This window comes from Phlebotomus papatasi, chromosome 3, assembly GCF_024763615.1.
Source record: "Phlebotomus papatasi isolate M1 chromosome 3, Ppap_2.1, whole genome shotgun sequence".
Taxonomy (NCBI): domain Eukaryota; kingdom Metazoa; phylum Arthropoda; class Insecta; order Diptera; family Psychodidae; genus Phlebotomus; species Phlebotomus papatasi.
In genome coordinates, this window is record NC_077224.1 from 40,054,185 (window position 1) to 40,198,363 (window position 144,179).

General features: G+C 35.3%; 8 protein-coding genes and 1 long non-coding RNA gene across 14 annotated transcripts in view; 5 read left to right on the forward strand and 4 right to left on the reverse strand.

Moving 5' to 3' along the window:
• The window catches only part of LOC129805658 (cytochrome P450 4g15), a 12,060-nt gene extending 7,221 nt beyond the window's left edge, over positions 1-4,839 (forward strand). Inside the window, exons 4-6 of the mRNA XM_055853699.1 lie at positions 2,452-2,958; positions 3,021-3,242; positions 3,474-4,839. Of these exons, the coding sequence (XP_055709674.1) occupies positions 2,452-2,958; positions 3,021-3,242; positions 3,474-3,832 (1,088 nt within the window). The 3' untranslated portion in view covers positions 3,833-4,839. The remainder of the gene's footprint in view (positions 1-2,451; positions 2,959-3,020; positions 3,243-3,473) is intronic.
• Positions 4,840-7,329: 2,490 nt separating this feature from the next.
• On the forward strand, positions 7,330-32,948 carry LOC129805659 (uncharacterized). Its single transcript, XM_055853700.1, has 5 exons — positions 7,330-8,711; positions 19,211-21,827; positions 26,887-27,821; positions 32,099-32,434; positions 32,505-32,948. The coding sequence occupies exons 1-5, from the start codon at positions 8,119-8,121 to the stop codon at positions 32,638-32,640; spliced, it is 4,617 nt and encodes a 1,538-aa protein (XP_055709675.1). The 5' UTR covers positions 7,330-8,118; the 3' UTR covers positions 32,641-32,948.
• On the reverse strand, positions 32,885-44,389 carry LOC129805660 (vacuolar protein sorting-associated protein 4). Of its 2 annotated transcripts, none has more exons than XM_055853702.1 (6): positions 44,171-44,389; positions 43,775-43,921; positions 43,566-43,707; positions 43,271-43,502; positions 36,852-37,562; positions 32,885-33,505 (listed from the first exon to the last, which is right to left on the reverse strand). In XM_055853702.1, exons 2-6 carry the CDS (start codon positions 43,911-43,913, stop codon positions 33,404-33,406), a joined length of 1,326 nt encoding a protein of 441 aa, XP_055709677.1. In that variant the 5' UTR covers positions 43,914-43,921; positions 44,171-44,389; the 3' UTR covers positions 32,885-33,403. The 2 variants fall into 2 exon arrangements, with proteins under 2 accessions (XP_055709677.1, XP_055709678.1); XM_055853703.1 differs by having other exon boundaries at positions 44,167-44,389.
• A 3,946-nt stretch (positions 44,390-48,335) lies between these two features.
• LOC129805661 (vacuolar protein sorting-associated protein 4-like) lies at positions 48,336-48,931 on the reverse strand. Its single transcript, XM_055853704.1, has 2 exons — positions 48,661-48,931; positions 48,336-48,596 (listed from the first exon to the last, which is right to left on the reverse strand). The coding sequence occupies exons 1-2, from the start codon at positions 48,788-48,790 to the stop codon at positions 48,466-48,468; spliced, it is 261 nt and encodes an 86-aa protein (XP_055709679.1). The 5' UTR covers positions 48,791-48,931; the 3' UTR covers positions 48,336-48,465.
• Positions 48,932-53,594: 4,663 nt separating this feature from the next.
• Positions 53,595-57,734, forward strand: LOC129805664 (uncharacterized). Its single transcript, XR_008752107.1, has 2 exons — positions 53,595-55,193; positions 55,484-57,734. It is a non-coding gene; the product is annotated as an uncharacterized LOC129805664 (long non-coding RNA).
• An 863-nt stretch (positions 57,735-58,597) lies between these two features.
• Positions 58,598-76,689, reverse strand: LOC129805662 (vesicle-associated membrane protein-associated protein B-like). Its single transcript, XM_055853705.1, has 5 exons — positions 76,512-76,689; positions 75,387-75,539; positions 66,150-66,451; positions 63,454-63,552; positions 58,598-59,736 (listed from the first exon to the last, which is right to left on the reverse strand). The coding sequence occupies exons 1-5, from the start codon at positions 76,570-76,572 to the stop codon at positions 59,524-59,526; spliced, it is 828 nt and encodes a 275-aa protein (XP_055709680.1). The 5' UTR covers positions 76,573-76,689; the 3' UTR covers positions 58,598-59,523.
• A 48-nt stretch (positions 76,690-76,737) lies between these two features.
• LOC129805665 (nuclear pore complex protein Nup205) lies at positions 76,738-94,112 on the reverse strand. Its single transcript, XM_055853706.1, has 5 exons — positions 93,932-94,112; positions 90,325-93,848; positions 83,711-85,263; positions 79,885-80,515; positions 76,738-76,880 (listed from the first exon to the last, which is right to left on the reverse strand). Exons 1-5 carry the CDS (start codon positions 93,939-93,941, stop codon positions 76,797-76,799), a joined length of 5,802 nt encoding a protein of 1,933 aa, XP_055709681.1. The 5' UTR covers positions 93,942-94,112; the 3' UTR covers positions 76,738-76,796.
• LOC129805666 (dynactin subunit 5) lies at positions 94,102-95,020 on the forward strand. The gene is made up of 4 exons (XM_055853707.1): positions 94,102-94,231; positions 94,294-94,308; positions 94,378-94,550; positions 94,612-95,020. The coding sequence occupies exons 1-4, from the start codon at positions 94,184-94,186 to the stop codon at positions 94,934-94,936; spliced, it is 561 nt and encodes a 186-aa protein (XP_055709682.1). The 5' UTR covers positions 94,102-94,183; the 3' UTR covers positions 94,937-95,020.
• A 35-nt stretch (positions 95,021-95,055) lies between these two features.
• LOC129805667 (interferon-inducible double-stranded RNA-dependent protein kinase activator A homolog) lies at positions 95,056-117,906 on the forward strand. Of its 5 annotated transcripts, none has more exons than XM_055853709.1 (6): positions 95,056-95,219; positions 95,603-95,810; positions 104,954-105,259; positions 110,684-110,956; positions 111,278-111,415; positions 116,710-117,906. In XM_055853709.1, the coding sequence occupies exons 1-6, from the start codon at positions 95,215-95,217 to the stop codon at positions 116,956-116,958; spliced, it is 1,179 nt and encodes a 392-aa protein (XP_055709684.1). In that variant the 5' UTR covers positions 95,056-95,214; the 3' UTR covers positions 116,959-117,906. The 5 variants fall into 5 exon arrangements, with proteins under 5 accessions (XP_055709684.1, XP_055709685.1, XP_055709686.1 ...); XM_055853710.1 differs by having other exon boundaries at positions 104,957-105,259; XM_055853713.1 differs by having other exon boundaries at positions 95,140-95,207.
• Positions 117,907-144,179: the final 26,273 nt, after the last annotated feature.

A 144,179-nucleotide genomic window follows, 5' to 3' on the forward strand; every position in this document is an offset into this window, starting at 1 on the left:
TTCTTTTATAAACATTTGATCTTAAATGCTCGTAAACACGCAGAAAATCTTCGTAAAACAAATCATTTGATCGTGAAGTTTTGTCAGATAAACAAAAATGTACGAACAAATTTTAACATTTAATTTATTTTCCGATATAATTCCTGATACATTTTTTTAAAGAACAAAAATTTTTCTTGAAGCAAGTGATCATGTTACGAACAATGTTTGTGAAAAAAGTACAAATATTTACGAATTTTTTTACTTTGTTACACGGTTTACAAACATTTTGTAAGTCTCCAGTAGGATTTTACAAACACTTACGAACAATTTTACGAAATATTTTTTTTCTGTGATACAATAAAGCTCACTGGATGCAATTCAAACATCTTAAATGCCAGAAAAATTCTGGTGACCTAAGGCAGATTTGAACCCGAGACACTTGCATCATAGAGCGAGTATTCTACCCAGGGGCATGACGTTTCCTATGTTTTCCATATATTTCTGCGTGTCGAAAAAACTTTTGAGTTTATTAGCTGTTTTCTGTCATTCTAGAATGAATTAGTAAATAATACAAATACAAAATAAAAGCCAATTTAATAGAGAATAGGCAATAGAAAACTCCAAATAGGCAACCTACATAGTTTCGGAGATATCTCGTAAAATTTGTACGAAAACGGGAAAAAATTACACTAAAATTGGTCGCATTTTTTAGAGCTAATGTCACCCCCTGATTATACCACTTGACCCATTGAATTTCCATTGAGTTTTGAGTTAAAATAGAGAAATATGAACAAATAGAAAGAAATTTCTAGTCTGGACATTCTTATAGGAAATTTACCACGCTGCAAGTTGGTCGAACACAATTTTATTCCATCTTGAAGATATAGATATGCTTTTATAATCATTTTGTAAGAGTTGATTATGTGGACAAATATTGGCAAGCACGGTATAAATGTGCTTCATTTTGATACGTTTTATTATGGGTTTCATATATATATAAAAAAATGGATCCCGGTTAAAATCTGGAAAGCCAAAAACCCGAAGCCAAAATCCCAAATGGGTCAACATCCTGAAACGCCAAAATTCCGAAAAGACAAAATACTGAAAAGTTAAATCCCGAATTTTAGCTTTTGGAATTTCGAAATTTTGGCTTTTCGGGATTATGGCCGGCACCGGAAAGAAATTATGTAATCTACATATTTATAAAGGAATTCTGTTCTTGAGAAATTCTTCCATCGGAAATTATTTCTTTATTCTCTTCAAGTATAACCGTATCAAACTATTAGAATTGGCGATGGACACTGATTTAAGATCTGAAACAAAAATGGGAGTCAGCCATGAGAGCCTCTAAACCTAACCTTAAATTTTACCTGAGCCTTTAAATCTTGCCCTCTTAGAATCTTCCCCAATTCTGGCTTTCTTTCCTTGTTTATCCTATAAATAGAATCCTATTAAGTCCTCTAATTCTGTCTTTCTTTAGTTTCCTACTTACAGGTATTTTCTAACTTTTAGTTCAAAATCTTCCTCGTAGACGTCCTTCAGAAACTCTGTCATAAATCTCTGTGAAACGTGTAGCCTAATTTTCTCTTGGTTTTTTACTTACAAAGCTTATAAATTTCCAGCAAATTATCACTTCTAAACTTTTCGTCCGTCATGATCGAATTCCCACCAAAAACTGGCATCTCTACGTTTTCACCTACATGGCAATACTAAAACTACAAAATGGCTACCCCATTACAATTCTATCAATTTGAATTTGAATCTGCAACAAATTCATTCCTCCATAACTTTATTTAGGACTATTTTCACTGTCTTAACGAGAAGTGTATTATTCAAATCATGTTCCAAAAACTGTTTTTTGGCAAGATATATCTTCTTCTATAGTCAGAAAAGGCGAACTGGAGACGAAGAACGATTAGTAAATTTCACTTGTTATAGATTTTTTCTAGAGTTACACGTGTTCGAGATTACAGGTTCTATTCATTCTAACTAGTTTCTGAAGTAACTGTCCTTATTTTAGTAACCTAAGTCAAATTTTTCCAAGCAACTCGCTGTTTATGATATAATTAATGTTAAACCATGTGGTAGAGCCTCAGACCTATAAAGAGGTCTTCTAAACAACATTATACTTATCTAGCTATCTGTTAAAATTCCTCATAAAGCTATAAGGAAATAATTAAATTAAAATCTATAAAAAGACTATTAAATTTTACTTCTCATTATTTAGCTTATATTTTCACCGTGGTCATTCACATAACAAATCAATTTTCTATGGAATAAAATCACAATGCAAAAGAGATCTTCAAAGATTAACCGCTAAAGATTCCATTGGGTGACTTAAGAAACTGTTGTGGGATGCCAGACGACAGTGAATTTTTATCATATCTCCGGTCATTTCACTTTCCAGCTCGCGACACCATTGAAAGTATTATTAACAAAGCAATTTTTTTTGTCTGTTAATTTGTGCAGAAACTGCAATGGGTGTCTCGAAGAAGACACAAGAGTCTGGCTACGAATACGCCATGGCAGTTATGAAGATGTGTGACATTCTTCACTTGCGCATCCGCAAGATCTGGCTTCGTCCCAACAGTATCTTCAATCTCACGAGTCACGCTAGTCGCCAGGAGAAGTTGCTTAGCATCATTCATGGTCTCACTAAGCGCGTGATTACGAGCAAAAAGGAGGCCTTCAAGAACGGTACCCGAGGCTCTCTGGCGGAAACAAATATCAAGACAGAATCTACACCCAGCGTTAAGGCTCGATCGGACAACACTACCACTGTCGAGGGTCTGTCCTTTGGTCAATCATCCGGACTGAAGGATGATCTGGACGTGGAGGAGAATGATATTGGCGAGAAGAAGAGATCAGCCTTCCTCGAGTTGCTACTTGAGAGCGCAGAAAATGGTGCCTCAATCACTGAAGATGAAATCCGTGAGCAGGTTAACACAATCATGTTTGAAGGACACGACACAACAGGTAGACTTTACTAAGCTTCCCCCTTTTTTGTGAGTAAACTAACTGTGAATACTGATTTTCAGCTGCTGCAAGTTCATTCTTCCTTACACTAATGGGACTTCACCAGAACATCCAGGACAAAGTGATTCAGGAACTCGATGAGATATTCGGTGACTCTGACAGACCGGCCACATTCCAGGACACTCTCGAGATGAAGTATTTGGAGAGATGCCTCATGGAAACTCTTCGAATGTATCCACCAGTGCCAATTATTGCCAGACAGCTCAAGGAGGACCTCAAATTATGTAATTTTACTCACAGACAACCTTGAACCCTAAGTATTCTCGAAAAAATTGCTCTGCATGTCCATTATACCTTATAATTATGACATCTGTTGTCATAATTGAAAATTTCCGTTAGACTTCCATTACAATGCTAGTAGACATGATTGTCTAGGTCCAAGGTTCTCTGCGTTGCGTTACAATTTCCGATTAAGATTAAGAGACTAATGAGTCTGTCATTATTTCTTTCTACAGCATCTGGAAATTACACAATTCCTGCTGGAGCAACTGTCGTAGTGGCCACATATAAACTCCATCGCATGGAGAATCTCTACCCTAATCCAGATGTCTTCGATCCCGACAACTTCCTACCCGAGCGACAGGCCAAGCGTCACTATTACGCCTTCGTGCCCTTCTCGGCTGGTCCCAGGAGTTGTGTTGGTCGCAAATATGCCATGCTGAAACTGAAAATTCTCCTGTCCACCATCCTCCGCAACTACCGCATTCACTCAAATGTCGACGAGAAGGACTTCAAACTACAAGCTGACATTATTCTGAAGCGAGAAGAAGGCTTTCCCGTTAGAGTTGTGCCTCGGAAGAAGCTGACAGCATAACACAATCTATGTGCAATTTGTCCATCTGTTGCCTTAAGAAAACATACACCCACTCGTTTCTCTTTTAACCTATAATTCTCTTACATTATGGAAAGGAGAAAAAAAAGCATTCCCATCAATTTTCATAGACAATATTACTTGTATTTTTGTTCTTTAGTTTTTTTTGAGATTATCTATGAGAAATAATTTCTCATGTGAATAATTATTGCAAATAATAATGATCATATTTAGAGAAAAACTACTGAATTGATCAACTTTTCTTTCCTATAAAATAATCCTGTTAATTTATTCCTTGTCTTTCTTCATCTATTTCCGCATTTTATTAAATCAAGCTTTGTCTCATATGTTCACATATTGCTAATCCCATTTATTTCTACCTTCATAAATTATTTACCATGATTTACGTTGACTCGAGAGACATAAAACTAATGGAATGATTGAAATAATAAAATCATTTTAATGGAATGAATTGCTTTTGCACAATAATTTTCGGATATTATAGGGTAGTGTTATCATTTTTATTACCACCTTGAATATATTTAGTATTTTCTCAATATTTCGATATTTAAGATTTCAAAACTACATTATCAATATTTTGTAATGAAGTTCTCAAGTACCGAAATGTCAATTTATTTAATGTGGCAATTAAATGAGGCATTGGCACTTAGTCATGCCATTACCCTACTCAAATTTTAATTTTTTAAATTTTTGAGTTAATTCCTATAATTCTACCTTTACCTCCAAGAACATATACTTTTCTCCTCATTTCTCTAAATACTATCTGGATTCTAGTGCAAATGATTTTTTTTACAATTGAATACAGAATATTTTATTCTTTTTATGAAGAACAGAATAAAGTGAATAAAGATATTGTGGTAAATTGATCAAAAATTGCATCTTGATTTATTTTTTATTTTGCAGAAATTTCACGAATAGTGTAAATGGACTCATAATAAAAAAAATATATTTTCTAATTTATGGAAATAAAAGAGAATATTTTGAATAACTATTAACAATTTTTTTTTCTTCTGAATATTATAAGTTCATGAATCCAAGGTGAAGGCCTGACTTATGTTAGTAAATGGTCGTCTTTCAGAAATTTTCAATTTTTGTCACAACGAAAAAATAGGGGACGTTTTTCAGGTTTTGCACATACTATGGTTCGAACACTTCAATTTTTTCAGAATTGAAGTACAGTAGAGTCTCGCTATAGTCCATATTTGGTTTCAAATTTGACACTTGGGTCGCACTATAGTCCATGTAATTTTTTAAAATTATCAACGATTTTTAGTATTGAAATTGCTCGACGGCTTCCACTTTCTTTGCGATTATGGTACTTGTCCTTGCTCTCTTCATTGTGGATCACAATTATCACAACTACTTAATAAAGTTTGCCAAAAATATTAAAATAATTATGCATGTCGCATACTAAAAAACATAACCTAACTTAAAATCAGTGTTTTGAAATCTACGGTCGATAAATTGTGGACTATAGAGCGATGGCCTATAGCGAGACTCTACTGTATCTCTGTAGATACAGATACGAAAGCATAGGATTACCGAGAAGATTTACAAATTATAGGGTGAAAGTCCAAAATTTTGAGACGTGTTTCCTTGACTTCTTATTTTTAAAAGTTCATCGAAATGGAGGAAAAGATTAAGAAAAAAGTTATTAACCTAATAAAGCGAATTAGGGGAAACTGGGGCACCCAAACACGGGGTAGAACCGAACATTGCGACTTTTTTTTAAGTAGATATTACACTTCTGAGGACGAGACCTATATGAATTCATAGATAGAGGAGACTGGGGCAAAAAGTCACAAAACGGATATTTTATTTTTTCAAGCTACTCGAGCGCTCCAAAAATTTCTAATTAGCGCTGTTTTATAGGAAATTTACCGTTCTACAACTTTGTGAAAGTAATTTTCCTCTATTTTGTAAGGAAATACGTTTATCGAGCCTATTTCCAAAAGGTAATTTTGTGACTATTCTCAAAAATGCTGGGGCAAATAGTACCAGAGATGGGGTATTATCATATTTTGATTCACTTCTTCATTACGGGCTTCCGTAAATTTGAAAAAAATACTTAGAACACGTATTTTCAATATTCAATATATATTCAATATTTGCAAAACACCATTTTCTCTGCGAGAAAAGTGAGAAAACTAGAAAAGCGCTTTTCAAGCTATTTTAGAAAAAAAAACACACACAAGAGACTGCAAATCGTTTGACCAATGCCAACAACAAGCGGCGAGACATGGTAATGACGTTTCTTTTCGCCGTGAGACATCAGAAATTGCTTCGCTTTTTGTTACTTTTTGCTCCATACCTTTTGTTACTTTTTACCCCAAGTGGCCATTTTTAATAAAAGGATTTCTAGATAAAAGAACCTTTGTGAAATTCTAAAATAGATAGCGGATTCGTATTCAAAAAATCCAAATTATTTAAAAAATATTCACCAGCGCATCAATTTTGGAAAATAAGTAGGTAATAATTGTTATCTTCTGCAAGGAAAATATTTCAAAAATAGGGCTAAAAATTTCGATATTCTTTATTTTCTAAATTCCTTGTTGGAATTCTAAGAAACTTACGACATTGAAGAAGGACTATGGAGACTAACCATAGAAAAAAATTTGAGCAGCTATCTTTTTTACCTTGGAAGATATTGAATTTTGAATTTTTCGATTTGTGACTTTTTGCCCCAGTCTCCCCTAATCTATAGAGTATGAAAAAGAAACTAAAAATTCATAGAAGTTTTAGGAACAAAAGAAGTGGCCGAAATTGCACACTTGTTGAAATTTCGTACAGTAACTCTATCAATTAAAACAATGAAAAAAAAAGATTTTTTTGATCTTATAATTCAGACTCCCCCCTTAAGCCTCGTCATATTCTGAAGATTTTTTTCTTAAACTGCAAGTCATAGTGCATATGGCAATTAAAACATTGCAAGCAAAAAAAAATATCGAAATAGCATAATATTTTTAGTTTTATCAACAAAGTTATATCCGTGGTCAAAAAAAAAAAATAAATAAAAAAATCGACTGGTATCGAAAATTAACTAGGTTAGATAAGTTGTAATAAAAATTTTAATTGAAGTAAGAGATCAAAATAATATAGGGGAAATCGCGCTACCTTCGGACGATTTATGCTTCGCACAAATCATTTTTTCACTGTGTTATAAATGAATTTGGCCCATTATAATATTATATTTTAATAGCTAGTCCAATGCCTCAAATTTTCAGAAAGAGCAATGAATGAAATCCATAAGGAACATAGAGAAAAAATTGAATTGTGCGAAGCTTGAGTCGTCCGAAGGTAGCGCGCTTTCCCCTATCTATAATAAGCCAATAATATTCTAAATATGACCATAAGTTATAGCTCCACCCTATTCGAGTTTAAATCTATTAATCCAAACGAGTTAAATTCAAAACTTTAGCACATGATTCCTATTCACGGCCGTAAGATGTCACTGTGGAAGTAAAGCAGTACTTATCGCCAATGTGAATCATCTGTCAAAACTGGTGTGGAAGAATTATTTGTTTCTCCTATTTTTTTCCTCATTTCCCTTCCATTTATTTTAGTATTTTAGACATTTTGTACTTTATTTGTGGTTTCTCTGCATTTTCTTTGGTTTTATGTTGTGATTTTATCCAATGGCATTGTGGAAAAGTGGTTAAAGACTAAACTTTAAAAAGCCTTCCCGAGGAAATGGAGTGAAGAATTTTTTTTCTCGATAACACTATCTTGCCGTAATCGGGTGTTGGTCTTAACATTTTTGCTAATTTTACTGTCTCTACTGGAATTGTGATTTCTTGCCGTTGTCTCATGCATAATTATAGAAAAGAATTGTAAGTGTCGTAAGTGCTGCAGAAAAGGACACATTGCAGAAATTTGTCGTGAAAGTGAAAGTAGCAGGAGGTGTAGGAGGGAGTATTTCTAAAGAACTCGTTTGACGAAAGGACCGATGAAAATTTATTTGAAAATTGAGAAAAATAGTTCAGCGAACTCTACGGATGGGAAACTAGTGGACGAGTTGCATTTATAGTCGTTCAATTGGTCAGCAATTGACTGCGCCAGCATTTAAAGCATAATGCTGAATGGAGTGATTCAATGAATTTATCAGCAGAATTGTGGATGACTCATGGCAATTGTTAGCTTCTTTGTAAACCATTCCCTCGTTCAGCAGGTTTTGGAGCAGTAGCCATCGCTAAAACCTTCCCAATTGGCTTAAATTTTGTGGCAATAATTGCTGTTTTACCTGTGATCAGCAAATTAACACTAAAATAATGGATGGAGATACTATTCAGCCACGACCAATACCCAGACCACGGAGGAATGTTCAGCAGAAAGTGCCTCAGGAGGAACAGGTGAAGAAGTATGAGAATGTTTCCATGGACAGTGGTCAGACAATTTTCAATATCACAGAAAAAAGTGAAGAAGTGGGTAAAAAGGAGAAGAATGTGGATGAACTGGATAATCCGTATAGGAATGTCATCACAGAGATGAACAATCTCAATTTAGAACTCAACAAGACCACAGAAAAACAAATGCTCATGGAGAGCAGTGTAGTATCCAATGAGGATCTCAAAAAACCCATTCCAGCTCCCAGGAGGAATCAACATCCTCCGGGAGAAAAGGAAACGGGTGCAGTGAGCAAGAAACCTACGAGAAAAGCTCCAGGATTACCACCCACAAAGGAATCCCAAGAGACACCAATTCGTCCTGCCAGACGAAATTCCCGAGAAAATCCCAACACTAAGCTCTATCCTGACTTGGACATGGATAATCGAAGCCTGGAAAAATCTCCCTCTTCCAGCACACTCAACAGCTCCCATTCCAGCAATGACAATCTCACCAAGTTTAAAACTTCCTCGCCAGGGTAAGTTACGAGATTATCTGACTTGCATCTAATATTAGGTGAGATTCTTAACAATCTCACCTACTATAATCCTAACAAAATTTCATGTCCTCCGATCGCGCTCAAACTTGGCCAAAATGTGTTTCGCCACTTCCTGATCACGAATATATGGGGGGCTAAGTTACGTTCCCGGCCGGCCGGCCGTCCGGCCGGCCGTCCGGCCGCTCTTTGGAGCTTAATAGCTCCTAAACTAAAAAAGATATCGACTTGCGGTTTTCGGCAAAGGTTAAATATCGTATGAAAATTGCAACATGGTGCATTGACCCCCCACCCCCCACCCCTCCTTCCGCCATTTTGAAGACCCCCCTTTTTTTGTTTTCTCAATAGCTCCGGCCCTATGGCATCGAGCGGGCTCAAATTTTAGTATGTTATAGCTGGGCCTTAGAGCTTTCCATCAATACCAAACTTAAGGTCCCCCGACCCCCCTGACCCGAGCTATAAGGGTCCAAAAAAATTTTATTAAAATGGCCATAACTCCGGTTCTAATTGTCAGAATTTAAAAAGTGAGGGCTTTTTGGAAAGCTCTCGTGAAATGCCACTTCCTCTTCTAATATCGCAAGTTCATAAAACCACCGCTAGGGGCGCTATTATTAAAAAGAAAATTTTTAAATCTTAAAAGTTAAATAACTCAAAAATTCCTTATGCAATCGGGCTGAAATTTTAGTATGTTATAGCCGTTGATTATACCTATCAAACAAAAAAAACCTTAAGTCGATCCATAACCCCTGACCCGAGCTATAAGGGGTCAAAGTTCGAACATTGACCGGCCTCTATCTCCGGTTCTAATTAACATATCGACATAAATTTTAGCTTTTTGGTTTCGTCTCGATGAGCACTTTCAGATAGAAGTTCAAAAAGTCACTACAGGTGGCGCTGTGATAGCGTCAAAATTCATCGAAATTCAAAGTCACTTTTCTCAAAAACGGCATTGTGCAAGTTAATGAAATTTTAGTATGTTGTAGTCCAGTCTAGGACGTTTCCAAAATGGTGCGTACGTGCGCTGTGGTTTCAATAGAACCGGAGATATGAGGGGTCAAAGTTCACAAAATTTAAAAAATCATATCTCCGGTTCTATGTGACCGATTTTGATGAATGAGGGCTTAAACGAAAGATCTCACCAAATACTACAACTTTCTAGAACATTTGAACTTCGTGGGACCAACACCAGGGGCGCCACAGTCAAAAAACAAATTTCAATATCACATAACCTCAATTATCTCGACTGTCGCTGAACCGATTTTGATGATTACTTCGACATAATTGTAGAGGGCATTTGTCTCTACATTTCGGCCATACATCATTTTCCGGTCAGACTACGCTATCACTCCGATTTTGCCGTTTAAGTGTGAAAAAATTGATTTTTCCCATAATAACGCTTTGAAATCACTCAGATGCCAATTTGACTGCCTCTACTCCACCAAGACACTTAAAATAGGGTTTTAAATGGAAAGTCCCACAGAATACAACAATTCTTTGATATAGTTGAAGTTCAACAAATGACTACTTGGGGCACTCTGATGGATGAAAAAACGAGTTAAGAAACAAAAAACCTCGATTATCTTGGCTTCTGAGTAATCGATGAGATCATGTTCTATAGGAAAATTATAGAGTACATTCTGGTCTACATTTCACCCATATAACACTTTTCTGTCAGTTCATCCAAATCCTTGATATTTTGGTTTAAATACAAAATTTGTATAATTTCACGAATTTGATTCAAGATAACTGAATGGCGTCTCCCAACTTCAGCTCCAAATCGAATTTGCATGCACTCCGAGTTAGCTCACGTTAAGAATCTCACCTACATAAGCCGGTTAGGATTATCTGTCCCTTTTCTATTTACTGGAGAGGGAATTACTTTACTTTATTGAGAAAAACAAGCGAAATGGGAAGAATTTACTCAAATGATCCGGAGACAATTAAATACAAAAAGCTTACGATACAATGCAGGTGTGATGCCTTCTCACTCTTTATTCCGGAATTTAGGATCAAAAGCTCCTACACCGTCCCTCTAGCCACAGGATAGTCCGTCGATGGGATCTCCGATGAAATCCACTGAAGCCACTGTCGATTCCCCCTAAGGGGCAGGAATCCTCCCGCGGAGGCGATGAATCGTTCCCCCGGTGGATAACACGGTGGGGCCCATTAAGTAGATGAGAGATCCAGTGCAGATTAACATTCCGATATCCATCGTGGTGGCGGAGTAGATCTTCAATGCTGATGGTGCTCCCACGAGGTTATAAAAGGGTTATTTTCCTTGGTCACTCAGTGGGGTCCCCGTGGTAACTCCGTGGAGGCTCTGAGAAGGCTGATAGACTCTGTTTGGAAGCTAGAGTCTTGATGTCTTCCTCAGTCCGGGAAAAGCCCAATGATGGGGCCCTCTAGGGCTCACTACCCACTGCACTGTCCCACACTGTACCGAGACACTCGTGCACGTTCAACAATTCAACACCAAAAAGCCCCTCAGCAGAGAAAGAGTGGACATTTATCCCACTTTCCCCACCGAGATCTGCACAAACACCAACACACAAAAACGGGACAATTCCCAAATTCCCCATCCCACAGAGTGACAATTTCGGGCGAATTTTACACTCGAAAAAACGCATGTTATAAAAGATATCGACTTGCGGTTTTCGGCAAAGGTTATATATCGGGTGAAAATTGCAACTTGGTGCATAGACCCCCCACCCCCCACCCCTCCTTCCGCCATTTTGAAGACCCCCCTTTTTTTGTTTTCTCAATAGCTCCGCCCCTATGGCATTCAGCGGACTCAAATTTTAGTATGTTATAGCTGGGCCTTAGAGCTTTCCATCAATACCAAACTTAAGGTCCCCCGACCCCCCTGACCCGAGCTATAAGGGTCCAAAAAAAATTTCTTAAAATGGCCATAACTCCGGTTCTAATTGTCAGAATTTAAAAAGTGAGGGCTTTTTGGAAAGCTCTCGTGAAATGCCACTTCCCCTTCTAACATCGCAAGTTCATAAAACCACCGCTAGGGGCGCTTTTTTTAAAAAGAAAATTTTTAAATCTTAAAAGTTAAATAACTCAAAAATTCCATTGTGCATCGGGCTGAAAATTTAGTATGTTGTAGCCGTTGATTATACCTATCAAACAAAAAAAACCTTAAGTCGATCCATAACCCCTGACCCGAGCTATAAGGGGTCAAAGTTCGAACATTGACCGGCCTCTATCTCCGGTTCTAATTAACATAGCGACCTAAATTTTACCTTTTTGGTTTCGTCTCGATGAGCACTTTCAGATGGAAGTTCAAAAAGTCACCACAGGTGGCGCTATGATAGCGTCAAAATTCATCGAAATTCAAAGTCACTTTTCTCAAAAACGGCATTGTGCAAGTTAATGAAATTTTAGTATGTTGTAGTCCAGTCTAGGACGTTTCCAAAATGGTGCGTATGCGCGCTGTGGTTTCAATAGAACCGGAGATATGAGGGGTCAAAGTTCACGAAATTCAAAAAATCATATCTCCGGTTCTATGTGACCGATTTTGATGAATGAGGGCTTAAACGAAAGATATCACCAAATGCTACAACTTTCTAGAATGTTTGAACTTCGTGGGACCAACACCAGGGGCGCCACAGTCGAAAAACCAATTTCAATATCACATAACCTCAATTATCTCGACTGTCGCTGAACCGATTTTGATGATTACTTCAACATAATTGTAGAGCACATTTGTCTCTACATTTCGTCCATACATCATTTTCCGCTCAGACTACGCTATCACTCCGATTTTGCCGTTTAAGTGTGAAAAAATTGATTTTTCCCATAATAACGCTTTGAAATCACTCAGATGCCAATTTGACTGCCTCTACTCCACCAAGACACTTAAAATAGGGGTTTAAATGGAAAGTCCCGCAAAATACAACAATTCTTTGATTTAGTTGAAGTTCAACAAATGAACACTTGGGGCACTCTGGATGAAAAAACGAGTTAAGAAACAAAAAACCTCGCTTATCTTGGCTTCTGAGTAATCGATGAGTTCAAGTTCTACGGCAAAATTATAGAGAACATTCTGGTCTACATTTCACCCATATAACACATTTCTGTCAGTTCATCCAAATCCTTGACATTTTGGTTCAAATACAAAACTTGTATAATTTCACGAATTTGGTTCAAGATAACTGAATGGCGTCTCCCTACTTCAGCATCAAATCGAATTTGCATGCACTCCGAGTTAGCTCACGTTAAGAATCTCACCTACATAAGCCGGTTAGGATTATCTGTCCCTTTCCATAACTTGTGACTCTTTTCTTTGTGCCACGTCTCTCGAGAGATCAAGTGACGATAATTGAGAGTAGTTTTATGCCTTGCAGCTGATGTTGCAACTCGTAAAGCAGGAAATCAATTTCAGTTTCTCATGAACCCTCAATAGAAGTGGAAGTGCCTTTAAATAAAGTCTTTTGGTGTTTCTGTTTGTGTTTGGATTTGGATGCGGGATTTTGGAAAGCACGTGTTGCCAAAATTGAGATAGTTGGCAATTTCAAGTGGACTGAAGTACTGTTATCGCAGTTTTGTGCAGTTTTCTGTTTTTTTTCCTGTATTGATAAGGAAAATGCAAACATTTTGTTATGACTTTTAAGTTATAAAAACATTGCGAATATTTTTTTAAGAATTAAAAATTACTAGAAATTTTCTATAAGAATAATTCGGTCCTAAACCGATTTTAAGTGGTTCATATGGATCCATCAATCATAATGGCAATAAAATAGCAAGAAAAAAGTAAAAGATCACCAGAAAGAGATCTGAAAGGGACAGATAATCCTAACCGGCTTATGTAGGTGAGATTCTTAACGTGAGCTAACTCGGAGTGCATGCAAATTCGATTTAGAGCTGAAATTGTGAGTCGCCATTCAGTTATCTTGAATCAAATTCGTGAAATTATACAAATTTTGTATTTAAACCAAAATATCAAGGATTTGAATGAACTGGCACAAAAGTGATATATGGGTGAAATGTAGACCAGAATGTACTCTATAATTTTGCCGTAGAACTTGATCTCATCGATTAATTAGAAGCCGAGATAATCGAAGTTGTTTGTTTCTGAACTTGTTTTTTCGACCAGAGCGCCCCAAGTGTTCATTTGATGAACTTCAACTATATCAAAGAATTGTTGTATTTTGTGGGACTTTCCATTTAAAACCATATTTTAAGTGTCTTTGTGGAGTAGAGGCAATCAAATTGACATCTGAGTGATTTCAAAGCGTTATTATGGAAAAAATCAATTTTTTCACACTTAAACGGCAAAATCGGAGTGATAGCGTAGTCTGAGCGGAAAATGATGTATGGACGAAATGTAGAGACAAATGTGCTCTACAATTATGTCGAAGTAATCATCAAAATCGGTTCAGCGACAGTCGAGATAATTGAGGTTATGTGATATTGAAAATGGTTTTTCGACTGTGGCGCCCCTGGTGTTGATCCCACGAAGTTCAAATATTCTAGAAAGTTGTAGCATTTGGTGAGATCTTTCGTTTAAGCCCTCATTCATCAAAATCGGTCACATAAAACCGGAGATATGATTTTTTGAATTTTGTGAACTTTGACCCCTCATATCTCCGGTTCTGTTTTAACCACAGCGCGCATTTGCACCATTTTGGAAACGTCCTGGACTGGACTAGAACATACTGAAATTTCATTAACTTGCACAATGCCGTTTTTTAGAAAAGTGACTTTGAATTTCGATGAATTTTGACGCTATCACAGCGCCACCTGTGGTGACTTTTTGAAGTTCCATCTGAAAGTGCTCATCGAGACGAAACCAAAAAGGTAAAATTTAGGTCGCTATGTTAGTTAGAACCGGAGATAGAGGCCGGTCAATGTTCGAACTTTGACCTCTTATAGCTCGGGTCAGGGGTTTTAGATCGACTTAAGGTTTTTTTTGTTTGATAGGTATAATCAACGGCTACAACATACTAAAATTTCAGCCCGATGCACAATGGAATTTTTGAGTTATTTAACTTTTAAGATTTAAAAATTTTCTTTTTAATAATAGCGCCCCTAGCGGTGGTTTTATGAACTTGCGATGTTAGAAGGGGAAGTGGCATTTCACGAGAGCTTTCCAAAAAGCCCTCACTTTTTAAATTCTGACAATTAGAACCGGAGCTATGGCCATTTTAAGAAATTTTTTTTGGACCCTTATAGCTCGGGTCAGGGGGGTCGGGGGACCTTAAGTTTGGTATTGATGGAAAGCTCTAAGGCCCAGCTATAACATACTAAAATTTGAGTCCGCTGAATGCCATAGGGGCGGAGCTATTGAGAAAACAAAAAAAGGGGGGTCTTCAAAATGGCGGAAGGAGGGGTGGGGGGTGGGGGGTCAATGCACCAAGTTGCAATTTTTACCCGATATATAACCTTTGCCGAAAACCGCAAGTCGATATCTTTTTTAGTTTAGGAGCTATTAAGCTCCAAAGAGCGGCCGGCCGGCCGGCCGGCCGGGAACGTAAATTAGCCACATATATATTCGTGATCAGGAAGTGCTGAAACACGTTTTGGCCAAGTTTGAGCTCGATCGGACGACATGAAATTTTGTTAGGATTATAGTAGGTGAGATTGTTAAGAATCTCACCTAATACTATCATGTCAATTTATTTCTCCTCAATTAATTTAACAGCCAATTTATTACAAAAAAATCTGCACGGAGATTAGCATTAATTTTTTTAAAAATATTTTGAATTGTCAAAATTCAAAAATTCTTTAGATTTTAACTAGGTAGGGTAAGATGGGGTAATTTGGAATAATGTCTAATTTGGAACTAAGATTTTCTAACAGTTTTAGATGGCAAAAGGAAAAAAAAACAACAAAGAAGTACTCTCGATTGTAAAGTTTTGTACTACTTCGTGGTTTTCTTTTTCTCTTAGATCATCTGAAATAGTGAGAAAATCTTAAAATTCCAAAATAGACATGATTCCGAATTACCCTCTGCTGGTGGATACAGAAAAAAAGAGATTAATTGATAATTATTTGTTTAAATATTTTTTAGATATCATTTTTTAAAAAAGCATTTTTGTAAATAAGCTTTATAACAGTTGAACTTATTAAACTGAATTGTGCAGTGCGTATTACGTTTGTTTTTACAAAAATAGAAGAAAATACAGTTTTTAACCGCTAGAGATGTTAGAATGACGTATTTTGAAAACAACTCTTTTACCAACAACAATTTCAAATAATTTTATGAAGAGTTTCCGATACATATATTTAAAAAGTGAAAAGAAGTCTGTCTAGGTCTAAAATTACTTTTTTTCCAATACGTATACGAAACATCATTACATTACGCTATTAAGTAAAATAAATATAAAATTATTCTTTAAAAATCCCAGTTTTGGATTCGCAAGTTTAAAAGCCGTGCATTTCGATTTCGGGTTTATTAATTTGTAAATGGTTCAAACTAGTTTACATTGTTTAAAAATATCGTAAATGCGTTTAACTTTGACCTTGACTTTAAAAATTATTCTGGAATAAGTATGGCAGATACTCTAAAAACTTCACAAATATAGTAATACAATTTATCTGTAGCTTTACTTCAAAGAAAGAAAAAAAAATTAAAAGAAATCAATTAAAATTCCAATAACTCAGAATTTAAATTTTAATCAATCAGAATTTTGAAGAAAAAAGGAAAATAATTTATTAGCTTAGTTTACCCGAAAATCTATCAGACTCATTCATTCATTCATTCATTTTCAACCGCTTATCCCTATTGGGGTCGCGGGCCCATGACATCTAAATAAGCAGCCGTCGATTCTCCGCCACATCAGGAAGATGTTCGGGTTCGATCCCAAGGCGTTCCAAGGCAAGATTCTGAATTTGATTCATCCACCTTGTCCTAGGTCTGCCTCGAGGTCGACGCTTTCTCACAATGGCTTGCATAGCTTTTCTGGGGAATCTTTTATCTATCAGACTTCTTTTCTAAATAATATCATAATCTCAAGATCAAAAAATAGCGTTTTCCTCCCTGTAAATCCTGTAAATTTGATTAAGGAACAGTGGGGACAATTTCACCCCAAAATTCCAAATTGGATTTTGAGTTCGTTTTTTTTCTAAAAATGTTAAACCAAAGTAAAATTTAGTATAGGGGAGACTGGGGCAAAAACTCACAAATCGAAAAATTCAAAATTCAATATCTTTCAAGGAAAAAAAATAGCGGCTCAAATTTTTTTCTATAGATAGCCTTCATAGACCTTCTTCAATGTCGTAAGTTTCTTAGAATTCGAACAAGGAATTTAGAAAATAAAAAATATCGAAATTTTTAGCCCTGTTTTTGAAATATTTTCCTTGCAGAAAATAACAATTATTACCTACTGGTTTTCCAAAATTGATGCGCTGGTGAATATTTTTTGAATAATTTGGATTTTTGGAATACGAATCCGCTATATATTTTAGAATTTCACAAAGGTTCTTTTCTCCAGAAATCCTTTTATTAAAAATGGCCACTTGGGGCAAAAAGTTACAAAAGGTATAGAGCAAAAAGTAACAAAAAAGCAAAGCAATTTCTGATGTCTCACGGCGAAAAGAAACGTCATTATCATGTCTCGCCGCTTGTTGTTTGCATTGGTCAAACTAATTGCTGTCTTTTGTGTTTTTTTTTTCTAAAATAGCTTGAAAAGCGCTTTTCTAGTTTTCTCACTTTTCTCGCAGAGAAAACGGTGTTTTACAAAGGTGTAGATGAATAAATTTTCTATGAAAATATGTCCTCTAGGTATTTTTTCAAATTTACGGAAGCCTGTAATGAAGCGAATTAAAATATGATAATACCCAATGTCTGGTACTATTTGCCCCAGCATTTTTGAGAATAGTCACAAAATTACCTTTTAGAATTTGGCTCGATAAACGTATTTCCTTACAAAATAAAGGAAAATTACTTTCACAAAGTTGTAGAGCGGTAAATTTTCTATAAAACTGCGCTAATTAGAAATTTTTGAAGCGCTCGAGTAGTTTGTAATAAAATAAAATATCCGTTTTGTAACTTTTTGCCCCAGTCTCCCCTATACTGTGTATTACAGTTAGGATTAGAGTTAATAAAAATTTAAGTTTAATTTCATTGGTCTAATTGTAAGAACGGTGATTTCACTTGTTTGGTAAAATGCGTGAAAGTCTCCCAATTCAGAGCAATTTTACACAAAAGTGGATCAGTTTATAGGAAATAAAATGGATTTATTTAAAACTTGAGTAAATAAAATGGATAAGGGCTTTAAACACCCAAAAATATAAGCAAGCAAGGATTTCGTTACAGTATTTTAATAACATTTTTTATAATTAAAACTTAAGATATTGCCATAATTCAAGTGCTCAATTTTGATAATTTAATCGGTAAATATACGGACTTTTTAAACATTGATGCATCACTATAATACTTTAGAACTTCTCCATTTTACTTAAACAGTCTTTTTAATAATGTTTTATAGTCATAAATCCTTATATTATAATATTACCAAAAATACAGATTCACAAAACAATAAAAGAATAATTTTTATTTCAAAAAAAAATTCAAAATTGTCAGAACCATCTTAGAATTTTCCCAATGATAATTATCTTATTATAATCATAAAAATTCTAGTAAAATCTTAGAATTATTATGCTAATTCAATAGATAACCGCAATGGTTCAGAAATTGTTGAAAATAAGGAAAACTAAAAAGTTTAATTTTAATGCAATTTTATAAAATCGATTGCTGCATTCAAATGAGAACCATTGCGAAATTTAAAATTTTTGTGTACACAAGGCATAGGCTTTAGTAACATGAAAGTTTTATCCCATTCTTTTCAAATGCCCTTTCGTGAAACTGTCCCACCGTTCCCTAACTGATATAGGATTATCTATTTTGAATAAAATTATTCAATTTTATTAGGAAATTTATTATTATTATGTTGTAGCTCATAATAAAATACCAAAATACTTAAAAGACAAACATGCTAAATTAACTGAAGTTTTCCTTAATTTTATTAATAGTATTATACAAATATTAAAATAATTACAAAGATTTTTATAGCATTATAATTTTAAGGTTTTCTCGACTGAAATTTCGACTTCAAATCCAAACAATTCTGTCCTAAATTTTAAAAAGAAGCCCCAAAAAAGGAGGTCATTAGATTAGACAATACATCGTTCAATTGCTAGATTACATTCCGAAATGAAATCAGTGGAAACTTGTCGAATAGATAAGGTATGCTTTTAATGTATCATTTCGGCTATATCTAAATTGTCAGCCAATGCTCGAGGAAAAATGTTTGTTTGTCGCACTTCCAAAGCAATCTTCCTAGAATCACCCACATTAATGCATTACCATTGGGTGATCACAAACCATTTAAGATTAGCCTTCGTGGAATTATGAATCAAACCACTACATTTTTAGGTTTTACTATAGGACTGTGATGATGAATTTTTTTTTTTGTTGAGGCATATTTTGTGAATGAATGTTATTGGGGGCTTTTTTTTATTTAAATTTGCAGGGATATTATTAAATCCATTGGGGCAACGTCTAAATTGCTGACGGAATCAATAACTGAAAGAGTTTCTGCCAAAACCAAGGGAGCTAGGCACAAATTTGATAAAAATGTTCAATCCTCAAGGGACAAGTTAACAAATTGGGGCAGTGAAACCAGCGAAAAGCTCAAGAATGTGCGGGCAAAGGTGATTGGGAGTGGTTCGAATTTCTCACTGGGTAGGCAGGAAAAGAAATCACCGCCATTTGATCCAGATAGACCACAAACTCTCCCTCCCAGTGATACTGTTTTCCAGTCAATTCAATTCAACAGTCCTCTACAGAGCAAGACCAACAATTGCAATGATATAAGCATGGCAGAATCTTCCTATGAGATTCCCAAGAGCAAAACTTCACTAACAAGTGGCACTTCCGGTTCGATGGATGGGAAAAATTCCCAGTCGATCCCAGGCACCCCGAAACTATCCGGAAACTTCGAAAGGAACTCCAATATGACCCAGAGCATGGTTAGTTCTATGGGGAAGGGCAAGAAACCTGTACCGGTAATGAGAATTCGCAGTGAAAGTAACTTGTGCAATGTCCAAGACTCAGATTCATCATCTGTAGAGGGTTTTCCTTGTCCAACTGATCCAGCTCCTGTGCTCAAATTAGAACCACCCTATGGGAAGATTAAAAAGTCACATTACCAAGACAGTACAGAAAGTGATTCAGAGAACGTTCAGGTGAGACGTCGAGAAGATTATGAAAACACCAGCATTGCTTCCAATAGAGCAACGGTTGATTCCAATGAGAAATCTCTATATCCAAGATTATTTTCCCGCCTGGCGAGTGTCGATAGTTCCTTGGAGGATTTTTATGAGAGTCGGAAGCAAGCAAGAGCAGCTGGAGAAAGTAATCCCAATAAGTCAGATTCCTGGACATTCTACGATGTTGCAGTTAATGAAGATGAGAGGGAAATGAGCTCTCCAGAGCCTATTTATGCCAATCAGGAGCCAGTATATGGAAGACTCTGTGATATGGAATCCACAAAGAAGGGCATCATGTCACCACAGAAAGTCGCTCAAATGCAGGCCAATAGACTTTCTGGGAGGAATCCAAAGGATATTATAGATGAATTTGATCCTCTCTTTGCCGCCTCGATCAATGAAAACTTTCTCAACAAGAGCAATCAGTTGATCTTGCTGGAAAATCTCCTGGCTGAGGAAACTTATGGTTCTATTGATGATGATAACATCACAGATGATCAGAGTTTAACTCCGGATTTATCAGATGATGATAATTCCAGTGTTGACGCGGTACCAGGACCTGAAAGGAGCGATGCTGGAGCAAGTGGATCGGGACAAACAGGAGCAAAAAGAAGTGTTATCATTCATCAGAATTTGAGATTGAGGTCAGACAGTTTGGAGAATATTGTCGATGAAGCGGCTATTGAGCCGTACCTGGCCCAGGTTGATGAGGATCACTTTGCTGCTGAAGGAGCTACGGCAGATCTGAGGCGTCCAACAGCTCCCAGAACCAATTGGTTTGTCGATGAAGCAGCTGCTGTCCGAGAGAGATTAGCCAAGGAACAAAATATCGATCCGGCGAATAAAAATGATTTGAGCGGGGGAAAAAGGGTTCCAGACAAAGTGGCCAAGAGCATCCCAAAGATCCCCCCAATTGATCCACCGTCGTATCAAGAGGCCATTAGTTCTGGAGCAAATCAAGCAGGGTCCGAAAAGAAACCATCAGCTGTTCCTGCCCAAACTCCAACTGTGCAATCTTCAGGCACTTCGATGATGTCACGTTTCTCGAATGCCCTGCAAAAGGGCCGGATAAATCTCCTGCGAAAATCTAGCTTCAAGTCTGGAGGGAAAAAAGAAGTGGCCACTGTTCTGGAGATGATTCCCAAACCTCCAATAATTCCGCGGGGTTTGCGCCACGATGGCTACTTGATCAGATTGCCATCAGGATCGGGAGTAGTCAAGGACATCCTCAAAGAATTTCAGAGTCGCTATGTAATTATGCATGAGCAGAAATTCTCCACATTCCTCGATGGCAGTTGCAAGGCACCTAAGGAAACCTTTCCTTTGGATCATGTTACCACCATTCAGATTGTCCTGAATCACAAATTCAGCAACAGCACCACCGAGAAACACTGTTTCGAGGTGACTGTAACCACTCCCAAGAGCCATTCAAGTACTCAGGCTCTCAATAATCCCAATATGGTCATGACCACCAGCAACAGTGGGAACACCAAAGCTCAAAGAATGTGCTACCTGTACAGTGCTCCCAAGGCATCAGAGAGAAACAAATGGATGCAGAGATTCATCGAGAGTATGACAGATGTCTTTCCATCCGGTGTTACCAATGACTTTTCCCGTGCTGGATGGTGCTACCTTAAGAAATCCATCACTTCCCAGTGGTCAGGAGCCTGGATTCTCCTGCAACATCGCAAACTTATCTTCTACAGCACGGCAGATAAGAAGCTGGAAGTGATGGATCTGAGAAAAGCTCGTTGCCTTGTACTTAAGGATTCGGATGATTCCATCGTGAATCTTCATGTGGAATCCGGACCATGCCTCATGATTGATTGTCCACCATTTACGGTGTACTTCATCATGAATTCACCACGCGAAACCAAGGTGAGTCTCTCTCTCTCTTCAATTTCATTTTATATATTGATGGAATTTATTATGTGGAAATTTATCCAATTGCTTTTAATTCTTACTAATCATGTAATTACCGCAGTTGGAGTTTTTTTTGTAGAGTTAGAAGTTAGAAAGATGGCTTTAATGAGTTCATTGCTGCTTGAGCTCAAGTTCAAATTCTCACAATTAACTGATTATTAGATGAAATGTGTTAAGAAATGGTGTCGTCTGGATGTTTTCTTTAGCAGTAGGGGGAAGTGGGGCACCTTCTGGAGAACTTTTCTCCTACACTGATTAAAAAACGGGGGTGCGATTAACTTTTTTCCTCATAACTTTAACACTTTTTAGGTGTAAAATATATCAACATTTTTTAATGTAAATTTTACACTTTTTTAAGGGTAAAATTAACATGAAAAAGGGTAACTTTAACCCCTAATACACCTAAAAAGGATAATACTTACACTGATTTCGGATCAATACTGCAGGGTAAAATAAACATTTCCGGAATGCTATTTTAACTTTTTCGGATTTCTCTCACTCAGTGTATGTTTAAGTGGAACTGAACCATAGCATAATGTAAAATAACTTCTCAATCTGTTTCTGCAGCTAAACTATAGCGATAGGGGGAAATGGAGCACCTCTGAAAGTGGGGCACCTTTGAAATTGAGATTTTTCACCTATTTTTAAATAAAATTGAACCTTATCGTGATATAATTTGGTTGAACACACAGATTGAGAAGCTAAATTACATTATGATATGGCTCAATTCGACTTAAACACAGGAGAAAAATCCCAATTTTAAAGGTGCCCCACTTCCCCCTAAGGCTCAATTTTATTCAAAAATAGATGAAAAATCCCAATTTCAAAGGTGCCTCACTTCCCCCTAGTAATTTTCTTTTAAGAATGCTCTAAAAAACTCAATTTGCAAACTAGATCTAAAATCAATAATATCCAAAATAACTTTAAAATATCAATTAGGAAAATTAATTCACAAATTCTTTGCTGACCAGATAATTTGAATAGGGTTGGTTCTTACAGAAAACACATTATGATCTAAATATCCCAGATAATATGGCTTTAAGGACGATAGATAACACCTGTGTCCCATAGGTTCCATAGAGGAAATGATTTTTTCCTGAATATCTAATCTAAAGTTTTTTTTTAAAGTTCATACATTAATCACAAAGTAACAGGTTGTAGGAATGTAGGATATTTCTTGCAAATATCCATCTATTTGATAGATAAATTAAAAAAACGGAGTGTACTTGAGTTCGCAGGTGATCAGACATCTAGGCTCTTTTGAGCCCCTTAGTCTACCCGACAATCTTAACTCCAATTCTGTTGAAAATTCCATAATTATTTCCATAATTAATTCCATAATTCCATAATTGAATTGTAGAGAATCTTATGTCTTTATTACGTTGAGGCCCTACCCAATCTTTTCTTTTATAACATTATTTTTACTAATTTAATATGAATTGCATGGAATGAAAACAGTTTCATAATAGTATGTATTCAACTGTTTCCAAATTCCAATATCATCATTGCCAGTAAATTCCGAATAAATCCTTTGTACAAGAAATATCTGACTTGAAATATAAAACTATTCAATCTAATTTCTTGTAAAAGTAAATTAATTTTATTATTTTCTTTTTTATTAAATAAAGCTAAAGCGCTAAAAAGTATTTATTCATTCATAAAGTTTTTTTTTAATTTAGCCGTTTTTATTCTTTTCTTTCATCTTATAATATTTTAATACACACACATAATGCATGTGTTTATGTATTATTTCACATACTTAATTTACATTCGTAAGAAAACCACTAGATATAAAAATCTATATCGGAGATAAGTGCCTAAAAATAAGACACCATCTACTTCGATCTTCTATTTGTTATGAAGTAAATATTTAAGTTTAAAATGAAGGAATTTTCAAAATCTCACATTGATGAATGAATTTTAATTTCTTTTTTATATTTCCAAAATTTTTAAAGCTAAAACCACGTAGCACTAAGGAAAGGACTATAAAAAATATACATAATATTACTCACATGAACGAGAATTATGATTCTGGTATTTTCAGGAAAACTTTTTCAATGTTATGAGCTAAGTTCCAATCGTTCATACAGAATTTCAATCTAAAAATTTAAAAATGCAAATAAAGTTATATAATCTACTGATTTTTTTTGGTAGTGTTAAGGGGTTGCGTGGGTCAAAAGGACCGGAAAATACCATATTTTCTCTATCTTTTTTTTAACATAATAAAATTTTATTTTAATTTAGGATTTAAGCATATAAAAGAACAACATTTAAACTATATTTCCTGAAATTTCCATTTAAAAATCTTTAAAAAAAAATCAATCATCAGGACCTGATTTTCAAAGACCTTTTTGAAAATACATACTTTTCCGTGGACAACACTTCTCAGAGTATATTCATCTGACGTCAAAAAAACTTAACATTTCCTGTTAGCTGATGAGATAAACTCGTACTTTACGGTTACATTTTTTTTAATGAAATTTGAATTTTTGGGAGAATTTTATACAAAAAAAAACACAATTTTCGGCATATTTTACACCACGTTTTGTCTTGTAGAATAAGTTGTGATCAAGTTAAAAAAAAATTTACTGTTCAAATACGAGTTTAATTCATCAGTTAACAGGAAATATTTAGTTTTTTTGACATCAGGCGAATATACTCTGATAAATCTTGTCCACCGAAAAGTAGGGGAAAGTACTCTCCCTTCGAACATTCATGCCTTTGAATAAGGTGAATTTTCTTTTAGTTTTCCTAAGAGACTTACACCTTTCTATTAAATATTAGTTGGATTATCATCAATTGTTGATGATTCCGTGATAATTTAGTGTAAATCTCTTGCGGAAAACAAAAGAAATTCACATTATTCGAAGGTATGAACGTTCGAAGGTAGAGCACTTTCTCCCCTATGTTTTTTTTTAAAAAACCGTCTCTAAAAAGCAGGGGTCACATAATAACTTCTTTTCTTCTTTTTTTTTAAACTTTAATTTAAATAATAGCTGCACTTTTTGTAACTAATTTAGGTATTTTTCAAAGGTCACATTCTTTTAAGAGTATCACTATACATGGCTCAACAAATTCTTAAAAGTCAATATTTGCATAATAATAATAATAATAATGCTGGCACAACATTCCATGAAGAAACAAGGCCTTCCCGCAAGGGGATTTCTAGACATGCATTATTATTTTTTCTTGTACGGGATGAGGTTGTCACTTTGCATAACCTAGTAGATATAGATTTATCGATACTATCTATTATCTACTATCGAAAATTCCCCCCCCCCAGGTCCCTACGACTGAATAAAAAAAAATTGAAATGAAAATTTCAGAAAATATAGTTGTAAATGTTGTGTTTTTATGAGTATTAAAAGCTCAAATTATTTTTTTTGTTTGTCGAAAATAATATACAGAAATTATCGAAATTATCCTGTTTTTTAGTCTATAAGACGCACCTAACCCCTTAAATTAATTTTAGGAACACATGGAGAGGATCCTACTGAATTGAAAATTCTCTTAATTTTTCTGAAGACTTCATTCACTTTAACACTGCACTGTAAAGATAAAACACTGATGGGTCATCTTCTTGAAAAAATTTCTCAATGATCTTGTAAAATATTTTTTAACCAATGCTACTTGAAAAACAGAAAAGTGACTTCAGAATTTTAAAAGAAATGTCTTTGAAAAACTTCTTGTTCAGAGCAAATAGCATCTCGAAGTAATTATCTAGGTTATATGTGCTTAAAAATTTAATCTTATAAAATATTTTAGTACAGTCATAATTTTTCATTAGCTCAATCAATCCTGAGCATCCTGAGTCATTTTGAAAACACAATAATTTCTAAAATAATTTATGAGTAATCATTTATTTATCTACATGTGAATAAATAAACAAGAATAGAAGGTTTTCAATATTTCGCGGTTTCCCGACGTGACATTTGTTTGTGAATGCTGCAAAATAGGGGAAAGTGGCCTGCCTTTGAATATTTAAATTTTTCTCTTATTTCCCAAAGCAAAAATTCTATTTTGTTAATCGAAGTTAATAGAAAATAGTTGTATTGATTATAGTTTTAGAGAATAGGGTTTTTGCTTTGGAAAATAGGAGAAAAATTGAAATATTCAAAGGCTGCCGCATTCAAAGGCAGGCTACTTTCCCCTATCTTTTTGAAAAGATAAGAGCATATACCACCCTCTTCTATAATGCTAAAGTAGGTTCGCTTTTTGTTACTTTAAAATAGTGAATGGTTCCTTTCCACGACAATACAACATTTCAAAATTGGTTTTTGTTTTTTTCAATTTGCAAGAGCTTTGAAAAATTGCAAAAAAGCTCACTTTCAGCTAACGCCATAATTGCGAAAAAAAATCTTGATTCATTTGTTAATTGTTCTCAATTTGTAATTCTCAGGTTTTTAGCTAGTTGAAAAGTTTAATCTTGTTTAAAAAAAAACCATGAAAATTTTTCTGAAAACTCATTTTTTAAATATAAATATCCCTCAACAAAATTAGTCATAAATCCAAATCTAAATTATGAGGCTCGATTATGGTCAGGAAAGATCGTGATAACAGAAAAGGTTATTAGACAATAATGTTACAGAGACAGCCTTAAATGTGTTGTGAGTTAATTTTATAAGGAGACAAATTGTAATTCATTTGTGTTGTTTGTTATTTATTTATTTAGCATTTTAGCATTTTAGAAGTGGTTCTTGGTCATAATAGGCCCAAGGGCTTTAGACCTACAAAGGGTTAAAAGGGTGAACAAAAAAAAAACAATAATGTTACAAGATTATTCATAATAAAATTATTTAAAATTAAAGAAAAAAGTAAAATAATTGAAAATGAAGAGATACGAGAGATATCAAAAGATAGGTCACAGTTTCCAGTAGATTCTGGCCACTGAACCCCTTATTTTGAGCTCAGCAGATGTTTATATAATTAAAGATTAATCTCCTTTAGAGATAAGATAATGAACTCCAATTCTAGAGCAAAAAAAATTGAGTGTATCTCTAAAACTGATTTGCAGATCTGGAGGCACATTGTCAAAGAAGAAGCCCTAAAGAATGGCCGGCTGCTGAAGCATCAGCAACTGACTAAAGATAATGTTCCTGTCTTGATAGACAAATGCGTGAACTTTATCTATGCCCATGGCTCAATGTCAGAGGGGATTTATCGTAAGTCCGGAACGGAGAATGCCATCCAAAAGCTCCTCAATGCGTTCCAAGCGGATGCTTTTAGTGTTCAAATCACGCGGTCAGAGTATTCTGAGCACGATGTTGCGAATGTTCTAAAGAGATTTATTCGAGATTTGCCAGAACCGATGCTAGGCAAATACACTGTGGGCTTCCTAAGTATCTCATCGCTGAAATCAGCCACAGAGAAAGTTGATTCCTACAAACAACTTCTCGGACGATTGCCAACCATTGAGTATCAAGCTCTGAGGAAGTTGCTGGGACATTTGAATTTCATCCAATCTCAGAAGCAGCAGAATAAAATGAGCTCAGAAAATCTGGCCATGATTTGGGGATCAAATTTGCTCTACGATAAAGATTCAACAAATGGAGAAGTGAAGTATTCAACACAAGAAACCTCCACAATGCACGATTTGATTATTTACTACAAAAATCTCTTCCATCCGACTGCCGATGAAGTGGCCAAGGAGCAGATTATGCTGTCGGTCCTTCAGAAATATCATGCAACTGCGGAAAATCTTGCGGATACAGTCAAGAAGTCCGGAGATCTTAAAGTTTGGATTACGATTGTCGATGAGAAAAATAGCGACGAAAAGCAGCAGATTAATGTTTCGCTAACTCCAACAAAGACAGTGCATGACTTGTGTAAAGAACTCGCGGGAAAAATCAATTTGCCGCCTCATCGAGTGACTCTGTCGGAAATTCTTTTGGGTGGAGATCTCAAGCGTCCCCTCCATTACACGGAAAATGTCCTCAACATTGTTCTCAGGTGAGTTTTTATTGATTTTCAATTCTGCCACTTGTACGTGCTTTTCTCCAAATCAATTAGCTCTTATGAAACTTTATTTAATAGTAATGCAGTTGAGTCAATTCAAAAGTTCTTGAGCATTTTTCTAAAATAGATTTTTATATGTTTCCCAAATGACTGAATTTCTTTTAGTTTAAAATCACTTTTTAAATTTTTCCAAAGGGTGTATTTCTTCTGATCAAAACTTTTATATCCTTGTTTGAAATGATTATAAAATTTGCTTAAAAATACGCAAAAACCGATGTAATCTTTTCTTTAAATTTAAAGCAGAGGTGTGCAAGAACCGTTTGAAACGGAAAAATGTCAAATAAAGCTTGTTCGTCAATGGTCAAAACGCTACCTGAGCAAACTTATTTTGACGTTTATTCGGTTTCAACGGTTCTTGCACACCTCTGATTTAAAGTAAAAAAAAAACACAAATATATTTTATTTTGACTTTTTCGAAATATACGAGGTTCAAACTTAAGGCTTAACCATATAGTATCTACTGTAATTTTCCATAAATAATATTTTTTTTTAAAAAAGAGATGACAAAGCGTCCCATCTTCGCAGAGTGTTCGAACTCTCGAGAAAGACCTATCCGTGAATTATCTTTCCGCATACTTTTTTCGTAATCGCTTTACTGCCGATTTAATTGATTGATAAATTTAAAAAACCATTCCAAAATAAGAAATTACTTAAGAAAAGTTTTAACATGAGTAACAAGCACATGAACAAATAAAAAAGTAAATCCGAAAATGGTAAATCATTTATGGGTATATTACCGATTCATGGACCGATTAATTCCGATGAAGCCCCGTTGGAAATTTCAAAAAAATTCAAATTTAAGTAAATCGGTTAGAAAAATCGATATCGAAATGGTTTTCGAACATGGGTGTCGAAAAACAAAATATTCGCCTTGTGGATTACCTCTAAAACTATTCGAAAATGAAAGAAATCGTAAGAGCCGTTTTCGATATAAACAAAAAAAACATGTTTTTTTGGTTTATGGTTTTTTTTATGGTTGGTGGGGTCACCCTGAAGATGATTATCTAAAAGGCTTGGGAGTATGCAATTCCACTCTATGCTTATTTCATCGCCGCATTGGATTTAAGATTGAATTGTCCCAAAATCGGTTTTTGGGACAATTCAGTCAGAATCTAATACGACAGTCTAAATGACCTCAATGAAATCATTTAGATTGCGGCCTTAGATTAATAGTATCAAACAAAGCGGCAGTATCATCTCGGCTTCAGAACGGCAGTATCGCTTCGATATATTCAAAATTAAACATATTTATAATTTAACATAATTTTGTGTGATTTTTATGAAATACTTTCCGTGATTTCCATCATTTTTAGAAAGTGAAACTTTCCAAAAAAAAAACTTTTCCTACTTCTCCGTAATGCAAGAGTGAACCGTGGCTATCTATACACCTTTTGAACACTTGGGAGTTCGAAAACCTTTTTTTTTATTTGTTTTAGGTTCTATACTTTCAATATCTCTTTATTTTTCATTTTGTTCTTTTCTGTACTTTATATCTGTTTTCTTTCACAATTTTAAAAGAAAGAGCTCTATTATTGTGAATAAATACAAATTATTAATTTTTCTGGAAGTAATATTTATAAAATTTACAAATATGAATTTTTTTCAAACAACTCCTTAACTAGGAGCTGAATAATTGCATCGTTATATAAAAAGAACAGCTTTCAATCAAGTATTTACAATATTTTAATTATTTATAGATTTTTTTTATAAAACCCTTTTCGAAAAAATTTATTATGCGAACTAACTTTTAAGGTATTGAAACTAAAGAATTTATATTAGTTAAAATTAATAATTGTCATGTAAAAACTGTAAAAGTAAAATAATTACACTGTCAATAAGAAAAGGATCTTTTGAATGAGCAGTTTTTAAAGGAGACTTTTTAATTAATAGTTTAAATTTTTTCTGTAGTTTAAATTTAATTTTTTTTTATCGAACAAATAAGTAATTACAAAAGAAAAGTAAAGGATATTATATATAGGTATAGTGAAACATTGGAAAAACAAAAGTATCGAAAAGTCAGGTCAGGTTTCATTCTTATGCAGCAGTAACCGTCCGGGAAGTAACTACCCGAGAGTTATTGATGCTTTATAGTCTCTGAAAATTTTGAACGATCAATGCTTTCAATTAAATTCAATAAAATCTTTCCATCGCTTCATAAGTTGTCCAGAGATTTATTTTTTATCATTAAACCACAATTGACCGATCAATTATTATTAGCAATTGTTAGCATGTACAAAGCATGAATAGAAAAAGATTCTCCAGAAAAGCTATGCAAGCGATTGTGAGGAAGCGACGACCTCGAGGCAGACCTAGGACAAGGTAGCTGAATTAAATTCAAAATCTTTCCTTGGAGCGCCTTGGGATCGATCCCGCACCATCTTCCTGAAGTGACGGAGGGTCCCTATCAGGATTCTAACATTGGAGAAATATTTTCTCTTTGGGAAACTTGGAAGAACTAGGAAAACAGCATTTGATTAAAACCCTGAAACTACTCTTCTCCCACCCAATTGGGACCCTCTGTGAATTCACATAAAAAGTTTAAGAAGTACTCACTAAAAGGACGTCACAGGACTTGAACTTTTCAGTGTTGACCTTTTTTGCGCTTTTTTTCAAAACATTATCCACTCTCGTTCTTAGTCAAAATTTTCATACAAACCTTATAAGAACTGTAACAAAAACTTCACTTTGCACACTGAATAAAAATAAAAAACACATCATCAGAACACTCGATTTCATTGCAATTTTTGAACCGCTTTCACTAGGTCCTTGGGAAAATGTTCTGGCATGATTTTTTCCCTAATTCTTATTCTGAATTAGAGAATCTAATTCGAAGTAAATTTTAATGTTTTCATTGTGCCAGAATTGAAGAGTGAATTAGTTACCTTAATCCGGTTCTTTCAAAATCTGTTAACAAAGAAAAGCTTTCAAGCTTCGCATACACCTTGGCTTCGAACACATCTGACACAATTTTTCCACGAAGCGTCTTAAGACTAAGGGCAGAATCACATTGACAGTAAAATGCTCACCGTCACCGTCAAAGTCCTCACCGTATTTCGTTGATTTACGCATTTTCATTGTAATTTTTATGCAAATTCTCAATTACCGTGTTACATTATCTCATACTCGGTGGCACTAGGTGCAAATAATATAAGAAAATTGAAGAAATAAAACGAAAATGCGATAAACGGTGAGCAAAAAAAACTGTACGAAAAACTGTAGCAAAAAAAATCCTACAGTTTTTTTGCTCACCGTTTATCGCATTTTCGCTTTATTTATTCAATTTTCTTATATTATTTTCACCTAGTGCCACCGAGTATGAGACAAGGTAATATCGTAATGGAAAATTTGCTTAAGAATTGCAATGAAAATGCGTAAATCAACGAAATACGGTGAGAGCTTTGACGGTGACGGTGAGCATTTTACTGTCAATGTGATTCTGCCCTAACTATGACGATATAATACAATAATAGGTCATATTCATTAACCCATTCAGTCAATGTACCAGAAATACTTGAGATAGAATGTTCATATTGTGGGATTAGTTTCCTACAGATTAATAGATGAATTTTTTGAAAATAAAAAATTTTTACCTATTATGGGAGCGCAGGGAGCCCCTGTCAAACACACGTCTTAACGGTCACCGAATTTAAATTCTGTGCCTTAATTCATTACAAACTCTATTGATTTAGATAGAGTAACTATCCAAAAACACCAATTGGCAACTAGAATTCAAATCAGGAGAGAGGATGAAGGCAAATTTTAACAAATTCGACGGGATGTCGAATTTTGCGTCCGCCATTTTCAGCAAAAATTTTGCATAACCTTCCGTGAAGCTAGAAAACAATAACAAAATGTATTTTCATCTGTCGGACTAATTTTCTAAAGTAATTGAAGAACTAAAGTTACTAAAAATCCATTCCCGACAGCAATTCAGATAAAAATTTCCCAGGAATAAATCATCTAAAATCACTCAATTTGCGTATGATGTATAATACCATGGTAATGAATGGGTTAAAAGATTTTGGGAAAAATACGAAGTGTTCAAAGTCAGAGTATGTGCGAAGCTTGGAAGCATTTCTTTAATAAAATAAATTATTATCAGTAAAAAAATATTACCAAAAATGATCAAAATGGTCAAAATTGCTCAAGAATCTTAGAACTGACTCAATAATCGAAATAAGGCAATAATAAATTTTCTCTCAACAACGCAGATGGACTGATTGGTCAGATGCTGATCGGAAGGACAACTACTTGGAGTTGCGCCCTACAAAATATCTCTACGAAATTGAACGAGCTCTAAGGAATCTACCAACAGTTTCTCCCAATACTGAGCTAAAATTCGCCGATTCAAAGACCAAGACCCTCAAACCCTTCACGCTGGAACTTCTGGAAGGGAAGATTACGGTGATCAAGAAGGAGAAGCAGGTGGATGTGAAGGTGAAGGAGATAGATTTGAAGAATATCGTGGCTTATTTGGGATGCGAAACGAAGCGCGAGTGCCAATTCCGATGGGCAATAACTCTCGTTGAGAATTCTTTCATGAAGAGGTTTGTTGGAGCTTATTATTACCCGATTCTGAGATTTACTGAAACTTCTCTTTTCTTCTCTGTCATTTAGGAACCGAGATTCTCCGTTTATGGGACACATTTTGGCTGGAACCAATTCAAATGATCAGATAATCTGGTATTCGAGTATTCTGCACTGTCTCTACAAAACGGACATTCTTCCAACGGCTGAATTAATTTTGCCGTGAATTTTTCAAATAGATTTTTTTTAGTAACACAAAATGCCATTTAACATTTTTTCAAGACGTAAAAGTTTAATATTTAGAGATTTTTAACAATCACCAATAGAATTATTTTTTAAATGACTTTTTAAGATAAAGCGGAAATTGGAAATGCAAAGAAATGTGATTTTTACAAGAGAAAGAAATAAAAATGTGAAAGAGTAGAATGACATTAATTGGAAAACATTGTTGATTGTAGAAAGTAAAACTATTTTATATATTGTACACATATATTTTACAAATATATTTCTTTATCATATTGAAAAAAAAGCAAATTTACGTTTTATTATTTCATCAGAAATTCGTAAGATCCTCAATAAACTTCATGTTGCTGTGAAGAGGAGAGACGGATGGATTTTTTTATCCTTTATTTTATTTTTATTAACAATCTCTGAGAAAGAAAAAAAGTTAAACGTAGTTGCCTGGATATCAGAAAGCTCCCTGGAAAACAGTTTCCTTTCCATAAACTCGTGCTTCAAGAAAACGAGCAAATGGTTAAAGCAAAAATCTTCCTTTTTGTTTTTTTTTTTTTTTTAATCTAATTTTATGTTGAACATCCATCTCTAATTAATTTCAAAAGTTTTTTTCCTTTTTTTCTTGAATCACTGAAAATATACACGATCTTATTTTGTTTTTCCTACATTTAAAAAATATTTCTTTTAGGCAACAGTGTCGTATTGGTGTTATCAATTTAGTGGAAAAAATACTCCAATCTTTATTATCATTGAGTTTACCCTTCTTGACCAAAATCATCGGTGAATTTATCGAGTTTCTTCATGTCCTCCTCATTTACTGTTGGTTTCGTCATCGATAAGGATTTCAACATATCGCCCTGAAAAGGAATAAAAGCCGAAATCAGCTTATTTGTAATTTTTCGATTTAGAGATAAAGTCGCGGGAAGTAAAGCAGTAATTTTGGGTTAAGTTCGCGAAATACACGAAAACTTCGTATTTCTCACGAAATCGTAACCGACATAATCATCAAAATCGGTTAAGCGAGTATCGAGATAATTAGGGTTATGCCCTAGACACACTTATACGGGCTTCAGACCTAAGGTTTAGCCATATGGCTTAACTTCTCTAATTTTTTCTTAATCAAGATTTTTCAGAAAATTATCACTTAAGATTGGTCAACATGGGCAAGTGATCCATTAAATTTTGATAAACCAATAAAATTGGTTGCAATTTTGAATTTCGAGACCATTGGGAACTGGGCTAAACCTTAGGTCTGAAGCCGGCCTTACGACTTAAGCCGAGAGACGACTGAGTGGAAAATTATGGAAATGTAGTTTGACCATTATTTCTAATGTAATTACGCTAAGCCGTGTCTCGGCTAATCCTCAGGTCTGTCAAGGCCCTTACATTTTCTGGAAATTGGTCTTTCGACTGTCGCGCCCCTACCGTTAGTCTTACGAACCATATGAACTTCAAACGTTCTACAAAGTTGTAGTGACACCTTTCATTTGTATCCTTATTAACCAAATTCGGTAAAATGGAACCGGAAATACAGCGTTTTAAATTTCGTGAACTTTGACCTCTGATAACTCCGGTGTTCTACTATAACCACAGAAAATTCACGATACTTTTTAGAAACTTTATAGCCTAGACTACAAGTCTAAAATTTGATCAAATTTTATCAATTTGCACAATGTCGTCTTTGAGAAATCTTTTTTTTTCTTGTTTTTAAGCTATTGCGGTGCCATCGGTGGGGCATTTTTGTACTTCGACCTCCTACAGCTCAGGTCAGATAAATCTGACCAGGTAGACGGGGTTAGGTTTTTTTATTTAATAGGTAGAAAGTTCAGCTATAATATACCTAAAATTAAACCCGATTCACGCTTTAGGAGTTAAGCTATTCAACAATGAAAATTATAAAATTTAGGTTTTGATATTTCCGCCCTCCAGTAACGGTTTTACAAAATTTTAATGTTAAAGTGGAAAGTTGAATTTAACAATTAGAAATGGAGTTATAGCCATTCTAAAATCTCATTGGCCCCTTTATAGTTCGAATTAGATTGTAACGTTGCTTAAGAGTGTTCGATTTTCCTTAAATCCTTAAATTCGAAGTTTCAATGAACTATATGTAGCAGAGAAAAACCAGAATGGGTTAAAATACCGAATGAATCAAAATGCCAAATGGATCGAAATCTCGAATGGATCAAAATATCGAATAGCCAAAATCCCAAAGAACAATAATTCCGAAAAACTCAAAGTCTCGATTGGGTCGAAATCCAAAATGAGTCGAAATCCTGAATGACTAAAATCCCGAAAATGTCAAAATTCTGAAAAACCAAAATACTGAATATATCGAAATTCCAAGGAACTAAACCGTGAAAGTCAAGATCTCGAATAAATAAAAATGCTGAATGGATTGAAATTCCGAACAGCGAAAATTCCGAAGAACAATAATCCCGAAAAGGTTAAAGCTTTGATTGGGTAGAAATCCCAAAGAGTAAAATCCGAAAAACGTAAAAATACCGAATCCTCGTAACCTTCCCGATTTGAGAGCTCTCTCAAATTGGATTGGATCAAAATCCTGATCAGGTTGAAATCCCCGAAGCGCCAAAAATTCCGAAGGGTCAAAATTTTCGTTTGCGGTTGGATTCCCGAATGAGTCGAAGTCCTGAATGACTAAAATTTCTAAGACAGAAGTGTGCAAGAACCGTTGAAACCGAATAAACGTCAAAGTTCTGGTAACGTTTTGACCATTGACGTACATGTTTCATTTGACGTTTATTCGGCTTCAACGGTTCTTGCACGCCTCTGCTCTAAGAGCAAAGAGCAATTCCGAAGAACCAAAATCCCAAAAAGGTAAGTCTCCATTGGGTCGAAATCTCAGAGATCTAGGTCCCGAAAACGTTAAAATTCTGAAAAATCAAAATCCCGAATTGAAATTCGGAGAAACCAAACCCTGAAAGATTCAAAATCCCAAATGGATAAAAATGCTAAATAGATCGAAATTCTAGAATAGACCGAAATCCCAAGTGAATCAAAATCCCGAACTACCAAAATTCCGAAAAACCAAAATCCCGAATGGGTAAGTCTCGATGGGATCGAAATATCGAACCATCAAAATCTCAAAAACTTTATTCCGAAGAATAAAAATCCCGAATAAATTGAAATTCGGAGAAGCCAAACCCTGAAAGATTCAAAATTCCGAATGGATCAAAATGCTGAAAGAGATCGAAATTCTCGAATAAATCGAAATCCCGAATTAATTAAAATCAAGAACTACCAAGATTCCGAAGAACCAAAATTCCGAAAGAATAGAAATTCCGGATGAATCGAAAGCCTGAACTACTAAAATTCCGAACAGTAAAAATCCCGAACAACCAAAATTCTGAAGAACGTAAATCCCAAAAGGGTAAAAGTCTCGATTTGATTGAAATCTCGAACCACCAAAATCTCAAAAACGTTATTCCGAAGAACCAAAATCCCGAATAAATCGAAATTCCGAACAGATGGAAACCCTGAACTACCGAAATTCCGAAGAACCTAAATCCCAAAAGGGTAAAAGTCTCGATTTGATTGAAATCTCGAACCACCAAAATCTCAAAAACGTTATCACGAAGAACCAAAATCCCGAATAAATCGAGATTCCGAATGGATCGAAACCCTGAACTACCGAAATTCCGAAGAACCAAAATTCCGAGAAGGTCAAAGCCTCGATTGGATCGAAATCCTCAAGAACCAAAATTTCGAAAATCAAAATCTGGAACCCATTCAATTCACTCAAGGTTTTGGCTTTTCGGATTTTGGTGCTCTTTTCGGATTTTAACCCATTCGGGATTTTGACTGAAAACTCTGAAATGTATGGAACAGAAAAGTAAAATAAAAACGAAATATAGGTAAAAATTTACAAAAATTGTAAAATAAAAAAATGCAAAAGGCCGTTTTGACTCTCGAGATGTTTCCGTTTAAAACTGTTTTAAAAAATGCAAATTTTTATGTTATTTAAAATGTATCAAACTAGGGCAACTCTTGTATTAATTTTGTCCTTATTCCAAAAAATTTTTGGCCACGCCTTCGACTTTTTTTTTTGAAAAAATTAAAATGGTTCATCAAAATTAAAAATATAGTCATCTAAAAGTAACAAAAAAAGTGGAAAATGGTTTTGCCTAAATTGCTGTAAAAACAAGAAAAAAAAGAAGTAGAATGAAAATTAAATGAATGACTTACCATCGTGACAGGAGGTTCATAGAGTTTATCCCCTGGAATATCCACCCAGGTCATCTCCATTGCACCCGGATCTCCAGGGGAGCAGGGCGTAACGAGATCATCAACTATAACATTCTTGTCCATGGGAGAGGGACCCCGTACATGTTTGAAGTGAGTGGCCGTTTGAACCTTCCTCACAGGCTGCATTAAGGCATCTCGCACGATGATGGAAATATCTGCTCCGGAGTAACCATCGGTCTTCTTGGCCAACTCCTTGAGATTATTCTCAGTGAGCACGTGAGTAGTGTTACCCAGGTGAATCTTAAACATCACCAACCGTGCATGTTCTTCGGGCAACGGAATGAAGATTCTCTTTTCAAAACGTCGCCTAATGGCTGAATCCAGTACCCACGGAATATTTGTGGCGCCCAGCACAAGAATCCCATCATTGTCACTTCCCACTCCCTGCATCTGCACCAAGAACTCTGTCTTAATGCGCCTAGCACTCTCACTCTCATTGTCTGACCGCGAAGAACAGAGTGAGTCCACTTCATCAATGAAGATGATGCTGGGCTTGTGCTGACGAGCCAGCTCAAAAAGATTCTTCACCAACTTCTCAGACTCTCCCAGCCACTTTGACACCAAATCCGAACTCGACACAGAGAAGAATGTCGAATTATTGGCCTCAGTGGCTACTGCCTTGGCCAAGTACGATTTTCCCGTTCCGGGTGGCTGCAACAACAACAAAGAGATGCCTACTTAGACACAATTTTTCGCGCTGGGAAGTACGCCAAAAATTTTATGTATACTCAGCGCCAATGAATGAATAATGGGCTTTTTCACTGAATAAATTGTACACAAAAAATGCCAAAGAAGTCATAGAACTTTCCAGGAATTTTTAATGACAGACGACTACAACACACTACTCACAGAGATAAGAATTGACTTATTTTCATTCACCAGAAGAAAGAAAATAAAAAGAGAGTTGTTGCAAAAGTAATCGCAATTTTTAAGACTTCTTCAGCCTGCTTAGATGAATATTTATTGTACACATTGCATAGAAATGACAATGACCATGAATTATTCTAAATGATTTTTCAAAGTCAAAGGCTAAAAATCCCCTAGAGACCGTATTTCTCAACTAATTTCGACAAGTGTGGATTCATTTGAAAGGTTTTCGAATTTCAAACAAATTTAAATCGATATAATAGGTTATGAACAATTTATGAATCGGAAATTTGTAAATAAATAATTATCCGAAATTCGATTTTAAAAAATCTACGCAGTTTTGGGAATATTTTGAAAAGAAACTATAGAAATAGAGTAAATCATTTAACGATTAATGTAATTGAAAAACATTTTACTGCCATTGTTACTATTATTAACGGGATTCGTGAAACGGGCGCTAACTCAACATGAAAACAAAAATAACAAGACTTTAAGTTCAAAGGCAATTTTGTTCTTTTAAGTAACATCCTACGTCTTCAATGCACTTGGTTCAATGACTCTCCAAAAATTGTATTACATCGCATAAGCATGTTATTGAAAATTCTGTTTTTCCTCTGGAGGTTAGTCACCAACGCTAAGACGGCGATGGCCGCTATTGTTCAACATGGTATTCTCTGAAACCCTATACTTGTCAAATAAATACACTTTCAAGATCACTAACTCAAAAGCAGTCAAATTAATAAATTGCAATTAAAAAAGAGATGGTAAATCGTCGCAGCTTTGCGGAATACTCGAATTCCTGAGAGAGAGTCCTCCAAGAATTAATTTTTCGCATGATCTTGTGGTGCTTACTGATCTTATTAGAGATCAAATTGATTCATAAATTACAAAAGCATTTCAAAATCAAAAATTGGTAAATAAATGATCATTTTAGAATGTTCTGGCATGAGGTGCAAGCATATGAACAAACAAAGAATGTAAACACGAGAAAAATAAGTCACTCACGGATATTCAACCGATTCATTATACTAATTTCAAGACCAGTTAAACTTTGACTTTCGAAAATTCAAGATGCCGATTTTTTTTTAGGTCAAAGGTATGTTTGGACGAAATGTTTGCCTGGACCATCTCCAAAAAATATCCCAAAAAAAAAATCGTAGGAGCCGTTTTCGATAAAAACTAAAAAACATGGTTTTGGAAGGGTTGGAAGGATGTGGGAGGAAAATTAAAAAAAAAAAACGTCTTAAGACCCAAGAGTCGCCCAAGACCAGAAATTGATATCTGTTACCGCTTAAGCTCTAGGACAGTGACAATTTAAAATAAAAAATCGATTATGTAACTGCTCTATCTTTGAGTTTGTGCAGTAAAATAAAATATTTTTTTATAGTGTTTTTTAAGCATTATGGAAATTGTGACCAAACCTTTTTGATTGATATTCTATGCCTTGTGTTCATATCAATGAAATCTTTCTTGTTTTAATTTAGATTCATGATACTAGATTCAAGGTTAGTCCATATTTGCAAAACGATCCATAAAATCGTTTAATTTTTACACGATCCAAAGGTGCCTGAGTAATTCACTCTAAAGTATGTTGTTATTAAATTTCAAAAATGCGCGGCATTACTTTTCTGAGAAGTGTTTTAAGTCTTTTAATAAATACTTCCTCCGTTCCGAAAAAACGTATGTTTAGAGTAAAGTTAAAAATTAAAGAATAGTTTCTGGGAAGATTATATGAGACGCTCAGAGCAGAAGTGGTCTCCCTTGTATGCCTTTCCCTATTAAAACAGTCCATTTCTGCTCTGAGTGTCTCATATGTCGGGTCCCGGTCAAAATCCGGAAAGCCAAAACCCCGAATTATGAAAAGTGTCATAGCTACTTCCACGATAGCACCCGCGCTTGCTGGAGGCAAAGGGAAATTTTCTCTGTCTTGGGAAATTATTCTACACATTATTCTCCCTCTAATTTCATCTCTTTCAGGAGTTTGAACATTATGAATTTTGGCGTTTGGGATTTTGGCTGCCTCCGTTCTAAAACATATCCAAAAATACGAAAAATCGCCCGATGTGTTTTCGAGCAATCCAAAAAAGATGGTTTTCGGCGACACCCGTCAAATAATATCTGCAGATATCTTTAAGATTTCTGTAGAGAAAATCTACACCTCTACAGAATATCTGCAGATAATTCTGTAGATATTCTTACGAATTTTATTTGGGCTTCGGACAAAATTCGTCAGAATATTTCGGCAAATTTTCTGACGAATCTCTGACGAATTTCTGTAGATATTCTGCCGATTTTCTGTAGATTTTTTCTACATTCCAGACTTTCCAGACAAGATGTGTCAGAAGAGATGGAAAAATTTTTCACTGAAGTTTACAAAATTCAATAGAGTTATTTTTTGTGATATCACGGTGTTTATATAAAATAAAGAATTCTGCGACGCCGTGTTACAAGTAGAGAAAAGTGAAGTGAAAACTTTAAGCAGAGTTTCGACCTAAATTTCGTGTTTTTGTATCATTCCATGGGCGATTTTTAAAAAATTAGTATTTTTGCTCGCATCTTTTTACTTATTTAAAATGTTTAATCGGTAATGCTTGTTAAGCAGAGCATACCATTTTCTTTATAACTCCTACAGTTTCTACATAAATCAACAATATTTTTGTGAAGTAATGGACACTATGCCGATTTTCTCGGCAGAAATTCTACCGAAAATCTGTAGATTTTCTGCAGAAATTCTGCCGAAAATCTACAGATTTTCTAGCAGAAATTCAGCAGAAAATCTACAGATTTTCTCTGAATACACTGGAATATACCGTTAAAATTCAAAAAACCTCAGAGTAAAATCGGCAGGTAGAATAATGATTTGACGGGCAGAGATGGTTTTGGCGGGGGGAAAACGAGGGGCACGTTAATGATCCCTGGGTAGACTTATAGAGGGCCCCGAAAGTCCTAGGTGTCTACCTCTGACCGTTTGGTCTCTGGAGAAGTGTTTTTTTCCTTTTTAACTCTTTATCTTCTTTATTATTTTTCTTTGCGTTTTTTTCTGCGATTAAATATTCTATTCTATTTTATCTATTCTTCCTAAACTCAATTTATTCAAAAGTAATGCAAGTCTGAAACTGCCCCTCCCAATCCTGTTGCAGAAGTCACAAAATTGAGTTATCAATTTAAAAAATCAAAAATCGATTTTTAACCAATTGAAATCACTCCTGAAACTAAAATTTTCAATGATGATCTCTGAATTTAAAATTGAATTTTGACTGGAAATCCTCAATATATCGAAAAGGCATTATTTCTCCAACAAAGCGCGCACACCTCCAAACTTGGCGCAATTGCAAATCAGCGAATATTGATCTTCTAAATTCATCTAGTGAGAAACTGAAATTCACTCGGTCTAAAAGGTGTGCCAGAGCCATTATAGCTTCGGCATACCTTTTAGATCAAGAAAGTTTCCTGAAGTCGGAATTCGAATATTTTTCTTTCTCACACGCTTTGTATATGACTATCTCATTCTGTTGCACTCTTCTTCTTCTTTTAAAGATCAAAACAAATTCAATTTAGCTCAATCGAATTGCAGCGAAAGAATGAGATAGACATAGGGATGCGAATTTTGATTTCATGAAATTTTCTTGATCTAAAAGGTGTACCGGAGTCATTATGGCTCTAGCACACCTTTTATTAGATCAAGAAAATTTCGTGAAGTCGAAATTTGAATCTCTCTCTTTCTTATAAGCTTTGCATATGTCTATCCTACTTTTTTCCACTTTTCTTCTTCTTTTGAATATCACACAAAATAAAATTGAGTTCAGCTGAATTTTGTGTTCGAAAGAATATAATAGACTTATACAAATCTCTTGAGACAGAAAGGGACGTGAATTTTGTTTTAATGAAATTTAACCGCTCTAAAAGGTGTACCAGAGGCATTAATTATCAAAATTGGTGGAAATCGATTTAGCCTAGTCTGGAGTTCCAACACCTTTCAAATGAATACGAGAATTTTTCAATCGGTTGATAAATACTCTCTCTAGATCTGTTTAACATTATGACCTTGAAAACTTATTTAAAAAAATTAATGAAGGTCAATGGTAAATGTGGACGAAATGTTGGTCTGAATTACATTTAAAGTTAAGAACGTAAAAATTCAACACAAAGTGCACTCAGTCCCGGCATTAAGTCCTTCGGAATTATGTACCTGACGGAATTATGCACACACAATTATGCAAGTTTGCCTACCCTTGGGAGTCAATTTATAAAATCATTTTTGAAATACGCCTGAATGTATACTATGTTGCGACGCAATAAATTTGAAAACATTTTGCTACTTTTTCAAAATAAAACTTTAATTTCCTTTATTAAAGTAAATTTTTTAAATATTTTACCCATTTATTGAAGAATTCTGGCCAAAGAATACTGTTTGTTGATGAATTTCTTTTAAAAAATTGTTAATGCATTTTAATTAAACAGTTGAATCTTTTTGTTTGAACTACTTTTACTCCGCGCGAAATTCGTTCTACGGTGATTTATTCAAAAGAAATCCCCTTGGGGTATGCAAATTTACTAGATGCTTAATGCCATTTCGCGCGTTTTTCTCGGTCCCGAAAATGTGCATAATGTCGGGATCTAGTGTAATGTTGTTTTTGTTTTAAAGGTCATACTAAGGTCAGACTAAAGCAACTTTAAAAAAAATAAAAAGTTGTAGTCACAAACGAAAATTTACGTTGAAAAAGCTCAAGCCAAAAAGCTTTTATGGTGATTGATTCCACACCCTTTTGGAAGCCACGCCCAGTTGTATGAGTTATTGGATAAACAAATTATCCAATAATTTATCCAATACAAAATCACATAATTTTCGTTTTTTTTATTTGAGGATTTGTAGAGGGCGTGGCCTAATTATCATGACCGATATTTCCTATACTTAAATTTAAATCAGAAGTAAGTTCAGTCGTTATTATAGCATCATTTAATTATGAATTAAAAAGACCTAGAAAATTGAAAATTATTTTTTTAATTACAGTAGACTCTTTCTCAATTGGGCATTTGGGGCAAAATGTCATCCGGTTTATCGATAGATTTGAGCGTTAAAGCCTTTGTCAATTCCACAAAAAGCGCTCAATTATAAAGAATCACGATAAAATGAGGAAGAACTACAGCGAATTAGAGCGAATTAGCTTCATAATTAAACGTGAAAATTGTCAACAAAATTTTTCGCTCGATTGAAAAAGAGCCGATTGAGCGAGAGTCTACTGTATATTTTTTCCGTGTACTGTATATTTGTTCTTTATTTTTTTTTCTAAATAAAGAGCTCTAAATCGACATTACTTTTGCAACAACTTGAGGCCCAACGAACCCAGTATAAACATGCTCAAAATTTTTCAACAGAAGCTCAAATACATTAATTTTTCTTTATGTTGTTTCCATAAAGGTATCTTAAGAGAAAATCCCAAGCAATTCAGATTCCTATCAATGTTATCAATAATAAGCAATAAATGACTCACCCCAAAGAGCAGAATTCCCTTCCAGGGAATCCTCTTTCCGGTGAAAAGATGTGGAAATTTAATGGGGAGGATGACAGCTTCCTTGAGAGCTTCTTTGGCCCCATCTAGCCCAGCTACATCGGACCACTTTACGTGAGGCTTCTCAATTACGATGGCTCCTTCCAGCTTGGCCTGGAGCTTCTTCTTCTCCGGATCATCGGAGTCTGAGTCGCTGTCGCTCTTCTTGCCGTCCCTGGAAGCAAAAATTATTGATTAAATCGTGGGAATCTTTGTAGAAATGTCACAGAATAGTTACTTATTGGAAGAGCTTTCTCCATCCTTGACAGGCTTCTTCTTAGTGCCCTTCTTGAGATACGCCTTCAGTTTCTCTGCTCTGTCCAAATACTGAATGCACTTTGCACGAATTGACTCCTTGGCCTTGTCTCCCTGGGCTTCATCTGTAAATTAAGAAGATTTGAGGGTGAGAACATGAAGTTCCGGGAGTAGTTCCGGATGCTTTATTACATTTTATCGCATGCAGAAAGTACTCAACGCCGTGTTCATAGAGTCTCAAGGCCTCTTCGTAGTTCTTCTTCTTGTCCTCTTCTGTGGCTTTGGTCACCAGCTCAATCGCCTTCTGGAGAGTTGGAACTGACCCTGCCATTGATTTTGCTATCCAGGAAAAATCAATTTTTCAAAAATTCAGCACCTAATTTTCAAGGATATCTTCGATTGCCCTTGAAGGGGACTTTTCTCATTTCAGAATTGTCACCAAATCATGCAAAATATCACAACATTATCAGCATATGCATTCAGCAGAGTCTCAATAGCTCAAATAGCCATGAAAATCTTCTGAAGTGAGAAAATTTGCTCGTTTATGAGCGATGAGTAATTTTTCTACGGCGACTGTGACGTACCTACCCTTTTGTGACGATTAGATAATGCTGATTTAAACCACTTTCCTCACACTAAACCCAACATCAATTTATGCATTCACAATCTTTGAACTATTCTCTATCACCTCACTATCACGGTTTTTGCAAATAATCCCTCTAAATACGGAAAAATCGAGAGAAAACTTGGCCTTTTCGCAGATGTAAACTTTTTTGTGAAGAAGAACTGTCAAGCCATCACTGGCGAGATCTTACGGGAAAATTGGAAATTTCTTATAAGAAAAATTGCGCGCATTTTAAACTTCTTAAATTTAAGAGACCTCACTGCTACCATATCTCTTAAAATAAACACAAGCATATTAATTATTGATTCAAATTGAAGAGAAAATATCTTTTTTGCAGTTACCTTATAATAAATTAAAATCTCCTTGGAATAACAGCTTTTGAATTAATGATAATTTTGAAAGTTTTAAAAAATGCTTTGCGTGAATTTGTATGCTTAACCAAGGGGAAGACTAAAATTTTGTACACCACTTCTAGCAAGGGGTAATTCATTTTGGAGAAATAGAGTCAATTTAGCTAGGGGACCTACACGGAACGAGATTTCATATAGGGGAAACCTCGCTACCTTCGGACGACTCAAGCTGAGCGAACAGCTCAATTTTTTCAATGTTACAGTAGGTGTCAAGAGTTTGTTGCCTCACGTATGTTCGGGAAAACAGGTAGAAAAAACAATAGAAAAAATACTTTTTGAAATTTTTCTTTTTGCTAATTAGTAGCCTGTAATGTCCTAGACACACTTACGACTTAAGCCGAGAGATAACTTAGTGGAAAATGATGAAAATGTAGTTTAACCGTTATTTCTAATATAATTACGCTAAGCCGTCTCTCGGTTAATCCTCAAGTCTGTCAAAGCCCTGATCTGTAGATGATATTTATGTACAGTGCCCGCTTTTGTTATTCGGATGATTGGAAGACAATATGACAGATGTCCGCTTCGTTATCCGGATAGATTTTTTGAATTTATTTATCGTCTGGAAAATATAATACACTCAATCCTGGGATTATGCACATTTTCGGGACCGAAAAAAACGCGCGAAATGGCATTACGCATGGAGAAAATTTGCATACTCACAGGTGCTTTCTTTTGAATAAATCACCGTAGAACGAATTTCGCGCGGAGTAAAAGTAGTTCAAACAAAAAGATTCAACTGTTTAATAGAAAAGCATTAACAAACAGTACTTTTTGGCCAGAATTCTTCAATAAATGGGTAAAATATTTAAAAAAATTTACTTTAATAAAGGAAATTAAAGTTTTATTCTGAAAAAGTAGCAAAATGTTTTCAAATTTCCCGCGTCGAAAAATAGTATACATTCAGGCGTATTTCAAAAATGATTTCACAAATTTACCCCCAATGGTAGGCAAATTTGCATAATTATATGTGCATAATTCCGTCAGGTGCATAATCTCGAATGACTTAATGCCGGGACTGAGTGTACAAGTTTTTTTTTTGTGAAATTAGAATAAAAGTTTTAAAGAAGATTAAAAAGACATAATTAGAGAATTCTATGCTATTATACTTCATTTATTAAACAAAAACATCACAGGATAATTCATTTTCATTGCTGAACACACATGCATATATATGACCTCAAAATTATTTTAATTCCAGCCGTCGATAACTCGTCCGGATTACGCCAATCTGAATTAGAGAGCGGGCACTGTATTTCAAAACAAATAATTCGTTTTACTTCATATAAATAATAATTGTTTTCCAAAAGTAGTGTAAGTGTACCAAATTCCGGCCAGCTTGCAATTCCGGCAACCTTTTTTAGCTTTGATTAACTTTGATAAAAATTTGCTTTGATAAACTAGAAGATGTGTAAATGACATTGGAAAAATTCTCAAAGAGCAAAAAACTATGAGAATGAAGGTGGCCGAAATAGGCCACAAAAGCTATGTCTACATATTTATTAATTTTAAAATGTATTAAGAATGATTTTAGAGAAAATAAAAATGGTAAACTGTCTATAAGGTTCCAAGCAACACTCCTTAAAGTAACAAAAAAAGAAATTTGGCACACCTACCCTATTTCATTGCTCATGCGTCAAAAGTTTGTTGCCTTATCTGAAAACTTACTCAAAATGGTTAAATACATACAAAAAGCATCATGTCATTCAATTATATTTTGAAGTCATGTCATTTGAGAAGCTTTTAATGGTCAATATTTGCATATAAAAGCAATGACGAATAATAATAATAAGTATTGTGTTTTATTGTTAATTTTTAATTTGGGTTTAAAATAGAAAGTCAGGAGAAGTTAAAGGAGGAAAATTGTCCAGAGATACTGCCGGAATGAATCTGCGTGGTCAATTGTTTAATTTTAAGAAAAATCACGGCATAATATTATATATCGACGGCTCAGAATATAAAACGAATAAGTCGCGAATGGCCAACTTTACAGGAGATCAATTTTAATCTCAGATTTCCTATGTTGAGTGCTGAGTATAGGATTTTTAAGATTTGAAAACCCTATAATTTTGGGAATAATTAACTTTCCGTTATAATACTCACAGGGAATGTAGAAGAGGATCTCAAGGAGTACCCGAAAAGCGAAAAAACGAATTCTGCAAAAAAAATCGACTAATTCGACTTATATTCTGACAAGTCAATATATAAAATCATGTAAATTTGTGGTGATGAGGCACGAGTACATCTAAAAAACGCTACTAATAGATCTAGGGTATCGACTTAGAGTGTTGATAACAGCATTGCAAGTATCTCTGATAGTGACTCAATGATATTTGCTTTAAAAATTGAAAGACAGTTGGCTGCTGAAGGGACACAGGTTCCTAATGTAGCAAAAACATGCCCAGATTGAGAGAAAATGGTAAGAATGTTTATGTGTTTCGCAATATTGCATTAGTAAGCAAGACCAATCTGAATAAACGGTTGTATTTTTTTTTGTCAACTTGTCACTGTTCCGGAGCTTAAACGGTTAGAGATATCGACTTCCAGTCTTCGATGACCCCCAATAAAAAAACAAAATCTCGCGACGTTTGTTTTTCCCCCTCCCCACCCCCCCTTTATCCCCTCCAAATACCACGTTTTCTTGGTTTTTCTCAAAATTAGCCCAAGCTTTTTCAGTGATTTTCGGATATATTTTAGAGCTAGTCCAGGCGAACATTTCGCCCAAACATACCTATGACCGGAAAATTCGCCATTTTGAATTATTGAAAGTAAAAGATCAACCACTTTGGAGGGTCCATTTTTCAACCGATTTGGTTAAATTTGGATTTTTTGGAAAGGTATTGAAATTCTGAGCCCGACTGCATCGGTAATAATCGGTGATAGATCGGGAAAGTAACGGTAATAGCTCTGTTTAAAAAAAAAACTGTTTTTGAAATACAGAAAATAATGAACGATTGAAGATCTAGTCCACTGTCGTCTTAGCGTTGGTTCTCAACCCCGAGAACAAAATGGTTGAAACGCTCCTTCAGCAAATGAAGGCGCGTTTAATGAACCAGTCAAGTTCGAAAAATTTAGATTAGTTTCGTATCTTTTTAAAAAGAATCGGTTATAACTTCACAAAAAAATCACTTTATGATTTTTTTTTAAAACCATTCCCACTCAGGTCTCTACACATTAAAGAAAATTATGTCCATATTGAAGAGTTATTCCTGCTCAAGCATCGAGAATTTGCTTCAATATGGACATAAATTTCTCTAGTGTGTAGAGACCATAAGACTTCCATATTTACACAGTTCCAATTACATGTACACCACTTCAATAAATATCTTCCCCTTGACAAAATAATTATTTTACAAATAAATTTAATAAATTTGAGTTGCATTAACAAATTATAGGTGAGTAATCTTTTACCAACTGTGAAACAGTTTTCAATAAAACTTGAATTATTTTTTGGATTTTTTGTGTAGAAAATTTTAGTTTTCCTGAAGTTTGCTAATTTTTTCCCGCCAAAAATTTTTCATCTTTGTTATATGAAAAACTTCGTATTTTCCGAAATTTAGACTGATTCAACTGATTAAAACTTTGAATGTTAGGCGAAAGAATTTAGTTTAGAATATAGGAGTTATATACATAAAATTTTTAAACTTATCGTAGTATTTTCATAGAAGTGTTTCCTCTTACATTCTGTATCTGTATCGTCAAATATATTCAAAAGTCAGTCCGTTATCAAAACTTTTCTTTTTCTTCCAAAACAAATACAAAACAGAGCAATTTTATACATTTTCAGTAAATATTAGCAAGTGTTATAGCGTGTCAAGAAGTGATTTTGAGTCCGGGGGCGTGTTCTCAAGTCACACAGTCGTTTGAGCTATGCGGCCACTTTCACTTTCGCCAATATTCTGGCGCAATTCTTCAGCTCGCTCCCTGTACAAGAGGCACTTCTGAGTAATTGCCTCCCGCGCAGTTTCACCTTTAATCTCATCTGCAACGAGATATCACTAGTGAGTAACCTGGGGGTCTGTTATCAGATCAAAACGAGGAATTACGCTCAAGAGCATCCAGAAGGTGACGAACTCCTGATTCATATAGAACTATTGCCTCCCTGAAATTCTGCCTCTCATCAGACTTCTGGGCCTTGTTGATGAAATCAATGGCTTGGCTGAATTTTATGGACATTTCACTTGAATTTTCTTATCACAAACACTCTTCGGGAGACTCGCGAAAAACAGACTCTCGATTTTTTACGATCGCTGTTTTTTACCACACTGCCGCTTTCAGCACATTGGCAGCCTGTTTCAAAGCTACTGATTAATTCAAGGGGCTTACTAGTGATGTTTTTCTATGAGACTTAAGAGCCAGAGGTCAATTTGGGGAATGCCAAATAAATTGCTCTTTAATAGTCCGGGAAAATTTTGGCTAAATGTTCCATAAAGGGGGGTCCAACTATTTCTTTTCAGAGCAGGAAATGAGAAACCAAAGTCTTAATATAAATCAATCTCGACACTTTTTTTCCGGGAGTTAGGAAGGAAGAAGGATAAAAGCATCCGTGCCAAAATGGCACTTTGCCAAAAAGTGATTCATATGGAAAGGGATTGAATTTTTCATAACACAAAAGCCAGATTAAGGAAATTTCCTAACAATTTAGAAGAATTCCTAGAAGAGGAAGACGTTATGTCAGAAAATTTAATAACGCATTACTTACCATGAATTTTCAAAATTAGTTTTGGAAATGCAAATATTTTTTGCATGGTACATATCCTCTTAACCCCGGTATAACACTTGCACATCGAAATTTTAATACATTTCATTTTAATTGTTGCTAATGAGCATTATAATGTGTGATTTCTGTCTTTTAATAAGTTACCATTTAGAATTTAAACTATTGATAAAGAGATAGACTTGGCCCGAAAAAAAAGATTTAAATTTACCCAAAGCATTAATTTTCGCATTAATGTTATAACTTATAAGTATAACGGCGTTATCACACTTGCACATTAAAATTTTAATGTGATTCACATTAATTGTCGCTTGTGAGCGTCCAAATATGTTATTTGTGTCTTTGAGTCACTTAATATTTCGGGTTTTTCTATTTATTGATAAAGAAGTGGACTTGGCCTGCAAAAATAAGTTTTAATTTACCTAAAGCATAAATATTTTTCATATTAAAAAATTAAAGAGAAAATCGCATTAATTTTTCGCATTAATGCTCTAAATCAATTTATATCAAATTTTGCGGGCCAAATCTACCTTTTTATCAACAAATAGATCAAATTTTGAACATAAAATGATTCAAACACACAAATTACACATTTGAACTCTCACCAGCGACAATTAATGTGAATCATATTAAAATTTTAATGTGCAAGTGTGATAACACAGTAAGGGCCTTGACAGACCTGAGGATTAGCCGAGAGACGGCTTAGCGTAATTATATTCGAAATAATGGTTAAAAAACATTTCTATCATTTTTCACTAAGTCGTCTCTCGGCTTAAGTCATAAGTGTGTTAAGGGCCTAAGTTAAATCAGTTTTTGCGGGCCAAGTCGACCTTTATATCAATAAATACATCAAATTTAAAATATTTAGTGAATTTTAAACACTTTGGATTTACTTATTAATCATGTTATATTGTTGTTGATCCCGTGTTGGAAGAATATGCTAAGTCTGTTTGTAGACTGTCCATGAGCGGCTTCTTACAGTGTGGATGCTTCTTCCATTCTCCCGTATTTGTTGGGCAAAGGCAGTGCATTATTATTGCGTTTTATTCCGTGTGAAAATGTCTTTTTTCTGAACATTCAGTTAAGGTAAAGTACCCTATGTCGACCATTTAAGGATAGATTTTGTGAAAAATTTATGAAACCACAGTTATAATTTGTGTTTTTTGATAAGGTTTTTACCTAAAGGTGTCTACACATTGGGAGCAATTTCGTCAATAAATGCGTTTTTGACAGAAATTTGACGTTTCCCCCTACAACGCTGCAGGGAATTTCCTTCAAAAAAGCAATTTTTGACAAAAATTGCTCCCAATGTGTAGAGGCCATAAAACAATAAAATAGATCCTTATCTATCTAATTGTGAACCTTTATTATTTAGTCATAATATAATTTTAAATTATAAAAAAATTAAAATGTTTTAAAAATGCGAAGTGTTGCTCTACTCGACCACTTCAATATCAGTGTTCTTCTACTCGACCACATGGGGTTTCTCTACTCGACCACCCATTTTTTCTTAAAATTAAACAAACCACAAAACTATAAAGTCACGGATTTAATTTTGGCTTGTTCAACACATCATGAGTAGCACTTAAAATTTAGTTAACCATTAAAATAAATAGGGAAACTCACTTTTATGAATTCATTCAGAAGTAGAACAACATTCAAGCATCGACCGGTCGAATTGAGGAACATTAATATTTGAAATGCACTTTCAATTTTAATACATTAAATTAATTTTTCACTGTCATTGAACTAAAATTTTGCACAGTAATAAAGCCCTCAACTTGCGATTAGACTCAAAAATTTGAATTCTCAAGTAATCTGTAAGAGTAATAATTGAAATAATTCCTTAAGAAAAAAGTCAAGAATACCAAAAAGTACGCCATAATTTTGATGAAAAATTGCGAATTTTCATTTAACTGTAACGCACCGTCTTTTTATGATTTTTTCAGTGTTTCAAGGTTAATTTCTATGATATTTTCACTGATTTTAATTAATTATGAAGTAATTGCCCCTATGATGTTAAACCATAAATATTATTGTAAATGTAAATAAGTAATAACTTGTGGCCAGAGTGGTCGAGTCGAGGGGCAGTCGAGTCGGGGATACTTTACCTTATATTGTACCGGGCGGAACACAAACTCAAAAATTGTGAAAGTTGTGATTGCGCCACTGAGATCCCAAAAAAATCAATGGTAAACCCGATTTTGATTACTTTGGGCAAATATGGAAAGCTTGAAATATTCCCTTAAAATCTAGGGTGACATGATACCTTGATTTCGATACTATCGACTGTCGATTCTGAGAAATTTAAATGATAGCAGGTATTCCTGTAAATATAAATGTTTATCAACAATCTCACTCATTTAAGGGGATTTGAGGGACTCTGGGTGGTCTGATACTTCATTGTTGAAACGGGATCTAGAAGGCCCGTAATACTCCTGGAAACTGTCAAGATAGTGTGAAATATCACTGAAACCTTTGAGATACAGATATAGACTTATTATCGATACTTTCTACTACGAATTTGAGGAAAATTATTTTATAATAAAAACTAACTCAGATTTTTTATTCGAATGTCCTCTCCGTAGTATTACTCTGATTACATTTCTATAAGTTTCTGACTAATCCGTCTCTCGGTTTAACCCTTTAACGGGTAAGACCGCCTCCAGGCGGTCTTCACAAAAATCACATTTACAGCGACAATAAAGGTTTTATTTATTTAAAAGTGCTATAGTGTCCTCGGTAATAGTCTTATAAACATCTCTTGAAAGTTTGAACTCATTTTGACTCTTAGTTTTGTTGCTATTCCCAGTTTTGTGTGACAGGTCAGAGAAAAAGCAACAAAAAATATTTGTGCAAAAAAACTCATTTCCAATTTCAAGAAAAATTCCGATTTAAAGTTATTTGACTGAAATAAATTGATTTTTTACTGAAAGATATGTCATTCTACTTTGTATATTTTATTTAAAAAATTTGAAAAAACTAAAAATGTGAATTTTAGAAGCAAAAGAGTTTCAAAAATTTTTTATATTTTCTCACCTAGCGCCTAAAGCTAAACTAAAAGAGATAATGAAGAATGGATGGTTTTTTTCGACTTTATTGGATCATAATTATCCTAGTAAACATTGTTTTAGAACTTTTTTTCGCATATTAAAGAAAACACCGTTAGAGGGTTAAGTCGTAATGTGTCTAGCTTAGCTAGAACTTTAGATTTTGTGCAACGCTTTAAATAAAAATCATAATAAATCGATTTTAGATCCAAATTAATTTTGGATTAAATAAGATTTTGAGTTTTGCGAAAAGCTCTTGATTATAAAAAGACTTCAAACAAAAATCAAGAAAGACGCTTTTTTAAGTGAAAATTCCCTTAAAGTGAGCTAATCTTGCCTTGAATTGTTTTTAGTCTTATGCTTTTTGTATTTTATTTCAAATATCATGTAGGGGTAATGCAACAGCCCCTGCCGTCCCCCTATCTTCGTGCCCTAATACGGGCTTCAGACCTCAGGCTTAGCCATATGGCTTAATTGCTCTAATTCCTTATCAATCAAATTTTTTTGGGAAAATTGAACTCACGATTGGATTATTAAAGATAATTAGCCTATTTGGCTCTCAAAATGATATAAAATTTCACGTTATTTAGGATTTAGAGACCTTCGGGAACTGTGCTAAACCTCTAGTCTGAAGACCGCATTAGTGTCAAACAATATTCTATTTACAGTAGACTCTCGCTCAATCGGCTCTTTTTCAATCGGGCGAAAAATTTTGTTGACAATATTCAAGTTTAATTATGAAGCTAATTTGCCCAAATTCGCTGTAGTTCTTCCTATTTTATCGTGGTTCTTTATAATTGAGCGCTTTTTGTGGAATTTAAAAAGGCTTTGACGCCCAACTCAATCGATAAACCGGATGACATCTTGCCAAAAATGCCCAATTGAGAGAGAGTCTACTGTATTGCATTCAAAAATGTTAGCACTAGCACATTTTGAAAGAGAATTGTTCAGCCCCTCTGTAGCAATTTTAATATTACCTTCAAATAATTATTTCACACTTTAGAATTTCTCACGCTCGACGGCAAAATTGCGTGTTTATGAGAACCTCCGGAAAATTTCCTGAACTTCCTGAAAGAAACTGTTTCATCCGAGATCACGGGAGTCTTATTATATGTTGAAATGAAAATAAAGCGACAAAAATTCATTGCGATTTGTCAACCCCTGGAGAATCAAAGCCAATGCCTTGGCAAGTAATTATAAATCAATCGAACTTCTTCAAGGCCATCGATGTAATTGCCATATAAATTTAATCAAAGATATGGCAATTTACCGAGATTGTATGAAAAGCTTTATGCATTTTTTTTCACAGGATTTTATTATCATTTTATATCTTTTTTATACTCTAAAAGTAACATATTTCTACACATTTTTTCATTTTTTTTTTTAGATAATATAATAATCGTAACCATTATTCTGTCATTTTATGTATTTTTATCTCATCTTTCCTCCTCTACAATCATCCATTTTTTTATATGTCTTATTTTCAGTAAGTGTTAGATTACTAACAAAACAATTGAAAAAAATGTATGAATTTCTGTATATGATTTTTGTTTAACTTGTTGCTCCTCTCGAAGTTCCATTACACAAGAATATTGTAGTTTATTTGTAGTGTTTTGTTTTGGTAGAATGAATAAATCTTCCTTCATCTCTCGCAATTTAATGTTTTCTTCACGATCTCTTAGTAATAATGCATTTTTAATAATCTTTTTTTTTATACAAGCTGTGTCACCATTATTAGTTTTTTTTGTTTAATGTAAAATGTGTGATTATTTTTGCGCTCTTTCACCTTCGTAATGCCTGTATTTCATACAACATAAGTATACAATTATCTTCACTTTTTCTCTCTTTTTTTTTAAATGTTAAGAAACTATTACAAGTTAGTTACAGCTCGGTATGCGGATTAAGATTGAAATATTCGCATACGCAATGGTTCTCAAAATGTGTTCTACAACCACAAAAAACGTTCTCATAAAATTTGTGATGTGGTGGCAAAGTTTTTTTTTAATGTAGGGAGGAGGGGGCGGCAGAAAGAACATTTTGAAAAATGTTTTGCAAGGGAATGAGCAGTGATTTCATTTAAAAATTTATTTATTTTTTTGTTCTTTTTCTTCTCTTTCATTCTGGTTATTCAGTGTTTTATTTTGCAATCACGCACACACTCATGAGATTAAGAGTATTTAAAAATTCTATTTTAAATTTCCTGCAAAAAGAATTTTGTGAAATAAAAACATTTGGTGAAATGATACCTTGGAAAGAAAGCAATAAAAGCCTTTTTGACTTGCAAGTATTTTTCTTTATTGGTTTAATTCAATTTTTTAAGGTAATTAATTTAAATGCATTTTTAATTTTTTTTTTCAAGTAATCTGTACACTTTATTTGCATATATTTTTGTTGTAGTCAAATGAGTTTTGATAGATTTATTTTTCGTTTTAGCACTCTTTCAATTTTTGCGATTTTTCCCCATTTTTTTTTTGACATGAAACGCGGAAATAAGATTTGATTTTCTGAATAATGGGCTGGACATTATTCTTATATATTTTTTTCGTAAACACATATTTTTATAAGAAAGTTAAGATGTCCTTCCATATAAAAAAAGAAAACGTTTTATGAAAACGGTGGTATAAATTCGTTCGCCACAAAATAAAAGTTAGTAAATGAATAAATCTTGCAGTTAACCGTCAGATGGCGTTATTTAAACCAATTTGCATCAGGCAATACTATTTCTAACTTCATCATGTAGCGCCATCTAGACTAAAAATGACAGTTAGGGTCAACCGGAACAGTTAAGCAACTTTAGTGAAGGCTGTAATTGGTTCTAGACAAGCGCCTGGCAATTTGGCCTTTTTATATGGAGCTATTTGAAGCCAATTCCTAATTTGATCTCGGACTCAGCTCACAGTGTTCCAAGGAAAAAATTTATTCAAACAAGAATTTAGTATATTTATCCCTCTATATACGGAAAGGTATCTTATAATACGGAAAAACTTCTCACTTTTTAAATATTTAGCATAACGATCACCAGTGCAGAAAAATTCCCATACGCATTTGTATGTGAAAGTAAGAAATTGGCTTCAACTTTGAAGACCACTCGCCGGGGACTAGGTTCTAGAGTCGGTCACAGTTTGTTTGGAAATATCTATCAGTATCCTTGCATCTACGAGAAGTTCTTAGTTAATACTAAATCGTGGACCACCCTGAAACCCATGTCTGCCACTCAAGAAGCCCCTGCCAAGTGACCTGCGGAGTTGAAGTCACTTCCTCATACTACCTTTTAAAATCATAAGGGATTTTTTTTGCACTCGCGACGATTACACAAAATATCTTAAAAGTGATAGGCTCTTTCATATTATAAACGGGTACTCTGTATAGGGACAAATATGCTAGATTTCTGTTTAAATTCATTTTCCCTCAGTGCATTGTGAGCTGAGTCCGATTTCAATTTATGAATTGGCTTCAAATAGCTCCATATAAAAAAGTCAAGTAGCCAGGAACTTGCTCCCGGCTAAGGAGACCGTGACCTCAGGGTTACACCCTATTTCACATTCTGTTTGCAAAAACGGCATCATCAAGTTTGGCAAACCTACAACGACGAAAAAACGACCTTGAATCAGATCCGGGACAACGGAAAAGGTGGTTGAAACAAAATCAGGATCTTACCTATATTCATACTAAGGCAAACTATAACATTCCATTGCCTCACTTTACCCCGTTCTGGCTAATTCTGCCCCAGTTCTTCCTACTATTTCCCCAAAATGCAAAGAACGTACTTATATTCTGTATTAAAAATATCTTTACTGCATTTATTTGCCGATTTGGCGGCAAAGAATCAGCCAAAATATGCACTGAAGTATTAAGATCAGGAATTACAGTATTTTTTGATTAGTTGCAGTAAATGCATTCTTGGATTCCTGTTAACTTCTGAAGTGTAATTGTGGTACTCCCTTCATTAAGAGAGGGGTATTATGGCTCCTTCATCACTTTAATAATTCGGCATTTTGTGATTTTTCAATTTTGCATGTTTTTCGACGCGATTAACCCAAAAATGCCCAAAAGGACCCAAAAAACACCCAAAAGGACCCAAAAACACCCAAAAGGACCCAAAACACCCAAAAGGACCCAAAAACACCCAAAAGGACCCAAAAACACCCAAAGTTTATTATTTTCACCACAGACGCTGATGCCACAAACCTCCGTATTTCCAATGAACTTTTCTTTAGAAGATAGTGGAGGCCGGGGCAAAATGACCCACGGATAGACTTAGAAAGTGGGATATTATAGTACGCCTTAGAAGAAATATTTATTCGAAGTAAACACGTCCCTTCCTATTCATTAAAACGCGATGAAAAAATTTTAATTTGCTGTCTTCCGATGTCTAAGTCTATCAGCTTAGTTAGACTTCGACATCAACGGCAAAGCCGATTTATGGTTCTAAGCTATTGTTCTGTATTTGATGGGATCAGTTGGTCGTAGTGCCATTAAACTGTAAAATCGAAAAAACTATTCCTGTGGATGTCTATAGAGAACGAACCCTTCAAGTTCGACTTCAGACTACTTCGAAACGTCCTACCTATCTTGACGTATTCACCAAATATTGGTCCTTCGATATCTTATTCTGAAGAATGATACATGACCTGCATTGGTAGCCTGCAACTTGGCCTAGTAGCCGAATTTTTGCCCTGAAAGATTCCTTATGGAGATCAAGGCTTATCGCGGCCAATTGCCTGGCACCTACTCAGCTCTGATCTCCCATTTGAACACTTCCAGTCCATGTTCCCGACTCACAATGTTTTCTGCCAACCAATCGTTCACACGACAAGCAACAGAACTATTACGCTCAGTAAAAGGTCTTGCTTGAAGCGAGGGTTGAAAAATATAAATATCTTGCGAACAGGGAAGGGAGTCCACCGGACAGACTCTCTTTCACTATGATGCGGAAAAGCTAAACAACAGTAAGAAGAAACCAAAGCTTTGTTCGATACCTTAAACATCCTTTAAACTCGGAATTCATACGCTGATCATATACAATTCAATAGGAGTATGTCAATGAGTGACCTATTCCTATTTTTTACTGACAAGGATTTCTCGTTCCTTGACTGTCACGAAACGTTTCTCAGGTTGCTGAAAAGGGTTTCTTCATTTGAGTTACTCCTTGAAGGAGAAAGTACTGCCTAGCGAAAGAAAACCTGTGAGAACTTATTATCAGGCCTGATAGAGTTGATATTGAAACATTTAGATTGAATTTTAAGGAATTATTGAATTTTATACATATTTCGGATGAGCCAAAATTTCAAAAATTGAAATTTCCAGCTCATTTTAGTAGAGTAGACTTTCGTTCAATCGGCTCTTTTTCAATTTTCACATTTGATTATGAAGCAAATTTGCTCAAATTTGCTGTAGTTCCTCTTATTTTATCATGATTTTTTATAATCGAGCGCTTTTTGTGGAATTTACAATGACTTTGACGCCCAAATCTATCGATAATTTGTGTTAGAGGGCGCAAGGACCGTCGTCACTGGCAACCCTCTAAAGAAGTACCATGCCAGTGACCGCCATTGTTCATTCTATCGATTTTATCGCCATCATTCATTCATATTAGACGCTCTGTGCAATATTAATTAATTCTCACTTGTCATTATCCCGTTGAAGTTCTCTATTTAATAAATTCTGTAAAAATTAGTACATATGAGACGCTCAGAGAAGAAGTGGACTATTTTAATGGGGAAATGCATACAAAGGAGACCACTTCTGCTCTGAGCGTCTCATATAGTGTTTGGTTTGGACCTGGCCACCTCATCTACTTTTCGGCGACGACATAATTAGTGATAATACCTCTTCTCCCGAAGATACCAAGCCACAACGATTTGGATGACATTTTGCCCCATATGCCCGATTGAGAGAGAGTCTACTGTATATTGATTGGGTTGCATTTCTGGGCGGGGCCAAAAGTGCTTAACCAAAAATTAATGTAGATTCTGCAACTCTGAACTAATCACATTTATCGCCATTATCACCATTAGTTTTCAGAATTGTTGAAAATTCTGAAAGGGGCGTGGTAATTTCGTCTATGGGCGGAGCTTAAATACCATCAACCTCAAAGGTACAGATTTATAGGCGGAGCTTATTCAGAAGATCAAACGTCCATGTCAAATTTTAAAGAGATCATCGCACAAAGTGAAGTAAAACATTTTTTGCTGAAGACAAAATTAAATATTGAGCTTAGTAGTAACTTTTGTGTATTAACATGAACGAATTTTTTAATGCAATTTTTAGGCCTCTAAACGCCACCGTTTTTACTTAATGTTTTTTTTTTCTATATCTTATTGGAAAGAAAAAAAGTTTTACAAACATAGAGAAATTTGGGGAAATTGTCCATTTTCACTTTTTTCACGGGAAAGAGATATTTTATATAAAAAAAAAACAAGGTGAAATATTTTCTTTCAGCAATATACACAAGTTTTCATTTACGTAATTTTTTTTTTGTTAGTCAATAGGAAAATTTTAACTGATTTCTATTGGCAAAGTTTTGAAAAGTTTAAAGGAAAAAAAATCAAAGAAAACTTTTTGCAGAGCACACAAATGAAACTTAAACAAGAAAATTTTTAAAAATATATATATAATAGAAACAAAGTAGATAATAAAAAAAAATCAGTTAAAATTATCCTGTGGAATAATACAGTGTGCTGTGCATTCATTGTTTTCAACAGATTATTTGTTTTACAAATATAACTATGAGTTCTTTTTTACCTCTTCATCCAATTCATTATTTATATCCATAAAAATATATCTCCCAAAAAAACCGTGTAATGCTCAAAGAAAGTTTTCAATATTCGTTTATAAATTTCATCTTTTTTTTCCTTAATTTTTTCTCCCTTTTCAATAAAAATCAACCCATTTTCTTTAAACCTCAAAAACGAACAAATGGTATTTCTATTCCTCTTCTTTAAATCACCTCTTATTTTTTTCTGTCTCAATATTTATCCTCACCCAGGAATATTCCCTTATTTTTCCTTTTACTTCCTTCTTTATAAATTAATAAACCATTTGTTGCCATCTTGTTTTTTTTTCTTCCTATGTAATCATGAATATTATAAAGGGATTTCTCTTTCTGTCATCTATGTTGGTGTGTTGTGTCCATTGCTACTTCATAGTACATATTTACCGAATAGAATGCAGAGGATTCCAATTAGGATAGATATAACCAAGAGCATAGGGACAGGAAGGTTGGGTGGTGCGTAAGCATTTTGTGGCTGATACGTCAGTGTATTTCCTGGGCTCCACACATTGCTGCTGCCACCTGCTTTCGCTGAATTATCATCTGCATCCTCTAGGGCCATTTTTAATCGGAGAACTTGCTCCTGCAATAAACAAGATGCACCAATATGCTCACAAATCCACACAAGAAAATATAAAGTGCAGAAAAATATTTGCACTTGTTACCGCTATTGCGGTAATGTACTGTAAATTTGTAATGTAAGGGAAGGTGAGGCAGATCAGGCAACTGAATTATTCTTCATGAAAATTTCATGAAATCAAAATTCATATCCTATTTCTTCATTCTTTTTTCAAGTCATGTAGTAGGGACCAACCAGGATCTCTCTTTTGTTGGACTTGGTTGAGAACCCTGTTTATTAAGTGATATTCTGGTCGACGCATCACATGACCATATCATCTCCACCGAGATTAAGAGCCATGCATAGAGCATTACAGAGTGGACCACGGTTTGATACAGCTTGCCTTTCATTTTTGATGGCATATTCATCGGTCAAAAAACACCCCGGTGAAATGACGTCATTTTATCCATCCAACCGATACAATAATAATAAATGGTCGCACAACGTTCCACAGAGGAACTTAAGCCTTCCGGTAAGGGAAGTTCGGAACATTCATTTATTTATTTTTTCAGGAATGGGGTCATCAGTCCCATGTCCCGTGGAATGAAGTGCAGTAAAGTTCACTGTATGCAATTCGAACACCTTTAATGCCAGAAAAATTTCTAGTGACCTAAAGGGGATTTGAACCTGGGATATTCGCATCATAGAGCAAGTACTCTACCACTTGCCCCATTGAATTGCGATTTGAGATACCCTGTGTGCAATATCTGCAATTACAGAACCATCGTGGGGTAGCAGAGTATTGAGATATGTGACGTTGTCAGTGTTCTAAGCAAGTTTTCTCCATCCATAGATAGAGAACCGCTAAAATTGAGATGCATATACATATACTCAATTTTCGAGCAACTAATTTTGAGGCCACCACTCTCTAATCCCTCCTTCCCGAGATCTAGTCTGCATTACAGGAGATTCCTGTTTTTGTCCACTAGCACCATATAGGAGGAGGTTAGGTAATCCATGACTACATTTAAGAGATTGATTCTCTTGATTTCATTAAAGTTATTCTTTCGGTACTTTTACCAGTGCTCACTGATGTTTTTAATCACATCATTACCACCTCTACTTTTCCTGATTCCAGGAAAATTGCCCTAGTTATTCCGATACCGAAAATTTCAAACCCTACTTCTGCTTCTGATTTCAGGCCCATTAGTTTACTACCCACACTCTCCAAAGCTTTCGAATTGAATTTGAATTTATTTATTTGTTTTAAATCAAACATACTTAGGGTCCGTCCCTCTTACAATGTCTGATTAGATAGAAAAAGAAAATAGAATACAAGAAAAAAAAGAAAATGAGAACAAGATAAAGTGAGAAAAATTTAAATAGAGAAGAGAAAAAAAAAGAAACAAAGAAACTCTACCCCGACTGAAAGGCACCAGAAATGCCGGCCTGCGACGTCCTAGCGCGAGGTGGAAGGGAGTTGTAGATTACAACCCCCCCCCCCCCGACAAAAAGAGTACGCGAAAGCTGGCTCGAGTGAGCTCTCGGAACCAATAGTCCCCGCTGCCTGGCCGAAGCCCCCAAAGCCAGGAGCGATGCTGAGTATCCCGGCCTCCGAGAAGTAATCAAACGGAACAAGAATAAAACAGCTCTCAAACGGAGGAGGGAAGGCAGATCACAGCCAATCAGAATGTTTCGATACCGTGAAATGTGATCACGAGCACGTAGAGCACACACATAGCGGACACAGTTGTGGAACGTCACAGAAAGCCTCCTGATTGTTTCACAGTCGGCATCGAAGAAAAGCTCTACTCCATATATGATTGTGGGCAGTAGTAGTGCTCTCACGAGCATAAGACGAGTATTCTGTGGGGTTACCTTACGAAAGCGCCGTAGTGTCCTTAGTGTACAGTAGACTCTTTTGTTGATGTGAGAGATGTGGTCACACCAAGAGAGGGAAGAGTTGAAAATCAACCCCAAATTGCGAGTACGCTCTACAATTGGAATGATCTGTCCATGAACAGTGAGTGGAATCAGGTCAGTGACAAGAGGTCTTTTTGAAATAATTAAGGCCTGAGATTTCTTGGGATTTAAACAGAGTCCGTTTGCGAGAGTTCATGCCTCAATTCGAGAGAGAATTGTGTTCATATGAGGTAAGGTAGGATTTGGATCGCAAGGGTAGCCATCAATGTGGACTTGCAAATCATCCGCGTAAAGATGATAGTGGCCATTCAACAGGACAGATGGTAAGTCATTTATAAAAAGTGAGAATAGCAGTGGGCCTAGGAGTGAGCCCTGAGCAACACCAGAATATAAGCAGGCAGGGTCCCATAAGTTGTTGCCAACACGGACTCTTTGGGTACGCCCAATGAGGTAAGACTGCACCAAAGATATTGCCGATGCGATGATGAACAAATGATCTGATTTGTTTTAAACTTCATGACTCTTCATCCTCCATCTCACTTATTCGTTCATATTTTAGCCAACGTTCTCAATTTGTCAAACACGCAGATCAGGTGTCTTCACCTGCCTCATTATCTAAAGGGATAGACCAGTGTTCAATACTTGGTCCGTCCACTTATGTTTTCACTATTCATCAATGACCTTCCATCTGTATTGCAAGGTTGTTCGTATCACTTGTATGCGGATGATTTGCAAATATATGTGGAGGGTGACCCTTCAAATCCTTCGTCAGCCTTTGATATGATGAATGAGAATTTATCTCAAATTGAGTACTGGTCGTCTGGACTTCTCTTAAATCCTAAAAAATCACAGGCCCTTGTTATCTCTAAACGATCTGCCAACGTTCCTTTAAGTTCTCTTTTTGTCTGCGGAGAAATCATTCCATTTACAGATCGGGTTAAAAACCTTGGAATCATTTTCAACAGAACCCTATCATGGTCAGATCATGCTACTTCCATTTATCGTAAAATTAATTATTCTCTTTATACCCTTCGACGCTACCCGGACATTACACCCTATGACACTCGCCTGCTTCTCTCACGAGCGCTACTTTTGCCCATAATCTCTTATGGAGCTGAACTCTTTTTTTTCTGCAGATACGTGAAAATTCGATTGTGAGTTGAATTTTGGGGGTAAAGAATCGCGACGAGCCAATTTTATCCATTTCGGTGTCCGAGAACCGTTAGCTCAACGCGATTCTTTACCCCAAAATTCAACTCACAATCGAATTTTCACGTATTCCGAGTTGCAGGCACTCCGAGTTGCACGCATTCCGAGGTCACCTGTAAAGAATCTCAGCTACCATAAGCTTATCTGGGCTTATCACTGGTTTTTTCTCACATTTGATATGGTAAAACATCCTTTTGACAAACTTTCAACAAGATCCAATTGGCTGCTGATTTGACAAAATTTTTCCATATTCCTCATGGAAGAACATCCTATGACAAACTTTTCTTGATTATTAGACAAAACTTTTTTTCAGAGTATGCAAAAATTATAAAATTTGTATTAGTCGTTGGTTCATTTGTTCACTATTATTTTTAAATAAATTTGCTCCTTCTTTAATAAAAAATAAAAGAAAAATTGTTAAATGACATAACACCTCATAAGAATTCATGCCTGAACTGCCCTATTCTCTCCTATATGATATTTTTCCATATCAATACAGTTCCTAATGACAAATCCAAGATTTTTCTTTTCCTTTGGGAAATTCCCAATAAGATTATTTTCTCTTGCCATTTTGTAACCCAAGATATCAAGTAAAATCCAAGGACTTACCTTCAACATTATATTCTCCTGGCGTAATTGACTCTCTTCTTCTCTCAATTGTCGCAGTTCTGAAGCCACCTTTGCCGTGTCACTAGTTGTAACCGTAGCCTGAAAAATAAATTAAATTTTCTAATTCTGCTGCATTAAATAATAAAGAATATTTGAATGTCAATAGAACTATCTAAATCTAAATGTTTCCATTGAATTGCACTGTAATTCAGTCAACAAAAGTTTTACAATATTAATACCATCAATACAATTATTTGTCCAATTCATATTGAGTAGCTCTTTCTATTGTTTATGCATTCACAATAAAACATGAGTTCAATTAAAATTAAGATAGAGCTATTTGATAAATTGAATGAAGTATAATTAATTCTTTTTTTGTTTTGGTTTAAAGAAACAAAAGCACATAAACAAATGTATACTGAAATATAAAACGTCGTGTGAAATTTCCAAAATTGCAAGTATTGTCGCTGTTATAATTTCCTTGAGAACTCTTCATGAGACAATTTTTTGCACTCAAACACTTCTATTTGCTATACTCTACGGAAAACTCAGATAAATTTTTTCCAATAATTTTTGACAATATTAACGATAAATAAAATTGTTTATAAAAACTCTCTTGAACCAAACAGTTCCTATTAAATTTATTTACTCGTAAATAATATTATTTGTGGCCAAAAATTGAATAAGGATAAAGAAATAACGATAAACCTGTTTGAAATAAGGTCCCGCTATCGGGAAGAATTCCCTAAAAGTTCGTCCAAACCCCATCAAATCATTGCTCTACCTGCCGATTTTACTCGGAGGTTTTTTGAATTTTAACGGTATATTCTAGTACATTCAGAGAAAATCTGTAGATTTTCGGCAGAATTTCTGCGTAGAAAATCTGTAGATTTTCGGCAGAAATTCTGCCGAAAATCTACAGATTCTCGGCAGAATTTCTCCCTAGAAAATCTGCATAACCTCCATTACTTCACAAAAATATTGTTGATTTATGAAGAAACTGTAGAAGTTATAAAGAAAATGGTATGTTCTGCTTAACAAGCATTACCGAGTACACATTTTAGATAAGTAAAAAGTTGCGAGCAAAAATACTAATTTCTCTAAAATCGCCAACTGAATGATACAAAAACACGAAATTTAGGTTGACGTTCTGCTTAAAGTTTTCACTTCACTATTCTCTACTTATAACACGGCGTCGCAGAATTCTTTATTTTATATAAACACTGTGATATCACTAAGAATCACTCTATTGAATTTTGCAAACTTCAGTGAAAAAAATTTCATCTTTTCTGACACATCTGTCTGGAAAGTCTGGAATGTAGAAAAATCTACAGAAAATCGGCAAAATATCTACAAGAATTCGTCAGAGTATGCACCAGGATTCGTCAGAAAATCTGCAAAAATTTCTGACGAATTTTGTCCCAAGCCCAAATAAAATTCGTAGGAATATCTACAGATTTCTCGTCAAATTTTCGGCAGAGGTGTAGATATTTTCTGCAGAAAACTTAAAGATATCTGACGAAATTATTTGACGGGTTACTATCTTCATCCGTCAAAAAGTCGCGGGAAAATTGTCACTAGCTTCTCACTTAAGCATACAGAATCACAAAATATGAGAAAGTGAGAACAAAGTAGTCGAATTTTTTCGTGAGTCTGTCACTGGTGAACAACTCACCAAAATTAGAGAATTTACCCCCTGCTTAAGCGTAGGGAATTCACTTCAATATGGACATAAATTTCTCTAGTATGTAGAGGCCATAATTGTTATTGCTAACAAGAATTTGGAAGTTTTGAAAGTTACGAATTTAAAATATACCTTAAAAAGTGACAAAATTTAAATGACAATATTTTTATTTTTTAATTGAAAACAAAAAAATATATAAAAACTTTGTTGTTTAAGAGAAAAGATGAACAGAGGGAGAGAACTCAGAACTAAGCACATTGTAATTACATAATAATAAAAAAAGTGTCCATGATAAGGTTCGATATTGGCTGATAAAAGTACCGTGTATGCATTGATAAAAATAACAGAACAGAAGAACTGAACCAATAAGAATATTTCTAAAGCGGCTGATTGTTGAGCTACCATGATTTTCTCTCACAACTAAAGCTTGCTTCCTAACAAATCACACCTAAAAAAAAAACTTTGATCTAAAATGTTCCGTGGGAAAAAGGCAAATTCCAAAGGTTCAATACCCTTATGAAATATTCAAAAATAATACTTTGGCATCATACAATAGGAAAAATTGCGTGAAAATAAATGATATTCATTAATCATTGGGTCTTTTACCCAATCAGAAAAAATTAAGAACACCCAACGACATGACCAGCATAAATAAATAAATATCATATAGGATACTCCCTCATAAAATCATTATTTCAGCAGAAATTCTCCAAAATTCACAGTATATTAAATATGCATAAGAGGAGAATGACTAAGTAAATTTCTTATGTTGTGATGGTTGTGATATATGTTGATATTTTTAGCAATGTAAACCAAGAGAATAAAATGTTATAGCTGTTAAAGAGAAATTCAATCTTGTGAGCGTAATATCGAATTTCGTAAGATACTTTATCTCTCAAATTGAATTAAATTGAAGGAATATTCCTCAAAGACTGGTGCAATTGCAATTGAAATCAATTGGTAAACATATACCTCTAGATTAAAAAAAAAGATAATATTATTGCAGACTTACACTGTCATCTCCACTTGCTCCGTGTCCCTTGAAGGGAGGTGAGGCTTCTGATGATGCCGTAAAAGCAGTCTGAGCCTCATCTCCGGACGATGTCACCGTGCTGGCAGCTTGAGGTGCATTGTCCGCCGTCACCTCGAACACACACCTCAGCTTTGAATCCATCAAGTCAGTGGGACTAATCTCTTTCCACACTTGCTCTATGGACGCATACTGTTCGACTCCTCGCGGAGCAATTACACTCTGCACCATGAATTTGTGTCGATTCTTCTCCATCGGATCAAAAATAAATGGCTGAAGCACGACTATAAAAAAAAAACACAGAAGTGTCCCAGGATTACCTCAAATTGTCTTTTTAATTACACTTTTAGTTAATTTAATTCATTTTAGTGAAATGCTTCAAGTTTTCTGATTATCACAACTTCGCGTCTCAACCACCAGTAGCGCTACAGTCGAAACGGATCGACAAACTGTACAAGACAAAATTAATCATTTTATCATTGGCTTTGAAAAAATTGATAGAACTTGTAAGTTCTTTAAGGATCTCAAATCTGAAATTCGTCAGCCTGAACCTCGGTTCTATTTTTTTTCTAGGGGAAAGTACTCTCCCTTTGAACGTTCATGCCTTCGAATAATGTGAATTTTCTTTTATTTTTCCTAAAAGAGACTTACACATTTCTATTGAATATTATAAATTTTATTGACTCTTAGAAAAAATAAAAGAAATTCACATTATTCGAAGGCATGAACGTTCGAAGGGGGAGTACTTTCCCCTACATTTTAGATTTTACTGTTAGAACTTAAAATGCGACCAGTATCTATAACCTATTTTTTTTTTTTTAATTCTTTTCATCGGTTTGGATCTGAAACGGTAGGGGAAACCGCGCTTAATTTAATTCATTATAATTTTATATTTTAAAAGCTAAGTTCGGCTAGTTCAATGCCTGAAATTTCCTGAAAAGGGCCCTGGGTCAAATTAATTAAGAAACATAGAAAAAAATAAATTGCCCGAAGCTTGAGTCATTCCGAAGGTAGAGCTCTTTCCCCTAATAGATATTGACTTTCGGTCTTCGGTGACTCCCCCTCATCTCTAAAGTCCCTTTTTTCTCTTAACCATCATCAACTCTCTTCCCCTCCAAAAGCATGTTTTTTTTAGTTTAGTTCGAAAACAGAGGTGAAATGATAACCTTGACTCTTGCTAGTATCGATTCGATACTATCGAATCTCTAGTATCGTTAAATCCAAATGATGAGATAAAATGAGTGTCGGCTCTTTACGCATTATCGGCTCGTTATTGTGACACTTTGGGACAGTGAAACATAACCTCATTCTCGCTTGTTTTGATTTTGCAATCGGAGTATTTCAGTGAGGCCATTTACATCGTCGCATTAGATTGAGATTGGATTGTCCCAAAATCCGAATCCAATCTTGTCTGGTTTACATCGTACTGTTGAGATTGAATTGGATTTTTAGCGGGATGCCATTTTTGTGAGGTTAAAAATGATATTTTCGATTTTTAAGTTGGATTTTTGGTTGATATTAAATATTTCTATTCAAAGACTAGTGGTGATAAGTATTATAAAATACCTTTTGATGAAAAGGCAGTTTAAAAGAAAGTGAAAACAGAAGTTGTTTTTCTTCGAGTATTTCATACTCTTGAGCTATCGAAACAGGAGGTTTCGAGGGGGCATGATTAGAGGGCTGGGCATATCCCGATACGGATACTGTATGGTTTGGGCTCAGAAAAGAACCATCAGAAGAAGAATTTTAAGCTGCATTACAAATGTTCCGAGTTACTTTCAGTAAATTAGTTTTTCTTCTCACGACGAAACATCAAGTGTCTTTAAAAGTATCTATCGAAATATAGAAGAATGCAGTACAGATTCTATTTTAAACTTGTCGTCGCCCATACCCTCGCATAATACACAAATAATGTCCTGAAAATTTTATTTTTGTGCGACAAAACAACACAAAGTGAGGTTAGTTTTAACGTCAAATGCAACTCCGAATTTCTCTTCGCGCGCTCCGAAAATTTTTGGGACAATTGGGACAATTTGAATCCAATCCAATTCAATACGAGGGGTCGTATTGGATTTGCCGTTTATATCGAGAAAAATTAAACAAATCTCAATCTAATGCGACGATGTAAATGGCCTCAGTGATTTTATTAATTTCAAGTTAAAATAGTCAACCCATAAATTATATTTTTATGGAAATTGGGCTATTGAGGAAGCCCCGGAAGTTCATCTTTCATTTGGAGCGAGGATAAGAAAATTGCGGTATAAAAACAACTCTGGAGCTTCCGGAAGAAATGCAAGTAAAAAAAATCATCTATATAATAATTTCTGCCTTACGCAGATCTTTTCACTTTGTCTTTGACATTCTCACACAATAATTGACACTCAAAGACTTGCTGCAAGTCAGTCACTGAAAAAATGACTCCAGAAATTTAAGGAATTATTTTTCATCTTATCAGTCGCAGTGATTTCTGATGGATTGTAGTGTTTTAAATTTGGCAACCATTAAATGTGACCATTTCCTACTCTGTGAAATTTAATCTCATGAGAACGAATCCATGAGAAACATCTCCATCAACTTCCTAGACAGTGCAGTGTGTCAAACTCAATCACTGAGTATAATAAGGTCATCCTCTGATAAGCCTTTCCCGGATGGTCCAAAAATATTTTGTGGTTGTGCAGAATCAACAGAACATAAATTTTCGTATCCAATTTGCCCGAGGTTATTCCGTGCAGAACAAACAAAATTTCACAAGAATTATACTTAATATTATTAAAATTTAATAATTATAAAATAAATGAGGGCATTTACATACTAAAAACATGTAAAATCTTCTCTAAATTTCACTTCGAGGGTACAAATCGACAGCTCTAAGGTGTCGATAAATTAGTGGCAAGAATTATCGACACTGGCGACAAAAAATGAGGGTTGTCATCTCGATCGCCCATAATCGGCACTCGACACTAGCGATGGGACAATTAGAGAGTTATCATGTCACCCCAGATTCAAGATTTTTTTAAAAAATTTCTTTTATATATATTACTTAAAAATCACTATATTGTTATTTTTTAATGTTAAAGCTCAATCATCTCTGGAGAGCGTATTTGGTAAAATTTGTATTTTTTGGGAAGGTCTTGAAATTGGCAATGAATCTGTTTATTTTGCACAGAAGCCAGTATTAGCGGCATTTCTAAAAATAATTTTATACATTAGCTTCCAATATAGTAGGCAATTTTTTATGAAACTCATACAGTTTGTTGTCACTAAAAGCGGAACTCCTTGTAGTTTCTAAAAAAAAATCTAAAATGTGCACTTTTACTATTATTTTTTATCGTCATCTCTGTTGTTGGCTTGCAATGTAGAATTCCAACCTACTTCAGGAAACAAACGATGGAGAGTCCCTTCTTAAATTGTAATAGTAAATATGCACGTAGATTACTAAATAGGCAGTAGGGTATGCTCAGAAATTGCATACTTCTTCCGGTAAGTTTTTCTGATTCATGAATCAATTTGATCGGTAATAAACCGGTATGCACCTAAAAACCATTCGAAAAGATAATTCAGCAGGGAGAACTCTACCTATTCGTGAATTTTAGCAGATTCTTCAAAGCTGTCACGCTTTGCCATTTCATCTCTTTTCGTTTTTGAATGAGTGTAATTTCAACGAAAAAACAAAGAAGTACTAAATAATTTATTACTGTCCATGTTTACCTCTGGCTGATTCTGCCCCGCTACCCCCTACATCACAGATTACAGATTTGTTTTGCATATATGTATGAAGCATAATGATTTATAAAAAAAACATCGCCATACTGCCACACAGAGGAAATCGACTGAACTATGAGTATTCTAAAAAGCAGTAAACCACTCCATTTATACAAACTACATTTTTTCTGTAACGGTCCTTGAAAAGGAAACCACAAATGTATTATCGAATTCAATAGTATTTAGTGCAAGGATTTGTGAACTTTTAAATGTGAGGCATGTTAACCGCTAAAGAGAATTTTCCAGCATGATGGATTACGTGTCAAGGCACGATCAAAGCATTTGGAGTAATTATGGATGGCATGTACAAATAGACTCATAAAAACTTTATGAATTTTTAAGGAAAGTAAATATAGGTAACTTTAACCTATATACAACAATTATTTTTCACTAATGCTTCTCATTATAGAATAAGCAATATCCACTTCAATTTTATAGGATTGAAAAATGCTTAAATTGAAACAAAGAAGTAAGCTAAAATTGCATTCCAGGCCGGTTTAAAAATTTGTGTTTCAAAGTTACTTTGAAGATTATGTAATTTTTTTTTTAAAATTTTTTCGTTGTTCGGAATTTAAAATCTTATTTTATAAAATGCCTCTAATATCGAGAGGGATTTCCATAAAAATTTTACTATTGGACGGAATTTTGATACGGGAAGAGTACCCCGGATCGGAATGTTAAGAGATATGCTCCATATTTAGATGAAAATACAATCCTCAAAACACTATTTGGTATTTTTATGTATGCTAATTGGTATATTAGTGATCCCTTTAACTATATCTGCGCATTTAAATTTTTAATTTTTACAATAAATTAATAAAAAATATGTGTAATTGCAGACTTGCACCCTGTACCTCGGATCGTCACGAATTTAATCAGGTGTCTCACGGAAAATTGATTTTATAAATTAAATCTGAGCTAATGCAATGCATTCTTGTGAGAATTAAACGCTAAAAAGTAGCTAATAATTTTTAGAAAGTTATTTGATTTGGAGCAATAATGAGGTATTAACCTGACGATCCGAGCAACACTGTCGATGGCTGGTGCTCTTCCCTTATTTTCTTCTACATTAAAGGCGTTTTCCTTCAAAAATAATAAAAAACAATTTTTGACCAAAATCTTTTACAATGGTTAATTTTTTTAACAGATTTTAGCAAAAATAAGTTAAATAACCTATTTTTTTTTTCAATCAAAATTTTGATGTAAATATTTTATTCCAATGTCTGTCTATATTGATAAATTTTCGATTGTGGGACACACCAGGATCAATTTTTATCAAAAATTGCCTTTTTGAAGGAATTCGCCCGCATTATGGTTTTTATGGCCACTACAAATAAAAAAGTTTTTCTTGTCAATATTTCGCATATTGAAACAAATTTGTTTACATCTAAACCTAAACTGTCAAATTTTTTTCAATAATGCCAAATAAGTACATAAATTTCTATTTTCTAAATTTCAAAATATTCAAAATATTCAATAATTTCTAAATTTTATGTAGATGTTTTGCATTATTAAAGGCATTTTATGTCCACATTCCAAATATGAACTATAATTTTTTGTGGTGTGTTAAGGTGCCTACACATTGGGAGCAATTCTCGTAAAAATTGAATTTTTGACAATTTTAATGGTTCCGCCTAAAAAGAATAGCTATTTTTATGATAATTTTTCCCAATTTACAGAGTCCGGTATTTACACATTGGAGCTGATTTCATTAAAAAATTATTTCAAAAATTCTTGAAAGAAAATTCCTATTTTTGAAGAAATATTTGAAGAAAAATGCCGCCACATTAGGTTTATTTTACTTGAAAAATTTTTAAGAGTACACTTGCATACTTTCTGTCGGTGGCAGTCCGTTCGGTGGCTACCACGTCTAGAGAAAGCACATAGGTTAAAGATAGAGACTTGAAACCTTCGGGAAGTTCCATAAGTCGTCTCTTGAAAATTGTTCTCAAAATGTGTAGAGGCCTTTAGACAGATATTTTCTCCTTATACGAAAATACCGTTACATCATTCCTACCCAGCGAGCAGAGTTAGTTGAAAAATGCAGCGTTTTTAGCACATTTTTGCTGAATCGATCAGCAAAATATGCTGACCGGTCAGCAATTCTCGAACAAAAACTGCTAACCAGAAATAGCACTGCCTCGCGAGTGTCGTTTTAAGGTTAGCAGAATTCAGCTGAAAATACATATGTTTTCAATTGAATTGAAATCAGTTAGCATTTGGTGTTCACTGGGTAATAACAGGGGTGGAATGATAACTTTTCGACATTATCGAATCGATAGTATCGATAAATTTATATCTGTTAGATTAAGTGAATATCGACTATTTACGCACTGTTGGGTCATTTATCGTGACATTCTTAAAAGAATGTGAATGTAAATCGGCAGTCGATGTTTAGACTAGGTTGAACGGTCCTGGAATTCTTGACAAGCCTGAACCAGTTATTAACCGACAAGTAATTTTTGTGCGGAAATCAATTCGAATTTGTGAACGGTAATATTCACAGAGATAATAGATATATAGCATCTAAGTCACGAGTCTAGGTCACTGTCGTGTATGGATATAGATGAACCAAATAAAACACGGATATTATAGATCACTTAAGACTACACTGAGAGAAATCCGAAAAAGTTAAAATAACATTCAGAAAATGTTAATTTTACCCTTTAGTATTGATCCGAAATCGGTGTAAATAATACCCTTTTTAGGTGTATTAGGGGTTAAAGTTATCTTTTTTTCATGTTAATTTTACCCATTTTACCCTTAAAAAGGTGTAAAATTAACATTAAAAAATGTTGATATATTTTTACACCTAAAAAGTGTTAATGTTATGAGGAAAAAATGTTAATCGCACCCTCTTTTTTTTCTCAGTGTATATTTGCACGCACCTTTATTACTCTATCGCTCAGATGACAGAACTCAAGTGACCGAAAACATCACTGTCACTCTGACGTTAAAATAATCTCCCCACTAATACTATTCACCACAGTCACAAGGAATTTTGTTTGGAAAAGTTTGACATTGTGTCGATTTTGATAATATTTTCCTTCAATTTCTTTTATAATTTGAATTTTATGTGACAAATTCTTTTCTTAGATAGTTGCACTACATAAACAGATGGTGTAAATTAGGGTAAATGTCCTAATTCAAAACCATTTCCAAACGCTTTAACTTTGACAGAAGATTCCACACATTCACAGGAAACAGACTAGGGTTTTGCTCTTTTCATCAATTTTCAAAGAAGCAATGGAAAAGTCAATATGACACCTTCATTGCTTTCGATTAGATCACTCACTGAAAACAGCGCCATCTAGTGTAAGTAAAATGTTAAATGCGGGAAATATTTTCAGTTGTTTAAAACAATGTAGTTCACATTATTCATATGTATTTTATACTAAAATTTAATTTCACTAATGCCTAGACTCATTTTAACCCTTTAACGACGAGACACTTTTTACAGACTGAAAATCAACAATAAAAATTAAACTGTGAAACATAATCAATGATAAGTCTTACGTCTAACCTTGGAAAGTCCAACAGAGTCTCATTCGGTGTATTTTGTGTCTCTATGAACGATAGGGACAAAAATGGCCCAAAAATTTAAGTAATTTTTCTAACAATACCAATGAATAATATTTTTCGCTTTAATGAAAAATATTACGTATGAGTATTGTAATTTTTATTGCCAAAACTGTTTTGTTTAAAAAAAAATTGGAAGTATAAAAAATAAATAAAATCAATTATGAATTTGACAATTTAAAAATTCGCCATTTTGAGCTTAAATATTTACTACATAGCAAATAGCTAGAGACTTGCAAAAAATATTCTAGATTCCTTCAACCTTCTACTTTACAGTTATGTACAGACATAAGAACAAAATAGTTTTAGATAGTCATGAAAAATTATTTTCTTTATGGGACACCAGTGTTCCAATCGTCCTTAAAGGGTTAAATGTAGGTTAAATGACCTAATTCAAAACCATTTCCAGACGCTTTAACTTTGACAGAAGATTCAACACATTAAGTTCATATTTTTTCTGAAGAAAATTACATAAATTTGCTCCTTGACTCTTCTAGAATGTTACTGTTTAGTGAAAATTCTTTAGATATAATTCGAAAACTTCTTAAATACAAGAAAAATACGCGAGCGTAAAATGTTTCTATTGGAAACAAATTAATCCAAATGGAGACAAGGGAAAGTTTCTAATTGGAGACAAACAGTGTAAGTGAAACCACGACGAAAGGCTTCCAAAACCTTGTTGAGTTGCTCTTGAATGTAGGATTTGTTTTTATTCCTGGTCTTTTCTCCTTTCCCATCTAAAACAATAATAAAATCTCTCCAAAAAATCATATTTCCGGGGTTTCCTATTGAAGCATTTGCAGACACTTAAGACAACCCCTTTTTGTTTACGAAATAGGTAATTATTTCATTTGAAAACTTCACGTACCGTTAACAATAAAGATTAGCACTTAATTTAACTAAAATTAGCCAGAAGTATGACATAAATGTTAAACAAAACGAATAAGCAACAGTCTCCTTATTGTGTTTTTCATTGGAAAACATGTTCTATCGATGAAAAATTCGATAGTGAAAAGGTACAATTTTAATTTTTCTGAGAAATTAACAAATTAAAATTTGTGAACATGAATGATTTTCGCATTATTTGGAGCAAAATTAACTAAATAATGAAACTGTGGTATAGAAAATATATAAATATAATAATTTAGTACTGTATTTATCATGAAAACAATGACGTTTCCATTTGGAGTAGCGAAAAATTTCCATTTAGAGCAGGTTTTGAATTAGCTTAATTTAACCTAATATAAAAAATTTAAAATTATGACGTTTGAGAGCGTTTCCCCGAGCTGTTCCTAGTGCATTTAAACCGTGGCTCTTTCGAGGAAATTTGAATCGCCGGACTAGATATTAAAATAATGGGTCAAAATTCAATAAAAACATTTTGAAAAAAAAAGGATTATTCGAAGCTTGAGTCGTCCGAAGGTAAAGCGTTTTCCCCTATTCGAAAAACCATAAAAGATGAAACTGTCCTGTCCTGAACTACTTCATGTTCCTCTATTCCTAAATAGAAATAGGCTTCGTTCTCTGGCGTTTTATAAGGGAAGAGCACCAGCGATCGGCAGTGTTCCTCGGATCATCAAGTTAATTAAAGTTAAATGGATCGCTAATATACCAATTAGCATACACAAAAATAGCAAATACTATTTTGAGGCTTATATTTTCTACTAAATATCGAGCATGTCTCTTAACATTCCGATCCTGGGGTACTTTACCCTTATCTAATGAAAAAAAAAAATGCCGTGTTCAAATCTGCCCTTGTCCGGATCTTCCCCAGTTTCCCTTACTTTCCGAAAGTAAGATTTTATGTTAAAAAATATTGTGCGTTGCCCCCATAAATCATGAGATGTCTGAGAGAAATGCAAAAAAAAGAAGACTTACTGTTAACCTCGGTGGATTCCTGAGGATTGAGAGTGCCACAATTGGGACGAACGCAGTACTTCTTGGGGGCCGTTGTCTTTATTTTGAACAGGATGACTTTGTCCGTGGGATTTGTTAGGCGCATCCTCGAAGTCACGTGTGTGTTGAAAGGACCTGCAAAAAGGAGTGTAAGAGTCAACAATGAATCCCCCAATTCCCGAGAAGACAAAAGCATCAGAGACAATTGGTGACTCTTTTCTCTCTCTCTTGCACCAAATGTTTCGCACTCAACTATAAATAAATTAACAGACATTAGCAATATGCTGTTCTTAATAAATTTTTTTTCTGTCTAGAATACAAGAGCATTTGGGGAAGGTCAGAAGAATTGGGAAGAATGGGAGGAAGGCAGAGAATTTCGTCCTGAATTTAAGAGGTACGCCAAAAATTTGCTTTTCCAGCAATTTTTTGTGGTCATCTGCCTTCAAAATGGCATGTTTTTTTGTTTAGAAGTACCTTGGAGACTTTGGAGGTGAGTTGCATCACCTGGTAATTCTCAGCGAGAGTGGGAAAATTACATTTGCAAAGTGGATTTGTGTCAGGAGGAAGAGATGACTTTGGCAGAAGTACAATAAATCGATTAAAAAACATCCATAATGCCTTTCTTTACGGAATCCCACACAAATATTTCCCCCGCCAAATGGCCCAGCAGGGCTTTTTTGTGCCCCTTGCCCTGACAAAATGAATAATTGCCGGGGATTTTACGTGTGGTAGGACTGACTGAATACCTGGAATTAAAACAATGATAAGTGGAAATTGATAGTCATGCCAAAAAGGTGGGGAAAGAAGCGCCATATTCCGCGGAAAATATCTCAACGTCAAATCAAAATTCCACAGAAACATCCCTCAAAATCCACTAAGTCACCATTTGAGGCCCCATTGTGGTCTCCGTGGCTATCTAACACCACCTAATCCCCGTCCAGAACCCCATTTCATCCATGCGAAATCCCCCTGATATTCAAAATGGCATATTTGTCATACACATCGTCAAAAAAAAAACGGGGAAGGCAGAGGGAAAAACTGTAACATGGAGCGTAGGCATTTTTCTCTTGACCATTTTCATCACTCATTCACCATTTATTCACTTACCGCGGAACTTTAGTTCGTTCTGGGGCTCAATTAGAAGCAGCTGCTCTTTCTTTTTTTCCATTTTTCACACGAATTCTCTGCAATTTTTCACAAAAACTCTTGATCAAACGCCCCGGCGATACTTTTTTTTCGAGATGGCAGTTCGCATGCGTCACCGAAAAGATCGCCGGTATCGCCATCTGTCCCAAGAAGGCGTCAATTTTTCGAAAATAAAATATCCCATAAATTTTCTAGGAAATTTTATTCATATTTTTTTGAAAAGTAACATCAAAAATGTGTTTTTTATTATTTCACGGGAACAAACTGAATGAGACGTTTAATTCGACGCAGGAGGGCATCTGAGAAAGTCTTTTCTGCTGATGATTGTTCCTGAAACAAATTCAAACAGAATTATATTTCCGTTTCAAAGCTCGGTCAGAATATATCAGTGCTAATTTATTACGCGTATAATTATACATTTACTACGCTTATGTATAGGAGTAATAAAAAGTAATATGTAAAAAATACTTTTTATATCTTTATAAACCGTAAATATTGAAAAAGAATGGGAAATTGTCAAAAGAACAATAACATTTTTAAGGAGATAAAGGTATTAACATTTTTACTTAGAAGAATACTCATATTAATTATACAGAGTGGCCGTGGCCCGAAAAAAACTGCAACATTTTTAAATACTGTATTTTCTTTATTTCAAAATGAATTTTATTGGTGTAAGTGAGAAAATAGTGAAAAATTCTTCATTATTTGAGAACTCATTTATAATTTTTAACACCCTAGGTACCGATAATTGACCTAAGTTTGCTGATGAACGTATCGCACGCTGCCTAACGTGAGTTTCCGGAGTACGTATTGTACCCTTCTTTTACTTAACCCTTACTCAATTGCAGTCCCTAATTTTCACACCCTATTCCATTTCTTTTAACATTCTTTCACCTTGTTCTGTATAACGTCGGTTGCGTCTACCTTTGTCGTATCTGCATTTCTTTTGTGTCAGCATTTCACGCAAGAGGGGACGTCTGTATTCTAGCTTGCACCGAATGCAGATACAAAACAAATGCAAATACGACAGAGGTAGAAGCAACCGACGATAAGTTAAAAATTGTAATTAAGTATGTTATTGAGTCGTGTGCAATAAATTACTGAATAAAGCTCTACAGATAGAATTAGTGCGTTTTAGTCCTGATCTTGGTCAACAAATTTCGCTTTTTGGAAAAGTTAATGAGATTTGCATCCGGTAACCGTGGGGGATGATGCATACGCCAAATAAACAACACAACGTTTTTTTTAGCCAATTTTGTTTGACGCGTGATTTCCGTGGCGGTATCAATTTTTGTTGAAATTTCCAATATCTTTTATCAAAATTTTTGTCTGCCAAAGACTTCAGGGGTTCTGCCAGGACAATTTTTCAATATAAATTGCTGTTCATTTTGACGCTGCAATTCAATTATTTCAGTATGTATACAAATATTATCTCTCGTCCCTAACCAACACAGTCAGCTGAAAGATGCAGCGCTTTCAGCATATTTTTGCTCAATTTATTCCAAAAATATGCTGAATGATCAACAGTTCTCGAACAAAAAGTGCTAACCAAGTATATGGGCCCTGCCTTGCGAGTGTCTTTTTAACGTTAGCAGAATTCAACAGAAAATACATATGTTTTCAACTGAACTGAAATCAGTTAGCATTTGGTGCTCGCTGGGTCATAAAAATCCATACCATATAAAACGTTTTCTCCCGACTTCCGGTAATCATTGGAATGTTTAAATTATTGTATGACTTTTCTCTCAAATTCGAGCATAATTATGTTTTAAGCATTGGTAGAATCGTGTCCTTTATAGAATTTTTGAGGCTTCTCCTGGAGGTCCTCTTTCAATCTTAGTCTTATGGCTGTTCGTGATATGCGTGCATCGCACGGATCATTTTTCTGCAGCTATGATTCGGATTTCATTGATTTCGCGTTTTCTTTTCAAGGACTATGTTTGGTGACAATGCAATTTTTTTATCTTCATTATAGCGTTTTGCCACGCTGATAGTATCCCTGCATTGACTTGTGTTTCGAAACATGAATAATTTAATCACATTCAGGCTTTGGGGGGCACTAATTATAACTCCTTGTGCTTTCCCAGCGATATATATATGCCAATAACGGTACCACGTTTGTATATGCTTTTCTAGACTAGTAACCAATAAAATGAACTACAATTATACGAAATATGAGTATGATATCACGAGCGGTTTGAAAGTTATTGCGATCTGAATTTAGAAGCAGTTAATTCTGGCCATCCTGTATTATCAAATTGACAATAAATTGTAGTCATTGTCTTTGGATCTTTGGATCTGTTAAAATTTGGCACCCGTGGATTGACGTACTCTTCCATTAAAGCATTCAATGAATTTGTAGCAACAAATCCACAAATAACTGAAAGAAACTTTGTCCAAAACTTAATGATATCATCTGCTAATCAAACGCTAAATTAATATTAAAATCTAATTCATTTTAATCACAACTCTGTACCATTTCCATTCTTTTTTTCGTCTTGTTAAACATCTGATTGTATACTTTTGTTGTTGTAAGCATATTTGTATTTTTTATATGAAAAATGTATAATATTGTATACTTTTAGTCCCAACTTGTTGCTTTCAACCGGAGCAATAATCTCCAAATAAATATTCTACTCTATTCTATTCTATTTACTTCCTCGACAAATTCAATTTAACAATAAATTATATTGATTATTCCAATTATTCTCTGAAGATCTTTTTCTTAATTTAGGGAAAGTTCATCCCGTCTGACACAGGATAAGGGGGCCCAGCGCTGAGTCTATTTAACATTCAGCTTTGGACACTATTTTAGGCATTAACACTAGGATTTGAATGATAGGCCCTGATTACTAGGATTTTCTATTTTCATCAATCGCGGATTAAAAACATTATGTCTAAGTGGTAAGCGGTATTTTATATGAGAGCTTCTTAAAAAGGTATGTAAGATAGGGGTTAATTCAGGTTTTAATTTATGTTTATCTGGTCAAACGAGATTTTACAAAAATTCCTTTACGTTTATGAAAATATTATTCCAATTTAAGGAGTGAGAAATGTCATTTATGCATCACCCAAATGTCCATGTTTGAGCAACTTTACTGTATTTCTTATATAAACCTATACTTGGTGTAAGAAAGTGCAAAAAATAATACACGTGTAAAGTATGTCAAAAAAATACTTACGTGACGTATAATTATTTTACGGGTAAATTAACAAATCAATATTTTGCAATGTTTTAAAAACATTTTTTACGCGTATAATATATAGTGAGGAAATTATTCACAAACATCGCGTATAAATTAACACACTGAAAAAATAATTTAAAAAAACTCACCGAAGCCATGGAGATGATTTGATTGCAGAAATCCTCCGTCAGAACTGAAATCAGACTCCTCTTTAGTGCTGCAATATTCTCCGCAGTCACTTTCCATCCCGCTTCTGAAGCTGTAACAATGCCCTCATTCCCACTAAATGACCAATTATTGTTGATCTGCAGAGTGTCCACAGGCAAAGCCCTCAGCATGTAAAAGTCCAAATGAGCCCACAGCAAATACAGGCAGTGTTCGGCAATGAAGATGCAAAGTTTCAGTTCTTCCTGCTTATGCTTGATGGAATCCTTCATGGTGGAGTAGTACTGAAGGGCCTTGTTGTCCAGGGCGAATGTGGACATGGAACTCCACTGTTGCTGGAGATTCTTGTAAGCCCCATTCTCGCGTCTGTAGTGCTGAACAATGCATTTTAGCTGTGTTATGATAATACCCAGATTTGGAGACACTTCCAGGGTATTGTTTCGCCCATCGAATGACTGCATTCCTTCGCTGATGTTGGGCGAGAAGAGAATTCCCGTGGATCGATGATCGGCTGAATGATTCGAAATGGCATTTCTGGCGTAAAGAGTCAAATTGGCGGTGATTTGCAGGAACAGTCGAACATGTTTCATCTTCTTTCCTTCCACGGATTGGCATCTGGAGGAACAGAAAATACCTCAAATTAATTTGTCCTTGCGAGGTGAAAGTCCTTTCGAGCTTTTAATAACACTGTGCAACAATTTTAAAGTTTTTTTTTGTCCCTGAGTTCTCATACTATTTTTTCTACACTCAGTCCCGGAATTATGCACTTCGGGATTATGTACCTGACGAGATTATACACATACAGTTATGCAAAATTTCCTACTTTTGGGAATCTATTTTTGAAATCATTTTTGAAATACGCCTGAATCACAGCGAACAGACTGGGCTTTTCTACATGGTCATTGCTTTTCTACACGTGGAAAAAATAATCAAAAAATTGCTGCATCAAACCAATTTTTGGATTAATTTGATATTTTTTACACCTTATGAGACAATATTCTTTAAAAAAATGATATAGGGTAAGGGCTCATAATTTTGGACAGTTTGCTTATAAGCATCGATGTTCCAAGTTTGAAGTGCGATATTTTCAATACTAATTGACATTTCTTGTTACTCTCTTTTCAGAAGGGTTATTTAGAAACTTGGCAAGCTATTTATCGTCTTATTTTTACTAAAATTAGTTTTAATACGTTTAAAAATGAATTGATATGTAGAGGTAAATTTGGCTTTTATTTTGGACAACTTGGTTATTAATTTGGACAACTTGGCTGTAAATTTGGACAGATAATCCGCCCCAACAGGATTCCCATTGTTCTTCATTTCATGAACCAATCTTACCAAGTCCTCTTCCTGTTCATGTAAGGGAAACGTAGAATGTCACAAGAAGCCCGGAAACTTTCCATATCATTCATTAAAGTAATTTGACTTTAGTACTCCAAGTACGTGCGGATTCGCTCATTTCCTGGCCTTTCCGGGAGCCTTTCAAGGCATTTCTCGCTACATCTCTTTCGTAGAGATGATGCTCCTTTGTTTCTCCAGGCATTTGTCCAACCTAGTCATCACAAAAACTAAAACTTCACGAAATTTCGAGAGAAAAACACCTGTCCAAAATAAGGAGTATCACCTCACTGGTAAATGTCTTAAAAAAATTCCCATTTTTCACACGAAAAATTTAATTCACAAGGCAAATCTCACTTCAGGTCAAATGTACAAATCACCATTAACGTGAATCAACACAATATTCAATTAATATCCAATAATATCACTCAAAAAAAGCGAAGAAACATTGTTAGTACTTCCCTACAGCTATAAATAAGACTGAAGTAAACACGAAGTTCTGTCATATTTCTCGTAAGCAATTGCTCACACTGAATTTTCAACAAAGCAATTTTAACTCAAATCATATTCAAAACTTAAGGTATTTAGTGTTACAATCTGTCAAAAAGAACAAATATTTAGAAAAAAATCATTATTTATCAAATATTGGAATAAAAATCCATCATTTTAATCAATTTATTTTTAGTGTCCAATTTTATCCTCAAAGTGTCCAAAATAAGAAACTGGTCAAAATTATGAGCCTTTCCCCTTCGTATCCTGTAATTGTCCAAGATAAGTTCCACTCATTCTACAGTGTCTTTGATATGTTCCACTGTCACATTAACATCGAAACTAAAAGCGCAAATTTTTTACTATTTGCAAAGATTTGTATGAAAATAGGTGTAGCCAAGGAAGCATAAGAATTACGTTTCCTATAAGAAAATTGCCTCATAAGGTGAAAAAAATAATATTTGTGATTCACACGTGCACGGCAGTCACACTAAACTAATGCTACCAAAAAGTCTCTTCTACTAGTAAAACGACACAGTGCTTCATATGGAGAAGGCCTAAAATCGGCCTACTATCCCGACTATAGTAGGCTTACTCTCCATATTTGTATATAATATTTATATAATATTGTATAACATTTGTTTCGGCCGGGCTAAGTCCCGGGATTATGCACATTTTCGGGACTGAAAAAAAAACGCGCGAAATGGTAATACAGTAGAGTCTCGCTATAGTCCATATTTGGTTTCAAATTTGACACTTGGGTCGCACTATAGTCCATGTAATTTTTTAAAATTATCAACGATTTTTAGTATTGAAATTGCTCGACGGCTTCCACTTTCTTTGCGATTGTGGTACTTGTCCTTGCTCTCTTCATTGTGGATCACAATTATCACAACTACTTAATAAAGTTTGCCAAAAATATTAAAATAATTATGCATGTCGCATACTAAAAAACATAACCTAACTTAAAATCAGTGTTTTGAAATCAACGGTCGATAAATTGTGGACTATAGAGCGATGGCCTATAGCGAGACTCTACTGTACGTATCCAGAAAATTTCCATACCCGCAGGGGCTTTCTTTTGGATAAATTGTCCGTAGAACGAATTTCGCGCAGAGTAAAAGTATAGTTCAAACAAAAAGATTCAACTGTTTAATAGAAATGCATTAACGAATAGTACTTTTTGGCCAGAGTTCTTCAATAAATGGTTAGAATATTTAAAAGAAATTACCTTAATAAAAGAAATTAAAGTTTTATTCTGAAAAAAGCATACTGTTTACAAATTTTCTGCATCGTACAATAGTATATATTCAGGCGTATTTCAAAAATGATTTCATAAATTGACTCCCAATGTTGGGCAAACTTGCATAATTTATGTGCATGATCCTGTCACATGCACAATTTCGAACTGCATAATGCCGGGACTGAGTGTACCACGTCGTTTAATAAGCCACGCCCACTTGCGCGTTTTCCTCACCAAATGCCTTAATTTTTTATACGTTGCCTTATAAAATTAATTCAAATACTATAAAACGATAAAAATATTTTAGAAATCATTCAAGTATATTTCTTACTTGATTTTTATAAAAAAAAAATTAATTCTTTGTTCTGGCTTAATTGATCTTGCTGAAGTTTGATTCTTTCATAATTCAAGCTTATATTAATTACTTTGCGAATCGAGAAAAATGATTTGTTTTAATGGTTATATATGTAGATCGACTTTTCCTTGAATAATTACCACATAAAAATAAAAATAAAATAAAAAATAAAAAATAAAAAATAAAAATAAAATGACCTTGAATAATTACCACATAATGGTTTTTCAAGGTCAAAACTTAATTAGCTCTAGAGAGCGTATTTCTCAACCGATTGGAGCAAGATTGGATTCATTTGAAATGTCTTGGAATTTCTGATCACGATTATTCTTCTTTTTTCTCCTAGAAAGGCTTTGAGGGAAGAAAATCTGAAAAGTCAGGTACTTACTCATTGATCTTCTTCAGCACAGTTTCGCTGAGAATGAACCGCGGAAAGAGTGTCATCATTTGCTTCTGAAGTCGATACAGTTGAGCAGCTAAATCCTGATTGGAATTGACTTCAGTAATCAAGGCATTACTGGCAGTTCTTGCCACAAGTCCCGTCAGTACTGACAGTTCATTGAGTAAGCCCAAACTGAGGAAGGGTGTCCCTGCTCTCAGAACAAATTCAATCATATCGCCATGGGAGAAGAGGAAATGCACCACTTGAGCAACAACTGATCTATTCTCCGGGCTCAGTGTAGACAGGATGACATCGCAGAGATTGAGAGCTGGCAGAAGAATCTGCTGATAGCGCTTCTCAATTGGCGGAACAAAAGCTGCAGCTGTGAAGACATTGGAACAACTAGTGTTATTCTGGAAATCCGGATGGAGATCCAGAACTCGCATGCTGGACAAAACACCCAGAATCTGATGTTCCAGGAGAAGTTCGGCGCCTATGAAAGAACATCCAACACGCGAAAGCATCGCCATCTTGGATTCGTATACATAGAGGGCTTTGAGATTATCCGGCATGGTCTCCAGGACGTGGCAGAGTTGCTCATCGGACTTCACGAGACTGTCAATGATGTGAGCAAGGTATCCGCGTTTAGAGATGAACTGAATGCACGTGCTCATGGAATCCATGTCCAGGAGCATGTCAATGCAGGAGAGAGCCAGCATTCGGCAGATATCATGTCCTCCGGATCCATCGTGGCAGAGAATGTCAATTAGTTTGTCTCCACATGTCGAGAAGACATCAAAAGTAATCTGATTGTAGTTTACTTCATCCTCCTGAGCCCCCAGACCATCTTCAACCCTTTTCACACTTCTGTCCAATCGGCTGACATAGTGTTCTCCCTGGAATTCAGATTCTCCTCCCTTCCTCACTCCACTCTTGATGATGTGCATGAAATTCAGCAGGGACGCATAGAGATTGATCCTGAGCTTCTGGGAAGCCACTCCTGACACAATAATCCACTCAACAATTGCCTCCAGGATAAACTTAAAGTTCAGTGTGTTTGTTTTCAAGGAAAAATGCACATTACTCTGCCGGGACAGGCTACTGGAAGGCAGAACATTCTGTTTGGCCACTTCCTTAGCTGTCAACACATAGCACAGCCTCAAGTTAACCAACAACAGTAGAACCGTCGAAGAACACAAATTGGCCAATTCAGCAACAATCTCCACATGGATCACTTTCTTCAGGACAATCTGCAGAATGTCCAGAATCAAACTCTGCTTGGCATCTACACTCAGAGCCATTGATGGAGCCACACTGAAAAGAATCTCAGTCACTTGACCCCAAGCCTCTAGGAAGCGAGCCGTGGAAGCAGCTGCCTTCTTGTGGCTGTTTATCTGCAGAGCATACAGGAGAATTGATTCAATTTCCTGTACAACTGTTTGTCTCTGACCAGCGGCTATTGTGCTCTGAACTGTGCTAAAATCATCCCTGAGAATGTCATTCAGTTTCTTGATGTCTATCAACTTTGGTCCAGCTCCTCCAGTGGCAATTTCACAGCTCTGAAAATTAAAATTCATGCTAGTTCTATCTTTCTATATTCTATTCTAGGAGACCTAGGAGACTTTGAATCTAGTTAGCATAGGTATTTTGTGAGTATCAATCTGGATAAGTAATTACGGAATTTTAATCAGAGTGAAGACAGAAACGGAGGATCTCAAACTATTTGCTCAGGTTAAAGCATTCGACTAGACAGCGAGAGGTCCTTAGTTCAATCCTAGATGAAAACCTAGGTTCATCTAGGTTCCACATAGGATTAAACTGTGAACCTCTTGAACCTCTCGTTATTTGTTTTGGTTTAAGCATTCGGCTAGATAGCGGAAAGAACCTCAGTTCAATCCTAGATGGAAAGCTAGGTTCACCTAGGTTCCACACAGGACTGGACTGTGAACCTCTTGAACCTCTCGTTATTTGTTTTGGTTTAAGCATTCGACTAGACAGCAAGAGGTTCTTAGTTCAATCCTAGATGAAAATCTAGGTTCACCTAGGTCCCATCCAGGATTGGACTGTGAACTTCTTGAACCTCTCGTTATCTGCTCTGGTTGAAGCATTCGGCTAGATAGCGAGAGGTTCTTAGTTCAAACCTAGATGAAAATCTAGGTTCACCTAGGTTTCACCCAGTATTGGACTGTGAACCTCTTGAATCTCTCGTTATCTGCTCTGGTTCAAGCATTTAGCTAGATAGCGGAAAGAACCTCAGTTCAATCCTAGATGAAATTTAGGTTCAACTAAGTTTCACCCAGGATTGGACTGCGAACCTCTTGAACCTCTCTTTATCTGTTCTGGTTTAAGCATTAGGCTCGATAGCGGAAAGAACCTCAATTCAATCTAGATTAAAATCTAGGTTCACCTAGGTTCCACTCAGGATTAGACCGTGAACCTCTTGAACCTCTCGTTATCTGTTCTGGTTTAAGCATTCGGCTAGATAGCGGAAAGAACCTCAGTTCAATCCTAGATGAAAATCATTGTATTGAAAACCGACGTTAGGGAAATTTATTAGAAGGGAACCGGATCTCGTCGGGGGAATGGAGTCACTCTTGGAAAAACGACAATCCTTTCCAAAGCTTTCGGCTCGGTCTCCAAGCCTTCATCAGTGGTCGAATCAATTAGTAACTTCCAGAGTTTTGTCTCTCAATCTGTCTAGGGATGGTACAGGGCATAACAGAGGATGTGGGGGCACTTTACTAACAAAAACAATTTAATTTTTCTCTTAAAAATTTGGCACAAATCGAAAATTTTTCATACAAATTCTTCTGCTTTGGCAACTTCTTTGTTCACACTTTGTTCACTTTGTTATGCCCTGTACCATCCCTAGACAGATTGAGAGACAAAACTCTGGAAGTTACTAATTGATTCGACCACTGATGAAGGCTTGGAGACCGAGTCGAAAGCTTTGGAAAGGATTGTCGTTTTTCCAAGAGTGACTCCATTCCCCCGACGAGATCCGGTTCCCTTCTACTAGATGAAAATCTAGGTCACCTAGGGTCCACCCAGTATTGGACTGTGAACCTCTTGAATCTCTCGTTATCTGCTCTGGTTTAAGCATTCGGCTAGATAGCGGAAAGAATCTCAGTTCAATCCTAGATGAAATCTAGGTTCACCTAGGTTTCACCCAGGATTGGACTTCTAGGTTTGACTTCTTGAACTTCTCGTTATCTGCTCTGGTTTAACATTCGGCTAGATAGCGTTCAATCCTAGATGACTATCTAGGTTCAGCCCAGAAGTGGACTGGAAACCTCTTGTTATCTACTCTGTTTAGAGCATTCGGCTAGATAGCGGGAAGTTCTCAATTCAATCCTGGATGAAAACCTAAGTTCACCTAGGTTCCACTCAGGATTGGGCTGAGAACCTCTCGTTATGTGCTTTAGTTATAGCATTCGGATAGAGAGTGGAGGGAACCTCAGTTCAATCCGAGATGAAATCTAGGTTCTCACAGGTTCCCCTCAGAATTGTATTAAGAAACTTTTGCACCTCTCGTTATCTGCTCTGGTTTAAGTATTCAGCTAAATAGCGAAAAGTCCTCGGTTCAATCCTAGATGAAAACCTAGGTTCCGTATAGAATTAGAATAAGAATCTCTTGTTATCTACTCTGATTAAAGCATTTGGTTAGATAGCGAGAGAATTTCAGTTCAATTCAAAATACGTTAAAACCAAAGTTCATCTGGGTTCCGCGCAGGATTGGACTCGGGATCTACCTCTCGTTATTTTCTCTAATAATTAAAGTACATTCGCTGAAAGAATGACAGACCCCAAATTAAATCCTGGGTGAAATATAAGATTGAACTGAGAACCTTTCACATATTTTACACCAAAGAGGAGCTGAATTGGATACCTCTTGCTATTTGGTCTAGGTGGATGCTGGAATTTTTCTTATCTCTACACTCTGATAAAAAAATGACACTATGTTTTTGGGATCACTTATCGAGATTGAAACCAATTAAAAAAATAAACATTAACTTCATTATTTCGTAAACTCCATTATTAAATGTAATAGATAGATTTATTCAGGAATTCGTGCCCCTGTTGGAGTTCAAGATATTGGGACTATACAATGAATTTTATAGAATGTTGAATGCCTTCTCAAGACCGTTCCAAAATATCTTGAGTCTTGGAGATCCATCAATCCATTTTGCAAACATTTACGTTAGAAACTTGTTTTCCGGAAAATTGCCATATACCTCTGGTATAGAAAAATATTTCGATATTTATTTTGTTTTATGTACAGTGCGAAATTTTTGAAAGAGAGAAAAATTATTTTACAACTGGTCTTGGTCTATTTAATTTGCTTCGTGTTATTATAAGAATGTTTTGAATATTATTTTTCTCTTCATTGTTCGAAAGATTCAAAGCAATAAGAGATATTGGCTTCCGGCCTTAGATGACCCCCTTAGAACTCAATATCCCGGAGGAGCATTTTTTGTTTTATTTAATTTTGTCACATTTTGGTCGAATAAATTTATGATCGGAAAATTCACCATTTTGATTTTTCTAGGTCTGTCTAGGTTAATCCAATTTTTTGAATACAATGGGAAGGCTGAGAAGGCATTTTTCTAATGGGGTTTAAAAATATCACTAATCCGAAATCCCGAGATCCTTGGAGCCTAAAATTCTACTATTTCAGGATTGCGGTTTTTGGAATTTTCGAGGACCCTGGAATAGCACAATCTCGGGATTTTTAATATCCCAAGATTTTTTGAGCTCAAGGACTCGCGATATTTGCGATCCAGGAATATTCTGGGTTTTCCGGTATTTTCAGGATACCGGGATACTTATTAAAAATATTGGAGAACAGAGTGTACACCCCAAATTATTGTAAGCTATTTTTAATACTCTTTTTAATAAAATATATTTATTTTTGTTGAAATTGAAGAAAGTATTAATAGTTATAAAAAATATACAAAAAAAACATAGAAAACATCGCGAAACTTCAATTAGTATTTGTTAGAACGGTTAGAACCTTTTATACAGGAATAGAACATGTTTATTTCCTTTAAATAATCATTTCCGCAGAGTATAAATGAACATGTTGAAAAAAAATTTAATATTTTTCGATGTTTTTTTTCTACAGAGCTGACATATAATGCATACTATCAAAGTAACATTAGCTTTAATTTAGGCTGTGAAAATGATGTTTACATCATATTTACAATTCCTAAAAAAAACTTTAAAATAATGACAGATATAAAACAATATACAAATTCATAGTTTATAAAAATGATACAATGAAAAACATCGAAAAATATATTAGTTTGAGATATTTCTTATTAAGACGGCATTTGTCAAAACTATGTGTAATAACTTGCTATGCATTAAATCACCAATTAAAAAAAAATGGAAATGAGGGCGACGTAAAATTTTTAATGTTCTATATTTTTTAATGTTTTCGCTCTAGGCAAAACCAGTAAAATTTATTTTCCTCCTAACTGGTATGTTAATATCGTTAAGAATAATAATGGTATTATTCTATGTTTTCTATGTTTTTTTCAAAATCCCTTTTTTATTAAGTTCCAAAAGGTAATTATACATATTTATATTTAAGCATTATAACGCAAGCATCCCTAATTTAATTTTTCAGGGGCCTCTCGACATTTCATTTTTCCAAACGTTTTTGCATAGATACTGAAGACTATTGGCAAGTTTTTTCCTAAAGAGAATTGACTTATCGGCCTGATATATTTCGAAATTGTGCATTAAAAGCTATCTAAAAATACATATTTCATAATGTTCGCCAAAATAATACAAGAACTAGGGTAACGTGTGGTATTTCTGGACAAGGTGCTTTTCGGGACATAATATGGGTATTTTGGGACACTTCAAAAATCCTATAAATATTTATTTTCTAATTATTTTCAAGTTCTATATGAAATATTAAGCTATTTACGTATCAGATAAACATAAAACTTCTGAAATTTTATTTAATTTAAAGCGTGAAATACGCGTGAATTGTGAGTGTCACATTTCACGTTTTGCAAAACCTTCAATGTGGTCAATTTTGCAGATGTCAACACAAACAGTGCTTAATTTTATTCGTTTTAAGTCACTTTAAAAGTAAAATTTCAACAAAATTTCTATGAAAGAGTGAAGTTTAGAACTTCTACTTAAAAGTAAATAATCAGGCTCGGTGAAATTTATTTGTCTGTCCCGAAATACCCAACTGTCCCGAAATATACCACTCTTACTTCTTTACATTTTTGCTATTTTGAATAAAAAAAATGATGCATTTTTCAACATTTTTCGATAAGAATCTTATTCTGGATAGCATAAGGAACATAAATATTTGTATCATCAAAGAAAAAAAATTATTTGAGATGTCGTTAAGCTGTTTGAAACTTAAAAGCGCTAAAAAGTGTCCCGAAATACCACACGTTACCCTGCGAGCAAATTTATTTACGTCGCAAAATTTTTACAAGGAAAAGTGAAAAATAGCTCAATTTTTTATTAGGTTTGATGGGCTCTTGCGTTTTTGCTCAAGTAATCGATTTTAGTGGGGGTCCATCGAAATCCTTAAAATTCTATCTGGAACGTGGATTCTTATATAAAAATTCTAATTAATAAACACTAACCTGTAACAAACTGGCTATTTGGGAGGTGTCGTAGACATTCCATTTAGGCCTCTCGATGGTCTTCACTTCAAAGTCCAGACACTCAAAAAGTTGCCCCAGGAGCAACCTCTGATCAGTGTCATCCATGTTCTGCGGCGATGAATTCCCATTTAGTCCTAGCTCTGTATACTGTCCAATATCTATCTGTACTGACTCTTGATGTGCTCCTAGACTATGCCCCAGGAGGATCTTGCTGAGATGCGAGAAGAGGGTCACCTGATTATTCTCCGCGGTGATCTTCAGCTCAATGGCTACAGCCTTGAGCAGCCCTGTCATTTGACTGAGAACTTGAGGACTCCTGACACTGGGGAATGGCAGTGCTTGAAGATGGCGACAGAGGAAATCGCCACAGGATCTCAGGAAGCGCAGAATGACCTCAGAAGTCTTGGGATTGTGGCAAAGGGCAAAGAGCAGCGAATAGGCAGTCTCTATGAGTTTGTCCTGGAGCGCATCAGTGGGAATCCTGGCTTTGATCAATTCCAGGTTGGCATCGAGAATATTAACGAGGGATTTTGTGCACATGCTCGTCTGTCCCATGACTCCAGGCTGCTGGAGTCTTGTGTTCCGGATGTCCTTGGTGATGTCGAAGCCCAAGAGATAGTGGGCAACGTTGGGAGCTGATTGCGGTAGACAATCGGCCAGAAGGTTCATTATGGCTTCCTTGATGGCAATATCCGTTGTCCTGTCATCGGATTCTCCTGCTGCCTCATTCTCCAGGCACTCCACGAATCCATGGCGAATCTCATTCTTTAGGCTTTCAGTCATGGTGAAAATGCCCAGAAGATGGGCATTGACATTGGGCTGCCTGAGAACCCTGGCAATTATCTTAACAGCCAGGAGGGTTTGCCTTGGCAGCCACATTCTGTACGTGACAAATTTGGTAATCCTCAGCATATGATCAGGCTTTCCAGTACGTTCATTGACGCCCAGGAGGAGTTTGTTAATTCCAGACAGAAGCAAGGAGCTATTTGCAACTGAATGTGCATCGAAGAAGAGTTCCTGCAGCGACAAACTCCTCTCAATGATATTCAGGCAGTGCAGTGCACTTGCCTCAAGTGCCTTCTTTCCCGGAATATTGGCATATTTATCCAGTTCATTGACAACTTTGTCCAGAATGAAGAGTATCAGCTTGAGTGTGTCAGATTTGGTATTCATCTGAACCATTACATGGAAACCCGGAGGAGAATTTTCACTTCGTGTTTCCTGATTGAAATCCATCGGATTGACTTCGTAATTTTCGAGGAAGAGATCGAGAATTCTCAGACATCTCTCTGCAACTTCCCAGAGTTCTGCAGGTTCCTTGTAGTTCCTATTGAAGAACCGCAGAAATACTTTGTCCACCACGAAGGTGAAATAGGGATCTAAACCGGGTTTTCGAGTTCCTGCTCCCAGATTCTTCGGGATTGCCGTCTTGGTCAATGTATAGAGGAGCTCAAGGATGGCCTGAGTGAGAGGATAGACTTCATTGCGGCTCTCATTCTGCTCAATTTCCGTCTCAATGCCCTGATTGAGAAATTGAGCTGTTGAGGGAATTGTATGGATAATTTGAGATACTTCCAGGCAATTCCACAGTTGCAGGGCAGTTTCTCTGGACTGTGCCAGGGATCCTAGGGTTTTTAAGAAGTCTGCCTTTAGGGGAATTATGACACTACATCCAACGAGTCCAACCATAATCTGAAGAGGAGACCAGGAACTCTGTTCACAAATTGCAATTCTGGCCATTTCGTCATTATCCGCGACAGCTCTCACCAGCTCCAGGACAGCCTGGAGTCCCTGAATTTCTTGGGGGCTGATGTTTCTGCTGAGTACACGATTGCTGTAGATGGTATCCATGCTGGGATTCTGCTCCTGCCTCAGATTCGTGTAGTACTGAGTGAAGGAATTGAAAAAATGATCCCAGGTAATTGCAGTCCTTCCGGAAATTGTTGATCCCTGCTTCAGGAGATTGAAGGTATTCCTGGCAGACTGTTCACAGCTGGACAATCCCGCTAGCATCTTGAGATAGGGCACAAAGAGCAGAGGAGGCAGCAATTCTCCAGCCAAACGGATAAATTTGAACAGGGACACGGATCTCGAGGAGGAACGTTGGTAATTTGTGGCTGTCTCCATTGGACCCCAGTATTCCAAGCATAAACACAATCCTAGCTGATCATTGGCATAGAGCTTCCCGACAATTAGCAGGAGAGTCTCAAAATCTCGACTAATCTGCGCCGGAGGTTCAATTCCACTATCCTGGTAGCCCTGAACCGTCCTGGCGGTATCATCAGCACTGGCTCGTAGCTCAGTCACCTTGGAGTGCATCAATTCGACAAAATCCGTGAGCAGAATGTGCAGACGCCTCAGGAAAAATTCCATCCGGAAACTGAGTTCATTCTCCAGGACAACATGATAGAGAAAGTCAAATACTCTGCCCTTGATGGCTTCATTGACGAGCACTTCATCGTGATCCATGGCATTGACAGCTGGCTGGAGATTCTGCGGAGCCAGGCGAAGGGTGGCCATTGCCAATCCCAGAGCAAATTGAGCTACAGATCTCAATCCTTCGCTTTCCCATCGTCCACTCAGGACATCCATCACCGTTGGGATGTAGCTTTCACTCGAGATGATGGGGAGATTCTTAACAATCTCCTCTCCATCTTCCCGCTTTTGCAGTACGCTGAGATCAAAGGCATAGAGCAGGGTCATCAGGAGAGTTAGAGTGACATCATCAACTCCACCTCTTGGACCATTTGGCTCGTATTTGGCGAGATATTCCATGAGACGGAGAGTTACACGTTCATTGAGGCCACACTGAGCTGACCAGTTGAACAGGCAAGTTGCCAGGATCATCCGGATGTCTTCATAAAGATCCACAATTTGGCGATAGTGTTTTGGAGAGCCTAGAGCACGATTAGCTGAGAGTTTCTCTATCTCTTTGGCGAGATCGAGCACCTCCAGCAAGTCTAGGATCTTCAGCAGAATATCATAATTCACCAGTAAATCTGTATACTGAGTCACTAATTGAGTGAGTTCCGGAGGAACTTCTGCACACCACGAAATGCCAACTCTGGCTTGAAACAGCTGCTTGAGCGTTGATACTAGAGCCTTCCGGCCATCATAGTACAACAGAACTGCCACTAGGCCCCTGGTGAGGCCTGGATTGTTAGGCATTTGCTGCTGGGCAGTGCAGAGAAGCTGCAGTGCATAGTATTCGTTCAAATCAAACATATCCGATATGATAATGCTCTCATCCACTAAATCCTTGGACAGTACGGTATGCCCAAGGTCTGGCAGTGTTATCCCCTCCGAGACGCCCCTTTGCAAATCCTCCCGGCTCTTGGCATCTTTCGGGGGATTCTTCAGCAGAGAAATAAAATTCTGTCGATGACACTGCAGTACAGCCTCCAAATCACTAATATTCCCCTCAGTATGGGGACTAGACAGATGGTGCTCTACAGTCTGATACAGGGTCTTAAAGGGAGACCACATATCGTCCGGGGAATGGGCTAAAAAAAATCATAGGACGCGGGGACATAACCTCAAACCGGTGCTGCAATTTCTTCAGGGATTTTTACAAATAAAAACTCACCGCTTGCCATTTTTTCCAATTGCCTTCTGTTCTCCAAACACTGATAATCCTTTTTGCACTAATTTCACTACTTTTTTCACTGTATTTTTGCGGAAAAATGAGAAAAACTTTTTGGTAAGAACTCACTGCTCATGTTGCGCTTTTCGTGATGAATCCGCCACTGGCGAAACCTTTCAAAGGTCACGCTGCTGTCATCGCTGGAAAATTTTGTGTATACTTTTTCGCTAGAGTTTTCTCTTTGATTTTCCCGGAATGGAAGCCCCCGACACTTTTTACAACAAGGAAGAATATGTGGAGACGGTAATAGAGAATCTAAATAAACTGTGAATTTTGATTTTCTGACCATGGCATTTATATTTCAGGCTTCCGGAAATAAGGTAATTTTGAGACACTCCCTTTACTATTTTTCCCAGGTTTTCCCCTTTAACCCGGTTGATTTTCACTAGGTGAGCAGGCAAACTGTACTCTGTGGATCACAAAACATCGTTTTGAATGGGAAAGTAATTGTTCAGAGTGGTGCAATAATCCGTGGAGATCTGGCGAATGTCCGGACAGGAAGGTACTGCATAATAAGCAAGGATGCTGTTATCCGGCCTCCGTATAAGCAATTCAGCAAAGGGTAGGTCTTTTTGCTCCTTATAAGCCCTCATGAAAATTATATCAACTTTTCTGCTGGTCAGAGTGGCGTTTTTTCCCATTCACATTGGGGACCATGTGTTCGTGGGCGAAGGATCCGTTGTATCTGCAGCTTCTATCGGCTCCTATGTTCACATTGGGAAGAATGTGGTGATCGGGAGACGATGTATCCTCAAGGATTGCTGCATGATTGAGGACAATGCTGTACTTCCGCCGGAAACCACCGTGGCGAGTTTTATGCGCTTCACTGCAAATGGGACGATTGTTGGTGGTCAGGGCAATCCCAATTTTGTCCCAGCTGCTATGCAGGATCTCATGATGGACTATACAAAGAATTACTATGACCATTTCATCCCAGCTATCGCCTAAAATTCCATTTTTTATCATTAATTTATTGAAAATTCGTGAAATACATATTTTTTATTCAAAATATATCGACATCAGCGCATCTGATGGAAAACTTTTGAATTTAAACTCAGTCCCCCTGGCGGAAAAAAACAGCGAAACTCTCCTGTCAGTTTGGAAAATTTTGTTTTATGTGCGGTGTGTTTGGGAGTGTGAAAAATCAGTGAAAATCACAAGCAGTTCGTGTTTTCCAACTGAATAGGCGGTTGGAACATCCAGGAGATATCATTAAAAAGTGAGGAATGGTGTAAGTTGCTGGAATATGGGTGAAATTTGCGAGAGAATCGAACTCAATTATCGCTTTCGCGGTAATGGCGACCACCGGCATTGAGAAAAAAAAAAAAAAATTTTTTTTTTTTTTTTTTTTTTTTTTTTTTTTTTTTTTTTTTTTTTTTTTTTTTTTTTTTTTTTTTTTTTTGTTGGCTATATGGACCCGAGTGAGTCCGACAGCCTTACATAAAACAGAAGAAGAAGAAGAAGAAGAAGAGAATTTTTTCATGGGCTTTGGCTTTCCATGCGGAAACGTTTCTAGATCTCCCTCGCAAACTCCACTCAATGGCCAGAACAGACACAAAATGATTTAGTGTGAATTTGCCACTGGAGCTACAATAAATTCAATTGCTGTTTTAGGAAACGAGGAAAACCTTTGAGGAAACTTCAAATGGCCGCCCTGCAAAACGCGGTGGAGAAACTCAGCTTGAACGAGAACACGCCAACTGCCCATTCAGAGGATCAAATATCAACTTTTCCGCAACGTCGCAAGAATAAGCCCTTTCCCAGGAATCTGCAGCCGACTACGCCAACGGAGAACATGGCTATTGAAGAGGCACTCAAGAATGTAAGTACAAAATTTGTTGTACGCAAAATGCTTCATTTCCATCAGCCGGAAAGATTTTCCGTGCAATGAAAAGCTTCCACAATTACGGTTTTTTGCCTTGTTGCATAAAGATCTTGAAGATGGAGGTCAAAATTTGCACAAAATGCTTAGAATTGAATTAAGATTTTGCGTGATATGTTGCCTAATTGCCTGCAAGTGCAATACGATTTTACAATTTCCAATTACACTTATTAGAATTAGGAGCAAAATAAACAAGCTTACGATTAGAAGCATACGCAGCTAGCTTGCAATCCAATAAAAAAAATTAAATAAAATTTCAGAGAGCAATAAAATAGAAATTGAAGACCTAGTTTTTGTAGAACATCCTCTCAATTCAATGCAAAATTATTTTAAGCTACATTTTTGATACTGAAGCATTCAAGAAGCATATGCATCATGCAACTATTTTTGTTCTAGTAATCGCAGTAGTCTAATTGGATTTTGGCGCACCTGGCGGTAATCAGGAAAAATTGGAATGTTCTGAAAAGTTACATTATTTTATTTGGCTATAAAATTTCTATTGATTTATCAGTCAAATTCCTAATCTACAAGCAGAATTTACTCTTTTGCGTATTAATATTAGGGGAGACTGGGGCAAAAAGTCACAAAACGGATATTTTATTTTTTTTTTACAAGCTACCCGAGCACCTCCAAAATTTCTAATTAGCACAGTTTTATAGGAAATTTACCGCTCTACAGCTCTGTAAAAGTCATTTTCTTCTATTTTGTAAGGAAATATATTTATTAGGGGTCTCGGTAGCTCAATGGGCAAAGTGTTGGCTTTGTGACGCAGAGGCCCTCGGTTCGATCCTTGATCGAAGCGCGTCCGGTTAATAATTGGAAAACAGTTTTTCACCGTCCTTGAAAGCTACAAACTGAACGCAAAAATATCAAGAAGGAAGTATGATAAAAGATAAGGGAGCAAAAAAGGATTTGTGATGGAGCAAAAAGAAAAATGATATGGAGAGATGACAGGAACAAACATAGGAAAAAAGAAAACAGATGGAACTCGTATGTAAATAAGAGTGAGCGAAATGGCTATATGGACCTGATTGAGTCTGACAGCCAAAACGTAAAACAAGAGAGAGAGAGAGAGAAATATATTTATCGAGTCGTTTTCCAAAAGGTAATCTTGTGATCATTCTCAAAAATGTTGGGGCAAAAAGTATCAGGCATAAGATACTATCACAATTTCATTCGCTTTATTACGGGATTCCGTAAATTTAAGTAAAATACCTAGATTACATATTTTCATAGAAAATTTATTCTTCTACACCTTTGTAAAACACCGTTTTCTCTATCTGAGCGAGAAAAGCGCATTTTAAGCTATTTTACATAAAACACCCAAAAGACTACAAATTGTTTGACCAATGCAAACAACAAGCGACACATGGGAATGACGTTTCTTTTCACCATGGGACATCAGAAATTGTTTCGGTTTTTATTATTTTTTGCTACATAGGTTTTGTTACTTTTTACCCCAAGTGGTCGTTTTTAATAAAAGGATTTCTGGAGAAAAGAATCTTTGTATAATTCTAAAATAGATAGCGGATTTGTATTCAAAGAATATCCAGATAATTTGGGAAATATTCACCAGTGCATCAAATTTAATATAAGTAGCTAATAATTGATATCTTCTGCACAGAATTCGATATTTTTCTGCACAAATTTTGATATTTTTTATTTTCTAAATTCCTTGTTCAAAGTCTAACAAACTTACGACATTGAAGAAGGTCTATGGAGGCTATCTATGGAAAAAATTTTAAGCCGCTATCTTATTTATCTTGGAAGATATTGAATTTTAAAATTTTCGATTTGTGACTTTTTGCCCCAGTCTTCTCTAAGATTTTTTTGGTAAAGGAAAAATAGAATAAAAACAATTGATAAACCATGATAACAATTAAGAAAATGAATAAAAAAGTGGCAAAGCGTCCGATTTAATCCGATTAATTCTCCTTTTAATTAATTAATTATTGACCAATTCGGATGAAAATTAGGCTTTTGACGTTCAATAATTTAAGATGGTGATTTTTCCGGTGATAGGTGTCTAAGGATGAAATTTTCCGTTGGACCTACCTCCAAAACATATCCAAAAATGAACGAAATCGCCAGGGCCAATTTTGAGAAAAGTTAATGAAAACCTCATTTTTGACGTACAGTGGCGGCCAAAATAATAGGACCACCTCTGATAAGCCTACTTTTTTAACTCTTGAAATTTTTTTATTCCAATGCGTTGAAATAATTTTGATGTAGAAATGTTCAAGTGATATCCATACGTCGAGTAAGTGTTGTTTTGGCCATTAGAGATCTCTACTTTGACATATATAGTACGTGAATAGTGATAATGTGTTCGGACAATAAAATAGGGCCACTGCACAAACTCAAATTTATTTCAATTATTTAAAAAATAACAAAATTTTAGTGTAATCTCAATAATTATTTAGTGTATTGACAATTAATTGTTCAAGTTTGGATAAAGAAAACTATGAGAAATTCGAGCAAATATAGAACTTTCTTGTCAGAGGATCTATTAGGTTTTAGAGGCTACGAAAGCATATGGAATGATCGTGAAAATTTAGTGACACAATTTAGACCACAATTTAGTGTTTATACAAACATAAGACTCGGAATTTTGGCTGCCACGGGCCAATAGTATTAAGAAAACAACAACAATTCAGAATGGCATTGAATAAATGAGCAGTAAAAAGTTAAAATTGATCAGTAACAAAAAAATTTGAAACAGTGAAATTATCGTCCAAATTTTGGCAAAGGGAAAATAAAGGGCTTTTCACTCTATATGGAACTATTTTAAATGTTAAATATATAAATTAGGCCCATTTTTGTAAAGATTTAAGTTTTTTACTGATCCTAATTAGATATTTTACTGCTCATTTTTAATTTTTTACTGCCCATTTCGAATTCTATACTGCTCGTTTGTTTTTTGCCATTCAAAATTTTCAAATGGTTCAATGTGTCGAAATCAGTCTGGCACGTCATCGTAAGGTATTCTATAGGAAAATGTTGGTTAAAAAGATCCTCAGATAAGTCCTGACTGAGTTAGAAATAGATTTTGAACAATAGGGTTACTTGGAAGGACGAACATGATAACGAGGTGAATTACCTTAAAGAGGGAAAAGAGGTTAAAATTTTCCAATAAATACCAAGTCTGGAATGAAGATGTTAGATTAGCTTCGAGATAATATCATTTGAGTAGGGGTCATCGAAGACCGGAAGTCGATATCTCTTACCGTTTGAATTTTATATGGGTCAAAAGACTGAAAAAAACACAAAAACAGTGAACACAATTTTTGAATACAAAAATGTATTCGGATTCAGAATTAAAAACCCTTTCACAAAAATCAAAATTTGACAAAATGCGTTGAAAATTAGGCCCTCCAGGGTGGTTGAACTTTGGCCTTCAATAATTCAAGATGGCGTGAAAGTTGCCAGGACCAATTTTGGGATAAGTCGAAAAATGAGGTTTTTGGAGGGGTTGGAAAGGGTTGGGGGTGATTTGGATAAGTTGGTTCGCTAGAGCATCTTGACTTGTGGGGGAGGGGGTGTCACGAAGACCGGAAGTTGATATCTGTTACCGTTTGGATTATGGAAACTGGGGGGTGCTTTCGACTCGGAATGCATGAAAATTGGATTGTGAGTTGAATTTTGGGGGTAAAGAATCGCGTCGACTAAACTGTTCTTGTCGGTCGAAATGGACAAAATTGGCTTGACGCAATTCTTTACTCCTAAACTTCAACTCACAATCGAATTTACACGGATTTCGATTTACAAACACCCCGATCGATATACAAGCATTTTGAGCTGTAGAGAATCTTAGCTACCATAAGTTTATCTGGGCTTATCACTGGTCATTTTCTATTTCAAATTGTTAGAGTACAGAAGGGTAATTAAAAGAAAAAAAAAATAGTTCATTGAAATCGGTTCATAAACATTAGAGATAGAGTCCGGTCCATTTGGATATAGTAAATATAAAATCTAAATGATCGGCAGGTGGATATTATTATCACCTCACCTTAGATCGTTACCAGGGAACTATACAAGTCCATCTATATTAGGTGAGATTCTTAACAATCTCACCTACTATAATCCTAACAAAATTTCATGTCGTCCGATCGACCTCAAATTTGGCCAAAATGTGTTTCAGCACTTCCTGATTCCGAATATATATGTGGCTAAGTTACGTTCCCGGCCGGCCGGCCGGCCGGCCGGCCGGCCGCTCTTTGGAGCTTAATAGCTCCTAAACTAAAAAAGATATCGACTTGCGGTTTTCGGCAAAGGTTATATATCGGGTGAAAATTGCAACTTGGTGCATAGACCCCCCACCCCCCACCCCTCCTTCCGCCATTTTGAAGACCCCCCTTTTTTTGTTTTCTCAATAGCTCCGCCCCTATGGCATTCAGCGGACTCAAATTTTAGTATGTTATAGCTGGGCCTTAGAGCTTTCCATCAATACCAAACTTAAGGTCCCCCGACCCCCCTGACCCGAGCTATAAGGGTCCAAAAAAAATTTCTTAAAATGGCCATAACTCCGGTTCTAATTGTCAGAATTTAAAAAGTGAGGGCTTTTTGGAAAGCTCTCGTGAAATGCCACTTCCCCTTCTAACATCGCAAGTTCATAAAACCACCGCTAGGGGCGCTTTTTTTAAAAAGAAAATTTTTAAATATTAAAAGTTAAATAACTCAAAAATTCTATTGTGCATCGGGCTGAAAATTTAGTATGTTGTAGCCGTTGATTATACCTATCAAACAAAAAAAACCTTAAGTCGATCCATAACCCCTGACCCGAGCTATAAGGGGTCAAAGTTCGAACATTGACCGGCCTCTATCTCCGGTTCTAATTAACATAGCGACCTAAATTTTACCTTTTTGGTTTCGTCTCGATGAGCACTTTCAGATGGAAGTTCAAAAAGTCACCACAGGTGGCGCTGTGATAGCGTCAAAATTCATCGAAATTCAAAGTCACTTTTCTCAAAAACGGCATTGTGCAAGTTAATGAAATTTTAGTATGTTGTAGTCCAGTCTAGGACGTTTCCAAAATGGTGCGTATGCGCGCTGTGGTTTTAATAGAACCGGAGATATGAGGGGTCAAAGTTCACGAAATTCAAAAAATCATATCTCCGGTTCTATGTGACCGATTTTGATGAATGAGGGCTTAAACGAAAGATCTCACCAAATGCTACAACTTTCTAAATTATTTGAACTTCGTGGGACCAACACCAGGGGCGCCACAGTCAAGAAACTAATTTCAATATCACATAACCTCAATTATCTCGACTGTCGCTGAACCGATTTTGATGATTACTTCAACATAATTGTAGAGCACATTTGTCTCTACATTTCGTCCATACATCATTTTCCGATCAGACTACGCTATCACTCCGATTTTGCCGTTTAAGTGTGAAAAAATTGATTTTTCCAATAATAACACTTTGAAATCACTCAGATGCCAATTTGACTGCCTCTACTCCACCGAGACACTTAAAATATGGTTTTAAATGGAAAGTCCCGCAAAATACAACAATTCTTTGATTTAGTTGAAGTTCAACAAATGACTACTTGGGGCACTCTGGATGAAAAAACGAGTTAAGAAACAAAAAACCTCGATTATCTTGGCTTCTGAGTAGTCGATGAGTTCAAGTTCTACGGCAAAATTATAGAGAACATTCTGGTCTACATTTCACCCATATAACACTTTTCTGTCAGTTCATCCAAATCCTTGATATTTTGGTTCAAATACAAAACTTGTATAATTTCACGAATTTGATTCAAGATAACTGAATGGCGTCTCCCTACTTCAGCATCAAATCGAATTTGCATGCACTTCGAGTTAGCTCACGTTAAGAATCTCACCTACATAAGCCGGTTAGGATTATCTGTCCCTTTTAAAGTTTTCTCTCTGCCAACTCCAAGGTACTAACGAACGAAAAATCGATTGTGTGAAAACGCATAGAAAATTTCAGCTAAAAATATCTTAAAACAATTTGAGTAATGTTGGTATTCTTAAGCATTATGATTTTATTGAATGATTCGTGTAATATTTGATTATTCCTGAATTGAAAAAAGTTTTATTGAGATTTAATCATCGTTAATTTGTTTTTTTACATTCAATATAATTTCAAGTATTTTTTTTTGTCAGGGTTCTCAAAGAAAATCAATTTTTTCACACTTTTAATAAACTAATTTACCAAAAGATGTTATACTAACAGGAGCAATAGAAAAATCCAGCACGGGAGAACTTCAGTGATGAAAAAATGCATCATTCAGCGGCATTCGGAATGTGGCATAATAAAATTAATTTCCTTACTATGAATTGGACTTTAGGTGCAATTTCATGTAACAACTTTTTAATTGAAATGCATGGTAAAGTGTTTCAGTTTTAAATAATTCTGAATTTCGTGACTTATTTACAGCATCTAATATCCCAAAAGCATTTCCACACTATTACTCTGGAATAACGGTTTTTTAGTATTTCGACTTTAAATTGATTCTTTTTAATTAAATTCCTACCGATTTGCAGGTATCTAAACTATGCCCAAAATACAGTAGGAAATACGAAGTAATTCAGTTGAATTTAGGGAAAACATACTTTATCGTTTTATTAACCGGTTATTATAAATATCTGAAATTTTGATATTGATTGATTATTTTAATGATATAAATAATATGTATTTAAACATATTTACGAAAACAAATATCATTTAATAAAAATTATAAAAATTAAGGTTACGTTAGTTTTAATATTATGTGGCTCATGAAAGTCTCGAATTTTAAAATCATTTCCCCTTACTATTCAATATATAGTGAAACATTTTCCAAAAATATTGTCTTATATGAAATTAGAGAAGCTAATGCGGTCTTCAGACCAGAGGTTTAGCCTAGTTCCCGAAGGTCTCAAAATACTAAATAACAACCAATTTTTTTCTCCTTCAGAATCTAATAGGCCATTTTTCCTAAATAATCCAATCCTAAGTTAAATTTTTCAAAATATCTTAACTGATAAAAAATTATAACAGTTAAGCCAAATGGCTAAACCTTAGATCTGAAACCCGTATAAGCCGTATAACTTATATGGCTAAACCTTTTGTCCTAGACAGACTTACTTAAGCCGTGAGACGGCTTAATGGGGAACTGATGAGAATGTAGTTTAATAATTATTTTGAATAAAATAACGTTAAGCCGTCTCTCGGCTTAAGTTGTAGGTCTGTCCAGCCTATCTGGTTTGAAGACCGTATTAGGTTTTGTTAAATGTTATTTATCTCAGGAATGAGATTTCTGTCAACACTGAAAAGTTTTCTTTTCAGTTTTGGACTTATCATTGAAGTTATGGTGACTTCAATTTTCAAAGTTTAATAAAAATTTTCTGAAGGCTTCACTGTAAATATTGCAGCGTTTTTACTGGGTGATTGAGCCCATCTTGAGAAGAAGGCAAAGGGTATGTTCTGCAATTGTCATTTAAATGTTACAAAAAAAACTCCACATTTTATGGATTACTTTTGACTTTTCGTCCCTCCCTTTTCTAGGCATTTCTTAAACGAATGTTAAACGTAAAGCGATGGTAATTTAACGTTTAGCAACTTTTCATAACAGTACAAGTTCGTCTGATTACCGCTAGTGGCGCCTAAATCGCTACCTGGTTTTTCTGTGCATGGAGCATATAGTTTGTTTTTACAATTTAAAATTTCTAAATTATTCTTTTTTTTAAATATTGAATCGATCGCTTGTTTTATTGAACTTAATTTATAAAATATCTGGTGTATCTAGTAAATAGTGTATCTGGCATCGAAAAATCGGTTGAAAAATGTATTTTGTTGCATATTGAAATTTTAATTGTGAAAGCTGATTTTTTTATTGCATGTTAAGAATGAAATGTGAAGTTGTAAAATATAAAATTTATACAACTTTAAAAAACATTAGTGGTACTATTCCAATGAAAAATGTGCATGTTTTTTTTAGCACTTTACTGTTCTCAAGTGCTTCTGCATTATCGAATTTTCTTTGTGTTGGTTCCTGTCTCAGCTGTTTTTCGCAGTCCTCGCTGTGTTCTAAAACCACCAAACAGTCTTGACAGGAACAAATAGATTAGATTTCAGCTTATTTCCTGCTTTTTGGATCTAAAGATCCTTAAGACTATATAAATATACTATTACTATAAATACAAAGAAAAGTCGATAATGCAGAAATACTTGAGAGCAGTATAGTGCTAAAAACAACCTATTCACTTCTCATTGATATAGCACCATAATATCAGCTTAAATCTGGAAAAGTTGAAGTTACGTATTTACTGAAATATTTTTAAGGTTATAAAAGAAAATATTAAATTGCAAAATTGTAATTTTTTTTTTCAAACACATTATAAAAGAGTTTTTGTTTAATGCTTTAAGGTAAATATTGAACCAAACACTGAAAGAATAAAAAGCAAAATTGATATAGTTTTCATTCTTCTCTTTTTTTTTGTCCTGATAATCAATAATAAATGCGTACCTTTTTGAACCTATTGATATATGACAGGTATATTATTTATGTACTTTTATGTACGCTACATATTGGTAACCATATTGCGTTTTATATATCAATATTCACAATTTCTGCTATATAGTAAAATGTTAGACACCTGAAAGCATTTCACCTGTTATTATGAATTTTTTTTGTATTGGAATATTTATTAATTAATCTTTTTTTTTCGACGTATGATCACTTCAGTGAAGTACTCTTTGTGAAGCATACTATAACAACATAAAATGAATATTGCTGTTGTTAATATTGTAATTATTATCTCTATTGAAAAAATAATGAGTGTACATACTTTTAATTTGAGCTTTAAAAAAAAACAACAAATATTGTTTATGTTTATATAGGCCTGTTGAAAATAAATTTTGGCCTATAATTTCATACACGTTAAATAAATATAAACTGTCTGCCATAGATTTCATTTGAATTATTTTGTAGTTTACATAATTAGTGTTTATTATTTATATTGCCAAATGGAGGCAAATAAATTTGAATGAAAAAAAAAATTATTGGTTAAATTTGGTTGTATTAATTGATACAATCAATGGGGAATTGACACTTGGCAAAATTTCTTCCAGCAGGAGATATCGGTCATGCCGATGAAGACGCCAGTGTCAATTCTGCAAGAGCTACTGAGTCGTCGAGGTATTACACCGACTTATGAGCTGGTGCAGATCGAGGGGGCCATCCACGAGCCCACATTTCGCTATCGGGTCTCTTTCAATGATAAGGATGCGATGGGTGCTGGACGCTCGAAGAAGGAGGCCAAGCACGCTGCCGCCAAGGCTCTCATCGACAAGCTCACTGGGCACCTGGCCATTGGTGGGGAGCAGATGGAAGCTGCTCTCGAGACTATGCTAGGCCCCAGCGGCTATGACGATAAGGTTAGTCATATTTTTCTTTTTTTTTTCAAGATTTTTTGATTATCATTTTACTCTTTCTTTTTGATAAAAAAAGACTTAAAGCGTCTTTAAAATCGAATCAATCACGCGACCAAATGATCATTGACTTATTCTTTACATTAAATTATTGTAGATACAATTTATATAGTGGAGTAATCTAAGAAAAGTATTTGCCATCCATAATTCAAATCAGGGAAGATAATGAAGATTCTCACTTAGAGATCGAAACAAGATCATAGATTAGCACGAATATGATTTATGATCTGTCCGCACTACAGCTGCACAAACAGTAGTCATAAAAAGGGTCAAAAGGTTGGGGACAGCGTCTCTTCACTGGAAGTTTTGGAATAAAAGGGCTACAGGAATTAGAGTAATTAGTTCAGTTGCCACTGAGATCGTAGAGTTGCGTTCTGTCAAAAGGATATGAGTCGCGTTCTGCTCTCGTGACTGAGTGCAGGAAAATGTTAGAAGCGGCCTCGCAGAAATGTGTCGTCGGTCTGCATTGGGTACCTAGACATTAGAGTGTTTCAACAAGGAAAATTTTTATTTGGCACTATCTCAAGGTGCTTTACATGATGAGACAAGAAAGTTTTTCTTCAACGACCATATGATCAGACGCTGTTTAGAGGTGGCTGAATGACTCTCTGTAGTGTAAAATCCGGTAAAATCAGAAATTTGTTCTACAGAGAGGGTCGTTCAGCCACCTCTAAACAGCGTCTGATCATATGGTCGTAGACGAAAAACTTTCTTGTCTCATCAAATACAGCACCGTGAGGATAGTGCCAAAAAAATTTTTTCCTAGTTGAAACGCCCTACTGGACATAGGGGTATAGTAGGAAATGAAGAAGCGGACCGCCATGCGGTAGCAGGAGCAAAGACCGCGTTCATTGATCCTGAATCTGCTGTAGGGGCTGTAGGGATTTTCTTGAAAAAGAAGAGATGTATTATGCAGAAGGATTAATTAAAACTTCATCAAACGGAATGGTCCGCAACGAGGGATTGTCTTGTATCCAAACTGTCTCTGACTAACTTGGATAAGAAAAGCACAGCGTACCGAGAGGCAGTCGCTGAAGGGTCCGCCAGATTGCTAATTTTCTAACCGGCGACTGTATGAAGAAACATCAAAGGAGACGGTCACTCACTATGTGTTCGACTGTGCCAGCTTATGTAACATCAGCGCTGGGTAATCAGTGCTGTTTGATGAAGACCTATCAAGATTAAAGTCGCCCTGTTTAATGGACTTTATTCAAAAAACGGGCTGTTTTGAACCATTTTGTACTTAAGGGTTAATATTAATTTGGGGATGCACAATGGGCACAACCAGATCCCGTCAGAATGTCACTTTGGATGAGTGGAATTTTAAGGTTGTTAAGGACTTCAAATACCTCGGATCGGTACTGACGATGGGTAATGAAGTTGGAATAGAGGTTAACGAGAGACTCGCGGCGGGGAGTAGAAGTTTCTTTGCACTCTCGCCGATATTTCGATCAAGGAACGTCTCGCGGTCAACAAAGATCAAAATATACAGAACCATACTGAAGAGAGTATGGGACGCAATCCCAGAGCTGTACAAGAGGCCTTAATCCAGATTGAACATGCGGCATGAAATCTGGGGCTACAGATAAACGAAGGCAAAACAAAGTACATGGTGGCCTCGTCAGCAACAACTCCGGCAACATCTTACGGAGAGCATCGGTCAAACAAGTTTCCCGATGGGAGACTACAATTTTGAAGTTGTCAACTCCTTCGTGTACCTTGGGTCAACAATCACAACCGACAACAACATCTCAACAGACGTCTGCGCACGTTTGTTGAAAGCCAACAATGCTTATTTCAGTCTATCAAGAGTTTTCCGGACCAGAACCTTAAGCATAAAGACTAAGCTACTGCTGTATAGGACTATGATCCTGCCAGTCCTTACGTATTCGTCTGAGACGTGGGTCCTCAGCAAACAGAATTGCGAACTCTTAGCCGCGTTTGAGAGGAGGATCCTGCGATGGATTTTTGGCCCCATATGTGAGAAGGGACGATTCCGGAGCCTATACAACCATGAGGTGTATGAGCGCTACCGAGAGGTAACTATCGTCAAGCAAATACGCCTCAATAGGCTCCGGTGGGCTAGTCATCTGGTTCACAAAGATGAGGACGACCCAGCCTGGAAAGTCTTTAGGGGTGGACTCTATGCTTCGAGGACACGAGGCCGACCCAGCCTCCGATGGACCGACGACGTGGACCAGGACGCCAGCTCATTAGGGGTGCGGAACTGGAGAACAGTGGCGCGTAACAGGCTCGAGTGGCGACGGTTCCTGAGTCAGGCCAAGACCAGTAATTGGTTGTAGCGCCGGTTAAGTAAGTAAGTAAGTATACTGAAGCCAATCATAACGTATGGTCTGGAAACAGTACCGTTGACCCGCACAGAGGAGAGAAAGCTGTTGATCTTTGAGAGACGGGTCCTCGTACGAATCTACGGGCCTTTCCATGATAAAACTACAGGGGAACTACGCATAAGGATAAACCACGAACTGGAGGAGCTTTATGGAGAGGCCGACATTGTGGCCTTTATTCGGGCGAGAAGACTGAGATGGCTCGGTCACATCTTCCGTATGCTAGAGGAGAGGATGCCCACGAAACTGTATGAGCGAAATCCGGAGGGGGCGTCCCTGGACGAGATGGAAAAACATAATGGACGATGTCCTCAAAACCCTGGGGGTGCTTCGACGTCGGCGGGCGCTGGCTTTAGATCGTGTGGAATGGCGAGGTGTTGTTTAGGAGGCCTTGTCTCTTAAAGGAACGTAAGTGGCCACTTTAAGTAAGTATAATGGACACAAATGGAGATCTGGATGTAGCGGTTTCGCGAGGAACCGCCCCCACTGTAATCCAATCTAATTTAATCAGTTGCTAGTGACTTCTCTCTAGAGCACTGGTTGTAGTGGAAATTTTCGGAGGGAAGCTCCGTCCGGACGCGGCAACACAATCTGTGGAGTCTTCAATCCTAAGATCAAAAAGACTTCACAGATTGTGTTGCCGCGTCCGGACGGAGCTTCCCTCCGAAAATTTGCACTGTTTGTACTTCGAAGAAGACAAATAAACACTTCTGGTGTCCAATATACTTGAGTAGCCAATCGTTATTCATCCATTGAACCAACCACATAGAGGACTTCCTGCGACATACTGTGGACTTTGAAATTTAGAGTCCCTGAAATATCACGGGGGCCTTAATGAGTCAAGTGATAGAGCACTCGCTCTATGATGCAAGTGTCTCGAGTTCGAATGCCTTTTAGGTCACCAGGAATTTTTCTGGCGTTAAAGGTGTTCGGGTTGCATTCAGTGAGCTTCACTGCACTTGATTGCACGGGCATGGGACTGACAACCCCATCCCGTACAAGAAAAAATAATAATGCATGTCTAGAAATCGCTTGCGGGAAAGCCTAGTTCCTCCATGGAATGTTGTGCCAGCATTATTATTAAAATATCACGGTCACTGCAATAACGATAAAACGACCTCACGGGGAGAAGGCCTACTTTCTATGCCTATGGGCCTGAGCATTTAGGAAGGACGCTTGACGGCCTCTTAAGGAGTAGACAGTCTTCATATCAATCCGCTACTCTGAACGAGGGACCCGGATAGGTATAGGTTTTAGCCCCGTATGGTTCACAAGCTTTAACAGGAAGCGAAAACAATGGTTATAACAATGGTTGAGGTGATCGGTTTGGGAAGCCGGCTTGTAATGACGTGTCTTGTGCGAGTGTTCTGTATTTAAAGTGAAATCTGAGTGTATCGTGCTATTTTTTGCTTGGTTTTTAGTGCAAAAGGACTGCAGTGGATACAGTGTACACACCTGTGTTGTGGAACCTCAAGGAAGTTGCTAATTTTTAGCATAAAAGAGGATTTTATCCACTGCATCTCTATGAATCCGACAGGGGAATTGATGTGATAGCGGTATTTGTGAGACTTCTCACAATAGGACACTGCAAATCACTCAATTGCCTAATTCTTGGCGATTTGGGGATTAGTGAAAGACGAAATCTTTTCTTCCTTTGAGCTCGTGATTTCTTTTAAGTGCAATCGTATGTCTTATATAAGACATAGGAGACGGACGTCGAAAGCCGAGCACTGCACTGTGAAGAAAGCATAAACACTTCATGCGGAGAAAAGGAGGTTTGGCGGTGGGACTCTTTGGTAGGCTAGGCGTAATGTCTCCAGGTAAGGGTCTATTTGTCCAATTCTCCTCACCGCTGAAGGATGCTTTCGCTCACAAGGATCCTCACCGGATAATAAAGACATAAGATTCTCTACAATTCAATTATGGAATTATGGAATTTTTAACAGAATTGGAGTTGAGATTGTCGGGTAGACTAAGGGGCTCAAAAGAGCCTAGTTGTCTGATCACCTGCGAACTCAAGTACACTCCGTTTTTTTTTAATAAATCTAAACAGCTACCCCAGAGGGAAAGGATAACTGGGAGAAATTAAGAGCATCAAGCATTAAGCTGCGCTGCATAATGCTTCAAGATAAGTTATCTATTGGATCAAGAGCCTAGAACCACGCCGTAAACACTAACTGTTTCTCATGTTGACTGATGTGGTAGCACACCTTCAGCACTTCTCACAGTGAATGTGGAGTAAAAGAAAGAGGAAACACGGATCATTTGAGAGCGTCAGGCAGGAAGCTACACTACAAATAGTTGAGGAAAGGGAAAGGTGGGAAAAATGAGGTCGAGTTTATAAGAGCATTGTAAGAAGCAATAGCTCCGACAGATGGAGCTAGAGGAGGCGAGATTGGATACCAATGGTACCCGATCAATGAGCAACCTATTCAAGCTATACTTCATTCAACATGAGTAGTTTACTCCTCACTCAGCTTTTTCGTTTGACTCATAGTCATGCGCAGATATATCGGTTGCTCGCATGAATTATACTCTTAAGTTTAAATGGCTTATTTCGTTGCCTTTTATATGTTTTCCGCCAAGGAAGTTTAGGTGGCGTCTTTGGTGGGGATGTTCTGCGAAAATTTCGCGTCACAAAAAAATGACAACTAAATCGTTGCAAGAGTTTTTGAGATACTAGGGTAAAACGTTTCATCCCTCAGCAACCACCTTCAATTGATTCATGACCGAAGGAAATGTGAGATGTGCTCGTAGGTCCAGGAAAAATACCACAGTTCCATTTCTAGACTCTTATTTACCTTACTAATACATTTTTACTTCATTTTCTGAGGGCTAGATAGGCGACTCCTTCGACAATATTTTAATTTCCGGTGGCGGAGGTCACTATCTTCAATCGTTTGGCCTTTAGGTCTGGTTGTGAAAGAACCAGTGTGGCAAATATCTATAAAAATCTCTGTAAAATTACCTACGGTTCCCTTAAATAAAAAAAAACTAATGGAATTGATGACTTGTTCTGCAGGTCATGGGTAATCCGATTGGGTGGCTTCAGGAGATGTGCATGGCTCGTCGTTGGCCACCCCCAACGTATGAGACAGAGATGGAAGTGGGACTACCACATGAACGTCAGTTTACGATTGCTTGCACTGTGCTCAAGTATCGGGAAGTGGGTCAGGGAAAGAGCAAAAAGATTGCAAAACGCATTGCAGCTCATAAGATGTACACCAGGCTCCAGGACAGCCCCCCAGACTCCAGTCAGGTTAATCAGATCATCGATGAGGAAGCCAATGAAGAGGTTAGTTTAGGTTAAAAGTTTTAGCATTGTAAAGGGCTGATAAAAGTGCAAGAGATTTTTGCAAATTGCTAGTTATTAATTTGTTGGTAATCTTTCTGTTGGTTTTATCTTGTGAAAAAGTTCTTGATTGATTGAAAAAAGAGAATTAAACACACAATTTTATTAAAGCAAAATAAATCCATCGAAAGATCACCAAAACTCTAACCCTAGAATACATGTACGTTTTTTTTTTAATTTGCAATAATTTTCTTCTTTTAAAGAGGAGTCAAGAACAAAATGAATTGCAAAAAATTGTGTGTTGTATAAATTTTCTTTTTGTAGATCAATCAGAAACTCAATCGCTATGCTGACTTGAAAGATGCCCATATTCCGACGCTAACAAACCAACATAGCTTCAAAGTGGCCCAATTTCATAAGAGTCTCAAGGCTCTTTTTGGGAAGGCATTGACCAAATTACAGGTGCTTATTTTTCCAACAATTTATTGTGGGAGAGTTGTGATTCTTTTATGACTTCTATCTTCTATTGTAATTGTTCCGGGTTAGAAACTTGATTATAATTTTGAGGAATTGGGTGATTTAGGTGAGATTCTTAACAATCTGACCTACTATAATCCTAACAAAATCTCATGTCCTCCGATCGGCCCCAAATTTTGCCAGAATGTGTTTGGATACTTCCTGATCACGAATATATGGATGGCTAAAAACTATTTCCGTCCCGGGAAAAAGAGTGGCCGGCCGGCCGGCCGTTCTTTGGAGCTTAACTCTTTCGTTTCTTTTGGAACTCTGAGTACCCAAAGCAGCATATGAATATTCTGTGAAAAACAATGATTTTTTAATTATTCAGAACTGATAAAAATCCGAGCCTCATGGATGATTACAAACTATAAGAATGTCCAAATGTAAGATATTTTTTATAGGACCTTAATTAATTCCTGAGCTTAGATAATTTTGATTAAAAAATGATGAAATTAGCTTGTAGCATATGCTGCGGTCCGGAAAGAGTTAATAGCTCCCAAACAAAGATATCGACGAATTAGAAGTTCATAAAACTACTGCTAGGGGCGCTATTATTAAAAAGATTTTTCAATTTTCCAAAAATTCCTTTGTGCATCGGGCTGAAATTTTAGTATGTTGTAGCCGCAGATTATACCTATCAAACAGAAAAATATTTAAGTCGATCGATAACCCCTGACCGAGCTATAAAGGGACAGATAATCCTAACCGGCTTATGTAGGTGAGATTCTTAACGTGAGCTAACTCGGAGTGCATGCAAATTCGATTTAGAGCTGAAGTTGGGAGACGCCATTCAGTTATCTTGAATCAAATTCGTGAAATTATGCAAATTTTGTATTTAAACCAAAATATCAAGGATTTGGATGAACTGGCACAAAAGTGATATATGGGTGAAATGTAGACCAGAATGTTCTCTATAATTTTGCCGTAGAACTTGAACTCATCGATTACTCAGAAGCCAAGATAAGCGAGGTTTTTTGTTTCTTAACTCGTTTTTTCATCCAGAGTGCCCCAAGTAGTCATTTGTTGAGCTTCAACTATTTCAAAGAATTGTTGTATTTTGTGGGACTTTCCATTTAAAACCCTATTTTAAGTGTCTTGGTGGAGTAGAGGCAGTCAAATTGGCATCTGAGTGATTTCAAAGCGTTATTATGGGAAAAATCATTTTTTTCACACTTAAACGGCAAAATCGGAGTGATAGCGTAGTCTGAGCGGAAAATGATGTATGGACGAAATGTAGAGACAAATGTGCTCTACAATTATGTTGAAGTAATCATCAAAATCGGTTCAGCGACAGTCGAGATAATTGAGGTTATGTGATATTGAAATTGGTTTTTCGACTGTGGCGCCCCTGGTGTTGGTCCCACGAAGTTCAAATATTCTAGAAAGTTGTAGCATTTGGTGAGATCTTTCGTTTAAGCCCTCACTCATCAAAATCGGTCACATAGAACCGGAGATATGATTTTTTGAATTTTGTGAACTTTGACCCCTCATATCTCCGGTTCTATTGAAACCACAGCGCACATACGCACCATTTTGGAAACGTCCTAGACTGGACTACAACATACTAAAATTTCATTAACTTGCACAATGCCCTTTTTGAGAAAAGTGACTTTGAATTTCGATGAATTTTGACGCTATCACAGCGCCACCTGTGGTGACTTTTTAAACTTCCATCTGAAAGTGCTCATCGAGACGAAATCAAAAAGGTAAAATTTAGGTCGCTATGTTAATTAGAACCGGAGATAGAGGCCGGTCAATGTTCGAACTTTGACCCCTTATAGCTCGGGTCAGGGGTTTTAGATCGACTTAAGGTTTTTTTTGTTTGATAGGTATAATCAACGGCTACAACATACTAAATTTTCAGCCCGATGCACAATGGAATTTTTGAGTTATTTAACTTTTAAGATTTAAAAATTTTCTTTTTAAAAAAAGCGCCCCTAGCGGTGGTTTTATGAACTTGCGATGTTAGAAGGGGAAGTGGCATTTCACGAGAGCTTTCCAAAAAGCCCTCACTTTTTAAATTCTGACAATTGGAAACGGAGTTATGGCCATTTTAAGAAATTTTTTTTGGACCCTTATAGCTCGGGTCAGGGGGGTCGGGGGACCTTAAGTTTGGTATTGATGGAAAGCTCTAAGGCCCAGCTATAACATACTAAAATTTGAGTCCGCTGAATGCCATAGGGGCGGAGCTATTGAGAAAACAAAAAAAGGGGGGTCTTCAAAATGGCGGAAGGAGGGGTGGGGGGTGGGGGGTCAATGCACCAAGTTGCAATTTTCACCCGATATATAACCTTTGCCGAAAACCGCAAGTCGATATCTTTTTTAGTTTAGGAGCTATTAAGCTCCAAAGAGCGGCCGGCCGGCCGGCCGGCCGGCCGGGAACGTAACTTAGCCACATATATATTCGGAATCAGGAAGTGGCGAAACACATTTTGGCCAAATTTGAGGTCGATCGGACGACATGAAATTTTGTTAGGATTATAGTAGGTGAGATTGTTAAGAATCTCACCTAATAAGGGGTCAAAGTTCGAAGATTGACCGGCTTCTATCTCCGGTTCTAATTAACATTTTGAGCTAAATTTTACCTTTTTGGTTTCGTCTCGATGAGCACTTTCAGATGGAAGTTCAAAAAGTCACCACCGGTGGCGCTGCGATAGTGTCAAAATTAATCAGAATTAAAACTCATTTTTCTCAAAAACGGCATTGTGAAAGTTAATCAAATTTTAGAGTGTTGTAGTCTAGTCTAGGACGTTTCCAAAATGGGGCGTATGTGCGCTGTGGTTTCAATAGAACCGGAGATATGAGGGGTCAAAGTTCACGAAATTCAAAAAATCATATCTCCGGTTCTATTTGACCGATTTTGATGAGTAAGGGCTCAAACGAAAGTTCTCATAAAATGCTACAACTTCCTAGAATATTTGAACTTCGTGGGACCAACACCAGGGGCGCCACAGTCGAAAAACCAATTTCAATATCACATAACCTCAATTATCTCGACTGTCGCTGAACAGATTTTGATGATTACTTTGACATAATAGTAGAGGACATTTGTCTCTACATTTCGTCCATACATCATTTTCCGATCAGACTACGCTATCTGTCCGATTTTGTGGTTTAAGTGTGAAAAAATTGATTTTTCCCATAATAACGCTTTGAAACTACTCAGATGCCAATTTGACTGCTTTTACTCGACCAAGACACTTAAAATAGGGTTTTAAATGGAAAGTCTTACAAAATACAACAATTCTTTGATATAGTTGAAGTTCATCAAATGAACACTTGGGGCGCTCTGGGCGAAAAAACGACTTCAGAAACAAACAACCTCGATTATCTCGGCTTCTTATTAATCGATTAGATCAAGTTCTACGGCTAAATTATAGGGAACATTCTGGTCTATATTTCACACATATATCACTTTTCTGTCAGTCCATTTACATTAATATTTAATTTTTATTAAAAATTGTATAACTAAAAAAGAGCCAGATAAATTCTGCACGCATTCAATCAGGCCTCCAGGCGAGATGATATATTCTTCATTATAAAAAAATAAAATTGAAAACTAAATTGGTAGCGGCTGCCAGTAGGGTCCTTACAATTGTTCAACTATTTTGTGGAATGTTTTGACCACAGTTCAGAACCAGGAAACGGTAAATGATGCGAAAGTACTTTTTAGGTACAGCATCTAAGTCACGAGTTCGAGCATTCCGCAAAACCTGGGACGCTTTGCCACCCCTTTTGGGTTTATCTCGAAAACGGCTCCTACGATTTCTTTCATTTTCGTATATGTTTTGGAGGTAGTTTAGGTGAATATTTCATATTTGGACACCAAGGCAGGAATAACCACTTATCGCCATGTTTAGGAAATAGAGGGATTCATTTTATTATAACTTTTGAACCTTTATTACAAGATAACTCAAATTTGACATAAAGTTACTTAGATGTATTTGCTCTAGATACGTGAAAACAATAGTCCTACAATTTAATGCTGAACTATTTAAAAAACTGATTTTTATTAACAATGCAAAAATAACCACTTCGTCGCCACTTTTTACCACTTTTAGCCAGTTTTGTAACCACTTCTCGCCACCCACTTGAAAAGCTCCGAAATCGAATTTTTTAGGCAATGTTATGAAAAGAATACATTCAGCATTTCTTTTCTCTCATGAACACCTTATTATTACTCACTTTAAATGTTTTTTCTTCACTTTTGTTTGAGAAATCATATTATAGGACTATTGTAAAAAGTAAACAATGCAGATTTGATAAGTAAGAATCTACGAAGTGAAGTTAGCGTCACCTATTGAAAAGAGATGGCGACAGGTAGTAAAATCAACTTCAGAATATTACCACTTTTCGCCATGCCTCATTGTTATATAAAAATAATGTAAAATGAAATATTAATTAACTAAATACAAATTTTATGTATTCCACAAGTGTAATTAAATATTCAATAGAGAAATTATTTATCAAAAAAGGTATATTTTGCTTGATGAAAATTTGATGACACTTTGTATATTTGATAAGAAATGTTGGATTCGATGCACTTGCTTAAAATATTGCTCTTAAAAATGCTCAAAATCTTCAAAAAAAAAAATACAAATAACTTTGCGGCTCATTTATTTCATAAATCGCAAAAAATAGCGATTTTAATGTAAGTGGCGAAAAGTGGGACACTAGCGAGAAGTGGTGATTCCACCCTATGTTCGAAAACCATTTCGAAGTCGAATTTTCGAAGATCAAAAGTTAACAACTCTGGAGGGCCTATTTTTCAACGGATTTGCTTAAAATCGAGTTTTTTTTTGAAAGATTTTGAAATTTACAACCCAACTGCATCCCGTAAATGATTTACCCTTCTCAGATTTACTTTTTTATTTATTCGTATGCTATTTGTTACTCATGCTAAAATATTCTGAAATCTACTTTCTGAAGCATGCGAAAATAACTATTCACGGATAGGTCTTTCTTGTGAGTTCGAACATTCCGCAAAGCTGGAATGCTTTGCCATCTCTTCTTTTTACAAAATTAATCAAAAATGTTTCTTGGCTGCTATTTCTTTTATAAGCCAATTCACAAATTTGGTTTTTCCGATAAAAGAATCACAGCTCCTATAAGTTAGAAAAGCTTATATAATATCCAGAAAAAGAAGTTCAAAAATTGTTATTTGAACTGAAAGATAATGAATATTTTTTTTCTTTGTTGATTTTCTTCCTTTTTATTTTGTTGCTGGATGTGTGTAGGCTGCCAAACTTTCATCTCCGGACTTAAATTGTGTTCAATTGTTGCAAGAAATTGCTTCTGAGCATCAATTTGATGTGACTTATGTGGAGATCGAGGAGAAAACTTATTCGGATTGCTATCAGTGTTTGGTACAATTGTCCACTTTGCCGGTGGCTGTTTGCCAAGGTGCAGGAGAAACAAGGGCCGATGCTAAGACTTCTGCTGCTCGCAATGCTCTTGAATATCTCAAGATAATGACAACCAAGTAAAGAGCCACAATGATTATGCTCTGGAGGAATTTTTATTTCGATGTGTCCAGGAGTGACGGAAGGATGGATGATTGTCAAAGTAAGTGGCTCATAAAATATTTTTTTTTAACACAATTTTTTTCTCCGTGATTGAAAAGGGAGAGACTAAAGATGAACAAAAAAAAAACAATGCACTACAAAATGAAAAAAACAAAGTCTTAAGATTACTCTGTGCACAAGTACCACAAAAAGTGAAAATTTCTCACATAATTTTTGATTATTTTTATCTTTTTGCATGATTTATACTTCTTTGACTTTGTTTCCTCTTTAACAAATCTCATAGATTATTAAATAGTAAATGTTCCTGTGTGAACGTTATAGGAAGAGAAAACCCGAAAAAAAATGAAAGATTTGTTTGTTTTTTGCGTGTAAATTGCAAACAAGAAAATTAATTTATACAGTCTCTATTAATTTTCATGTCATATTATACATGTTAATATTGTACACAGAAGTGCTAGGGTGTGGAGAAAAGAATAAAAATTTTCATAGCAAAAGAAAAGTAAGGAAAAAGTCATCCTCACCATAGACTTTCTGTTAATATGTATAGAACAAAAAAAAAGTGAAAATACAAGTAAATAAATTATAATTACCCTCCCAAAAAACAAAACAAAGAACAAGAAGAAATTTTCTGAGAAATCAATAAAAAGTCTTTAGTAGTGTATCCTTTGCAAATGAGAGAAGTTATTACCAAAAGAAAAAAAAAAGAAAACAATGGAGAAATATTTCCAACAAAAGAAAAGGTGTTAAAAAGAAAATCACTATAAATTTCTGCTTTTTAAATGGAAATACATGAGAAACTCTCGCTACATAAATAACTTTAAATATTATACTAATCGAGCATTAAAATAATTAACACAAAAAAATTAAAAAAAAAACTAAGTATTTTATATTCACAAAAAAAAAGAAAAATAATCAATATGCGAAATGTAACATAATATATCGAGTTATTTATGTACGTAGTGTGTGTAATTCATATGAAGATTCACTGAAAGGGAGACATGGGATAAAAGGGGGAGGCAGTAAGAGAGAGATAGAGAGAAATGAGAAAGACAACTTGGGAAAAGGAAGGAAGAAAATATTTTTGGCCAACTTTTTTTTTGTGCCAATTCAGGAATGAATTGCAAACCAAAATCGCAGATAAACATCAATTAAAGGAAATGAACAAATGGCAAAAGAGGGGTTTATCATTTCAGTAGAATTAGTGTCTTATTTTTTTTTCAGTAGTTGTGTGCGATTAATTTAATTTTAACCTAATATTTAGGACATTTTGAAAATAAATTTTAGGCCACGCCCTTATCGCGACTAATTAAAATAAAAACAGAAATTTTAAAGTGCTTTATAATCCAGTGAATACCAAAAGTTAAAAGCACGTTTTAGCTTATTTTTGATACATAGGGTAAGTGTGCCAAATTCCGGCCAGCTTGCAATTCCGGCCACCTTTTTTGTTCCTCGAATTTTCATGAATTTTTAATTTTTACATATTCCAGAGATTATACAATGCAGAAGAATAACAAAAAATGTAGCTTCGACAAACGAGATGACGTGAAAAAGACACGGGCGAGAAACTATGAGAATGAAGGTGGCCGAAATAGGGCACCAAAGCTATATCTATATTTTTATTCATTTTAAAATGTATTAAGAATGATTTTAAAGTTAATTAGGACGATAAACTGTCTACAAGGTTTTAAGAAACACTCCTTAAGTAGAAGGAATGAAAAAAAATCAATTTCTATTAAATATATTATATTTCAAACTTGAGACTTTGGCGCTTGCATGCAACTATGCCGAAATTTAGCAAACTTACCCTAAATAAAGAGAGACCGAGGCAGAATTAGTCAGGGATAGTATTATACAGTGGGGTCTTATATTTTTCCGTACACAAAAAAATATTTCGTAAAATTGTAAAACTGTTTAGCCTGGAAAAGTTGGACAGAGAAAACCCGTCCTGACGAATTCACTTCCAAGCTAACGGTACCAATGACTGTTCAGCTGCGGTGGTGACTCTGAGGAGTGCTATAACGGCTAAATAAAAACTATATCGCCGATAGATTATTTCGAATGTTCATACGAATCGATTCCTTAGTCGTGAAGCTGTGAGGAAGCTCGATTCGTGGCTCCCCGGGAATGGACAATAAAGGCTCTATTCCGCAAAGCTGGCGATGGAGGGCTCTCCAGTATGTTGCGATATAGTTCAGTAGAATATATTGCTACAAAAATGTTCGTAAACGTTTTGTACGTTCCTGCTAGAGACTTACGAAATGCTCGTAAATCGTATAATTCACAAAAAAGTTTGTAAAAGTTTGTACTTTTTTCACAAAGAATGTTCGAACATGATCAATTAACGAGCATTTTTTGTTCTTTCACAGACATTTGTTCGTACATATTTGTTTGTTTGAAGAAATTTACGAACAAATGACAAACTTGTACTAACATTTTTATGTATTCACGAACATTTACAAACAAACGTTTGTAAGGAACAAAAAAAAACCTAACTAGTATTTTCGTTCCTTTCCAAACATTTATTTGTAAATATTCGTAAACACACAAAAAACTTTCGTAAAATTTTGTCATTTGTTTGTAACGGTTTGTCACACAAACAAAAATCAACGAACAATTGTTTGTAAAAAAACAAAAAATGCTTGTCAAGTGCTCAAGTCACGAACAGAGTTTATGAAAAAGTACAAACTTGTACGAACTTTTAGTGGATTACACGATTTACGAGCATTTCGATAGTCCCCGGTAGGAATTCACAAACATTTCATTGAGAAAAAAAGGGGATGCGATTAAATTTTTTTCTTCGTAACTTTAACATTTTTTAGGTGTAAAAATATATCAACATTTTTTATGTCAATTTTACACATTTTTAAGTGTTAAATTAACATGAAAAAGTGTAACTTTAACCCATAATACAACTAAAAAGCATAATATTTACACCGATTTCTTGAACTTAGTATAGGGATGATCAGGATAAGATTAATCAGCAAATTAAATTTTTCTTTACCTATATTTTGATACAAAAAACATGCTTGAAGGAGGCTGATAAATATTTCAATTAATAGGAAGGCAGTTTATTACTCGCACTGAAAACAATATTTTGTTAAATTTTTCGTAACACTGAGAGAAATCCGATAAAGTTAAAATAGCATTCCTGAAATGTTTATTTTACACTGCAGTATTGATCAGAAATCGGTGTAAATATTATGCTTTTTAGGTGTATTAGGGGTTAAAGTTACCCTTTTTCATGTTAATTTTACCCTTAAAAAGATGTAAAGTTAACATTAAAAAATGTTGATATATTTTTTACACCTAAAAAGTGTTAAATTTATGAGGAAAGAAAGTTAAACGCACCCTGTTTTTTTCTCAGTGAAGGATTTCTTTCCCCAAAAAATAGACCACGCCTTTAATAGTGTTATAATTTCATTAAAAGAAGTGGATAATTTTTAAGGAAGAATAATAATTTATTCATTCAACTCTACATTAATCCCACCCATACCATGTGTCCGCCGCCGCCGTCTCAGCGTTGGTAAGGACCCTCCAAAGCCAAACGACGGAAATGCTTCTTCTTAGGTAGGCTGTATAGTCTTTTGTCGTTATAACGATCGGTTCATTGCAATACAATATGTGACCCGGCAGAGAATGCTTTGCCCAGGAGCATAGGCGTCTACAGTGCGATTTAAATAGGGAACGCTTAGCTAAAAGGACTATTAGTGACCTCTATAAAAAAGGACGTAAGTCCTCGAGAAACAATACACCATAAAATTAAGACAAATTGAAATTAAATGAAAACTTGAATTAAATTAAATGAAAAGTTGAATTCAATGTATGCAAAATTTCCACAAAAAATTCTCAGAGTGATCAGTCCTTTTTACGTGAAAAGGATATCCATCAATTTCTTTTTTCAATTCATCTTGCATAAGAGATGCAGTAATTGGAAATTGTTCAAGGAAAGTTTTTTTGCGGTTGACCTGTTTTTTTTACAGGGACCTCTCGACATTTCATTTTGCCATACGTATTTGCATAGAGGCACTGAAGACTATTGGCAAATTTTTTCCTAAAGAGAATTGACTTATCAGTCTGATATATTTCGAAATCGCGAATTAAAAGCTATCTAAAAATAAATATTTCATAATGTTCGCCGAAATAATACAAGAACTACATGCAAATTTGTTTAAGTCGCGGTGCAATATCTGCGAAATTTTTACAAGGAAAAGTGAAAAATAGCTTCACTTTTTATTAGGCTTGATGGGCCCCTGATTTTTTATCTGCAAATTTTATGTCTGATACAATTGGATTTTATGAAAAGCAAATCGAGTTTTCGGTCGGTTTTTCAGAGGGGTTTAGTTGTTAAGTCGGCGGGAGACGCTTTATGCATAAGTAGAAAAAAATTATTTATTACTAATACATTAATATATTAAAATGATAGTAGAGCTTGAATATTTCATATTAATTTGGAAATTGAGTTGTGAAAAAATATATCTGCGCTTTACTACCCCACCGTCTCCCAAAAGTGGGCGTGGCTACTCAGAATTCCCTATAAAAAATTATTTTCGCTTTGATGAACCGTGGAATTTTGTGAATCATATTTCACTTATTTGTATTTATGTTAGATTAGTTTCTTAGGATACGAATTGTATTTTTTTTATTTATGAAGTTCCTTTAGGCCCTCCCCCAAAATGTAATTATGGGAGGGTTTATTTATTTAGGGCGTGGTATATATTTTTTCTATTAATTTTTTTTTTAAATCGGAATTGAATTCGCCTGAAGTCAGCTATATTATCTGCTATATTTTTAATCGGAGTTTTCAAAGCTCAATTTTGATTTATAAGATTCACTGTAGAATTATAATTTTTTTAAATAATTAAATAATTTTTTTAAAAGGATTTTTGCAATTAAATGCATTAATTAGAAACTTTATTCTATTCTCTTTTCCTTATAAAAATTAGTAAGATAATTTGAATTGTTTATTGGTATGGGTTGCAAATGTGTTATAATAATTGTAATAAAAAGAAATTTATTTATAATAGAAGAGGTGTTTGGGAAATTAAGTATGATAAACCTCATGGGAATTCTGCTAATGGCAGAGAAGAATCCGGATGCGCATTCGAAGTTCTCTTTTTTTTCTGTGTGTTTTCTTCTGTTAAAATAATAATCTAACGTGACTAAATGAATTGAGAGTGAAGAAGAGGAGGAAAAAAAGTGGTCAGAAAAAATAATCATCAATTTGTGGTCTGACTTCTGATGATAATTAATTTATATAATTTGAGGTGAGGCACAGAAAAGAAGATAATGTTTGGAACATTATACAGAAGTTTTGCAAAGAGAGATGGGGAGGAAAAAAAGAAGGAGAAGAGTGGTGTAGAAGTTGTTTTTCTCATAAGATTTTTATTCTATCTCATGGTCTCTCATATGATTGAAGAGTATGGATTAAGTGAATAAAAAAAAAATGAAGATGTGAAGGTGAAATACAAGCTATACTTTGCATAGAATTAGTGAAATTTTTTCCATTATTTCAACCAATATTGCCAAGAAAATGATGGAAAAGGTAGGAGAAAGATCTCCCTCTTTCCATTCTGCAGAAAATTTTTGATGGATAATAAAACTTTCAGTGTTTTTTCTTTTTATGTTGTTTAATGGAGAGTGTATTTTGCCCGCAAAAAAAAGTAGCACATTTTTTGGGGCTTAGAATAATAGAAAAAGACGCATTATTTTAGTGCAAAGTATAGAGGTTGTAGAAAAAAAAAACAAAAAAAAAAATAAATTGTAATAAATATTGTGAAGAAATATAGCCACAATTAATTTTCAAACACATTAAAATTAAAAAAAAAATGTCACATAAAAAAAAGAGGAGTGCAGGAGATATAATTAAAAATGTTTAATCTCTTATAAATTGAATACTTTTGAAATAAATTTTTGGATGAAGTGAACCCCAAAAAAAAGCCCTGGCTACATTTCAATTTATTTGATTAATCTGGTAGCATTTTCTCAATTAATTTTATTACCTTAAAACGTCCAAGTGATTTTTCCTCCCTTCTCGAAAAATTTTCACTGCGTTTCGTGGTTGAAGGAAATTGTTCTCCGTATATCATAATTATGTAGTGCTTTCTCTCCCCTTGTCTATTGCACATTTTCTTGTGTGTCACTTTTTTCCCCTTGGAGGAGTCTTCTACAGTTTATGCCTCAAAATTATAAATAATATTATTTTTTCGACGGACACTGGGATTATAATTAATCTGCTCACGAAAATAACCTAATGCATAGTGTGTGAATATGAAGTGAATTATGACGGTCAAAGGTTATCATACTTGGCTCTGTGCTAGAACTCACAATATATTTATTGGAATTATTAAAAGAAAAATCTCTATAATGAAAGAGTGCGTTTTTCTGTTACTTGTGAAAGTGGATATTTCAAAATAATCTTTGTTTAATTTAGAAATTTAAAAAATAATCAAATTTTTATAGAAATCAACAAAAATGGTGATTTATTTCACAGGAAAGTGAAACACTGGTCCTAATGAGCCGATTACCAGGAAAAGGCGCTTACAGAAATCACAAGAAGCGGAAGATTTCAGAAAGCTTCAGAAAGGTATGTACCATTAACATTTATTCATGTTTTACCTTTTCCTTAACTTTGTGAAACCAATCTTCAGATTGGAGCTTCACAAAGATCTCCAATTTCTACGTAGAAAAAATTATTTTGGTAAATTGTTCGTAAATCTTTGTGAATTCTAACTGGTACCTTACGAAATGCTCGTAAATCGTATAAGCCACTAGAAAGTTCGTAGAAGTTTGTGCATTTTTCACAAATATTTTTCGTCACATGAACACTTAACGAGCATTTTTTGTTCCTTAACAAATATTAGTTCGTACTTTTGTTTGTGTGACAAAACTTTAAGAAGAAATGGTAAAATTTCACGAACATATTTTGTGTGTTTCCGAACATTTACGAACCAAATTTTTGCAAAGTGATCATCGAACAATGAAAACCGTACCAATTTTTATGAACTTTTTAGTGTTTTATATGATTTACGAGCATTTGATAAGTTCCTAATTGGGAATTCATAAACATTTACCGATAATTTTACGAAATATTTTTTTCTGTCTATATTACAAGTAGAAGTTTTGTATTCTCTACATATATAATATTATTAATCGTTCTTATTCAGTCATCTTTAACGAAAATTTTCCAAAAATCTTACTTTTTTTGAAATTATAGAACAGATGTTTTGTGTAACTCGGTTTTGAGGGTTACTTTCAATGACAAATTCATCATCTTAAGATTTTGCTAGAAATTATAACTTGCAGAAATAATTCAATTTAATCATATGAAATAGTTCACAAAAAATACAATTAAAAAGTGTTTGTCACACCAGAATTGGGAAGTAATTAAATAGAGGGACACTCTTATCATGAAATGATGGTGCGGAGTCTGAGCACCGCCAAAGATGAAAGCATATCGTGGTGCAGATTGAGCACCCGGAATTAAATAATATGATAAGAGTGGTGCCTCCGAAAATAATAGTCACAACATTGCCAAATTATTAGCTATTGGGAAATTTATAAAAGAGGGTGAGCTGGAAGGAATAGTCAGTCTACTCCCAGCCCTATCGCCTTTTTAAAGACGTTGTACCAAATCGAGTAATAAAAATCCTTTGGCTACTCTACCTTGAATACACCGTAATAGTGTCCTGAGTCCTCTCAACCAACTCGTCACTACACTACAGTTTAGCTGAATATTACAGTAGAGTCTCCTAAATTCGAACGCTCGGGGGGTATTTTTGACATTTCTCACCTCCCAAATTCGAACGATTTTTTCAAAACTAACGAAATTTGTGTGAGATTAAATTGTACTTTGATTCAAATTCTCGTACTTTCTCGCAAGTTTTAGTGGTAACATACTTCCTTTTCATTTTATACGATAATAATGTATGTAAACATTCAGGAAGAAGCACATAAATGTGAGTTTCATTCACCTAGAATACGAACTTTCTAACATAACCTCACGATTGACATTGTGAATCCAAACGGCGTTCGAATTTGAGAGATTCAGATTTGAGAGACTCTACTGTAGTTGTAGGCCGGTATAAGAAAATGTACATATGTCTGAATGTTTTTCATTACAAGCTAAACACCAAAACCTATTCATTTTCCTCTACTTTTTTTTTTTGAGAAATACGAAAAACCGCTCATTGCAGTATTAATACGGAGTGCGGCAACATTTGTCATATCCAAAATTTCAAAATTCAAATTTTCTTTATTAAAAAAAAAGAAGAACTCAAATTTTTACCACAAAATACAGCCCGATCCATGGCATGGATGCTGAAGTATTGAGAAAACAGAAAAAGAGATCTTCAAAGTGATTGGAAAATAGGTATAGGGCTGAGGAGTCAATGTGCCAAGTTCCAATTTTCACTCGATTACATACAACCTTTTCCGAAAACCGCAAAGGCGATATTTTTCCTAGTTCCGGAGTTATTAAGGTGGGGTCGATCGGGGGACATGAGATCTTGTTAAGATTATAGTAAAGCATGTAGACGATGAATTTTCCCCAATGAAAAATGGGTCCCACATCTTAACCAAAGTATTATGAAAAAATGAATTTTCGGAAAGATAATGATTTCTTGCCGAATTCTCGCGCAATTGTAATTCCCTTCATTAGGGATTTGACAAACTCATCTTCAAGGTCTCGGACGGCTTTCTTCCACTTGTTCTCGAAATTTGGTAAGTTAGATGTCTGACTCTTCTTCCTGAGATTTTTCTTCAAAATTTCCCAGTATTTCTCAATCTTCTGGAGTTCAGCACGGATTAAACAGGTTTTCCATAGCCTTTGTGAATATGATCGTTGAGTTTCCGCGACCTTGTTTTAATATTTTGATGGTGTTTGTCGGTCCGATGGAGAGCAACCTGAGCTTTGTAGGTTATCAAACCATTCCTCTTCTTGATTTTATAAGACCAAGCTTCAACGTATTCCCATCTTTTTGCCAATATAATTCACGGAAAGATTAAGTTGCTTCTCGAAAAGCTCAAGCACTTTTTTTTCCATCCCCTTGTCCTGAATCCTAGGCTTTTGGTCACTTCCTCCTGGCTTCTTAGCAACAGTCTTGAGTTCTATGTGAGATTGTCATTGTTAAGAATCTCTCCTAATCTAATTTCAATAAGATTTTTTTAAGTGATTAATCCCGTATTTTATTTTCTATCAACCTTTCAAACCATGATAAAACTTTACTTTAAGGCATATCTCCTTTAATCGCTCATAAAGTTTAGTTTAGTGTTTTAGTTTGAGTAATAAAGGAGGAGAAGGATCTAGGTCAAAATCCTTGTCTTTTTATCTTACTTCAAGGCACTTACAAGGTTATAAAAATTTTATAAAATATTTTACCGTGAATATTTTTGAGGCCTTATCCATACATTATTTAGGTATTAAGGTATCTGATTGGCAGAGAAAAACACGTTGGGAGTAGAAGTTTTCCATCTTCTTCACTTTTGAAATCTTTATGAAAATTATGACATTTTTTTGCACCAAAAATTTGCATGAGAAATTTCAATAATATAAATTAAAAACATTAACATTGTTGATATCTCACGTACCCGTGAGATCTGTCTGCATTGGTTGCCCGGGCACTGTGGTATTGCGGGTAATGAAGAGGCCGATCCCCTCGCGGTGGTAGGAGCGAAGAACGAATTCATCGGTCTCGAGCCTGCCGTGGGAGTGTCCCGTCAAATGAAGAAAACCATCATTAAGGAGGACTTACTTGCACAACATCAAGCGGTCTGGGCGGCTACAGGAAACTGTCGCGTGTCCAGACTGTTCATGCCACTTGTGGACAGGAAAAGGACGGAGTACCTGTTGTGCAGTAACCGCTGCAGAGCGCGGCAGTTTTCTGATCTTCTTACCGGACACTGTCTAAACAAACACCTCAACAGATTGGGTGTTGAGTGTAATACCCAACGCACAATAACTTTTGTTTTGTAAACATCTTTTTGACATTTCAGTGAGAGTGAATGAAATCTAGATCTAGTCATCTCACTCACTCTCATAGGAAATTCCGGAAACATCTTTATAAACAAAAGTTATTGTGGGCTGGTCATAATACAACCTCTGTAGAGGTTGTAACAACGCTGAGGGAACGGTCCTACATTATATATGTGACTGTCCCAGCCTTTACAACACCAGACGAGCACTACTTGGGAAAGTGGTGCTGGACTGGTATGATCTACCAAAATTGAAACCGGCTTCTCTAATGGAATTTATCCGAAGAACTGGCTGACTCAATACACAAAACCTGTAAGGGATAACCATAAAAAGGGATGCATAAGGGGCCTAAATGTAGGCCTGGATGCAGCGAGCGAGTCGGCGAGAACATTATGCACGAGGAGGAGGCTGAAGCTGAGGCTGGAGTTGGAAGTGTATGGATGGACGCTGCTTGCTACCCCCAGAAGAAATCTATCTAACCTGGGGGGGGGGGATGATAACCTTTCGATACTATCAATTCAACAGTATCGATAAGTCTATATTAAGCAAATATGGACTTTTTACGGATTATTGGGCCATTTAATGTAATACTCCTAAAAGAATGTGATCTTTGAAAAATATCTAATTTAGTTATAAAAGGTGCAGCTATCATTTAAACTTAAGTTTCTATAATGGCCAACGCACAATAACTTTTGTTTTGTAAACATATTTTTAAATTTTCTATGATAGTGAACGAGATGAATAGATCTAGATTACATTCAATCTCACTCTAATAAGTCATAAATATATTTACAAAACAAAAGTAATTGTGTGCTAGGCATAAATGGTATTACAAGGTAATGATTTTTTAGAATGTTCTATTCCGTGTTGGATGAATCTGCTAAGTCCATTGTAAAGCGACCAGGAACGCCTTCTCATGGTGTGGATACTTCTTCCATGCTCCTAGAGTTGTTGGGCGAAGGCGATTCATTACACTACGTTATTATCGACACGTGAAAATCGTCTAAATCAAACATTCAGATCTTTGCACCGGGCGGGACTCGAAATCACAACTGTGAGAGTCGAGTCAGAGATCTCATCCGCCAAAGAGCCAACGCTTGTTTTGTAAACATGTTTTTGACATTTCAATGAGAGTGAGTGAGATCTAGATCTAGTCGTCTCGCTAACTCATGTCCAACGCACAATAAGTTTTGTTTAGTAAACATGTTTTTGACATTTAAATGAGAGTGAATGAAATCTAGATGTAGTCATCTCGCTCATTCTTATAGGAAATTTTGAAAACATCTTTACAAATAAAAGTTATTGTGCGTTGGGCATCATACGAGCAATTTCGAAAACATATTTACAAACAAAAGTTATTGTGGATTTGTGCATTATGACTAGCGCACAATAACTTTTGTTTAGTAAACATGTTTTCAAAATTTCCCATGAGAATGAGCGAGATGACTGGATTTAGATCTCACTCACTCTCATTGAAATGTCAAAAGCATGTTTACAAAACAGAAGTTATTGTGCGCAAGGCACTATGCCCAACGCACAATAACTTTTGTTTAGTAAACATGTTTTTGACATTTCAATGAGAGTGAATGAAATTTAGATCTAGTCATCTCGCTCATTCCCATGAGAAATTTTGAAAACATGTTTACAAACAAAAGTTATTGTGCGCTGGTCATTAGATCTCACTCATTCTCATTGAAATAAATCTAATAATCTCTTTCATTCGCTTAGGAAATTTTGAAAACATGTTTACAAACTGAGCGCCACTACCGGTTATCACACGTACTTAGTATGTCTTGTAAAGTAGTTTGGTTGTAAAGTCTCTTTCATATTCTTTAACGTTTTGCATTATAAATAACAGCCTTATTCGAATTTCAGAACTTGTTTTAAGAATTTAAAAGTCTTGAATGTTAGAAATATTTATGAGACTGTGCTATTCCTGATTCCTCGGCATTAGGATATTCTGTCAGCTTTATGATATATGTATGTATGTAGGAGATATATATATATTGAACGTTCTTTTCTAAGTGCCCATCAATATACAATGATATTTAAAAGACACTCCCGGAGAGGAGCTGATACTGGGTGCTTAATTGAAAAATCAATGGTTCATAGAATAGCTCTCCTTCTGCACCAAAAGTGAGTGCGAGCAAATGGAAAAAAAGGGGAGAGATTGTAGATGAAATGAATGATGTGGAATAGAGGCAACCCTTGTGGGTGCATTCAATCAAATTTATAATAAATTACACATATTCACACAAATCCAGTGGCGCAATGGAGTCTGTTTTGAGTGGGGGAGGACGCAACATTTTACAGGTTTTCCCATTCCTCCATAGATCTTTTTTTTTTTTGGAAAAACCAATTTTTCCTCCCGAAATACACCTCTCCGACCATTTTTGCGCTTTTACTTCCCAGTCCCAGTCATTATCATTAGTGGAGAATTTTGTGTGTGAGAGTGTGTATTTTGAAAGAGGGATTGTTATTTTGTATTATAGTGGGTGGTGATGAAAATTAATGGGACAATTTTTCTTAGCCCATTTATATTTTATACTTCTTTGTTGCCTTCTCCATTTCTTTTTCTTTAAAGAATAGAATAGGATAAAAAAAAACCTTTTCTTATGCCACAAAACCCCAAGACACTTCCTCCTCATTTAAGCTTCTAGCTCTCTTTTGGCATTGATGTTGTATTATAAGTTTTGTCTATAGTTGCAAAAAGACATATTTCTCATTGGGTCCGTCTTTGCCACCTCATTTCGTAGCAATCCACCCTTCAAGAGCTTCTTATTTCGAGATGGGGATTTGAAGGGGGGTGACCCTCCTCATCAGCGTCATCCTGTTCAACCCCATTCCTAGACCGGAAAATGTGGGTTTTGTGATGAATTGATGAAATTCCCTGCCGTCTGTTTTTCACACTGGATCGCATTGTTTAACTAGCAACACATTGTGTGGCTCTCTTTCACTCATTTTCACTCTTTCACTTTTCCAGAAGGGGGTGTGGGTAAAATGAATATTACACGAGTAATTTATGGGAATATTCCTCCGAAATTTTCAGCAATATTGTATTGGGTTGCTTGCGACATGAGGAGTTTTTGAAGTAACAAGTCACAATTGTTTTTACGGGGGGTTTTCATTCAAAATTTTCAACATCATAATTTTCTAGCATATTTTTCCACTCCTTGTTTGTACGTGTTAATATTTAATTTCTGAGGAATTTTGATCCCTATCTCACTCGAGTTGGTGTATTTATTTTTGTCTGAAAATGTACCTGTGAGGGAATTTTTGATTCTGCTGATAAAAGTTGTTTTACAAAAAAAAAAAAATCCAATGTAAAATACTCGTGTTTCTGTATAGCAGCTTGGGAGAAAATTACACATGCTCAGATAATATTTAAGCACCATTGCTTATATATTTAAAACATTATATCTTTAATTTTTATTAAAGATTATTATTAGAGACTTTTTACGCTTGACGTCATTTCTGGTTTTAGCTATTATCTCCAAAAAAGTTTCCTGGAAAAATGATCTGAAAAGCCATTTTAATATGGCTATTAGATAGTTTATGCTGTTTGCTAATATTTGCTATAGGTACCTAGCGGTACAAGAGTATTTTGACGAAATTTGTGTTAAGCGGTCTTCAGACTAGAGGTTTAGCCCAGTTCCCGAACGTCTCAAAATCCTAAATAGCGAGCAATTTTATTGCTTTTGGAGAACCTAATAAGTTTAACCTTAAAAACAAAAGTTAAATTTTTCCAAAGAAATCGTGATTGGTAAGAAATTAGAGCAGTTAAGCCATATGGCTATAAGCTTTAGGTCTGAAGCCAGTATTACGGACTTACAAGGCCTATGCAGGTTTATTAAACATATCTGTGTAATGCAGATAGACAGACTTTCGGCTTGAGCCGAGCGGGAAGCTGATTGGTATGTAGTCTAATCAATATTTTGTATATAATTACATTAAGCCGTTTCTCGGCTTAAACTCTAGGTCTGTTTAGCACTACTTATACCGTACACTGAGAAAAAAAGAGGCTACGATTAACTTTTTTTCGTCATAACTTTAACACTTTTCGGGTGTAAAAATATATCAACATTTTTTGATGTTAATTTTACACCTTTCGAGGATAAAATCAATATGAAAAAAGGGTAACTTTAACCCATAATACACCTAAAAAGCGTAATATTTACACCGATTTCAGATCAATACTACAGGGTAAAATTAACATTTCCGGAATGTTATTTTGACTTTTTCGGATTTCTCTCAGTGTAAACACACTTAACGACTTAAGCCGAGAGACGGCTTAACATAATTATAATCAAAATAATGATTTGACTAAATTCCCATTAGTTCCCCACTAACTATACCGCTTCTCGGCTTGGGGCAGAATTACAATGACAGTTAAATGCGCACCGTTCTTCCTTAATTTACGCATTTTCCTTGCAATTCTTACGCAAATTCTCACTTACTGTACTCTGAACCACTAATATACAAAAATTGAATAAGTAAAACGAAAATGCGATAAACGGTAACCAAAAAAAACTGTACGGTTAATTACTCATACAGGTTTTTTTTGCTCACCGTTTGTCTCATTTTCGTTTTATTTGTTTGATTTTCTTATATTATTTTCACCTAGTGCCTCAGAAAGGTAAAGTAATACGGTAATTGAGAGTTTGCGTAAGAATTCCAATAAAAATGCGTAAATTAAGAAAAAAACGGTGAGGCTTTGACGGTGACGGTGAGCATTTGCACTGCCAATGTGATTCTGCCCTTAAGCCGAGAGACGAATTAATCAGAAACTGATGGAAATGTAATCTAATCATTCTTTTGATTATAATTACGTTAAGCCGTCTCTCAGAGTCTCTCAGTGTGTCTAGGGCAGAGGTGTGCAAGAAACCGTTGAAACCGAATTAACGTCAAATGAAACATGTACGTCAATGGTCAAAACGCTACTATAACAAACTTATTTTGACGTTAATTCGGTTTCAACGGTTTTTTGCACACCTTTGGTCTAGGGCATTATAGTTTCTTACAAGACCGTGATTTAGTAGCTGAATGTTGAATTTAAAAATATAGAGTGAGTCCTAACAAAAGGAGTCTTAGTGAATCAGAAAATAGAGCACTGCCTCTGAGTATTAGAAGCAAGATTCGAAAACAGGTCATCTTGAAATTTTTTTAGTGTCATTTCGAATTAATGAAATAAATTAATGAAAATATTGTCTGTGAATTAGCAAAGGGAAAAATTGGGTCTTTCGAAAAAAGTTATAGAACAGAGATTGTAGTAAGAAAATGTTATTATGGGTGGTCTGATACTTAAAACCACAGCAATTGTGAATTAAGCCAAGTCCCAGAAGCCAAGAAATGTTACGTATAGAACTAAATGATATCTCTTTCTATACCGTAGATATTGCATACTACGTGTAAATATGTTTTACCTGCAGACAATTTTAATATTATTAGCAATCTACAATCTGGTTCGGAGCACCAGATTTCGTATAAATGGAAGAATCTGCGCTGTGCAAAACCAACAATGCTTTATTTCGATTTGTCTCAATGTCAACTATAATTTTTAATTTTTTTACATTTTTTTTTACTAAACTGCAACACTACGGATAGACAGTGAGACCCGAAAATGACTCTTGGTGATTTTCAGAATCAGGGATGTGCAAAATATCTTCAACATGAATATTAGACCTATCTGAAAAATTGGACAAAATCAGTGAATCACAAAAAATATGATTATGAAAGAATCCCACATGAACTATAGCGGATAAATAATTTAGGGTGGCATGTAAAATAGAGTTTTAGCATAAAGAATTGTGTTCAAGTCGATTCAATATTCTCTGGCACTGATTCAAAAAAATCCAGGAGCTTGGAAGAAGCAATTCCTTTAAAGACTGCTTTGGGCAGCTTTAAACGAACTGTCTATTCTTTCAATAAGAAACTAATTCGAAAGAAACAGTTAATAATTATAGCGATATCACAGACTGAAATGTCTTGCACCTACGGGGACTGTCAGGTCAGTCCAGGGCCTGTTGTATGATTAGTATCTCAGTATGATTAACATGCTCTGAGGTTACGCTCAATAAGGGCTAGAACCTACTGACCTTTCGAAACAGTCCGATCTTTTGATGAGGTATGGCTTTGAGTCTGAATGAGAGTTTCCGAACAAATCGGTTAGAAGAATTTTGTATACCAGAGCGGAGTAGAGTAATTGTAATGGTGAATTAATTGAATCCTCCGTAATCACGTATTGAGTGCTCGTCCTGGACTACTATACTGAACTTCAGCTAAGTGGATCAGTGTGATCCTTGGCCGATATAGCTCTGTGTTTCAGGTAGAGATTGCAGTCATAGTGCTTGAGGTGCATATTGGGTTGGGCATCGCGATTTGCTCTTATATCTCCGAAACCCAGAAGTTATCAGAAGTCACTTACATAGTTTACATATCGTCTGTTGGATCAGAAACTATGCTGTTTTTTCTTTGTGCCCGCATTCGCTGTAAACGGCGAATTGCTGCGTACCGTGTTCAACGAATAGACACAAAGAAAATGTAGTTAGCAAAGATGATTCAACCGACTGACGATATGTGCGATGAAAGTTCGGTCTATTCTGTATACTTTGATAAAAAGAAATTGAAAGCAAATAAGTAGCAGACCGCCTCGTAGTTGCGGAAGCTTAGGGTTGACTTCATCCGACCTGGCTCAGAAGTACGATTACCCTCACGAGAGGAAATCCATAATATTGATAGTGGCGTGCCTAGGCTGCTTATGACCAACATTGACAAGAAAACAGGGTACGTAACAGGGTACATAATAGGGTACACGGGGTACGCAACAGGCATCCGATATTAGAGTCCGACTATTTTCCTACGTCCTAACTGGATATTGCATGAAAAGCATCTTAATTGGATGAACCTCCAATGCGATATTTTGTGCTGGGGATGTAATGAGCATAAGGATCCCGTCATAATTTTGAGTACTAATTGAAGATGCACTGGTAACATTTTCCGAAGTTTATACCAGTGGTAATGAGATCTTCCAGCAGGATAATGCGTGAATTCGCGAAGCATGTCTTGTAATTGGCTAGTTGATTTATTTGGCCCAAATCATATTGAAAATCTGTGAAGCATCCTTTCAAGGGAAATTAAAGCAGAAGTTAAGCAGTATCAGATCGTAGGGGCCGTAGATGAACTCAAAAATGACATCCAATGCGCTGCATGGAGCTTATTAAGCAAGAAACTCTTCATGAATTGGTCTTATATACGGTTAAACTTTTTTCTGCCATTAAGAATAAGGTATCAAGTCCATATTATTAAAATAATTCTCATTGATCTGATTTCTTTCACTTTTATTAATAAAATCGGCATCGTCCTTATTTGAATTTCGCTAAAAAATCACCCAAAAATAATGATTATTTCATATTCAATTTAATTTAATTTAATTATACGATCAGACTTACGACCACCCACACCACCCACTTGAGGTCCGTCCCTATTTGAATTTCGCTCACTGTATGTATCTTTTCCAAAGATATGTAATATATACCAATTTTCATAAGATTCTTACATTTCACAGCTTCTTAATTTTGAACATTCTCACAGTAAAATAAAAAAAAAATTATCGTGATTTAGTAATAGATTTTTATATTAAAAAATTTCAGATTCATAAACTACAATTTTCTTATTTTTTATAAAATAGCTTTAAGAAACTAAAAATGACAAACACTCATATTTAGAATATTTTCCTTAACCCTAATTTTGTAAAACCTTGCCTCATTATTTTGCAAAGTCCATGAATTTCCCAAAAAACATGAAGCTCAACTTACAGAATGCCTTTCTCACTGTGACCCTCGAAAATTCTTCAGAAAGCCCTCTCCCCAAACTCTCGTGCGACAATCCCCTTCATGGAAAATGTTGAGCATGGGGGACGTTAGCTCCCTTGCTCACTTTTCATGTGTATTAATCTAAATATAAAATTAATTCATAATTATTATGTACATGGAAAATGTGATGGAGACACACCCACACCTAAAGTGCTACCCAACACTTGTGCTTTTCATCTTCCCTCCCGCTCAAAATGTATAACCACCCTCCCAAAGTGTTTTAGGTGCCACCAACATTCATCTTGGAAAGTAATGAACCTAAATTATGGGTTCGCTGCCTGCCACTTGCAATTCCCCCGTGAAGCATTCGTGTGGTGCATAAGCTGCTCTCTTCGATCACACATATGGCGCATGTGGGTGGGATCAGAGCATTAGACGGGTAATCAAAACTATGGGAAAAGTTTACAGCCTAGTCACTGACTTCCTTCAATTTCTGCTAGAATGCTTTAGTCTTTTATAGGGGATGCAGGACAATTTCGCGCATGCTTGACTTTAGAAAACATGTTCATTTATTCACTGTTTATTCCTCGGGCTTAGGCACACAGGAAAAAATACGGTTTTATTTACAATAAAATCAATTAAATTATATTTTCCAATGATCCAATATCTAATACAAATAAACAGAACATGTTACTGCTCGAACTCCACAGAGAGAGAGCAGCATATATCGCTCTTTGGAAATTACAAGGGGCAAACTAATTTTCAGCCATTTTTCAGGAGACAGCACCGAAGATTCAACTTTGTGTAAACAATTATCTCAATTCAATGACTGAACATTAATATGAATCGAATCATACATATTTCTACCATTCATAGGGGAAAGCGCGCTACAATTGGACGATTTATGCTTCGAACAATTCATTTTTTTCAATGTGTTATAAATGAATTTGACCCAGTGTAATATTATATTTTAATAGTTAGTTCAATGCCTCAAAAAAGGGTTATGGGTGAATTCGATAAGGAACATAGAGAAAAAATCGAATTGTGCGAAAGTTGAGTCGTCCGAAGGTAGCGCGCTTTCCCCTAATATCTTTTTTATGAGTTAGCTCCTTGTTATTCTAAATGATATGCAATATTTTCTAAAATTAGAATGACAAGGGATCAACTTGCTTGAGTTAGTCCCTTGTTTCACAAAGGCGTGAAGGATAAATTTATTTTGGGTCTCTTTACTTAAAAAAACAAATTGCGCAAGATAATCAAAAGAGTTAAATTTTGAAAAATATTTTTAATAACGAAATTTTATGACTTACGTCATCTGAAAATTTATGAAATTCCCTTTATGAGTGCATTAAAATCGCAAAATCGCAAAAAAAAGTATTATAAGATCTTATTTTGGTAGAATTGAAGTTTCGGGCTTTTTAACGTCATGCCGTTCGTACGTCCGTTCGTTGGCTGTCTCCAGCTATAGAGGCCAAAGGGTAAGAGATAGAGATATGGAACTTCCGGGTGACCCTCCCCCCGTAAGTAGACCCAAAGTTTGTTAGTAAGGCTCTAGTTTTTCCGCACCAAAAGTATGTTTTGTTGGGATTTCTCGAAAACGCGTCGTGTGATTTTTTATCATTTTCGTATATGTTTTTGATATTACCTTGACAGACATTTCATTCATATCCGCAAATAGCGTTGAATTATTTCTAGCCTAATAACGTTTTCTTCAATATCAAAGTTTAAAAAGGCTCTTTAGAGAGTGCATTTATCAACTGAATAGGGTCATGTTTTGGCTCGTTGGAAAGGTCTTGCACTTTCTGATAAAATTGAATCGGTTCTAATGGGTTCTGAACCTGTAATGAACCGATTTTAAACCAATAATTATTTTTATTCCGAAAATCAATTTTATTATTCCTAAAACAAGTAAACAATAAATTATTCAATAGTTCTTTTGAGGTATAGCAATCATATAATGTCACGAGTACGAGCACTTTGCAAGGCATAGAACACTTTGTTAACTCTTTTTGTATCTGTGTTTGATGCATACGACAATAAAAACATCGGTCATTTCTTTCATGAAATGCTCTTACAGAGAAGAATGCACACTGTTAAAAATAAAAGGATCAAATTGATCCAAGTTTGATCCTTTTGCAAAGACTGGATCAAATTTTATACTTTGAATGCACATTTATCATAATAGAACATGTTAATTCGATCCATCCTTTGCAAAAGGATCAAATTTGGATCAATTTGATCCTTTTATTTTTACCCTTTTTACCAGTGCAGGCTTGACCACGGAGAATGTTGTCACTTGATTCGTCAGTTCTTCCCTTATTAGCAAAGTTAGAAATGAAATGGTTACAAATTCCGACTGAGTATCTTCGGGAAACCTCATATCTCATAAATCGATTATCGCATCGCGTGGAGCACCTTTGAAATAAGGGGTTTTCTCCTATTTTTAAATGGAACTGAGCCATACTATGATATAATTTAGCTCTATAAACCAATAGTGAAGCTAAATACATAATGAAAAGGCTCAGTAAGAGCCTTTTCATCACTAAATCTAAAAACCTGTACAAATCGATTAAAGAGTGCATACATCAGGATTTCTTAAAATCTGCACATTGAAAATCTTTTATTAAAAACGATTCACGGGCATTTTAGGATATGGACAAATTTTCGTCCTATAGGGTGGCGGCATTACTTTTAAGGCGCATTAGCTGTCCAAATTTACAGCCAAGTTGTCCAAAATTCGAGTCAAATTCACCTCTACATATCAATTCATTTTTAAACGTATTAAGACTAATTTTAGTAAAACCAAAGACGATAAATAGCTTTCCAAGTTTCTAAACAACCTTTCTGAAAAGAAATTAACAAAAAAATCAATTAATATTGAAAAAATCGCACTTCAAACTTGGAACATCGATGCTTATAAGCAGACTGTCCAGAATTATGAGCCCTTACCCTATGTATTGCCATTATATTTTTAAAAAAAGTGTGTACGGTGGCGGTATTTGCGGTATTTGTGGCCTCTGTCCCTACAAATGACCTCGTTGCAAAAAACTTTACAATGTCACAAAATCATTCCGAGAAACATCAAAATTAAAAACATTTGATGTATTATGATAACATATCACATTTTTGGGTTTTTGGAATCGTTTTTCGATAAAAATTACGACGAGGCCATAAGTAAGGACAGGCCACAAGTAATGCCGCCACCCTATAGGAAGAAAATTTGTTGAAAATGTTTTTCGCATATTCCTTTAATGAATCTGACCTATCTATGGTAATATTCTCAATAGCTAGTTTTGAGTCACACGTTTCCTGAAAAATTGTTCAGATTCATTGAGGAATATGTATGAGAAGACTATGAAGTGTTCAATGCCAGAGTGTGTGCGAAGCCTGAAAGCCTTTCCCTATGTTTCTTTTCCAATTGAATTGCATGGACGGGATGTATCTTAATTATCTATATAGAACAAGAGGATAATGAATATTTCCTGGTCTATTGTAAAACTTCTAAAATAAACTCCCAATTTATTTCGATTCAAAGGTATTTCTAAATGAAATGTGGTGACAGAAAACTTTCTCAATGATTGGTTATTTGAGGTAATCTATCATTTAATCACTTACTAAATGTGAGAAACTGTTAGTTACATTTCATTCGATGATACTTTCGATAACAAAAGATACTTTCAGTAAATGAGTTCCCTGTATCGAAATGTGATGTAATTAACACGCTACTATTTTCGAAAAAAAAAACGAAAGTGCTGGAAGTTGAAAAGCAGAGAATAAAAATTTAGGGAGGGTTAAAAGAAGGGTAATTTCTCTAATAGCCCACTATTGGGGTCATTTTCAACCCTATCATTGACATAAAAGGTAGCAATTGATTGAGTTAAAACGTGACATTAAAAATATTCACTTCACATTAAATGAATAAGTTATGACGCCAATGAAAATTCAAAAAGCAAAAATATGTTTCAGTTTTTCACTCCCATTGATTATTGATGGTGTTTGATATCACCTACTGGTTGTTCATATATTCTATAGCATTAATAATTCAATTGGTGCCCAAAGTGGGAAATCACTCGATTTTCGGGGCCAAAGTTTTAATGAAAGTGCTAAGTGATAGATTTTTGCCCATAAATGTCTGGGGAAGGATATTGGGGGTGGGTCTGAAAGGCTATGGCAGAGGTCGAATTGCCATCTCCTTTGGTGTCTTAATTGAATACATCCTTGCACGTGTCCTTTATGGCCATTGTCCTGTATGGCAGGAGGCAAAAGTGCATTAGATGTGCGGTGCAAAATTGTCCACAAACACTGCTACAAATGGACCCTTTTTGTCCCTTATACAACCCCAATACAAGTACATAGATCCGGTAGGACATTGTATGTAGCTTTTGTGAAAGTGGAGAAGAGCAAAAAAGGGACTGATGTTTGATTACAGATGAGGATGAATGAGATGGTGTAAAATTCAGCAGGAGTTTCTGTTATACTGTAAAAGGGAATATTTGGATGGTTCAGCGTCGGCGCTCTCAAATATTGATATTTTCATATAACGCCCGGTGTTGAGTGCGCAAGTTGTCTCTCCAGCAATTTGTGGACAGCACGCGGTCATCGCCGGCTTCCATATTCCTGCTGACATTCCAGGCACAAAACTCACCGCTATTGTCCTTTGAGTTCACCAAAAAGTTCTTCGTTACGGTCACACTTTGGGCATTATTCTTTCCGATACTCTCTCTGGTTGTGTCGATTCCCACATTTTTGACACTGCATTTGGGGATTTTCCATTTTCATTCTCCTTTTGTATTCCTGCTGCCATTGTTTCCAGTCGAAAGCCCCCCCCACCCCTTCCTTATTGTAATTGTTCCATATGCAATCCCCTTAATTTTCATCCACAAACCTCTACAAGAAGGTGATTCAAATCAAAAGAAAAAGCGAATGGATCTTACCTATACCTCCTACACTTGCCAGAAACTCCCAAAACCATCTCAAGTTTATTTCTGGAACACTTTCATTCATGTTTTCTAGGTCTTATCGAGTGCATTTCAAATTATGTTTAGCTATTTTATGGCTTTTTTGCGAAGAGCATACGAAGTTTCATAATGAATACGAGCAGATAAGCATAGAGTTTAGCATATGGAAGGTAGAATTTTCATATAAAACCTCTGGTAGACTCTATTAAGTTCGTTTTTTAGCTCATTTCTGTTTCATTCCTGCTCGGAGTTGGATTCAGAAAAAAAAACACTGGGTATTAAAAGAAATTATTCCTTGCATAACAATCAAAGTTGGATAATCAAGAGGATTGCAAAGTACTACAATGTACTTCTAAAATATGCAGTGAGTCGTTTAAATGATGATGACGATATTCATTTGGTTTTCTTTAAATCTTTTTTTTTTTTAAAGTTACTTCTAAAGGGGTTAACATCTGAAAAAGAACTGCTAATCTTTATGCAAAGAAATTAACGTATTTTTCGTTATGCTTGTTATGGTCTTTTTAGACGAAAAGATGAATGTATAGTAGGGTAAACGTCCTAATTCAAAACCATTTCCAGACGCTTTAATTTTGACAGAAGATTCATCACATTAAGTTCATTTTTTTTTCTGAAGAAAATTACATAAATTTGCTCCTTGACTCTTCTAGAATGTTAATGTTTAGTGAAAATTCTTGAAATTAGCTTAATTTACCCTACATCTACTTAAAATTTTTAAAAATTCGAAAAAGTAATATTTTATTGAAATTATCAAATAACAATTTTATAAGAGAAACCGATAAAATCTTTAAGAAAAAGTATTAAGTTTAATTTTTTTTAATAAAACTTGGGGCAGAGTATTTTGGCAAAAGATTTAATTCCGTCTTTTATGATCTTCCCCCATCGATTTAAGAGGGATTTGCTAAATCCATCAGAATGTTACTGGAACAGTACTTTTATGCCTCATGCCCACTAAAATCGTAAACTTTTTTGTGCTTGTATTTTAAGTTCTGCAAATGATTTTATAAAACTGAATGAAACTTTTCAGGATTTATTATTTTCAGCAACTTCGGAACCATTGCAATTTTCATCTACTAATGTACCATATTTGGTATAAATGTCTAATTGTTACTGATAAGATTTCTCACATTACATGAATTTCAAGATAATTCTGATAGATTTGCTTTAATCCAAAGGTGCCTTCACATGGGGCAGTTTCCTGTGTGCAGTAATTAATATTCTATTTTGAAACAACTCAAAATATTTATTTAATAAACACAGACAATTGATGCAAGATAAAAGAAATGACAAAGCGTTTCAGCTTTGCGGAATGTTCGAACTCACGAAATAGAGCTCTCCATGAATTACATTTTCGTGTGTTCTTTAGGTGCTTACTTGTGTACTAACGATTAAATTGATTCATAACTTACATAAGCATTTCAAAATCAAAAATTTATATAATATGCGAAAAATTAACGTTTTCAATGTAGCCCCACTTCGTCCTATTATTTGTTTATAAATTCGAAAATATAAGATTTCGTCATATTCCTTATTATCGATCGAAGAGGTATTCTTACGACCCTAGCTCTCTCTGCAGAGTTCCAGCACTAAAACGATTAAAGTTGATATTTCCAACTTATCGGGAATGCGGGACAGAATGAAGACCCTAATCTCATAGTTTTATTTTGAATGAATGGAAAGTTTGAGAGAATATTTTTGATATGTTCTAATACACTAAATAAAGAAATAAAATAAATATATAGGGGAAACCTTTGCAGCTTCGTACAATTGCAGCTTTATATAAGCATTTTTTTCTATTTTATTAAATGAATCTAACCCATGCTCATATAATCACTGAGAAAAAAAAACAAGAGGGTGGGATTATTTTTTTTCCATAGAACTTTAACATTTTTAGGTGTAAAGATATATCAACATTTTTTAATGTTAATTTTGCACCTTTTTAAGGGTAAAATTAACATGAAAAAGGGTAATTTTAACCCCTAATACACCTGAAAGGGTTATATTTACACCGATTTTGGATCAATACTACAGGTGCAGGGTAAAATTAACATTTCCGGAATGTTATTTTAACTTTTTTTTTGGATTTCTTTCAATGATGTAATTCTAATAGCTAGTCCAACACCTCACATTTCCTGAAAATATTGAGATCTTAGGCTTTTTTCCCTAGGTTCAAGATGTTAAAATGAAAAATGAACCTAAAATTGTAATTTTTATGTGTGATATTTTATATATTTTTTCATATTTCAAGTATGCTCTCGGAAAAGGAACTATTACAAGTTATTGGGGGTTTGTTTATCAGAGTAAATATGTACATACGTAAAAATCTTTTGCTCAAAAGAGCTGTTTTTATGTTTTTGTGAAAAAAATCAGAAACACTATAGGGGAGACCGGGGTACCTATAGCCAGGGGTAGCATTAGTCAGTGGATTTTTCTCGTTTTTCCTAAAATGTACATCGAGCAGAGTATTTTTTAATGAAAGTAGGAACACATCCCCATATTGCCAGAAATATTTATAAGTCTGATCCAGTTATCCTAGAATTTAGAAGCATTTATATAAAATGGGTATAAAATTGTAATTTTGATGTTACAGTTTTTGGATCAGCATTTGGTTTTCTGAGTTTCTAGTCAAGATTTCATAGTTTTACCTCGTTTCTGGTTTAATAAACCTAATTAAAAAATATTTTTCACTTGGATATTAATTATCCAATTTTTTATATAAGTTGATAACCACTGAAACAGCCCTCGGGGCAGATGTAGCCACTCTTCCGTGGCGGAATAAAACTATTGATGATTTTTCACTAATACATGAATAATTGTTAGATGAAAAAGTACTATTGATATTCCAAGCAATATTCGGATGAGCAATTTGTCAAATAAATTTTTTCAGAATATTGTCATTAATTTTGCCGCAATTACAAAAATGTCATAAAAAAATCGGCTAAAGCCTTTTTCATTAAAATTAAATGACATATTTAGCATAAGAGGGCTTCAGTGTATCAAGCGAAACAATATTCGGTATCTCCAGTTTAAAATTTCGTCTGGAAAACTGGTGGCAATTAGCACCCCAAAAGTGACTATATCTACCCAGGCCGGGGCAAGTGTAGCCAATGTGTCATACTTTTTTCATTATCCTCTCTATAAAAACTCAAGGATTTTAGAGCTTTGGACTACACTGTTTCATACAACCAATATCCTAATGCTACTTATGAAACACAAAAACATTAGACAAACCTTATCATTTTTTCACAAACCACACGCGAAAAAAAAGCTTCATTTGCTGGCTAATTCTACCCCAGTCTCCCCTATTTACCGTGGCAGCTCGAGAAAATCGAGCTTTTTTGCAGCTTTGCAAAAGTATCAATCAAAACTAGTGACCACCGGCTTTAAGATTTCACAATATTTTGAGTCACACTATGCAATAAGCTTTGGAATATTTGGCTCATCCAAGGATTTCTTAGAATACTTCACAAAACTTAGAGAGATATTAAATATTTTTTTTTACTTCATCACGTGTTTTTGTTTTATTTCTGTCAATTCAAATACTAAGCCTATATAAATGGGTAATGGGTAAGTGTACCAAATTTCGGCATAGTTGCATGCAAGCGACAAAGTCTTTCTTAAGTTTGTAATACAATATTTTTAATATAAATTCATTTTTTTTAACTTCTTTTTAAGGAGTGTTGTTTGGAACCTTGTAAGATAGTTTATCGTCTTTTTTTCTCTAAATTATTCTTAATACATTTTGAAATGAATAAAAATTTAAACATAACTTTGAGTAATATTTCGGCTACCTTGATTCTCATACTTTGTTCTCTTTTCGGAATTCTTCCAAAGATTTTGTCACATCATTTCGTTTGTCAAAGAGACATTTTTTTGCTTTGTATAATCTCTCTAGAGTATGCAAAAACAAAAAAATCGTAGAAATTTGAGGAATAAAAGAAGTGGCCGAAATTACAAGCTTCACTGGTAAAAATAAAAGGGTCAAATTGACCCTTTTCCAAAGGATGGATCATATTTGACTCTTTGAAAGGGTCACCAGGTACCCTTCGAAAGGGTCACGGTTTTGACATCTATTTAATTCCGGAATAAACGAATAAAAAAACAATGAAAAAGTGATCTTTGGTGTTCGCTCAGATGAGAGAAATATGATATCAGTAATAAGTTTACAATAAAACATGATTATTCGTGATAAATGTGCATACTAAATTTCAAGAGATACAAAAGTGAACCTTTCAAAGGGTCAAATACGATCCATCCTTTTGAAAAGGGTCAATTTGACCCTTTTATTTTTACCAGTGTTCCCAAAGTTTGGTACACTTACCCTAATATTGAAAGATATTATAAATTTATTAGAGATGATATCAAAAGGGGCATGGTATGGCATTAAATGGATCACTTACCTTAATTATTGTTAAATAGTAATAA

Excerpts from the sequence above, each read along its gene's own strand:
- LOC129805660 (XM_055853702.1), bottom strand. The coding sequence starts at position 43,913 with ATGGCAGGGTCAGTTCCAACTCTCCAGAAGGCGATTGAGCTGGTGACC. Across the intron at positions 43,708-43,774 it reads CTTTCTGCATGCGATAAAAT|ATGAAGCCCAGGGAGACAAG; the intron begins GTAATAAAGCAT and ends CTTAATTTACAG. Across the intron at positions 43,503-43,565 it reads GGAGAAAGCTCTTCCAATAA|GGACGGCAAGAAGAGCGACA; the intron begins GTAACTATTCTG and ends TTTTGCTTCCAG.
- LOC129805667 (XM_055853709.1), top strand. Across the intron at positions 110,957-111,277 it reads ATGAGGAAGCCAATGAAGAG|ATCAATCAGAAACTCAATCG; the intron begins GTTAGTTTAGGT and ends TTCTTTTTGTAG. Across the intron at positions 111,416-116,709 it reads AGGCATTGACCAAATTACAG|GCTGCCAAACTTTCATCTCC; the intron begins GTGCTTATTTTT and ends GGATGTGTGTAG.
- LOC129805665 (XM_055853706.1), bottom strand. Across the intron at positions 80,516-83,710 it reads GTGCTGAAGAAGATCAATGA|ATGCCAATCCGTGGAAGGAA; the intron begins GTAAGTACCTGA and ends CTGTTCCTCCAG. Across the intron at positions 76,881-79,884 it reads AAATCATCTCCATGGCTTCG|GAACAATCATCAGCAGAAAA; the intron begins GTGAGTTTTTTT and ends AATTTGTTTCAG.
- LOC129805659 (XM_055853700.1), top strand. The coding sequence starts at position 8,119 with ATGGATGGAGATACTATTCAGCCACGACCAATACCCAGACCACGGAGG. Across the intron at positions 21,828-26,886 it reads ATTCACCACGCGAAACCAAG|ATCTGGAGGCACATTGTCAA; the intron begins GTGAGTCTCTCT and ends ACTGATTTGCAG. Across the intron at positions 32,435-32,504 it reads GAGAATTCTTTCATGAAGAG|GAACCGAGATTCTCCGTTTA; the intron begins GTTTGTTGGAGC and ends TCTGTCATTTAG.
- LOC129805661 (XM_055853704.1), bottom strand. The coding sequence starts at position 48,790 with ATGTCCATAAAATTCAGCCAAGCCATTGATTTCATCAACAAGGCCCAG. Across the intron at positions 48,597-48,660 it reads CCTTCTGGATGCTCTTGAGC|ATGAGATTAAAGGTGAAACT; the intron begins GTAATTCCTCGT and ends ATCTCGTTGCAG.
- LOC129805662 (XM_055853705.1), bottom strand. The coding sequence starts at position 76,572 with ATGGAAAAAAAGAAAGAGCAGCTGCTTCTAATTGAGCCCCAGAACGAA. Across the intron at positions 75,540-76,511 it reads GAACGAACTAAAGTTCCGCG|GTCCTTTCAACACACACGTG; the intron begins GTAAGTGAATAA and ends TCCTTTTTGCAG. Across the intron at positions 66,452-75,386 it reads GGAATCCACCGAGGTTAACA|TCGTGCTTCAGCCATTTATT; the intron begins GTAAGTCTTCTT and ends TTTTTTTTATAG.
- LOC129805666 (XM_055853707.1), top strand. The coding sequence starts at position 94,184 with ATGGAAGCCCCCGACACTTTTTACAACAAGGAAGAATATGTGGAGACG. Across the intron at positions 94,551-94,611 it reads TATAAGCAATTCAGCAAAGG|AGTGGCGTTTTTTCCCATTC; the intron begins GTAGGTCTTTTT and ends TCTGCTGGTCAG.